The 142,143-nt window shown below is 48.7% G+C and overlaps 3 protein-coding genes and 2 non-coding genes across 13 annotated transcripts; 3 read left to right on the forward strand and 2 right to left on the reverse strand.

The window, feature by feature from the left end:
* The first annotated feature begins 12,850 nt into the window (after nt 1–12,850).
* Nucleotides 12,851–67,355, forward strand: TVP23A (trans-golgi network vesicle protein 23 homolog A). 5 transcript variants are annotated; one of them, XM_031433230.2, is made up of 11 exons: nt 12,851–12,988; nt 35,811–36,201; nt 36,444–36,523; nt 60,961–61,105; nt 61,663–61,752; nt 62,174–62,302; nt 63,299–63,427; nt 64,032–64,091; nt 64,456–64,873; nt 65,190–65,498; nt 65,652–67,355. In XM_031433230.2, exons 2-8 carry the CDS (start codon nt 36,193–36,195, stop codon nt 64,089–64,091), a joined length of 642 nt encoding a protein of 213 aa, XP_031289090.1. In that variant the 5' UTR covers nt 12,851–12,988; nt 35,811–36,192; the 3' UTR covers nt 64,456–64,873; nt 65,190–65,498; nt 65,652–67,355. The 5 variants fall into 5 exon arrangements, with proteins under 5 accessions (XP_031289090.1, XP_031289089.1, XP_064334260.1 ...); XM_031433229.2 differs by having other exon boundaries at nt 64,486–64,873; XM_064478190.1 differs by having other exon boundaries at nt 64,032–64,918.
* On the reverse strand, nt 64,938–85,331 carry NUBP1 (NUBP iron-sulfur cluster assembly factor 1, cytosolic). 5 transcript variants are annotated; one of them, XR_004130766.2, is made up of 12 exons: nt 85,280–85,331; nt 85,098–85,202; nt 83,542–83,675; nt 77,452–77,520; nt 75,089–75,121; nt 74,381–74,471; nt 73,554–73,708; nt 70,239–70,349; nt 69,753–69,855; nt 65,941–66,024; nt 65,087–65,209; nt 64,938–65,001 (listed from the first exon to the last, which is right to left on the reverse strand). XR_004130766.2 is itself a non-coding variant. In XM_031433227.2 (11 exons), exons 1-11 carry the CDS (start codon nt 85,296–85,298, stop codon nt 65,151–65,153), a joined length of 963 nt encoding a protein of 320 aa, XP_031289087.2. In that variant the 5' UTR covers nt 85,299–85,331; the 3' UTR covers nt 64,938–65,150. The 5 variants fall into 5 exon arrangements, 3 of the variants coding, with proteins under 3 accessions (XP_031289087.2, XP_031289086.2, XP_064334259.1); XR_004130765.2 differs by having other exon boundaries at nt 65,929–66,024; XM_031433227.2 differs by having other exon boundaries at nt 64,938–65,209.
* Nucleotides 85,332–98,696: 13,365 nt separating this feature from the next.
* Nucleotides 98,697–98,769, forward strand: TRNAP-AGG (transfer RNA proline (anticodon AGG)). The gene has a single exon. It is a non-coding gene; the product is annotated as a tRNA-Pro (tRNA).
* Nucleotides 98,770–105,810: 7,041 nt separating this feature from the next.
* Nucleotides 105,811–141,945, forward strand: TEKT5 (tektin 5). The gene is made up of 7 exons (XM_010980051.3): nt 105,811–106,464; nt 109,282–109,365; nt 109,943–110,013; nt 114,437–114,580; nt 118,021–118,243; nt 136,954–137,108; nt 141,556–141,945. Exons 1-7 carry the CDS (start codon nt 105,889–105,891, stop codon nt 141,770–141,772), a joined length of 1,470 nt encoding a protein of 489 aa, XP_010978353.1. The 5' UTR covers nt 105,811–105,888; the 3' UTR covers nt 141,773–141,945.
* TRNAA-UGC (transfer RNA alanine (anticodon UGC)) lies at nt 141,063–141,135 on the reverse strand. The gene has a single exon. It is a non-coding gene; the product is annotated as a tRNA-Ala (tRNA).
* Nucleotides 141,946–142,143: the final 198 nt, after the last annotated feature.

Genomic DNA, 142,143 nt, shown 5'->3' on the forward strand with positions numbered 1-142,143 from the left:
TGAGACTAGCAACAGGGGAAAGAGAGGGTGCTGCTGTAGGGGCTGCAGAGAAGAGGCAGTGCAGCCGGGCCACAGGCAAGGTGCTCGCGCCCTAGGCTGCCAGATCAAGGTCAGGGCTCGGGTAGTCCTTAAGGTCACCTATTTGCTGAACGAGAGGCAATTGCCTTCTCTCTACCTCCTGCTCCTTAGGTTAGAGATCAAAGATGATTCAGATACCAAAACCTGAGTGAGAGTAGTGGGGAGCTAGACACTCTCTGTATATGCTCTCACCATCACCAGAGGCCCCGCAAGGTAGACATTAATCGTCTCAGTTTACAGACAGATGAGGCCCAGAGACGTGAAGTCGCAGAACCCGAGCAGGAACCTGAGGAGAAATACCCTCTATAGGTTTGCAAAAGGAGAAGCGGTCCTGGCTGCTTCCTCTTGAGAAGCCGGGGAGGGCAGCTTCCTGGCTCCATGGGCTTTGTAAGCATGGCAGGACTGCGCCCCGCGGCTGCCCTGTGACTGCCCACAGCAGACCAGGGCAACGGGCTGCTGCACCGCAGCCTGAGTCACCTTGCCCACCGCTCGGGGATGTGGACAGCTGCCTTCGCTTCTTGGGTGTGTGTTCTGTCCGGCAGAAGTCCCACCGCGACGGAATGAATTACTCGAGACTCTGTGGAAAGTCAAGAGAGCGAGAGGGAGTCTGAGACCAACTCCCCGAGCCTCTCAAACCCCTCCCATATTGATTATGCACAATCAAAGAATGAATCACAAACAATTGTCACGGAATGCAGGAGCTTAAGGAAAAACAGTAACGGTAAGAGATCAGGTTAGAGATCAAATTTCACAATGAGTTCAAAGGCTTAATTTATCCTCAGGACAGTATTGGAGGGAGGGAAACAAGGTACATTCTTCAGATGTAAGAAGTTGATTACAAAACAGACCACCAGACCTCCAGTTTCTAGTCTTGGGGGCTATAGACTACTTAAACAGCAGAAAGCATCCCCAGTGTTTATAGCTGAGGGCATGGGTCATGAGTAAACCCTGAACTATGGACCTATGCTTACGATAAACAATCCATGCCCTGCGTTTATAGCAAGGGACACACAATGGCTTTGCCATTGTGGACGCAGCCCTAAGCTAAAACCTCAATTATGCAAGCAAGGCATTGTCTCTGCTTTTTATGGCAAAGAATGCAGATGCACAGGCACCTGCTAGCAAAGCACATTTGTTCTTCCTAAAGGTCACAAGCAGCTGGGGTCTGTTAGAATGTATTAACCCAATCATGGGCTCCCACACTTGGGTTTTCCCCTGACTCGTGACTGCAGAGGTAGTGGGGCGAGTAGGTGGGGACTGACAGAAAGTTTACAGGGTTGATCACATGACCCACTCAGGCTCATGGGAGCCAGAAGTTGGAGTCAGGAGACCCGGCCATGTAGGGTGCTGGAGTCAGCTTCACCATCTTCCCCTCCATCACCTCCATCATTCCCACCACTACTTCCATGATCACAATCACCACCACCCCGACCAGTTCCATCATCACCATGACTATTGCTACCACGTCTACCATTTCTACCGTCTCTACCTGTACTTTCACCATTTCTACTACCTCTGTCAGTATCACCCCCACCTTCACGGCCACCATCCCTCCCACCATCTCCCCCTCCAATATCAGCACCATCATCTGCTCCCTGCCACCTCCACGATCTCCACCACTATCTTCTCCTCCTCCATGTCTACTATCACCACCGTCATTTCCCTCTCCAACACCTCCATTATTCCTAACACTACTTCTATGATCACCATCACCTCCACCATCATCATCTTCCCACCATCTCTATCAATTTCTACCATCTTCACCACTACTTTTGCCACTTCTACTACCTCCATCATTATCACCACCACCTTCACGATCACCATCACCTCCACCAGCTCCACACCTCCATCATGATAAGCACTGTTCCCCGCACAGCATAATTACTACTCTGGCACCATGCATCATCTACTTCAACTCAGAAATTGCTTCACCAGCCTATCAGGTGGGTATTATTATCACCATTATATAATGAAGCTTGAGGAAGAGTCAAAACTAGGTCCAGGTCATTCCTCTTGATACCCTTAACAAGGAGGTTTTGGGACCACCTGTTAACATGGAATTTGACCCAATATGGAGATGCTGTTTCTTTCAGTGGGTCCGTTCTGGAGAGGCAGAGAAGAGCAAACAGTTCTCTACAAGAGGGTTAATACTTACGAAAGGAGTTTGGGAATCACAGGAACCTGAGGCTCAGAGACATCAAGTGTCCTGCTCAAGGTCATACAGCCAGTAACTGCCAGGATTTAATCAGAGGGTGTCTGCTGTCAAAGCCGACAGGATCACAGGCTTAACCTCTGCCTCAGTCACAGAGCTGGGGTGATGCAAGTTCTCTGCAAACTCTCAAGGCTGTGGCAGCCATGGAAGCGTGCCACTTGGCCCTCTTCAAGAGGGAACCTGCCGCAGGGTGTGCATTCAGCAGACAGCGTCCAGTCCTGGATGACTCAGGACTCTGCCTCAGCTGGTAAGTTCACGACAGGTGCGTCCCAGTGACTGAGCATGGCAGTGCCACAAGGTCCTGCCATTTCTGGGCAGTGTGGGGGTCTCCTCTGGGCAGTATAAGTGCCCAGGCTCCCTGTTGACCTGGCTGAGCCTTCTCAGAGCTGCACCAGTCTGAGGCTTTTCCTACACAATCCTCTTGTCCTCCCTGTCTCTTTTCAAAAGTGCCTGCCTTTTCCTGTTCTCTCTCCCCTTTATCTTTTGAAGGCACTATCCCCTATAAATAAATTATTTCCTTTTATTTAAATTTTTTTTTTTTTTACTGAGTATAGTTGACTTGCAATGCTGTGTTAGTTTCTGGTATATAGCATTGTGATTCAGTTATACACATATGATATATATATATATTATAATACACATATATATTTTCACATTCTTTTCCATTATACATTATTATAAGATATTGAATGTAGTTCCCTGTGCTAGGCTGTAGGTCTCTGTTGTTTATCTATTTTATATATAGTAGTGTGTATCTGTTGATCCCAAACCCCTAGTTTATCTCTTCCCACCACCCTCTTCCCCTTTGGTAACCATAAGTTTATTTTCTATGTCTGTGAGTCTGTTTCTGTTTTGTAAATAAGTTCATTTGTGTTATTTTTTTCAGATTCCACGTATGATATTTGTCTTTGTTTACTTCACTTAGTGTAATAAACTCTAGGTCCATCGTGTTGTTGCAAGTGGCATCACTTCATTCTTCTTACGGCTGAGTACTATTCCACTGTATATATAGACCACATCGTCTTTATCCATTCATCTGTCAAAGGACATTTAGCTTGTTTCCATGTCTTGGCTATTGCAAATTGTGCTGCTATGGACATTGGGGTGTATGTATCTTTTCAACTTGGAGTCTTCTTTGGATATATGCCCAGGAATGGGATTGCTGGATCATACGGTAACTCTAGTTTTTTAAGGAATCTCCATACTGTTTTCCATAGTGGCTGCACCAATTTACATGCCCACCAAAGCGCAGGAGGGTTCCCTTTTCTCCACACCCTCTCTAGCATGTATTATTTGCAGACTTTTTGATGATGGCCACTCTGATTGGTGTGAGGTGATACCTCATTGTACTTTTGATTTGCGCTTCTCTAACCATTAGCGATGTGGAGTATCTTTTCTTGTGTCTGTTGGCCATCTGAATGTCTTCTTTGGAGAAATGTGTATTTAGGTCTTCTGCCCATTTTAAAATTGTGTTCAGTTATTCTTTATAGTGTTTCTCTCTCTTTTGGGGGGGGGGGGAGCGGGCAGGGCAGGTTAGAAAAGAACCGCTTTATTGCTTTGCCAGGCGAAGGAAGTCACAGCCTTAAAGACTGTGAGCCCATTATGGCACTGGGGCCTTGAGGTTTTATAGACAGGGTGATAACAATCAGGACATTTTACAGGGCGCTACATTCATCTTAACCTAATGACTCTTAAGGACAAACTCCGGAAGGTCTGTCCATTCTTCTGAGATTATCAGCCCGTTCTCTCCTTCCTGGAGTGTAGCCGCTGGGTTAAATTTATTCTCATTGAAGAGTGAATCAGCAGACAGTTTTCCAGGGAAGTCAGTTTGTTAGTTTGCTTTATACGCCTTCAAATCCCCACTGTGAGTTCATTGCTTCCATTTCTCTGGAAACAGGGAAACGGGTGTCTCCTCTAGCTGCTGAATTGGGGCATCATCTGGGGCACCTGAAAACCAGTGGGAGATTTTGGTACTCATTTCTGACGCATAGACCTCTGCGTCTCCTTTGTCCTGAATTTGAGACATCAAGTCATTTAAAAATAAGGTGACATTTCTAGATTCCTCAGGTATGGAAGTACAATAGGCAGCGTGAATCACAGCACAGGTTCCTCCTCGTGCAGCAAGTGCAATGTCTAAGCCCATGATACCGCCTTCCTCCTTGAAGACACCTTCGTATTCAGCAGAGACAGGCTCCACGGGCTGTCGTTTAAAGCCTTTTGCATTAAAGAGACTTCAGTGCTGTGATTGGCCAGTTAGCCCCACTATGGGAATGATGGTCTTTTAAAAATTTTTTAAGGAATGATGGTCTTGCTTAAAGAAGCTAATTTACAATTTAGAACAGAATAGGTGGCTCCAGCATCCACCAAGAAATCCACTAATTGAGACCCCACTATTCATTGTGCCCGCTGCTCCTGAGAACCTATAGTTACTGGGGTCTCTAAGAGGGCCAGGAACCCTGGGTTTTTATAGTCGCTAGCTCCCTTATAATTTTTTTTCCCAAGCTTCTCTTTAATCTTTAAATATATTCAGTTGTCTTCCAGTAAATGTTTGACAACTGACTCCCTCTCCAACAACGATAGAAAGGTAGATAGATGGATAGATACCCTAATTTATACTCACACCATGGCCAATTTTAAGCAACACCAATATTTTACTGAACATGGGGTTGGTCATGAGCTGGCATGAACTAGCTTAATAAGCACATCACTGATTTTAAACATGTTTGTATTTTTTTCTGGTATCTGAAGGCTGGTGGTCTATTTCTATTGTCTTTTGTTTCTGCTCATTTCTACTCAGGGTGCTGTACTTCCTTCTCTGTGTGTGTGATTTTTTTTTGACCGCGACCTGTTCATTTCTGTGGAATTTTATTATAGGTGATACTTGAGTTCTGGCGTAAAGTTAAGTTCCACGAGTGAGCAGTCAACTTTGCTTCTGCTAATCCCTGGGGACTCTACTTTCAACTTGTAACATCTTAAATTAATTCTTTCTTTCTTTTTTTTTTTTAGCATGAATTCAGGACACACACCAAGTGAGGACCGCTTTGTGATGACGAATTCTCAGTTGAGATTTTTTTCCCCTCCACTCACCCCTAAGATTGAGACAGGCGAGTTTCGTAGCTGTCTCCTCTGTCTGGCAGGGTTTTTTTCTTACTCATCCTTACAGAGAGGGTATAGTCCTTCGGGGTTCAGCTCTGTCACAGAATCTACTGTTAAATTCTCAACTTTCGGAGTTCCCTAGACTGAGTCCTGCCCTTATACCCTCTGCATCCTTTAAAGGCGAGGCTCAAATTCTACAGAGTTTGAAAGAAACCCTCAAGAAAAATCTGACTTCCATGGATGCTCACCACCCAATATCCCTGACCTCATGTCTTTGGAGATTCCATGGATTCCTTACCTTTGTGCTAGATCAGCAAAGTGTTTAAAAGATGCATTCAAGTATTTTATGCAGTATTTTAGTTGTTTCAGTGGCCAGAGTATTAGGGTGTCTAATCCTCCATAGGGCTAGAATTAGGAGTCTCTATATTACTTCTCTCTCTTTTTTTTTTTTTTTGAAGTACAGTCAGTTATAATGTGTCAATGTCTGGTGTACAGAACAATGTCCCAGTCATGCATATGCATACATTATATTACTTCTAATATATAAATGACTTCATGGTGTGTGAAATTTCCTAGAATTTTGTTCTTCATCCTTTCCATCTTTGAACAAAATCCATTGTTCATTAGACTATAAAAGTTTGGCACAATTTGTAGCGGTTGAGTAGACACCACTGTTGCTCTGCTCTTTATGAACTGTTTACACAAACTTGCATGAAAAGAAAGCACTTTTGACACAAAGCTAACAGTTAATAATGTGACATCTCATGTTTCTATCCACGCTCAAAACCAAACCCACTGACTCTGAACTCAAAACCTGCTCCTCTGTCTTCCCTCTTGGAGCCAGTGAATGACATTCCCTCCACCCAGGGAGCCATGTCAAAGACCTGAAGTCCATCTTCCTCCTGTACCACGTTCTCCCCCTACATGCAACCTGTTCCCGGTCATTTGATGATATGGCCCCTGTATTTCTGGAGTTTCTCACCCATCTTCATCCTCCATCTGTACTCAGCCTAAATTATAATCCTTAATTTAACCCTCCCCATCATCTCTCATCTAGCCTTCAATGGGATCCTCGTCTAATAGAACATTATTTGATGGTTAATCTTCCTGACAGTCCTATGAGGTGGGTACTGTTACTATTCCCATTATACAAATGAAGAAGCTGAGGCTTATAAAGGTTAAGTGATGGTCCCAGGGCTGGTCAGTGGTGGAGCCTGACTCCATGCAGTGGTCTAAGCTAAAGCCTACATCTTAGCCATCTCTACATTTGTTTTCCTACTGTCAGCCTCACCTCCTCTAATTCACAGTCGCAGCATCTAGGGGGAATCTTTCTAAACTGCAAACACTGATCACATCCTACCTCAGCTCAAAACCCTCCAGTGGTTCCCCACTGCCTTGGGATCGAGCATCAGCTCTTCAATCAGGCTGATGTGCGCAGTCTCCACTGCTTTATCTCCTACTACATAAATACCCCTTCCCCATCCCAAGCTGCTGCAGCCACCTCATGGCCCATTCCCAGTATCTGAAGGGAAGCCATGCTCTCCCATCTGTCTGTGACTTCAGCTCATACTGTTCTCTAACTACATACATTTTCTTGGTGAACTCCTACACATCCCTCAATACCCAGTCCAAATGTTACTTAATGGAGGACTTTCCTGACCTCCCCCAGGAAGAACTAGTCACTGCGTCCTTTGCCCTATAATACCTTGTCAGGAAATTCTCGATCTTTAAGGATCATTTGTACCAGAAAAAGTCAAATAAAAGCAAATCCAGTTAGAATGAAACTAAAATTTCATAGTAAATATCAAGAAGAAAAGAAGGATTTGATTGAGACTCTACCTCTAAAAATGAAACTAAATGGAACTACAATTTACATGCATTATTCTATCATTAACTGACAGATTACAGTTACAATTCTGTACTAATTCTTAGAGTAAACAGATGATGAAGCCAGAGTTGATATTTCTTTTTCTTTTTGGGGTAATTTCCTGACAAAATTTTGTTTGAGAGCATGATATGACAGACTTTTCTACAAGTTTCACACCATGATCATACAGAGAGTCATATTTGCAAAAATTATTATCAGATGCTAACAGTTTCCCAGAAAGTCTTCCTTCATAATGAAATTATTCTCTTTTAAGCACCTGTCCTGTCTTTTCATCATTTCCTCTTCTTTAGTTGTATCTTGGTCTAGGAATCACATTGGCTAGAAGCCATCTGTCGAAATTTTTGGGGGTGCTTTGAATAGCTCCCCAACGTCACTTACATCAACTTCAGGAAATTCTGTAACTTAGCAAGAATAGCAGTTTTATTTTGCAAATGGTGGCAAACACTCAGACGCTGCATTCAGCAGGGAGGGTCAGCAGGTCTGTACCCTGGTTGATTCTTCTGGGGCAATGTCAGTTTCCTGGGTCTGATAATGCATTGTACTTAGCTGAGATGTTGCCATTGGGGGAAGCTGGGTGAGGGACGCACCTCGCTGCTTGATCCGATTTTGGCAACAGCTTAGGAGTCTATAATTATTCCAGAATAAAAGTTTACAGATGTAAAAATAATTCACAGCCAAGAGGAGCCTAAGGAAATACAGAGACTAAATAACATGAGAACTAAACTTATCCATTAGACTTACAGAGGATCAGATACTTCATTAAAATTTTCTTGCGATGATCACTTTTGCTTTCCTAGGCAACCTCATCACCAGGTGGGGAGTAGGAGTTTTCACTGAATACTTGAGTTTTCACTAACTTCTTTCATGAAACTATAATTATTTACTTAATTACTTAACTATAATGATTTACTTAACTACTCATTGGACTGTGAACTCCTTAATGGCTGGAAATGGATTTTTATTTATCTTTGTTTCCAGTGCCCATTTATGAGGTCTGGCATGGATTAAACCTTTGATAAAAACGTAACGCGAATGAATAAATGAATGAAGACGTGAACAAAGGGACTAGACGATTGAGTTTCTGATCTGGCCCTGGCACAGCTAAACCCTGGGAAGGGCCGGGCCATGCCAGTTTCTTCTGAACACCTTGGTCTGATTTTTGGATGTAACCATAGTCACCCCAGGTGATGTGAAGCCTGCCCGTAGGATACACTCTGCTTACTCTTAGCAGATGCAATCAGGTGATTTTGCCCACATACCCTTCTTGGCCCCCCGCAATCAGTGAAGACAGCTTGGGGGATTTTTAGAAGTGGTATGTTTGGAAAAGCCCAGTTTGGGTGAAGCCGCCTTCCTTGCCCCCTGGAAGGTGCCCGGAGGCTAAGAATCAACTCCCCCCTCCCCCACCCCGCCCCGCACTTCTCAGCCCCAGGCTTCTTAAAGGGGATTAGGAAGTTCGACTTGTCTCCTGGGAACAAGTCCATCTGCAAAGTGGAGGATCAGTTCCTACACTGTCTTTGCCTCCTTTCTTTTCCTTAAACTGATGAAAAATAAATCCTGCTGGCTATGCTTGTCCCTCTCCCTAGAGGCAATCTGGGAAGGTTTTCTAGTTCATACGACACGTACTGTTATGCAGCTAGGTTTTCAAATGTTTCATTTAATGTATCTTGGACATCTTTCTCTATCCATGTATGCTCATCTCTTTCCTTCTTTTTGATATTTCTGTAATATTGTGCAGAATGGATATTATCATTATTTACCTAACAAATTCCTCTTAAGAATGGGGATGGATGTTTTCCCCCTTATTTATTTATTTATTTTTTTAAATTGAAGTATAGTCAGTTTACAATGTTGTGTCAATTTCTGGTGTATAGCGTAATGTTTCAGTCATACACATACATACATATATTCATTTGGTTACTACAAGATATTGAATATAGTTCCCTGTGCTATACAGCAGGACCTTGTTGTTTATCTATTTTACATATAGTAGTATCTGCAAATATCAAACTCCCAACTTATCCCTTTCCACCCCCTTCCCCTACTGGTAACCATAAATTTGTTTTCTATGTCTGTGAGTCTGTTTCTGTTTTGTAAATAAGTTCATTTGTGTCTCTTTTTTTTTTGATTCTATATATAAATGATATCATATGGTATTTTTCTTTCTCTTTCTGGCTTACTTCACTAGGAATGACGATCTCCAGGTCCATCCATGTTGCTGTAAATGGCATTATTTTATTCTTTTTTATGACTGAGTAGTATTCCATTGTATAAATATACCACAACTTCTTTATCCATCATCTGTCAATGGACATTTAGGTTGCTTCCATGTCTTGGCTATTGTAAATAGTGCTTCTATGAACATTGGGATGCATTTATCTTTTCAAATCTTCTTTTCAGTGTATTCTCCACCCATGAGAGTAGGTCATTCCTCTGCTTACCCATGGCTCTTATGGCTTCTGTCTCACTCAGATCAAAAGCCCAGCTCCTCATTGTGCCTGTAAGACCCTGCCTGACATTCTGACCCCCTGCTACCTCTCTGACCTCACCACTCCCAACCTCCCCTGCCCACTCTGTTCCAGCCCTGTTGACCTCCCTGTAATACCTCAACTATGGCAGGTGTGATCCACCTCAGGGCCTTTGCACTTGCTGCTCTCTTTGCTTTGAATGTTCTCCTCTGAGTTATCCACATGGCTCTCTCCTTCCCTACCCTCCTACTCTGCTTTATTTTTCTCCACAGCATGTGTCTACCACCTGAATGTGAGCTACCCAGGGAAAGGGATGTTTCCTGTCTTGTCCACTGTTGAATCCCTGGGGCCTGGCACCTGCTAAGTGCTCAGTAAATGTTGAATTGTTGAATGCATGCATAAGTGAAATGTACATTGTGTTTAGGAGCACCCCCAAGAAGTTGGGGACTAGGAAGCTGCAAGCGAGGAATATGCTTCTGGGCTTACAAGAGTTCAACACTGATTTTTTCATATAATCCTCATAACAGCCCTGTGAGATAGGCAACTATTCAACCTATTTTTGGATAAGAAAACTGAAGTTTAGAGCTAAGTGCTTGGCAGAGTACCCAGCCAGCAGACAGCAAGCCTTCAATGAATATCAATGCAGTTGTGGTTGTTTTCATTATTTCTTCCCACATACCATTTTAACCCCACCTCAACTCACCTTGGCCCTCTCGCCAGGACCCTCCAAACAGAGACAATCTGCTTCCCCACCAAAGCAGAGAGCTTGCTAATTCCCCCCTCCCTGCCTTTGCCGCTGTCAATCCACCTACCTGGAATTCCCTAACCCTTTTCTCTACTTGTCAATAGCCCTAATCCACTTCATGACCTGACTTCACATCTGCTTCCTCCAGGACGGCTTCTCAGATTAACCCGCTTACTGCTTACTACTTCCATATTCTCCTTACCTCTGCTCCTTGACCCCAGTGCAATCACTGACAACATTGTAGCTTTGTTTGAAGCTTGACCTCTCATAAGCATTTTCACAGATCAATGAGCACACATTGGGGAGCCTGGTAGACCTCTCCCAAGCTGTGTGACCTTGGGCAAGTTAATTGACTTCTCTGAGCTTCATCCATGAGATAGAAATAGAAATAAGTCCCTCCCTCTTGGAGTTGCCGTGAGGCTAAAATGAGACATGGTAAACGAAACAGCTGAGCCTAGCACATAGTAAGGGTCCAGGACAGATCAGTATTGGTTATTATGATCTCAAAATGGCCCTGAAAGGTAGATACTTTGGTCTCTATTATACAGAAGAGGAATGCAGGGAGCACAAGGATAGAGCAAGTTGTGTAGCTCACAGTAATGAGCTGAAACGCAAGTTTCTGCCTTTCTGCTCTACTTCACATCTTTTTAGGGATTCCGTCTCTGATACTTCACTTGACACTCACTGACATGTGTCTCATTCTCAAAGTTTGAATTTCACCCAACGGTGACGGCATTGTCTCGTGCTTCCTGGGCCTCCATGACTTTCAAAAGCACACTCATCTAGGTTTTCACGCTTAAGTCACCCAGCCACCCTGCAAGGAGGGTAAGGCACATCCTCATTTTGAGGACAGGAAGACTGAGGCTCAGGGAGGCAAAGTCACTTGCTCATGACCTCACAGCAAAAAAGCGGACCAGACATCATTAGAACTAGTCTAGCATTTGCCCCTTGCAAACTCGCATACCTTCTCTTTCCCCCTCTGTCCCCTACCACCAAAAGGTTCTGCATTCAGCAGGTGCTCTATTGGTGTTTATTTGAAGCTGCCACCTTCAGAGTGGGTCACAATAAACGTATGTGATGATCAACTACAGAGACATGGAGAAAGGTGGGTGGGGATGTGCTGCTGCCTTAGATTCACTCAACCCTGGAAATTCTTTGTCCCTAAGCCAGGCTTGTTCATGTTCCTCCATGTCCCCACTGGGGACGGGGGGTGGTAATTCTAAATATCCAACATATCTGGGGAGAAAGTATTTCAAAAGCAAGTTTTGTATTGTTTTGTTTTTTTCACAGAACTTCCTCCTAAGATGGAAAAGCCATAGTTCTTCTTTCCAAATGAATGCATGAATCTGCTTCTCCAAATTTGAACTGTGCAGGAGACAAAGATCACCCTCATTCCAGCAAAGTCCGGCTTCTCCTCACCTAGGAAGAAACCTCATTTAATGCCCACTGTTCTTCAATCAACAAACATGTTACAGCAGAGCCTGTAAATAGGCAGGAGGCAAAAATAATTGGCGTGTAAAATGAATTTTTTTAATGTGAAAGGGAATATTCGCATGGAGAATGTTATGTACTGAATTGAACACCCTCCCCAAATTCATATATTGAAGTCCTAACCCCAGTACCTCAGAATGTGACTAGATTTGGAGATAGGGTCTTTAAAGAGGTAATCAGGTTAAGATGAGGTGATTGGGGTGAGCCTGAAACCAATGTGACTGGTGTCCTCGTAAGAAGAGGAGATTAGACATGTACACAGACATGTACAGAGTGCAGACACAGAGAGAAGACAGCCTTCAACAAGGCAAGGAGAGAGTGCCCTCAGAAGAAACCAACCCTGCTGACACCTGGATCTCGGACTTCTAACCCTGGAATTGTGAGAAAATCAATTCTTGTTGTTCAAGCCACCCATTTATGGTACTTTATTATGGCAGCCCTAGCAAACCAATACAGAGGCAATGTCCTTTTCAGCTGGACACAGACCCCACCATTCCCTATTGCCAGACACTGCTTTACTCATTTACATTGCCTCTTTTTTCTTGATAGTGTTTGAATTATATATACTAAAAGGCTACTTGTAGGAAGTTAAAAAAAAAAAAGATAGCTCCTTTTTTTCCCAATTTTTTTTTTATCGTGGTAAGATACAGATAAACTTTATCATCTTAATCATTTTTAATCATACTGTTCAGTGGTATTAAATACAGTCTCACAATGTTGTGCTGCCTTCATCACCATCCATCTCAGAGCTCTTTTCACCCTGTAAAACTGAAACTCTATACCCATTAAGCAATAACTCCCTACTCTCCCCTTTACCCCAACTCCTGCAACCGCTGTCATACTTCCTGTCTCTATGAAATTGACTATTCTAAGTACTTTGTGTAAGTGGAATCATACAGTATGTGTCTTTTTGTGACTGGCTTATTCCACTTAGCATCATGTCCTCAAGATTCACCCATGTTGTCATACAGGTCAGAATTCCCTTCCTCTTTAAGGCTGAATGATCTTCCACTGTAAGTATATACCACATTTTGATTATTTACTCATCCATCAATGGACGCAGGTTGCGTCCATGTTTCCGCAATTGTGAATACACTGCTATGACCATGGATGTACAAATCTCTCTCTGAGACCCTGCTTTCAGTTCTTTTGGGTATGTAACCAGAAGTGTAATTGCTGGATCATATGGTAGTTCTATTTTTAACTTTTTTGAGGAACTGCTATACTGTTTTCCACAGTGGCTGTACCATTTTACATTGCCACCAACAATTCACAAGGGTTCCAATTTCCCTGTATCCTCGGCAACAGTTTTTGTTTTTTTTAAATAGGTACCATCGTAATGGGTGAAAGGCGATCTTCTTGTACCCTTGATCTTCATTTCCTTAATGGTTACTAATGTTGAGCTCCTTTTCATGTGTTAATTGGCCGTTGGTACATGTATTTTTGGAGAAATAGCTGTTCATTGCCCATCTTGGATTGGGTTGTTTGTTTGTTTTTTGTTGTTGTTGAGTTTTAAGAATTTTCTGTATAATCTGGATATCAATCTTTTATCAGATCTATACTTTACAAATATTTTCTCCCATTCTGTGGGTTGCTTTTTACTCTGTTGTTAGTGTCTTTTTTTTTAACATTTTTTTTTATTGATTTATAATTGTTGTTAGTGTCTTTTGATGCACAGTTTTAATTTCTTTCCTGAAATTCAGTTTGTCTATTTTTTGTGTTGTTTTTTTTTTTTTTGTAGTTGCCTGTGCCTTTGGTATCATATCCAAGAAATCAGTGCCAAATCCAATGTTGTGAAGCGTTTGCCCTATGTCTTCTTTGAAGAGTTTTGTAGTTTTAGGTCTTACATTTAGGTCTCTGATGCATTGTAAGTTAATTCTTACCTATGGTGTTAGGTAAGGGTCCAAGTTCACTCTCTGGCATGTGGATATTCAGTTTTTCTAGCACCATTTGTTGAAAAGGCTGTCTTTCCCCCATTGAATGGTCTTGGAACCCTTGTCAAAAATCATTTGACCATAAAACGGTTTATTTCTAGGTGCTTTGGTCTATTCTGCTGATCTATATATTTGTCTTTATGCCAGTACCACACTTTTGATGACTGTACCTTTGTAGGAAGTTTTGAAATCAGGAAATGTAGGTCCTCCAGCTTTGTTCTTTTTCAAGATTGTTTTGACAATTTTGGGTCCTTGATATTCCCAATGAATTTTGGGATGGATTTTTCTATTTCCTCAGAGAAAGGCCATTGGGATTTTTGATAGGGATAGCATTGACTCTGTAGATTGCTTTGGGTAATATTGACATCTTAACAATATTAAGTCTCTCAGTCCATGAACATGGGATGCATTTTTTATTTATCGATGTCTTCTCTGATTTCCTTCAGCAATGCTTTGAAGTTTTGATTGTAGAGGTCTTTCAGCTCCTTGCTTAAATTAATTCCTAAGCATTTTATTCCTTTGGATGGCATTGTGTTCTTAATTTCCTTTTTGGGTCATTCATTGTTAGCATACGGGAATGCAGTTGATTTTTGTGTGTTGGTTTTATATCCTGCTACTTATCTGAATTCACTTATTAATTCTAACATATTTTTTAGTGCAAAATCTTCAGGGTTTTCCTCATATCAGATCATATCATCTGTGAACAGAGCTAATTTTATTTCTTCCTTTCTAATCTGGATACATATTTCTTTTCTTGCCTGATTGATCTGGTTGGCAAGTCCATTTCCATTTTGTGGAGGTAAAATCACCTTCTATTAGCTTTTATGCTCCAAAAATGCATTGACTTCTCTTGTCCTCTTTTATCTCCTCTTCCATTTCTTCCCCTATCCTTTAAAAAAAAAAAAATCTATTCCAGTATACGCTGTACTGATAAAGCCTGTTCACAGAGACCTTCCCAGAAGGAGAATGGGTAAAGAGACCCACCAGTCTTATGTACCTGCTCAGGTGTTCTGCCCCAACCTCTCTATTGTCCAACATAGAAAACAGAATGATGGGAAGAAATAGAGAGAGGAGAGTGTAGTGGGTTGAATTGTGTCCTCCAACAACGTATGTCCAAATTCTAACCCCTGGTACCTGTGAATGTGACCTTGTTTGGAAATGGGATTTTTGTTGATGTAATGAAGGATCTGCAGGTGAGCTCAGCCCAGAGGTGGGGTAAGCCCTAAATCTAATGATTACTGCCCTATCAGAGGAAGATGAGGAAGATCTGAAACACAGAGACAAAGGCGAAGGCCAAATACAGGTGGAGACAGAGACTGGAGTTATGCTGCCACAAGCCAAGTGACACCAAGGATTTCTGGCAGACAGACATCAAAAATGAGAAGATGCAAGGAAAGCTTCTCTCCTAGAGCCTTCAGAGGGAGTGAGGCCCTGCTGACACCTTGATTTTGGACTTCCGACCTTCAAAACTATGAGACAATAATTTTTTATTACCCACCCATTTTGTGGGAATTTGTTCCAACAGCTCTGGGTGCTAAACATAGAGCTAGATTCAAATTCGTGCGACCTGGAGCAGTTCGTTCTCCTAGACACCTTCACTCCCACCTCCCCGAAGTGGAAACAGAGATGAGGACACCTCTTTCACAGGGTTGGTGGGCATTAGGGTGCCACAGAATTCCCTGGAGGGCTTGTTGCCACCCAGATTCCTGGTCCCTAATCCCAGACATTCTGGATCAGTAAGTCCGAGTGGGGCCTGAGCATCTGCATTTTTAACAAGTTTCTCCGTGATGCTGATGCTGCTGGTCTTGGGAATGCAAATGGGGAATCACTGCTGTAGAGCCGGCCAATTAAAAAAAAGTAAACCCCAGAGAAACCAAGAAGAGCTAAGAGAGAAGGGAGGGAGGGAACGAGCTGGAAAGCCACCAGATGGTGTGTTGGGAGGGCGTTTAGTAGAGAATTTAGAAGGGTAGTTTTCAATCAGGGATGGCTTTGCCCTCAGGGGATATTGGCCATTTCTGTAGACATTTTGGTTAGTACAACTGGGGGAAGTGGTGATACTGGCATCTAGTGAATAAAGGCCAGGGATGCTGCCAAGCATCCTACAGGGTACAGGACAAACCCCCACAACAAAGATTGTCTGGCCTTGAACTTCAGCAGTGCCGAGGTTGAACATTGACTTAGACCAGTGGTTCACAATTCTGGTGGCACATTAGAATCCCACTGGGGAGTTTTTGTAAAACATCTGATACCCAGGCTGCATCACACTCTCAGGGGTGGGACCTGGGCTTCCATGGGTAGCCAAGGTGAGACCCACTGATGGAGAGTGTTGAGAGTAATATTTAGCCACACACAGATTGCGCAGGGATTCTGTTAAATGCAGATTTGAATTCAGTGGGTCTGGGGTGGGGCCTAAGATTCTGCATTTCCAACAAGCTCCCAGATGATGCTGAAGAGGGCATTGCAGACCATCCCTAAGATCTGGGGCCTGAAGGGGGTCACTGGGATCTTTTGCTAGAGAGCTGTTTCTAAATCCTTTCTATGCCCTTTGCAATGTAAATCTACTACCCAAACCATTTCCTTCAGGAACTGGGTGTCTTCTCTTTGAAATGCAAACATTCAGGCAAGAACACTCTCTCTCCTAGTCCCTGTGGGAGGATAAGTACCTAACTTTTTGGGCACCTCAGTGCACACTGCATCACTGCCTCCTACCATAAAGGTGGCAGAAGTTTGTTTCTCCTCCAGACAGGTGTCAGTTAACAGATCCAGGTGACCTAATCTCATGGACAAACCCCCTTCCCACCATGCAGTGCCTTTCCCTTAGGAGACCCAGCCTTTAAAAGTCTCCAGCCTTCTCTGTATCTCGGGGAAGTTGAGTCCTATTCACGCTGGGGACTCTTCACTATTGAAATAGCATCACTAAATAAACCCATCCTGGTCAGTTTAATGAGTGTCCGGCTTTGTTGACCTTTGATGGAGGAGCCAGGGGAATAACTATCTCAAGCTGTCTCCCCAATCCTCCAGTTTCCTGTCAGGGTCCCCCGGTGGCCAATGAAAGCTGGAGAGCTCTGAAGGCTGCCTGCTGATGTGGTCCTTGTGGGTCAGCGCCCCGCGCAGAGAGCAAGTGGAGAGGATGTTGAAGGCAGGAGGGTCCATCTGGAGGGCAACAGAAGGGCACACTCTGCTTCCTCTGGGGTCCTCTCATTGCAGTCTAACAACAGTCGTTTCACCCCTGACATCAGGCTCTCGGGGGGACTACTGATGTCAGACAAATGAAGCCACTCCCCCCATGCCCTCAGGCCACACGTGTTACAGCTCTGAAGTTACTGTCTGGCCTGTGCCCCAGTCCCAGACAAGAGAACTAGCAGCCCAGACCAAGCCCAGCTTTCAGTTTCAGGCTGAGTGTAGGAGCTCGAGGCCAAACTGAGATCAAGAAAATGTCTTAAGGAAACATCTCCTGGTTCTGCAAGTTCAGGAAAGCCCCTAAAACTCCCAGCGGGGCGGTCAGCAGTGGAGGCACGGGGGCTGCAGAAGGAAGGCCCGTGGGCCCCACTCATAGCCTCCTTCCCTCCAGATTTGGGAGTGTGGTTTACCTCCTGGCGTGTTCCCAGCCTGAGGTCACCCAGCCTCCTCGGAACTTCCTGCCTTCTTCTGGCGTTAGAAAACAGAAAAAGGGTTTCCTGAGAGGTGGGGCAAACTGCTACCTTCTTGAAGCTTGCCTGGCTCTCCCCACTCTGACCTGGGGGTGGGGGAAGGATTCCTCAGTGCCTGGACTGCTACAGGTCCCCACCCTGGAAGGGGGCATGTTAGGAACAATGGGCCACCAACCCTCCCCAGGATGGAGAACATTTTAAAACCAGAAAGGAACAGGAAACTATGCTATTAGATGGCAAAACAGTGGTTCCCTTGAAGGAGGGGACCATGAGGGGACTGGAGGGTTCGAAGCAGCCGGCTCCTTGATCTGGGTGCCGGTAACATGGGACTGCTCTGTTCGTGAAAACACACTAAGTTGTACCCTTATGATTTTGCACTTTTTCTGTATGTACGTTATGTTCTTCCATCAAGAAAAAAAAATTTTTTTTAATTCGTAACAGTCTGGCAGTTCCTCAAAAGATATATAGAAAAACCACATGACCCAGCACTCCCACTCCTACATATACACCCAAAAGAATTGAAAATAAATCTGTCCACACGAAAATTTGTACAAGAGTGTTCATAGCAGCATTATTCGTAATAGCCTGAAAGTGGAAACAACCCAAATATCCATCCAGGGATAAATGGATAAATCAAATGTGATCTCGCCACACAATGGAATATTATTCAGACCTAAAAAGGAGTAAAGCACTGACGTGTGGATGAACCTTGAAGGCATCATGCTAAGTGAAAGAACACAAAGTGGTCCACACAAAGGACCACATATTGTACGATTCCATTTACATGAAATGTCCCAATAGACAAATCCATAGAGACAGGAAGTAGGTTAGTGGATGTCTAGGGTCAGGGAGGATGAAGGTTTTGGGGAGTAGTGAATTAGGGGTACAAGGTATCTTGGACCAGAGTGGAAAAGTCCTAAAGCGGCCCATGGTGATGGTTGGACATCTCAGTTCATATACTAAGGCCACTGAATTGTACACTTTAACTGGATGAATTTTATGAGATGGGAATAACATCTCAATAGGGCTGGCATAATAATTCAGTAGGGCATCAGCATTAGAAGGGTTACCAGACCATCAGAATGAATGAACACTGGCTGGGCACACCTGCAGGGCTACACTGGTGCCTACCAGGTGACCCCAGACACTGGGCAAATATGGGTTGGTCTGTTGGCTTCTCAGGCCCAGGAAGACTTGGGGTCACAAACTGGGGCCGGGTAACCTGAACACAGGAAACAGAAGCAAAATGGGGCCCAACCTGTAGGCCCCCCAGAAAGGGATTCTGAGGTGAGGATATGGGTGGAAGTAGTTTACTTGGGAAGGGATCCTGGGAAGGAAAGGAAGCTGAAACAGGCAATGAGTAACCGAGGCTCAGTCCCACCTCAGGGTGAGGGAGCTGGGATGTTTATCCTCCATCATAGGGCTGCTCCTGGGGCAGAAGGAAGTGGGGAAAGGCCTGGTTGTTCCCAGCTGACACCATTATCAATTTCTTACATACCTTTATTCATGCAACCTCTGTTTCTTGAGTACCTACTATGAGCCAGGCCCTAGTAAGGGACACTGAGGAGGAAACAAACCCAGCCTGACCAAAAAAAAACCTCTCACAATGAGTCTGCAGTACCCACAAGCCACATGGGAAAATCCTTCTGTTAGAATCGTGCCTCCCTGGTGGAACGGGGGACTACCTATCTGTCATCAGCACCCACGGTGCCTGAGCCCTGGGCCCCGCCCCACACCCACGCTGCAGCCCTGCCCCTCTTTTCTGATGTCCATGTGGCTGGAACAGGCAAGCATGAGCCTATCCTCTAGACAGTGGGGATTCCTTCCTCTAAAAGTGGCCAGGGTAGTATGTGGCTGCCTGGCTGGAACATCATTCACGAGGCTGGAGGAACACTTAGACCAGCTCGTTCTGGTTGGCTGGGATGGTCGTGGCTTTAGCATGCAAGTCCTGCATCCCTGGACCCCCAACCCCTCCAGGCTAGGCAAACTGGGCTGGTGGGTCACCCTAAGAACTCTGACTCTAGTTTGGACCCCATCCCTCCCACCTAAACCAGTGCTTCCCAAGCCTGGCTGCCCATTGGCATCACCTGGAGGAACTTTCAAAAAACGCTGCTGCCTGGGACCCAACTTAGACCAATTTATACAGCCTCAGGGGTGGGCTTGGGCATGAGTCTTGCGGGAAAAAAAAATCTCCAGGGGATTCTAACTTGCCGCAGGTTGAGAGCTCTGGGCCTGGAGAGAATGAGGCCAGTTTAGCTGGGGATGGATATCTGTCTTCTAGATCAGGTGGGAGCTGAGGAGGAGTGGACAAGGACCACTGGACTGGGGTTCAGTGGCTCATTCATTCCTCAGTTCTGTCTAGACAGCCTGTCCTGTGTTAGGTGCTGTCCTGGGGGCTGGAGATAACGGGGTTTGGGGAAGAGGACAGTTAGGACCTGCTTTCGTTCTGGTGGGGGTATGGTCACCTGCATAATTTCCAGTGAAGGTGTTCCATTGAGTGATGTGTTGAGTGAATTGGGGTCTGTGGGGTGCAGCGCTCCTGAGGCCCTGCATTCGTCTCCTGTGGCTCCCGTAGCAAATTCCCACTGACTGGGTGGTTTAAAACAACAGGAATTGATTCTCTCACAGTTCTGGAGGCCGGAACTCTGAGATCAAGATGTTGGCAGAGCTGGTCCCACGCCTCTCTCCTAACTTCCGGGGGCCACGTCGATCCTTGGTGATCCTCAGCTTGTACATGCATCATTCCAGTCTCTGCCTCCATCTCCACGTGGTGTTCTCCTCTGCGTCTGTGTCTTCACATGGCCTTCTTCTCTCTCTGTGTGTCCTCTCCTCTTCTTATAAGGACACCAGTCACTGGATTTAGGGCCCATCCTGGGTAATCCAGGATGGCTTTTTTTTAAATTGAAGTATAGTTGATTTACAATGTTGTGTTAGTTTCAGGTGTACAGTATAGTGATTCAGTTATATATATATATATATTATATATATATATTCTTTTTCATATTATTTTCCGTTATAGGTTATTACAAGCTATTGAATATAGCTCCCTGTGCTCTATAGTAGGATCATGTTGTTTATCTATTTTATATATAGTAATGTGTATCTGCTAATCCCAAACTCCTGATTTATCCCTCCCCTTCTTTCCCCTTTGATAACCATAAGTTTGTTTTCTAAGTCTATGAGTCTGTTTCTGTTTTGTAAGTTCCTTTGTCTCATTATTTTTAGATTCTACATATAAGTGACATCATAAGATATTTGTCTTTCTTTGACTTACTTTACTTGGAATGATGATCTCTAGGTCCATCCATGTTGCTGCAAATGGCATTATTTTATTCTTCTTATGGCGGAGTAGTATTCCATTGTATAAATATACCACAACTTATGTATCTAGTCATCTGTCAATGGACATTATGTTGTTTCCATGTCTTGGCTATTGTAAATTATGCTGCTATGAACATTGGGGTGCATGTATCTTTTCGAGTTAGAATTTTCTCCAGATATATACCCAGGAGTGGGATTGCTGGATCGTATGGTAAGTGTGTTTTTAGTTTTTTGAGGAATCGCCATACTGTTTTCCAAAATATCTGCACCAAACTACATTCCCACCAACAGTGTAGGAGGGTTCCCTTTTCTCCACACCTTCTTCAGCATTTACATTTGTGGACTTTATATATATATATATATATATATATATTTTTAATTGAAGTATAGTCAGTTTACAATGTTATTGGTTTACAGTATAATGCTTTAGTCACATAGGAACATACGTATATTTGTTTTCATATTCTTTTTCACCATAGGTTACTACAAGATATTTAATATAGTTCCCTGTGCTACACAGTATTTAATTTGCGGACTTTTGAGTGATGGCCATCCTGACTGGTGTGAGGTGATACCTCACTGTAGTTCTGATTTGCATTTCTCTGATTATTAGCAATACTGAGCATTTTTTTCATGTGCCTATTGGCCATCTGTATGTCTTCATTGGAGAAATGCTTGTTTAGGTCTTCTGCTCATGTTTGGATTGGGTTTTTGTTGTTGTTGTTATTAAGTTGTATGAGCTGTTTATATATTCTGGAAATTAAGCCTTTGTCAGTCACATCATTTGCAAATATTTTCTCCCGTTCCGTAGGTTACCTTTTTGTTTTGTTTCTGGTTTCCTTTGCTGTGCAAAAGCTTATAAGTTTAATTAAGTCCCATTTGTTTATTTTTGCTTTTATTTCTATTGCCTGCGTAGACTGCCCTAGGAGAACATTGCTAAGATTTATGTCAGAAAATGTTTTGCCTATGTTTTCTTCTAGGAAGTTTATCGTGTCTTGTCTTATATTTAAGTCTTTAAGCCATTTTGAGTTTACTTTTGTGTATGGTGTGAGGGAGTGTTCTAACTTCACTGATTTACATGCTGCTGTCCAGTTTTCCCAACACCACTTGCCGAAGGACTGTCTTTTCTCTGTTGTATAGTCTTGGCTCTTTTGTTGAAGATTAATTGACCATAAGAGTGTGGGTTTATTTCTGGGCTCTCCATTCTGTTCTACTGATCCATAAGTCTTGTTTTTGTGCCAATACCACGCTGTTTTGATTACTGTAGCTCTGTAGTATTGTCTGGAGTCTGGGAGAGTTATTCCTCCAGCTTTGTTCTTTTTCATAAGTATTGCTTTGACAATTCTGGGTCTGTTGTGAGTCCATATAAATTTTAGGATTATTTGTTCTAGTTCTGTGAAAGATATCCTGGGTAATTTGACAGGGATCGCATTAAATCTGTAGGTTACTTTGGGAAGTATGGCCATTTTAACAATATTGATTCTTCCAATCCAAGAGCATGGGCTAGCTTTCCATTTCTTTAAATCATCTTTAATTTCCTTAATCAGTGTTTTATAGTTCTCCATGTGTACACCTTTTACCTCCTTGATCAGGTTTCTTCCTCAGTATTTTATTTTATTTTTTTGATACAATTTAAAAAAGAATTGTTTCTTTACTTCCCTTTTCTGATATTTCATTGTTAGTGTAAAGGAATGAGCTGATTTCTGTATGTTAACCTTGTACCTTGTTACCTTGCTGAATTCTTTTATCAGCTCTGGTAGTTTTTGTGTGGAGCCTTTAGGGTTTTCTATATATAGTATCATGTCATCTGCATATAGAGACAATTTTACCTCTTCTCTTCCAATTTGGACCCCTTTTATTTCTTTTTCTTGTCTGATTGCTATGGCTAGGACTTTGAATACTATGTTGAATAAAAGTGGTGAGAGTGGGCATCTTTGACTTGTTTCAGATTTTAGCAGGAAGGCTTTCAACTTTTCACCATGGAGCATTAGGTTGGCTGTGAGTTTGTCAAAAACAGCTTTTATTATGTTGAGATATGTTCCCTCTGTACTCACTGTGGTAAGAGGTTTTTTTTTAAAATTATAAATGGGTGTTGAATTTTATCAAATGCTTTTTCTGCATCTTTTGAGATGATCCGTGATGTTTGTCCTTTCTTTGGTTGATGGGGTGTATCACGTTGATTGATTTGCATATGTTGAACCATCCTTGTGTCCCGGGATGAATCCAGCTTGATCATGGTGTATGATCCTTTTTATGTGTTGTTGGATTCTGTTTGCTAACATTTTGTTGATAATATTTATGTCTATGTTCATCAATGATACTGGCCTGTAATTTCCTTTTTTGGAATATACCATAACTTCTTTATCCAGTCATCTGCCAATGGACATTTAGGTTGCTTACCCGTCTTGGCTGTTGTAAATAGTGCTGTTGTGAACATTGGGGTGCATCAGGATGATCTTATTTCCAGACCCTTAATTACATCCACAGAGACCCTTTTTCCAAATAAGGTCATGTTCTTGGGTTCCAGGGGTTAGGACGTGGACATGTCTTTTCTGGGGCTACAAGTCAGTCTCCTACAGACACAGTGGGCAGGGAAGGCCTCTGAGCACGTGTCTTGGTGTGAATCATTCTAGAAGCTGACTCCAAAGCAAGGAAGTAGGGGGATTGCAGGAGACAGAGAAGGGAGGTATTGAGCAGTGGACACTGGGGACTCCATCCTGCTGGGACCTTTGGGAGGCTGCATAGAACAGCCTTAGGGTGGCCCAGCCACCTGCAGGGCGACTGGGGCATTTAGACACCAATTCCTGAAACTCATTGGTGTGGGGGGCTCCTGGAGGCTTTACCAACCCACTGCTGGGCTTAGCAGCTTCTGGAGGACAGAGGAAGCCCCCAGCAGAGATTGGAAGGTGTTTGCAAATGTGGGAACCACGAGTGCCAAGAGGTCCTGGTGAGACACCAACCACGGCTGTTCTAGGAAGTGACACTTGAGCAGCCACCTGAAGGATGTGAAAGTGCCGGGCTGTGATGAGCACGCTGGGGCATGTGGAGGACACACCAGCCACCGGAGACAGCCAGGCCAAAGTCCCCGAGGCAGAAGCAAACTCGCTGGCTCCAAGAACAGCCAGGATAGAGGTGTGGCTGAAGTTGCTGGAGGAGGGGCGGCGGCAGAGGCCAGGTGGGGAAATCTCCAGGGAGAGTCATGCAGAGTCTGGAGCTGAGGTCCAATTGTGTGGACAATGGGAAGCCTTTGGAGAGTTTTGAGAAGGAGTCTAACAGGATCCAGTTACTGTTTGACAACAGTCTCACCTCGGGTGGGTTGCAGGAAGGGTGCCAAGAACAAAATGGAGAACCTGAGTTATGCAGGGTCTCACATAGCTGTGTGGCCTCAGGCCAGTGCCTTCCTGTCTCTGGGCTTCAGCTTTCCATCTGAAAAATGAAGCCAGCAAGTCAAGCCTTGTCTGCTTCAGAAGAGCATCTGCTGACTCCATCAGAGGTCCCATGAGCAGAAGTCCCTCCCAGGAGTCCCAGGCCTTCTGGTTGTGCCAGTAGCAGAAGGAGTGGTCTTGACGCAGCCCCTCAGGCAGAAGTGGCCAAGTTCAGGGTGGAGCCTTTCTCTACGCTCAGGGTGGAGCCTCTCTGCTGCGTGGTTGGGTTTTTCCAAAAGGGAACTGAGCTCAAATTGTGAATTAAGAATGCTGTGTCCTGGAGTCAGGAAGACCCAGTGTGTCTGGGAAATGAAGACTGAGTCTCTGAGGTATCTTGGCAACGTCCAGCCAGCCCTGGGGAGGCTGGTCGTCTCGTTCAGGGCTCTGGAAGGCAGGCGCTGCGGCAGATTATTCTCTGTAACCGACAACACGATGCTCGCTTAGCGTTCACGTCCGAATGCGGAGAAAGTTGGACTGGATTCTGAGAAAGCTGTGTGGCTGCAGATGCGTGGGTTTCCCTAAGCGGAGTCCAGGTGTGGTCATGTTAATGCCCTGAATCCCCATATGCCTGACGCCTCGTGGCTGCTAGCAGGTCCAGCCTTGTCCGTGGTTCTCCTCCCTAAATATATCTAAGAACCCCAAGGGTGACTACAGGTATCCAGTCACACTGGATCAAATTCAGCACTCTGGGACCCTCATTTCCCTGCCCCAGCACATCAGCTTTGGTTCATCCTTGCACATCCGCCGGCCTCAGCCACCCTCAGCGGCTAGTGGGTTTAGAGTCAGGAGTGCAGAGGGTGGGGTCAGGGCCATTTCGCTACTGCCACCGCCCGTGGAACAGGAGAGGGCACAGCTGTCCCTGGTGGTGTTGCTAGCCAAGCTGGGACTTCTAGCTCAAACCTTGACGTTCTCGCAGGTCAAGGCTGCCATCGGCAGCCAGGTCTCCGGCTCCCTCCTGGGGAAGACGTCTGCGCACGTCTCCTGGGCAGCATTGTTGCCTCCTTCTTCAGGTGATGCTCCTAGCCAGTGCTCCACGGCCAGTCTGCCTGCACCCCCAGGAACACTGAACACAAGCACTTAAGTGCCCAGGTGGCTGGGGTGGGGACCGATTTGGGCACCTTTGCTCCTGGAGCATCACTCCTCCCTGATCCCCAGCTTCAGTGCTGAGTCAAAATCACCAGTCTAGGACCCCAATTTCCTCACAGTTCTCCTCATTTCTGGCGCAGATGCTGCATTTCATGAGCTGTGTTTGAATGTCCCTGAGTGCCCAGGAGGAGTAGTTTCAGAGGTGGGGCCCTTGTTTCTCCCCGGGCTCCTCAGCTTCTCTGTAGGTGAGGCCGGCAGGTATGAGGGCTCTGCAGGTCTCCATCTGCTGACAGTCCTTGAGTGCCAGCCCCGTCAGGGTCCACATAGACTGGGAGTGTGTCCACTCCTGCCCCGGCAGCTCCAGTCCAGCTCATGTGGCCTGTGTGTAGATAAAAGAAGGCACTGAGAGGCCAAGTCACACCAAGCAGGTGGGTGGCAGATGCGGGCTGAAGGTGCGGCTTTTAGTGCGCCCAGTGGATGGTGGGCAGCAGGTGCCCACATCCCTCAGATCCCTCCCCCACCTTCGTGCCCACCAGCTCCCTGTGAGCTTTCACTCCCAACAGCATCACCTGCTCCTCTTTGCTGGCACACAGCCCTCACACTGCCAGATCCTGGTTTGCCTGTGTGTGCCCGGAACCAGAAGCGCCTGGGGATTCCTATTCCTGCTGGGAGCAGCTCTTAAACAGTGGCTGATGCATGAGGGAGTATAAATGCTTCACTCCCTCCCCGGGGTGGAGACTCTAAGTCACCCTCTGTGATGCGCTGAATTGTGTCCCCCCAGCTCCCCAAATTTGTCTGTTAAAGTCCTAACCCCCAGGATCACAAAATGTGACCTTATTTGGAAATAAAGTTGCAGCTGATGTAATTATTTAAGATGAGGTTATCTTCATCTGGCGTAGGGGGTGCCTTCAGTCCAACATGACTGGTGTCCTTATAAAAAGGAAATTTGGACACAGACATGCCCTTGTGAAGGTTGGAGTTATACTGTCACAAGCCTAGGAGCTGCCAGAAGCTGGGAGAGAGGCTAGAACAGGTCCTTCTCTAGCGCCTTCAGAGGGAGCAGGGACTTGTTGACATCTTGATCTTGGGCTGCTGGCCTCCAGAACTGTGAGACCAAACATTTCTGTTGTTTAAGCTGCTCAATTTGTGGTCCTTTGTTATCTCAGCCCCAGGAAGATAATACATCTTCTGTGGGACTTTGCCTAAAATCTCATGTCTGCATGGCCGTCCTCCCTCCCAGCGCGCCTCCCCTCCCAGGGACACTGCCTAATACCTCATGGTCACATAGGTCCTTGTCACCGGGCAGGGTCGGCTTCTGGGGAGTCCTACCTAAGACTGGGTTTTGAGGAGCGATGGCAAAGTTTCCAGGGGCAGACAGAGGACAGAAATGAGCAAACTGGCTGCTGGGGGCAGTGTCCCAGTCACAGCTCAGCCCCTGCCACAAGGGATGCAGACTCAACAGCACCCGAGCTTCCAGTTTCTCAAGAGAAACCAGAAATGTGGTTTCCAAAAAATTAAAGTGACATTTGATTTTTAAATGTTGGTGGTTAATTCCACGAACTCCATTTGTTTGCTCTTTTAAACTACTCGGGTCTGACCCAAACATGTCTGGGGACCAGATTTGGCCCCTGGGGCCAATGCTTTGCAACTCAGGGTCAAGGGCTTGGTCAGGACTGCACACCCCACCTTTACATGATGAGAAGAGCTCTGGGCAGGAGGCAGGAGACCTGAGATCTACTTGAGGCTCTACCATGTGTTAGCTGTGCACCTGCTTTAAAAACCCTCTCTGAGCCTCAGTCTCCCTACCTATAAAATGGGTACTGTCTTGTACACGTTGCTCACCTCCCAGGGTGGTTGTGACTGACCTTCATGACCTTGCTGCATAATGTATTTAGCAAACAAGGCGGCAAGCAATGTTCTGAGCACGTAGTAAAAGATTAACTCTTTCATTCATCCCACCTGCCTTCGGAAGTAGGTACCACAATTATCTGCATTTCACACCCAAGAGAACTGAGGCTGAGAAGTTTAGTAACTTGCCCACGATCTCCCAGCTGATGAGTACTGGAACTGAGCCTCAGCACCAGGCAAGCTGATGGCAGGTCTGTGTTCTTAGTCAGCGCACTTGACTGCCTCTCAGGACGCATTAAAATGCTTTACAAACTGCCTAATTTTTTTCTGTAAGTAGGAAGGAGGGGCTGGATGGATGGATGGGGCCCCTTGGCCTTTTTACAGAGCTCTCTGTCAGGCGGCAGCTGCTCCAGGGAGGAACTGAGCGTGGGTTGACAGAGTGGCAAACTTTCTAATCCCGTCTGGACCGGGGCCAGCGTTGGACCCAAACAAACTGCAGGGCATTTCCTCAGCAGAGCATTTCCCGTAAGTGGCGGCTCCCTGACTGCTGGCCCTCAGATCTCCCAGGGCCTCCTTCTCCACGAAGTCTGACCCTCCAAATGGGGGCTTGGGCCAACCAGGTCTCCACTGCCTGTCCCATTCCAATCTGTGTCTGTGATGTGTGTGTTTCTGAGAAAAACCTGATCCAGGTCGAATATATTGGGGCAGGTAGCGGGGGAATCCGGGCTTCTGTCTGCCCTGACCTGAAACATCCTCTTCTGCACGATGGGCAGAGGTCCGCTGCCTGGCACAGCCCCCAGACTTGTTCATCTCTTCACTCCCTTACTCACCAAACGCATCGGACGTCCATCGGGTGCTAGTTGGATAGAAGGGGCACCTGCTCTTACAGAGATAATATCCTAGTAGGGGGATGGAGAGAAAAAGGCTGTCTAACTAATAAGAAAACAAGATCATAGAGATCATGGAAAGTGCTAGAAAGAGAACAAAACATGTCTGGATCCCAGATCCCTGGGCGGTTGGGGAAAATAAGCTGGGAGTCAGGGAAAGCCTCTTGGAGAGAGACCTCACATTTTCAGTCCTAAGAAAATCTGGAGGAGTAGGGCACTCTTGGCAGGGGAGACAGCAGGTGCAAAGGCCCTGAGGCAGGAAGGGGGATGGGGTTTGTGGAAATCTTAGAGTCAGGCCACGGTTACCAGAGCATGATGAAGTGGGAAAGGGCAGTAGGTCCCCACTCAGCAGGGCCACTGGGTGCATGGCAGTGGAGGCCACCTTCTCTATCAGGGGATGACCCAACCAGACCTACAGCTGCTGAGGGAGAGACCAGCATTATGATTTTCCAGGCACTGGACCCCTGGGAGGGACCTGCCAAGCTCCAACTGCTCCAAGAGGAGGCCAGAGCTCAAGATGGGTAACAACCCCCCCCACCCCCAGCTTCCCGAGGAGGCCCTACTGTGCAGCTGACATTTCTGCCCTTGACCCAGCCCTTGAGTGATAAGAGGTTTTCTCAGTCCTGTTTGCCGACTCCTCCACAGCCTGGCGAGATGTCAGAGTGCTTGGGAGGCCAGGCAGGACACATCAAAGCTTGGCTATCTCTTTGTCCCGTAGTCTGGAACTACCCCTCTTGGGGGAGTGCCTGGCTGGCCTAGCAAAGCCCACCCCCACAGAGTAAGGGCAGACCGGAGCAAGGGGCATGCTTCCCGCACAGACAGGCAGCGTCAGGCGCTTCAGAGAAGGAGACCTCAGTGGAGGGGGGGGGGGACGACAGAAAGGAGGGGTCACCCGGCCGGGACGCACAGTGGCAGCTGCGGGAAGGACGGGCAGCGTGCAGTTCCTCCATGCCCGCACTCCACACGGGTGCGTCTGTTAATCCTCACAGCGCCCTACCAGGGAGGGGCTCGGGCCATTAGGGCCCTGCCACTGGGGAAACAGTCACACCGCAGATAAGTACGTCGCAGACCATGCCAGGCTCTAAGCCACACGAACGTTCTGCTCCTTATCCTGCGGGACAAGGGCAGCGGGCACAAAGGGTTAAGTAGTGAGTGGCGGGGAGGGTGTGTGTGATCAGACCTGGGGCTGGAAAAGGCCCTGAGCCGCCCGCGTCCCCTCATCAGGCACAGGGAAAGCAGCAGCCAGCCCCGGGCCTGTGATTTTCAGGCCAACAGCCACTTCTCACCCTCAGGCTGGCCTTCCCCCTCGTCCCTAAGAGTTGCCCGTTGGGCACCTGGCAATGGTCCCATGTCCCCTCCAGGTTGCGCTGTCAGGTCTAGCAAGTAAAAATAAGAAAGCCTGGTGAAACTGAACTTGAGGTAAGCAGCTTTTTAGTATAAGTATGTCCCATCCACTACTTGGGACAGACTTGAACTAAAAAATGATCAGTTGTTTAGCTCAAATTCAAATTTACCTGGTGTCCTGTATTGCAGCTGACAACCCTATGGCTTCAGGCCAGGCTGCATCCAGGCCCCTGAGGCCCGGGGCTCCCGCACACATGCCCCTGTGCCTCTCACCTTCCTGCTTCCCCACAGAAGCTGCACCCGCTTCACAGGGCTCCTCCCGTCTGACCCAGGGAGAACGGCCCTGTCCTTCTCCACACCGGCAGCCATGGCAGGTGCCCAGGAAGGCAGAGCAGAGGGCCCAGGGAGGAAGTTGGGTCCCTCCTGTGGGCTGCCCTCGGGGTCCCCATCCACCTTGCCAGGGGCAGGCAGTGCACCAGGTGAGCCCTGGACTTCTTCCCAGAGGGACCTCAGCTGTGCCTGGGCCTCTGTTTCCCCACCTGTGAGATGGGTGAGATTCACTGCCCTGCACACTCCTGGGTCCTTCATTTACGTGCTTATCCACCTCCTCTCTGTCTGAGTCTAGACAGAGGTTTCTACCCTCACTGAGCTGAGATTCTAGTTAAGAGAGAACAAGAATGACTAAACAGGGCCAGCAGAAGAAAAGAGTTAGGCGGGACCTGAAAGGTCTGTTGAGAACTCAAACAGAGCAAAGGTGTGGAGACAGTGGTTGGGTGGGACGTTGTGGGGGAGGTCAGGAAGGGTGGCTCGGAGCCTTACGTCTTCAGCCCTGTGAAAAATCGGTGTGAGTGCTGGGGAGCACTGAAGCAGAAGAAACAGCACATGCAAAGGCTCTGAGGAAGGAAGGACCTGGATGTGTTGTGATGATGGCTGCAGTCTGGCCGGCATACAGTAGCAGAGTGAGTCTCCGAGCCAGCTGGTTCTGCCCTGCAAAGCCTTATGGGCCAGGGTGGGAGTTGGGGTCCACCTGATGGGAGGCGGAAGGTGGGGGCCTCTGCTGAGGACAGAGACCCAGTCACCTGCTCCCACCTCTGCACAGGGCAGGATACAGCTGTGGCTGCAGAGGTGGGAGGGGTGAGAGGGCCCTGTGTTATCTGAGTGGAAAGATTAAGAGGGCCGTGGGAAAGTTCTGTTTGTTGGGGACGCTCTGGTCTCTCTGACAACATTCCTGTAACCATTTGCAGATAAGGCCCAGCCCTGGCTACTTACTTGGCACCCTGGCTCTGTCCCGGCCCCTCCCTTGACGTGATATTTCTTTGGTAAGTCAGCTGCCCCTGCGGGTGGGCTGGAGTGGGGTGGCCCACTTGGCCGCCTGCGAATGTGAGGTCTCCCGCCCCAGGGAGACAACAGAACACAGACCACGGGAAGATGCAAAAGGCAGAGGGCCTGGGTCCCCCACAAACACATCGCTGGAGGAGAGCCGGGGAGAGGAAGCTTCCGGTTTGGAGAGATTGAGCTGTGTGTTAATCACGGGTAGAGGGTCGACCTCATTGGGATGCGACTCAAACTAACTGTTCTGAAATAAAAATATTTATGAGACCACTGGGAAATGAATGCTGATGGGGTTTGGGATAAGATCACTGATGCTAAGGATTACTAGTCGCTTTTTTTAAGGCGTGATGATGACACCGCAGCTTTTAAAAATTGAGATATAATTTAAATACCATAAAATTCACCCTTTTAAAGTGTAATGTGTAGTGATTTTCAGGATATTCCCAAAGTTGGGCAGTCTTCACCACTATCGAATTCCAGAACATTTTCATCACCCCCAAAAGCAACATCGTACTAATTACCAGTCACTCCCTAGGCTCCCAGCAACTACAAATCTACTTCCCGTCTCTATGGATTTGCCTGTTCTGGGCTTCTCATATGAATGGAATCAGACAGCGTGCGGCTTTTTGCATCTGGCTTCTTTCACTGAGCATGATGTTTGCAAGGTTCACCCGCGTTGTAGTGTGTATGGGCATTTCAGTCCTTTTTATTGCCGAGGATTTTTCGTCGTAAGGATATGGTGCATTTTGCTCATTCCTTCATCAGCTGACAGACATCTGGGCTGTTTCTAACTTTAGGCTGTTGTGAATGACGCTGCTATGAACATTTCTGTGCAAGGTTTTTTAGTGAAAAGATTTTCAGTTCTCTTGGGGATATACCTGGGAGTAGAATTCCTGTGGCTTTTTTTCAAGAGTCCATTTTTAGAGCTACATATCAAAATATTAGAGTGAAATGATAAAATGCTGGGGTTTGCTTCAAAATCATACGGAAGAAGGAAGCAGGGAATGTATTGATGCAAAAAGACAGGCTGTGTGAGCTGAATTTGGAAGCAGGGCAAGTGCATCAGGGTTTATTACGCTGTTTTTATCTGTTTAAATTTGGGCATAAACGTTCTTCTTGAAATTGAGGCTCAGTTCAGAAGGGCTTCCCTGTCCCCTTTTTGAATTCCCACCCAGTCACTCTCTAGTATAGAAATATAACATGATATGGTATCACTTATGTGGGGAATCTAAAGAAAGACACAAATGAACTTATTTACAAAACAGAGGCAGTCTCACAAACATAGAAAACAAACTAGGGGGGAAGAGGGTGGGAAGGTATAAGCTGGGAGACCGAGATGTGCAGATACTAACTACTATATATAAAATAGATAAACAACAAGGTCCTACCGTATAGCACAGGGAACTATATTTAATATCTTGTAGTAACTTATAATAGAAAAGAATATGAAAACAAATATATGTATACGTATGTCTGACTGAAACATTGCACTGCACACCAGAAATTGACACAACATTGTAAACTGACTATACTTCAATTAAAAAAAAATTAACAAAAAAGAAACGTAATGTGAACCACATGCGTCACATTAAATTTTCTAGTAGCCACACCTAAAAAAGTAAAAAGAAACAGGGCAAGTTGATTTGTACTTTAACCCCATATATCCAAAACATGATCATTTTAATATGTGAGCAATTTAAAAATTATGAGAAGACATTTTACATCCTTTTCTCCTACTAGGACTTCAAACCCCGAATACTGACAGAATATCTCCATCTGGTCTCGCTCTATTTCAAGGTCTCCATAGTGACTCCTGGCTCCCAGATTGGATAGGGCAGCTCCGTTTGGAGTATTTACTGCAGTTTTCAAATGCTCTTGTGACTTCTTTTTTGACTTGGTTGTTTTAGTCCGTCTACAACTAGAGCATTGGCCCACAGAGGGCAAACACTTTCTGTGTCTCACTAAATACCGTGTCCCTGTGTCTAGACCAGTGAATCCAGCCCAGAGCAGATGAGGGGCGAGCAAGCAGAGAACTGAGGAGTGTGCAGGGCAGTGAATCTCACCCATCTCACAGGTGGGGAAACAGAGGCCCAGGCACAGCTGAGGTCCCTCTGGGAAGAAGTCCAGGGCTCACCTGGTGCACTGCCTGCCCCTGGCAAGGTGGATGGGGACCCCGAGGGCAGCCCACAGGAGGGACCCAACTTCCTCCCTGGGCCCTCTGCTCTGCCTTCCTGGGCACCTGCCATGGCTGCCGGTGTGGAGAAGGACAGGGCCCTTCTCCCTGGGTCAGACGGGAGGAGCCCCGTGAAGCGGGTGCAGCTTCTGTGGGGAAGCAGGAAGGTGAGAGGCACAGGGGCATGTGTGCGGGAGCCCCGGGCCTCAGGGGCCTGGATGCAGCCTGGCCTGAAGCCATAGGGTTGTCAGCTGCAATACAGGACACCAGATAAATTTGAATTTGAGCTAAACAACTGATCATTTTTTAGTTCAAGTCTGTCCCAAGTAGTGGATGGGACATACTTATACTAAAAAGCTGCTTACCTCAAGTTCAGTTTCACCAGGCTTTCTTGTTTTTACTTGCTAGATCTGGCAGCGCAATTTGGTGCTGGCACAATCTAGCCAGCCCAACCCCTCCTGCCTCCCCTGGCCAGCTGTATTAGTCCACATCAAGCCTCTGCCTTCTGGTCTAGGGCTCCCAGGATCGTGTCTTGGGGAGAGGGCCATACATGGTCCTCTGTCCTGGCTGCCATGCGTTCTGGGTGCATGCAGAGTGGCGCCCACAGTTGGTGCTTGGGAAGCTGCTAACGGGGCTGGATATGCAGCTCCTGTCTCCCCATTAAGGCAGGTGTCCTCGAGCAGAAGGAAGAACTCTGGCGTGAGGCTCAGGTCCTGTGTGCAGCCAGCCCCCAGGGATTCCTTGGACCCCAGACCCCTCTGATGACTGCAGCCAGTTTCACCAGGGCCACTGTTTCTTGAGCCCCTACTCTGAGGAGAACATTTCACATGTTTTCTCTAGTCCTTATATCAACCCTGCCAGGTGAGGGGACGTGCAGTCCCATTTTATAGGTGTGAAGACTGAGGCCGGAGAAGTGAAGTCCCCTGCCCAAGGCTACCCAGCCTGAGCGTGGTGGAGCAATGTTCCCAGCCAGGGCCGCCTGACTCCTGAGGTTGACATCTGAGGGCCATCCAGAGGCCAGTGGCTGCCTTAAGCCTGGAGCCCCTTCCCTTGAGTTGTTCTGGCTTCAGGGCTGGAAGCCGCCCTACAGGGATCAGAGATGGGGCTGCTTCTCAAAGGTCTGTTCCTCAAGGCCCTCCTAGGCCACAACCAGCTGAGGATGCAGTGACCATATTCAGTGGCACCAATGTAAGGCGGGAAGGTCAGGGTTTCCCAAAAGTCTCTGGACCCAGGAACTTCCCAGGACTAGCCCTGGAGTTTCAAGAGGCCTGGAGTGGGGTCTTGGAGTCTGCATTTAACCAGCAGCCCCAGGAGAAACCACTATAGCTGGTTTCAAAGCCAATGATGAATTCTTTGCAGACTCCTCAGGTTCTCAGACTGCTCTCCAGACCCTGCAGAGAGCCATCCTGGTATGTGCAGACGGAGGGTGCTTTCTCCTGGGAAGGGAATGCCAGAGGCCCCAGATGTGGCCCCAACCCCTGTACCCTCAGCTTGTGCCCCCTGAGGACAGCTCAGGAGGGAAGAGTGGCGTGTGACCTCCACACAGTGGGAGCTGGGGTTATGCTCCAGGTATCCCCAGCTCAGTGGCTGAGAATGACAGTTTGTCCCCAAATGGGGCTTCCAAGGGGGGTTTCCTACCTCCTCACCCCCATGGGGACTCTCTGAGCCCCAACTTACCAGATACCAACAGCTGGTGATTCTCAGAGGAAAAGTCCCTAAATGTTCTGTAACGGCTTCTCACCTCCACCTGCCCTCTGCTGTGGCCCCTTTCCACCCCTCCCCATATTATCTGTCCCAGGCAGATGGGGCCCAGCAGGAGAGGCGAGCTTAGGGCACCCCAGCCTCTCAGTGTGACATGCTTTTGTGCCTGGAGCCAGCTTTGGGCTGGAAGAGCCAACAGGCTTTTCTAGGAAGCCATGCTTTGGTGGTTTATATCCTTACAATTCAAAGAGTGGTCCAGAGGCCTGCAGAATCAGCATCACCTGAGTGCTTGCTAGAGATGCAGTGTTTCAGGCCCTGGCCAGATCCCCTGACTGCTGAAGATGGCATCCTGTCCCCAAGAGAAAGTATATTCTCCCTCCACACACACCTGGCAGACCGTTTGTGGGATCAGATTAGGGAATGGGGTGGGGGTGGAGGAGGCCCGTCTAGGGCCCAGAGCTTAGGTACGTCCGTCCTCTGCTCCCTACCCCTTTCTCCACCTGGGCACACCCCAGGCAGCCACTCCTGTGAGGGCCCGCAGTGGACCAATTGTGTCAGGATCTTGTGGACCCCTGGCCCTTTTCTGGGTCACCAGCGATGGGGCATAGATCCCTATTGCCCATGGCAGAAGGGCAAAGGCCAGGACTAGGGGCCTTGGCATCTAGACTCTCGGCCCTCTGCCCCTGGGTGGGTGGCCAGGAGGAGGAGAGTGCAGAAAGAAGAAGGGAAAAACTTTCAGGTGGCAAGCCTTTTTTCCTGGGAGATACCTGGAAAGGCCTTTACATCCAGAAACAGTACTATTCCCGCTAAGAATAGTTGTTTTGTGCTCAATATGTGTCTGGTACCCAGATGCGTGCAGATGTCAAGCCGTGGCTGCAGCAGATTCATGGGTTTAAAACACAATCCGCGGTCCCACTCCAGGTCTTCTGAATCTCCAGCGTGGGGCCTGGGAGACTGCGTTTAATGTGGGCCCTGGGGAATTCTTGAGCTCAGAGCTTCTGAGGAAACACTGACCTTTTCTGAGCCCTGAATGAGGCTGCCCAGCACTGACATTCATTCATTCGTTCATTCGTTTATTTGATGTTTACGGAACATCCACCGCATTCACTGACCCACCCGCTCTATTCCCCTCAGGATCACTGGTCACGGTTCCCGAGTCCGCCTCTGAGCCCTAATCGTCCCCTCCCTGCTGCCGTTCTGTCTTCGCCCTCCATCCCTCCAATTGGCGTCAGCTCTTTCTCGCCTAGGCTTGGTCCCCAGGGAGCTCGGTGGACGGGAGACCCTCCCAAGCCCCGCCCTCGCCGGGGCAGCCGAGCCCACCTCCCCAGCCCGCGACTGCGCTCTGGGCCCCGCGCGCCCCGCCCCCACCGGCGTCCTGCGCTGAAGCTGCTTGGAGGGGCTCAGGCTTCGACCGCATCGCTCCGGTTGCCGCTGCCCGCCGCCGGGCATCCCAGCCCTTCGGCGGAGGGGCGGAGCCGGAGGCTGGGGTGTGGGCTCCAGGTGGGCTCTGGGAAGGATGAAGCAGGTAGGACCGCGGGGATGCTGGGGATGGAAGGGTGGTGGCAAGGACGAGAGAGGCCTGCGGGAGCGCTGGGAGAAGCGGGGAGGGGGAGAGGTGTGCGAGCCTGGGCTTGGGCCTCGCAGGACCCCAAATGGGCCGGAGGGTGGAGAAGGCCGAAGGGGAGGCGTCCCGTTAGCAGAGAGGGTTAGGGCGGAAGGGCCTGTGCACCGCAGAGGGATCTTTCACCTGCCTTTTGTGTACCCCAGGCCCTGGTGGACGATACTGAGGATGTGTCCCTGGACTTTGGCAACGAAGAGGAGCTGGCCTTTCGGAAAGCCAAGATCAGGTATTTTGGGACTGCGCGATAGGCAAGCATCTCCCAAAGCTGCAACTTAATTTATTCACATTCATTCACCCACTCATTCAGTCATTCCTTCAGAATGTATTGAGTATGTGGCCTGTGCCAGGCATGGGGCTAGGGACACACCCTGGACAGATCAGACAAGGACCTGCCCTCCTGGAGCCTTGTAGTCTCCAAGGAGAGGGGACAACGTTGAACAGGCAAACGAAGATGTTAACAAGACAATTAGCGTGAGGAGAGTTGAGGATAAAATCAACAAGGTGATGAAAGAGAAAGTAATTGGCAGAGGCTGGCTGCCTTAGTGCAACCAGGGAGGGCCTCTCAGAGGAGGTGAATTTCAGCTGAGCCCTGAATGATTACAAGCAGTCAGCCTTGGGAGACTGGAGGAAGCATTCCAAGCAGAGGGAATAGTAGGTCCAAGGGCTGGAGGCTGTGATGGAAGGTCAGAGAAAAGCCTTTGCGTTTGGAGGGTCGCAGGGGAGGGGAGAGGGTTTGGCAGGAGGCTGGAGAGGTGGACAAGGGCTTGAATTTTTATTCTTATCCCTGTTTCAGCTGCAGCCAGACAGACATAGTATTGGCTTAAAACAACAGAAACTTATTCTCTCACAGCTCTGGAGGACAGAAGTCCAAAATCAGTTTTATTGGGCTGAAACCAAGGTGTGCATTGGACCACACTCCCTTTGGAGGTTCTAGGGGAAAATCTGTTCCTTGCCTTGTCCAGCTTCTGCTGGCCAAAGGGCTCTTCATCCTTGAGGCCAGCTGTAGCATCTTCCAATATCTCTGTTCCATTTTCACATTGCATTTTCCTCTGTGTCAAATCTTCCTCTGCATTCATCTTATAGGATTATTTGTGATTGCATTTATGGCCCACCCGTATTATCTTCCCATCTGAAGATCCTTCGCTTAATCGTACCCGCAAAGTCCCTTTTGCCGTATCTGGTAACATTCACAGGTTCTTGGGATGACTGTTGATTGAGAAGCCATTATTCAGCTTACCATAATGACCAATGACTGGCTTTAGGGAAAAACACCGTAAGAGAACAGGTATCCCGGGAAAGAATTTTCTAGAACATCTAAACTCATTATATATTCAGTTGTTACTGAGCACCTCCTGTATGCCCAGCTCTGGGCTGGTGGCTGGGGATACACAGTATACAGGACACGCCCCATTTCCATGGAGTTACTTGGTCTGGGCAGGGATGGTCAGCCTCGACACTGCTGACAATTTGGGCCAGATACCTCTTTGCTGTGGGCTGTTCTGTGCCCTGTAGGATGCGTGGCAGCATCCCTGGCCTCTCCGCACCAGATGCCAGTGGCGCCCCACTAGTAATGCCTGCAGACACTGCCAGATGTTCCCTGGGAGGCAGACTTGCCCGCGGTTGAAAGCTAGTGGTGTAGTGATGCCCATGGCTGTTATTATTCAGTGCTTTAAAGGCAGTGATCGGCAAAAGCTGGGGCGCTTATCCTGGCTGGCGGAGGAAGTGGCTTCCAAGCTGATACCTGAAGGCTGGGTAGGAGTTAGCTAAGGGAAGCGGGGAGGGGTGTCACGTGTAAAGGCTTAAAGGTGAGATCATGAGTTTAGGGAGCTGAGACTGGTTTACTGGGAAGTAGTCTGAGCAGAGGCTGGGCCACACCCAGCAGGGCTTATAAGTGACGTTCTGGTGCTGTGCTGTCCTCCAGGACGTGTGGGAATGTACTACATCTGTGCTATCCAGTGTGGTAGCCACCAGCCACATGTGGCTGTTGAACCCTTGATATGTGGCTAGTGTGACTAAGGGACAGAGATTTGGATATTTTTAATTTTAATTGCCCAGGTGGCTACCATATTGGACAGTGCAGTCCTAGAGCTGGGTTTTCATGGGGCAGTGACATGGTCAGAATTGCAGGATGGAGGGTGGACTGTAGAGGCAGAAGGGAGCAGAAGTTGGCAGCTTGGACCAGGGCATTGGCAGGGGTGATGGAAGGAACTGGAGGGGCCCATAGGCACAGAGGAGGCAGACTGAGCCGACCTTGGTGATGATCAAGGTGTGGTTTGCGGGTGGGGATAGTCAAGGGTGCTGCCCAGGCTTCTGGCCTCGTAACCCAGCACTTATGGGGGGAAGATGTTGAGCCCAGGGTTGCCTTTGTTGGGTTGTGGTGGAATGTTTTAATGGCCAGGTTTGGTGGGCGGCTGCGAAAAGAGGCTGGGAGCTCCAGGGAGGTCATCTGGGAGGCAGCAGCCCATGGACCTGTGTGTGTCTGAGAGCTGCCGATCCCAGAATCCTCTGGAGCAGATTTCTGGTCCAGCCCTGGACCTACTTAACCAGGGCACAGGGGATGGGCCGGGGAATTTCATATAGCATCCCTAGTTGATTCCGATGCTCAAGACTGTAGAGAAGGCTCTAAATCCTGAGCATAAATGAAGTCACCCAGTTAGCAGGATGGAAAGGGGGTTTGTAACTGGGACCCGTGGATGGACTTCACAGGGTCCAGGAACCCTCTGGAAACTATTATCTAGGTTTCATATGTGTGCTGCTTTAGGAAAAGGACTCAAACTTTAATTACATTATCAAATGGGTCCATGATCCAAACAAGTTGAGAATCACTACTGTAGGGTGAGAATTGATATTTGTAAATTCCACGTTGAAACAGATTCCAGGTTGACTTTGAAGGGAGGTGAAATTATGGAAGGGGCCCTATTAACAGGAGTCTGGGATATCGGGGCCATTTCTTCCTTTGCCACTTGCTGGCTTTGTGATTTTGAGCCATGTTCTCCTTGCCTTTATTGAGCCTCCATTGACCTATCTGTAAAATGGGGCAGCTGTACCAACCTGACCTCACCACGTGGTTGCTCTACAGTTTGTTCAGTACATATTTATGCAACATCTGTGTACAAGTGCTGGCTAAGCCCTGGGGTTAGAGACCTGGTCCCCGCCCTTCCTGTCCCTGGTTCCAGGTCAGTGAGGTGCAGCGTGGTGGGGAGGGCACCTTGCAGGATCAGTGGAGGATGATACAGCACACCGGGGCAGGTAGAGGAACTGTTAGTTATGTGCCGCTGTGTGTGTGTTTTCCCCTTTTCTATTTTACTTTTTTTAATTGTGCAAAGAAACCCACAACATAAAATTTAACATTTTAACCATTTTTAAGTGGACAGTTCAGTAGCACTAAATATATTCGTGTTTTTGTAAAACAGATCTCCAGAACTTTTTCATCTTGAAAATCTGAAACTGTGTCCCCATGAAACACCAATTCTCCACCTCCCCTTTACCCCAGCTCCTGGCAATCATCCTTCTTCTTTAAGGGTCTCTCTGAATTTGGCAACTTTAGCTCCCTCATGTAAATGGAATCATAGAGCATTTGTCTTTTTGGGACTGACTTATTTCACTTAACCTCAAAGTTCATCCATGTTGTAGCATGAGGCAGAATTTCCTTCCTTTTAAAGGCTGAATAATATTCCATTGTATGTATTTAGCTCATTTTGTTCATCCATTCATCTGTCAAGGGACACTTGGGTTACTTCCACGTTTTAGCTCTTGTGAATAGCACTATGAACATGGATGTGCAAATATCTTTGAGACCCTGCTTTCAATTCTTCTTGATATATTCCCAGAAGTGGAATTGCTGGGTCATATGGTAATTCTATATTTAATTTTTTGAGGAACTTCCATACTATTTTCCCTAACAGTTGTACCATTTTATAATCCTGTCAGCAATGCACGGGTTTCCAGTTTTTCTACGTCCTCACCAACACTTGTCATTTTCTGGGTTTTTTTCATAGTAGCCATCTTGATGGATGTGTGGTGGTATCTCATTGTGGTTTTGAATGACATTTCCCAAGTGATTAGTGATGTTCAGCATATCTTCATGTGCATGTTGGCCATTTGTATATCATCTTTGGAGAAATGTCTATCCAAAATCCTTTGTATATTTTAAAATTGTTATTAGATTGTTTGTTGTTCAGTTGTAGGCGTTCTTTATATATTCTGGATATTAACCCCTTATGAGGTGTATGATTTGCAAATATTTTCTGCAGTTCCATATGTTGCCTTTACACTCTATTGATTGTGTCCTTTGATGCACAGATTTTTTTTAAATTTGATGTAGTTCCATTTACCTATTTTTCCTTTTGTTGTCTTTGCTTTTGGTGTCATGTTGTGCATGTATATGTTTTTATTGAACTATTATTCATGTATCATAAATTCACCCTTTTAAAATATACAGTTCAGTGTGGTTTTCAGTATTTTCACAAGGTTGCACAACCATCATCTCTATCTAGTTCCAGAATTTTTCATCACCCCAAATGGAAGCCATGTATCCAGTAAGTAGTCACTTCCCATTTCTCCTCTCCCCCAGCCCCTGGAAACCACTAATCTACTTTCTGTCTCTATGAATTTGCCTACTCTGGACATTTCATATACAGGGGATCATACAATATGTGGCCTTTTGTCTGCTTCTTTCGCTGAGCATCATGTTTTCAAGGTTCATCCTTGTTTTGGCAGATCCTTCAATACTTTTTATGGCTGAATAATATTTCAGTGGGTGGATAGAGTACATTTTCTTTATCCTTCATAAGTTGACAGACATTTGAGCTGCATCTGCTTTTTGCTTCTTGTAACTAATGCTCTTATGAACGTTCATGTATGAGTTGATGTGTGAACATATGTCTTCCATTCTCTTGGGCATAAACCTAGGAGCAGAATTGCTGGGTCATATGGTAACTCTGTGCTTTAGCAATGCTGTATTGCAGAGCAACTTGTAGTGAGTACTCTGGGCTTCCAGCTGTCTTGGGGAGCAGGGGGAGCCTGGATTCAAGGTCAGGCAGATCCCAGGTTTGAATCTTGGTTCCATTATTCCCCAGCCAACTAACTGTGGTTGTGGGTTCAACCTGGCAGACAAGCCTCCCAAGACACAAAGAGGCTTTCATATAGAACTGTGTACTTGGCTCTCTGGAAGGATGCAAGGCAGTGAGGCTGCATCTTCATCTCAGAGAGGGAGCCAGCCTCTACCCTCACACACAGCTTCTTTTCCTCTGTTACTATGTGGGCTGTGTTGAGCTCTCAGGAACAAGAGTCCAAGTGCTGTGTGAGTCACCTGGAGGTGGAGAAGCTTCGGCTGTATTTCCTGCTAATGTCTTCTATGACCCTGTACACTGAAGTCCAAGGTCTGCCTTCCAGCTCACAGTTTCTCCAACTCGGGGAATTGAGGGGGCAGGTTCCACGCACGAACAGGCAGATACGACACCTCCGTGGGATACCCAGGTCATCCCCAGGCAAGCCTGATGTTAACCTTTCACTCACAGTGACCTTGAACAAGTCAGGGCACCTCCAGAGCCCCCATTTTCTCATCTGTAAAATGGGGACGATATTAGCTCCATCATAAGTTTGTGTAAAGGGAGGACTAAATTGGGTGAATGTATACAGTGAATCCAGTGGGACCCCTGACACCTTATCCTTCATAAATGGTACCCTTTAAAAATCTGACCATAAGGATAACTTCTGTGTCCTGACTCTGGGCAGGGCCCAAGTGGAGTCATGTCCACAGCTGCAACAGGACATTGCCCTGGGGTTGTCCCTGGAGCTGGAGACTGTCCATGCTGTGGGAAGTTCTGTTTATGCTTTCGAGGCACTGTCTTCACAAAATGCATATGGACCCAAAGGTTGTGTTTTCCAGTGGATTCCCTCCCAGTGCTGGGGATCGGCTCTTGCTCCAGGCAGATTTATTGGATCTGACTTTGGTCTTAGTTTTCAGGGCTGGTTTGTTGGTGGGGCTTGGTCGTTGTTCCCTGGTTGGTCCTCATTCAGCCCAGTGGGCGTCAGATTGAGGGGAGCTGGCTGTCCTCTGGTCTCAGGGGCCACGGGGAGTCCATGTTAGTGGGGCCGGGTCCTGAGGCAGAAATCATGGGGAATCAGAACTAACCCTGCAAATCCCCAACTCGCCTGTCAGGTAGAATAGCGTTTTGTCTTTCAAGAAGTCTTCTATCTTCCATCTATTCATCTTCCCATGTTGGGTACAAAAGCTGTTCCTCAAAACAAGCTGCAGATGAAGGTATTGGCTGCTCTTTAGGGGAAGTTATATTGAATGAAAAATAATGGCAAACTCTTACCTAGCACTTACTATATGTGGGCACCGTCCTAAGGGCTTTACTCGTAAAATTCATTTAACCTGTATTACAAATCTATGAAGTAGGTACTGTGATTTTTATCAATTTCAAGATTAAAGAAATTGAGGGAAAGAGTCGAGGGATTGGCCCGATGTCACACAGCTGTTAAGTTGCAGGGTGGGGATCTTAGCCTTTAGATCTGGCTCTGGAGTCGCATCTTACATGACGCTGTGCTTAGAGGAGCAGGCGCTCACGCAGGGAGAGACCCTCCAGACAAGCTCTGCCCTGTGCACAGCATCCTCGGGTCTTTAGCAAGTGCTTCCTGCTTCCTCTGGGGCGTACTTTACATTCCCCTCGTGTAGATCAGCCTGCAGAGGTGCTCCCACTCTTCAGAGCAGACTTCCTCAGCCTCAGCACTGTTGATATAATTCTTTGTTGGGGCTGTCTCGTGCATTGTAGGATTTCAGCGGCATCCCTGGACACCACACACGAGGTGCCAGTGACACTGCCCCCCCCCACAGTTGTGACAACCCAGAATGACTCGAGACATTGCCACATGTCCCTTGGGGCGAAAACTGTCCCCGATTGAGAACCCCGATTTAGATGATTCTCTCGCTCTCTGGGGTTTCGAATTGGAGAAATCACATTTGCATTTGCGGGAACTCGGAGCGTTCCTGAAGCCTCTTTGTTTGACACTGACCCAAGTGAAGCTGGTGGGGTGTGGGTAAGAAAGGAGCGGGCAGGTGATGGTACAGATGCGCCTGCGTGGTCATCCTTTGTTTCCAGAAATCAACACAGGTGCGTCTCTAATGGCTGCGAACGCACGCACGCACGCACACATCATGCTACACAACACATAGATGAGAAAAATAATTTTGGCTTTGTCATTCTAGGAAGTCTGTTTGCCTCACTAAGTGAGGACCCCCTTGCCCAGACCCCTGTCCCTGGTGACTTTGGACAAGGAGTCACACCAACCCTCTCCCCACTCTAAAATCTATTCAAAAAAATATAGAAATAACAACACACAAGCAGGTCCCACCAAGAGCTGATTGTTCAATTTTAAGGAAGGCTCATGATTACCAAGGAAAATAACCCGCAGAATCAAGGAACTAGACAAATTTCAGTTCTCTTTGATCAGGGCACGGAATTACATGTTTTGAAATTAACCCCTTCCATCTCCAGCCGCTTCACTTCCCCTTATTTATATTTCTTGTTAACACGAAATTGATTGCCTAAGCAGTGCCAACACCAGGATCACCAAAGAGAGATTTCTTCTGAACCAGGACCCACACAACTGGGGAAGGCATTTGGGACCAGAAAGGGACGTTGGTCGGACTCCTTGATGTTCGATGTTGGACGCCAGCTTGACCTCGTGGGCCTGGAGTGTTTCACTCACTCATTCATTTATTCCAGAGTTGACACTATTGACATTTGGGGCTGGGCATTCTTTGTTCCAGGGGCTGCCCTGTGCGCTGTGGGATGTTTAGCAGCATCTCTGGCCTCCTACCCACTAGATGCCAGTAGCAGCCCCCCTCCCCAACTTGTGACAACCAAAAATGTTTCCAGGTATTGCTGGGGGCAGGGGAACCTCAAATCACTTCTCATCTGAGAGCCACGGATTTATTCACTCACTCGGTTGTTCATTAAATCAACAAAAAGTTTCAAGGCCCTTTGTGTGCCAAACACTGTTCTAAGGGCCACAGAGAACACCAGACAGGCCTGGTCCCTGCCCTCATGGAGCTGACATTTTAATTGGCGAGAGACAGTGAGCCTATAAACAAATATCTAAACAAAATAACATCAGAGAGTCCCAAGTGCCATGAAAAAGGGATCCAGGGCCAGGGGGCCCCTTTAGGTCCTGGAGGGCTCAGGAGGCCTGAGGAGGTGCATTTGGACTGAGGCCCAAATGTCAAGGAGGAGCCAGGCATGGGAAGATCCACAAGAAGAGAGTTCTGGCAGAGGGAGCAGGAAGTACAAAGGCCCTAGGGATTGTTAGAGCCATGCCGGTGTGTAGAAAGTGGGTCAGTGGGAGGAGGAGACAGTTGGAGCTTCATTAGGGGAAGGATGTGGAGGCCTTGAAAATTCCGATGGGAAATTGGAACTTTGTCTGCCTTGATGGGCAATCTTTGGCGAGATTTGAGCAGGGGAGAGCTATGATCTATTGACCCTTGAGAAAGGTGCCCGAGATGGCTGCGTGGCCCATAGGGCAAGAACAGAAGCAGAGAGATCTGTAAGGAGGCTGGTGGAGGGTCAGCGTGAAAGATGCTGGCGGCCTGAACTGGCTGGACTCCAGGGACACACGTGGCAACTTGGCTCAAATTGATCTCTGTCCAAATTCTGCCAGCTGCTGGGACTTCTGAGATTGGAGAGGGATGGCTGAAGGCAGTGGGTCCCAGGTGCAGGTCTCGGGCCTTGCAATCCCAGGATGCAACTTCATCAGCATCCCCAGGGAACTCAACAGACAAAGGGCCAAAACTTCAGGTTCTCCATCCCTGAACATGTTGACTCAGTAAGTGTTGAAATGGATGTGAAAGGCTCCTGCATTCTGATTCTGCTCTGCTCTGAGTGACTTGCTGTATTTTTCTAGATGGTCCATTTCTGGATAAGCAAGGAGTGCTCACGCTGGGGTGTGTGTGTGTGTGTGTGTGTGTGTGTGTGTGTGTGTGTGTGTGTGTGTGTGTGTGTGTGTGTGTGTGTGTGTGTGTTTTCATCTTCATTAGAGTGAGGTAGGTGTTGATACAAGCCTGAGCCATATATTCTAGTAAGTCATGCTGATGACATTTCCTTAATAAAGACCAACTCAATAAATCTGAGTTGGAATCCAAGGGGAAAAGCCCAGGGCTGGCCCTAGTCCAGCACTGAGGAAATTCTCTTCACTCGGGCTCAGCCTTGGGTGTTGCACGGCCAATTACTCACTCCTCACTCATTACGGGAGTAGGGAGGCTTCCAGAATGAGTCAGAAATAGCCACAAATCATGTTAATGGATCCTGGTTTTTGTTTTTTTTTTTTTTTCTGCATTGCAATACAAATGTCTCTCTCCCCGGATTGTAAAACACTTTACAAATTGCAAAGAGACAGTCAAACTACTCCAACCCTCAGACATACTCCCTTAGGCCAGGGAGGTATTTTAAATGAATGTGAATTTAAATTCAAAAAATGGAATGGGTCCCATAAGAAATCTGAGTTGCTCAGAGTACACAGAAGTCACAGAGCACACAGTGAGCCACAGAAGCAGCTGGCAGGTTGGTGATTGCCGGGGGCTGTGGGGAGAGAAAAACGGGGAGAAACTGCCTGACTGGTATGGGGATTACTTTGGAATGATGGAAATGTGTGAAGTGCTAAATGTCACTGAATTGTTCACTTTAATTTTTAAAAAAATTCTTTTGTTGTTGTTGGTGGTGGCTTTTTTCGGGGGAGGGGGGAGGTAATTTGGCTTACTTATTTTAATGGAGGTACTGGGGATTGAACCCAGGACCTCGGGTATGCCAAGTGTTCTACCACTGAGCTATAACCTCTCCCATGAATTGTTCACTTGAAAACGGTTAATTTCATGTGATATGAATTTCATCTAAATAAAAATTTTTGTTGTATTATTTTTATTCTTTATATGTTAGACTTTTTTTTTTTTAAACAGTTTTAGGTTCACAGCAAAATTAAGGGGAAGGTACAGAGATTCTCATCTGCCCCCTGCCCCCTCCCACACATAGCCTCCCCAAGTCTCAACATCCCCTCTGCCAGAGGAAACATTTGCTACAGTTGGTGAACCTACATGGACACGTCAATATCACCCAAAGTCCGTAGTTTACATTGGGGTTCACTCTGGGTGTTGTACATTCTGTGGGTTTGGATGAATGTAACAACCCGTACCCACCATTACAGTGTCAGACGGAGTAATCTCACTGCCCAGAAGAACCTGTTCACTTCTTCCGCCCTAACCCCTGACCTCCTTACTGCCTCCCTAGTTTTGCCTTTTCTGGAATGTTGTGTAGTTGGAATCATACAGTATGCAGCCTTTTCAGACTGGCTTTTTTCACTTAATATGCAATTAAAAAAATTTTTTTTTTAATCTGGATTGCTGACTTCTTGTGAGTGGCTGTTAGATTTGAAAGAGTGGACCTGCCTCTTCTGGGTGAGCCCCAGCTCTCACCCAGACTGACTTATTTACCAGCCCAGCTCAGCCCTAGAAGCACCTGAATTTGCAGCCCCCCACCCCTCACCCCCCATCACCACCCCTCAAGGACAGTGGGGAGGAAACATTACTCCAACAATAGCGTTTCTACTATACTTTCTAGAGGTGCAAGAGGCTTTGAGTTGAAATTCCTCTCTAACGCTGTGTTTTTCTCCCCAGACCTCTTGAAGTCACCACCAGGTGATCGAAGGGCCTGTTTGCAGTGGCCCTGCATCGGGGGTTCAGGCTGGTGTGGCCATCTGAGCCCATTTACCTAGCGCCCCAATGCCCTGGCTCATCCCCTGGCCTTTTACATGCTTTGTTCTCTGCTGCTTAAATTTGTCCTTTAGATCTTAAACATTTTTTTAAATTCATTTATTTTTACCTGAGATATAATTCATTCACCCCTTTAAAGGCTACAACTCAGTGGCCTTTAGTATATTCCAAAGGTTGTACAGCCATCATCACTATCTAATTCCAAAACATTTTCATTGCCCCCCAAAGAAACCCTGTGTCCTTTTTTTTTTAAATTGACATATACTCAGTTACAGTGTGTCAATTTCTAGTGTACAGTACAATGCCCCAGTCATGCACATACATACATATGTTCCTTTCCATATTCTTTTTCATTAAATGTTATTACAAGATATTGAATATAGTTTCCTGTGCTATAGAGAGGAAACTTTAAAAATCTATTTTTATATATAGTGGCTAACATTTGCAAATCTCAAACTCCCAAATTTATTCCTTCCCACGCCCTTTCCCTGGTAGTCATAAGATTGTTTACTAAATCTGTGAGTCTGTTTCTGTTTTGTAGATGAGTTCATTAGTGTCTTCTTACTTTTTAAAAATTCCACATATGAGTGATATCATATGGTATTTTTCTCTTTCTGGCTTACTTCTCTTAGAATGATGATCTCTAGGTCCATCCATGTTGCTGCAAATGGCATTATTTTATTCTTTTTTATGTCTGAGTAGTATTTCATTGTGTAAATATACCACAACTTCTTTATCTAGTCATCTGTCGATGGACTTGAAGGTTGCTTCCATGTCTTGGCTGTTGTATCTAGTGCTGTTATGAACATTGGGTTGCATGTACCTTTTCGAATTAAAGTTCCTTCCAGAGATAGGCCCAGGATTGGGATCGCTGGATCATATTATAAGTCTATTTTTAGTTTTTTGGGGAATCTCCATACTGTTTTCCATAGTGGCTGCACCAAACTGCATTCCCACCAGCAGTGTAGGAGGGTTCCCTTTTCTCCCCAGCCTCCCCAGCATTTATCATTTGTGGACTTTTGAATGATGGCCATTCTGACTGGTGATACCTCATTGTAGTTTTGATTTGCATTTCTCTGATAATTAGTGATATTGAGCCTTTTTTCATGTGCCTCTTGGCCATTTGTAGGTCTTCATTGGAGAATTGCTTGTTTAGGTCTTCTGCCCATTTTTGGACTGGGTTGTTTATTTTTTGTTATGAAGTTTCATGAGCTGTCCCATGTCCTTTAGATCTTCATCCTCACTACTACTAAGAAACATCCCCGACTCTGAGCTAGGTGCCCTCCTCTCAGTCCCTGCAGCCCTCGTGTCTACCCCAGCCTGGGGGCCAGCTGATGTGTCCACCTCTTGGATTTGTTAAAATGTCAGTAAATAGCCAAGAGCGTCGTGGACACCCTGCCCTGGGGGGGGGGGGCTCTCACAGCTAAAGGATTAGCACCTGGAACAGCAGGACAGCTGGGGGGACCCCGCATCACTGTTCTGCCTGGACAGTGGGTGTGCCATGTGAGTGGTTATATATTTTGATTGTGACTCTGCTTATCCCATTAATGACACTTTTCAGACTGAGTTCAAATTGCCTGTTTGCTTCTTTGCTTCCCTGCCCACCCCCCGGCCCCTGAGACTGGTGACGTCCATGAGGGTAGGGCTCGGTCCATTTGGTCCACTGTATTTCACTTGGATCTGACATGGTGCTTGAGAAACAGTAGGTGCTCAATAAATGTGGCGCCTTTGCTTTAAGCCCAATTTCTCAAACTCCCTTATTTCTTAAACAATTTTGAGGATCAATGTAAAGCATCTACATGTTGATTATGAACTTAATTTTATGTCGTTGGACAATTTAAATCACAGTTTCCATCTTAGCATTAAGCATCATTTTGAGTGCCAAATTAACCTGCAAACAATAAACGCCCATGCACAGCAATCACAAAACTTACTGCTTTCAGTGTGACTGATGGAGAATTTTAGTGGTCGATGAAACCCCAGAAGAAAGAATTGTAAAACACAGCAACAAAGTGTGTTTTAAATTGGAAACTAATCAGTCGGGATCACCTATTGCATTCAGTTGCATCGAACTATTCTCAGGTCTTTTTTGTCCTTCATGACATGGGCAGTTTGAAGAGTACAGGCCAGCTACTTTGAGGAATGCATCTGAACTTGGGTCTGTTTGATGTTACTCATGACGAGTAACAGGTCATGATTTTTGGCAGAAATACTGCAGAAACGCTGTGTTCTAAAAGAACATTTTTTTTGGGGGGGGGAGGGTGTAGCTCAAGTGGTAGAGCGCATGCCCAGCATGCATGAGAGGTCCTGGGTTCAATCCCCAGTACCTCCTCTAAAAAGAAAGAAAAAGAAACTTAATTACCTTTCTCCTGCCCCACCAAAAGAAACCCAAATTTAAAAAAATCACTCTTCTTAAAAGGGCATTTTTCCCCAAGCTCTGTCACTACCAAAGATGGCCCAGATGTGGCACTTTTTTTGCCCTCCACCACCTCATACCTGCACCCCGGCCCCCAGGCTTTGGGCCTTGATTTTCTTTGCCTTTCAAGAACCCAGGCCTCCTTAGAGAGGAGCCAACCCCAAGTCTTGAGGCAGAAACAAGTCAGACCACATCTGGAACATCCTTTTGTTGCCAGAAAACATAGATTTTTTTTTTTTTTTAAGTGTCACAGGCTGTTCTAAAAAAGAAAGAAACCAATTTAATGAGGCTCCCACAGGCCAGGCTACAAAAGTGATTCAGTATTTGCTAAATGAATTAATAAGGATTTTACTCAGTTCTCCCATTAAATAACCCATATGGCTCTTTGCTTCTAAGATGCTATCATTTTAAGGTGCACTGGCCCAGTGATAGTTCCTAGGGGTCGGGAATATGTACCATCTTGATATTTGCAAACATTAGTGGATGCATCCTGATTACAGACACATTAAAATGGTCAAAATTTTTTAAAAATGCAAGAAAAGACAGGATTCTCTCCATTTTGCATATGAGGAGACTGAAGCTCCCAAGAGCCAGGTAACAGATCCAAGCTCACATAAGAGCGATATTCGATGCCTTCAAATCCTGCCCACTTTCTAGCAGAATCTAGTAGCTAGAGCACATAAATGGGTGAATTCTACTTTCTATTTCCAGTACAAAACCAACCAAACAAACAAAAAGCATCCCACTCAGAGCTAGGGTGAAGACAAACAAAAATACCTTCCTCAACCTCTCTGTGGCGCCACCTGCTCTAAGCGTCTTCCTGCTGGTTGACTTCTGCTCTCGCCTTCTGGAAAATCAGTCTTGGCCTCTCTGCTTCTTTCTCCCCCTCAGTTGATAACACTGAGTCTCCTGTTTAGAAGAGGTGAGTGTAACTGCAGTTGCCCTCCTGGTCTCCCCTGACCCCTAGCTGTCTTCAGCTAAGACTGGGACCCTTCATTTCACCACCTGGATTCTGAGAGGAAACTGGCTCTCCCTGCCCTTTGAAACCACCTGGCAAAACGCAGTATGGGTTATACAGAGTTAGAGCTCTTCAAAATGCGAGCCTGTATTAATTAGCTATTGCTGCATAACAAACAAGCCCAAACTTAGCAGCTTCAGACAACAAATATTTATGATCTCATACTGTACCTGGAGGTCAGGGATCTGGGGGCAGCTTAGCTGGGTGTTCTGGCTGAGGGTCTCATGAGGTTGCCTTCATGTCATAGGAGGGCTCAACTGGGGTGGTAGGAGCTGGAGCTGATTCCAAGAGAACTCCCTCACGTGGCTGTTGGCTGGAAGATTCAGTTCCTTGCCACGTGGGCCTCTCCATAGGGCTGCTCCCATCATGGCAGCTGGCTTCCTCCAGGGAAAGCAAGCAGTGGGAGAGCAAGAGAGAGTGACCAAGATGAGAAGCCACAATGTGTTATAACCAAACTTAGAATCACTTCTGATGTATTCTGTCAGTCATGCAGACCGGCCCTGGTGGTTCGTTGTTGGAGAGGACTGTACAAGGGTGTGACTACCAGGAGGTTGGGATCCTTGGGGCCCATCTCAGAGGCTGGCTACTTACATATTCCAGCCTGAAGAACGAAGAAATGCATGTGTGTCTTAGAGTGCCCACTGTGCTCCAGGCCCTGACATCAGGTGGATGTGATTATCCCCATTTTACAGGTGAGGAAACTGGACCAGAAAGGTTGAGTCACTTGTCTATGGTCACACAGTAAATGCCAGAACTGGAATTTGAAAGGCAGTAGTCTGCTTCCTTAAAAAAAATTATTGAAGAGAGTTCCAAAACGTATACCAAATAGAATAACAGAATGAACCCCATGTACCCATTACACAGCTTTGGAAATTATCAACTCATGACCAGTCTTTTTTCATTTATACTCTGCCTCTCACCCTCCGCCTGATTATTTTGAAACAAACCTCAGACATCACATCACTTCAAATGTAAATATTTTGATATGTTATCTCTAAAAGACAAGAATTTGTTTTTAAAAGCAAAACCACAGTAGCATTTTCTCACTTTAAAATGATTAACAATTCCCAAATCTCATGAAATATCAAGCTAATGTCCAGATTTCCTTGATTGTCTCATAGTTTTATTCATTATTTGTTGGAACCGCAATTGAATGACTTCCACATGTTGCAATTGGTGGCTGGATTTCTTAGGTCCTTCTTAGTCTGTACTTTTCCCAGTCCTCTCCCTTCTCTCATTTTCTTCGCTCTTTGTAATGGATTTGTTCTGTAGAGCTCTCAGTCTGGAAACTGCCGACTGCAACCCTGATGCATCTTTTAATATTTGCCTTTGTTCCCTATGTTTCTTGTAAATTGGAACTGGAGGCTTGATGAGTATGATTTGTTTGGGCTTTTTTTTCTTTTTTTTTGGCACAGCCAGCTTCAAAGCTGGGTAAGGGGGTGAGTTCTTCCATTAGGGGCTCCAAATGCCTGCTTGTCCTCAGCTGCTGCTCCAGAATCCCTTGGTGGCTGGGGCAGGATGGCATTCTAATGCTGTCATTCCCCATTTGTGAAGCAGTGTATCCAGAAAGAGAAACTCCCCTCTCCAAATATTTAGTCACGGCAACATATACTTAATGGAGAAAAGGCATAATGAACGCTTGTTGCTTGCCTTTCATTTTTCCATTTTCAAGCGACGGGTTCATTGCCCAGGACCCCCTGTAAGTGATCACTGAGGGTTTTGCTTAAGTATCACATGACTCATGGATTAAGACATTCTTCCTGCTACTCAAGCAGCCCCACCTTTGGCCAGTGGGAGCCTCTACCCACTGTCCTCCGAGTCTTTTGACCTGGCTCTTGCGGTCTGACAGCTTCCTTGCTACCTGGGATGTTCCCATGTCCCGGCCGCATGTATGCATTTCTCCATCTGTGGCCAGAACTGCTGTTTCTCCAAAGAGACCTGAGATCATCTCCTGCGCCAGCTTTCCGGCTCTGTGGTTATGGCTAGAAAGTGCATCAGGCAGGGCTGATAGCTTCCTAATGGATGTATTTAGGGAGAGAAGGGTTACTGTTGTCACATGTCCCTTTCCGTTGATCTGCAGTTCACGGGGGCAGCCGACAGGTGGGGCAGCTATGAAACTGGGCTGAGATTGAGTGGGGCCCTTGGTGCTGGTGCTGATTCTGCCACTCAGAGCAGCTGCTGGCCCACAGGGGCCTCCGTGCTAATCAGAAAACACAACCCTTCCTGGGGTGGGTGGTCGATTCCCTTCAGGGTCTGCAGCTGGAGAGCCGAGCGTGCGCCCCATTCCAGCAGCGCCTCACCTAGGGAATTGCTTCTTTGCTCTGACCCCCGGGCAGTTCACTTCACCTCCCTGACCTTCCGACCCGTGTCTGCAGGATGGCTCTCTGTCCCTTTCCAACCTCGCTTATTTTCTTTGGGCTCATGTGTCCCAAGGCGGGTGTTATGGGTTGACTGTGTCCTCCCTAAAAGAGGTGTGTGGAAGTCCTAACCTCCAGTACCTCAAAATGAGACCTTATGCAGAAGTAGGGTCTTTGCAGATGTAATTAGTGAAGATGAGGTCATCCTGGAGTCAGGTAGGTCCCTGGTCCAATATGACTGGTGTGGCCACGTGAAGACAAACACGTAAAGACCATGCAGGCAGAGACTGAGGTCGTGCAGCTACCAGCCGAGGAACGCCAAGGGTGCCAGCTGTCTTCACAAGGTAGGAGGGAGGTCAGGATAGACTCCAGCTTAGAGACCTCTGGAAGGACTAACCCTGAAGACCCTGTGAGCTTGGTGTTTTAAGTGGCCCAGTTTGTAGCGCTTTTTTCCAGCAGCCCTGGGCAGCACATCCAGCAGTGCCCGCTTTCCTCTGTTCCCGCTGCTCCGAGGGTAGTCCTTGGACTGGCAGCATCAGCATCACCTGGTGCTCATTCAAATGCAGACTCTCAGCCCCACGCCAGGCCTCCCGAGTCAGAATCTGCATTTAACAAGAGACCCAGGTGATTCGTACGTGGAGCAGCACTGCGTTGCACAATAGGAGGGCAGTGGAGTGACTGCAGATGCACCATTACTTCTGATAATAGCCGTACCGAGCTCTCACTGCCCACCAGGCAGTGCCCTAAGCCCTCCGTGTGCATTGTTAGTCTCCCGTAATCTTCCCAGCAGCTTCACGAGGTCAGTGTTTCCTGGCGCGTGGGCTGTTCGGTGCCAGGGAACACGATTCATACCAACTGTGATTGAACGCCCCCCCGCCCCAGGGTGTTGTGCAACTCAGGAGCCCTGACTCTTATCACCCCATTTTACAGGTGAGGAACCTGGGACGCACAGAGAGGTTAAGTCACCTGCTTAAGGCCACACAGGTCCTCAGTGGTGGAGCTGGGATTTGAATCCAGGCAACTGATAATTTGTGTCTGAACTCTTACCTGGAAACCTCTACTCACTGCCCCCATCACCACTCCACTGCCTTCTCTCTAAAGGAGAGCCTCTGAAGGCACGGTTCCCCACTACTATTTCTTCTCTCTCATTTATTTACTTATTTTATTATTTTTTATTGAAGTACAGTCAGCTACAATGTGTCAGTTTCTGCTGTATATCTTCTTTTTTAAACGGTAAAATATGCATAATGTAAAATTGACCATTTTACCCATTTTAAAGTGAGCAATTGAATGGCATTTGCTACATTCACATTGCTGGGTAACCATCATCACTATCTAATTCCAGAATATTTTTATCACCCCAATAAGAAACCCTACAGCTATTAAGCAGCCACTCCCTGTCCTCTGTCCCCCCAGCCCCTGGCAACCGCAAATCTGCTGTCTGTCTCCATGGATTTGCCTATTCTGGACATTTCACAAGAAAGGAATCCTAGAATGTGGCCTTTTCTGTCTGGCTTCTTTCACTTAGTGTGTTTTCAAGGTTGTAGCACGCATCAGTACTCAATTCAGCTTTTTAAAACCTGTGGTTAAACGTACATTAACTAAACCTTTACCATTTTAGCCATTTTCAAATGTATGGTTCAGTGACAGTGAGTACATTCGCACGTTTTGTAACCATCCCCACCATCCATATCTGGAACCTCTCTATCACCCCAGGCTGAAAGCCTGTGCATATTAAGCAGTAACTCCCCATTTCCTCCTCCCGCAGTCCCCCAGTCTGCTTCTGTCTCTGAATTTGTCTAGTCTGGGTAGCTTACTTACAGAAGTGCAATCATACAGTATCTGTGCTTTTGTGTCCGACTTCCTTCACTTAGCCTAATGTTTTCAAGGCCCATCCACGCTGTAGCTGGTATCTGTGCTTCACTCCTTTTTATGGCAGAGCAATATCCCATTGTATGGATGGACCACGATTGTCCGTCTGCTCGTCCACTGATGGACATCTGAATGCTGTTTCCACTTTTCAGTGATTGTGAATGTTACTGCTGTGAATGTGCATGTGAAAGTTTTTGTTTGAAGACCAGTTTTAGCTCTTTTGCTTTCCCATTTCTTAAGGAATCTGGTCCTTGGGTCCAGCAGCAGGAGGAGGGAGTGGGTGGCGGCAGCTGTGTGGGGGTCGGGACTGGGGGAGATCCTCCTGGGTGCCCCAGAGACAGAGGTAGGGACCCTCGCACAGGGCCCAGCCGGGGCTGAGTGGCCAGGGGCCCGCTGACCTGTCCCTGGAGGTTGGCTGGCATTTTGTTGCCTTGCATACGCAGCAGGTAAAGTTGGGGTGTCTCTTTAAAAAGAAATAAAGAACAGAAACGAGGGAAAACCGTGGAGACCAGAGGGAAGTCTGTTCTTTTATTCACGTCCACACTCAGACCTGTGTTGTGCTGACCTCTGAATCAAAGCTGTGAGGGCTGAGCAATCAGCAATCTACTCAGACGTCCCAGCAGCCCCAAACCTGCCCATTGTGGGCCCAGATGGAGGAGGAGGCGGGGGAGCAGGTGCTGTCATTTGAAGCAGGAAGCTGGAGTCGGAAGGATGATGGTGCTAACAGTGCATCTGGTCATTCTAGAGAAGAAAGCTCAGCTCAGCCCCGACGGTTCACACCCTGAATCAGCCAGTCTCTTGGGGTTTCTGAAGGGCTCATAGGGGCCTCTGCTTTGTTGGGTGTGAGTTCCTTCCTCCTTTGTTCCTCGAACTGAGTTAACCTTGAAAAGGAAATAGAGGGAGGGCTCTTGGTTGGCAACGAGCACACGATTCACCTGGGGTCTCGTTAAAGTAGAGATCCAGGTTCAGGAGGTCTGGGTCGGGGGCCACCGATCCCGCATTTCTGAGAAGCGCCAGGCATGTGGAGAAGTGGCCGAGGGGCGGGCAGAGGTGGATTTAGCTGCCTCCCCCTCACACTTTGGGCTCGCCTTCCTCCCACATCTTCAGGAGCAGAAGAGCCACCTGACTCGAAGTGGATGTTGGGGCTGAAGAAATAAATAGCAGCACCCTACTTGCTTTTAACAGTGGGGGGAAACACGTAATGGAAGATCCAAAATGATCGTCACTGGCCAAGGCTGCTTCTCACTTTCTTCCGTTCTCAAAAATCCTGACCGTGAATGAGTCAGATGATAAGTACAGTGATATTAACCACAGCCACCTGAGGCCCCCTCTGGTCTGGCATCGTTGGTATTTTTTCCTCCCAGAAGCCTGGGGCATCTGAAGTAAATATTACTCTCCCATTTTAAAGATGAGCAAACTGAGGCTCTGAGAGGTTTACTACGTGGTCCAGGGCCATGTACCCAGCAAGGATGGAGCATGAATGTGGATCAGGGCTCTCTGGCTTTCACTGCACCCACAGTCCAGGAGGGGGCTGGGATGAGCATTTGTACTCCATAGAGAGGGGTGCTCCCCCCTTTTTTTTGGGCAGAGGGACTGGTAAGCCTAGATGAAAGGACCTGCATTCTGGAATTTTCCTCATGCACCCAGCTGTAATGACGAATTACTCAATTGGGGATTTTTAAGTCTGATTTTTTTTTTTATCACACGTGGCCCCCAGAATATTAATTGATGAGCTTGGTTTATTCTGAAAGGCATGTTGCCTCAATGCAAAGTTGAGGCTGCCTCTGCTGATTTCTTTATTTTTCTAACTTTTTCATTCAAATTTACATAAAAGCACAGAGAATAATGACCCTGGTATTCCCACTGCCTGGGTTCACTCATGCTCAACACATGACCATTTCGTCTTCACCCCACCTCCACTCCCCGCCCCCGGATTATTTTGAAGCAAATTCTAGACATCCTCTCAGATGCTATTTTAGTAGCAAAGTAAACCAAGGAGAAAAGATACTGTCTTTCCTCTACCAAGGTGAAAAGCAGCTTTCCAGAGGGTCTGTAGGATGACTAGAGAATTTAAAATAGGATGTTGGATGAGGAACTCAGTTTTCAAAGTAATATAAACAAACAAAAGGCAACTTTTAAAGATACTGTTAGATCACTGCTGAATTTAGGATTAAATCAGCCTTTTCCCCCCCAAATCAAATGTGCTCCAGAAGTTCGTGGGGAAGGGGATGTGTGTGCCTTGGGACGCTGTCCTCCCTACCCTGATCTGACTCTGCTGTCTAGACAGAGCACCACCCCCAACCTGTGTCCATTTTTTAGAGCAGTTTTAGGTTTACAGAAAAATTGGGCAAAAGTACAGAGTTCCCATGATCCCCCTCCCCCCCAAAGTTCCCCCTATATTAACGCCTTGGATTAGTATCATACATTTATGAACTAACACGTTATTTTTTTTTTCCATCAGGTTTCACTCTTGGTGTTGTACGTTCTACAGGCTTTGACAAATGTATGATGTCATATGTCCACCGTGACAGTGTCATACAGACTAGTGTCACTGCCCTAGAAATCCCCTGGACTCCAGCTATTCACCCTCCCTCTCCTCTAACCTTTCAACCACTGATCTTTTTACTGTCTCCATAGTTGAGTCTTTTCCAGAATGTCGTATTGTTTGACTCCTACAGTAGATATTCAGACTGGCTTCTCTCTCTGCGCAATATGCGTTTAAGTTTCCTCCATGTCCTTTCCTGGCTTGGTAGCTCACTGCTTGCTAGTGCTGAATACTACTCCACTGTGTGGGTGTGTGGTGGTTTATCCACTGACCTATTTAAGGACATCTTAGTTGCTTCCAATTTGGGGCAATTATGAATATAGGTGCTATAAACATGTGTGTGTGTGTGTGTGTGTGCGCGCAGACGTAAGTTTTCAGCTCACGTGAGCAAGTACTGAGTGCAACGGCTGGGCTGTATCTCATGTAGAATTTTTAGGGTGACTTGCCAAGATTTTTCTTTGGTCAATGGCTTCAATCAGAATGTTTAAATTGAGGTGTAGTGCACATAAAGTTAGGTGCACGGATCCTAAATGTACAGTTTGATGAATTTTTAATATGTGTGCACACAAGGGATCAAGATACAGAGCATCTCCAGCAGCCAGCAGGCCCCCTGTGTGCCTTCCCAGTCGCTGCCCCCTCTACCATCCCAGAGAGAACACTGCTCTGACTTCCAGCACAACCCATTCTGGCAGTCAGGCAGCTCCCAGCCTGCAGCTTTGGAAAGGAAATTTTTTTTGAAGGGGAGAGGCCATTAGTGGCAGTTTGCTTCATTTTGGTTTGTTTTGAACAGAGCCTAAATTCATCACCAAATTCTTCCTGCCGGTCAGGAGCAGGGATTGGCACAAATTCTGGGTGAATATTTTCGGCTGTGCTGGCCAGTGCATGAGTGAATTCCAATAAGACTTTATTTAGAGAAACAGGAAGTGGGCCAGATTTGGCCCTTGGGCCAGAGTTTGTGATTCCAGGATAGAGCAGTGCTTGTCCTTGGTGAAGTTCACGTCCAGGCCCCACTCTAGATCTGAACCTGCGTGCTCTGGGACTGGGGAAACCCTGTGCTCCTTTCAAGGCCTCCTCAGGTAACTGTGAAGCACAGGCCAGGTTGAGAACCTACTGGGTTTCCCTTCAAGGGGGAGACAACATGTGTCCTCGGCCCAGAAACTGTGAAAATAGATTTACACTTTAACAAGAGCCCAGCAAGCCCCTCCCTACCTTAACACTGAATTAGGTAATCTCATCTCCCCTTTCACTGTCTGTCATTCTCCCCTCCTCCTCTTGAGGTAACAGGCTTCTGCCTTTCCGGGTTGGGGGAGCGTGATGGATACTGACCGGCAAACACTCCCCACGAAGGCTGAGGGTAAGGAAGCTTCCTCGGTGAAAGCAGAGGGGCTGGGGGAATAGGGCAGATCAGGAGTCTTGGGGGATCCCTGCTCAGATGAAAAAGTCAGCCCCTGGGGAGTGAGAGAGAGTAAGCTGTGGTCAGAGGGGGAATTTTACCATTTGGCTCCTTGGAGGTGGAACAGTTTCGAGTGACTGTGAAGCTGAGATAACAGTTGTTCAGTTACTGAGTGTGGTCTGTGTTTCAGGCACTTTCTACGCGCCACCTTCACTTGATCTTTTTTCACTGAGTACCCTAGGCAGTGGCCATGGTTGCCATTCCCATTTTACAGAAGTGGAGACTGAGGTGATGAGCGGTTATATAGCTTAGGGATGGCCATGGAGATGGAGCTACTCAGAGGCTGAAGCCAGGATCTGGACCCTGGCAGTCAGGCACCTCTGTACCATTTGCCTCTCAAGGGGGCGACCAGGTAGGTGCCAGTGAGGGTGAGTTGGAAGCCAGTGGCATTGAGATATGGAGGGGACTTTGGTGCATCTGTGCTCTGTGGCTATGGAAGTGGCAGGAGAGAAGGCTGGGGGCACAGGGGACCCCATGGTAGGGAAGGGTAGGCAGGCTCAAGCCACAGCCTTCAAAACCCCCAAAACTAGAAAGCCGATCTGAGACCACATTCGTGTTCGCCGGGGGCACGGGCCAGGCAAACTCCAGAGGTAGACTGAGTCAGGCTTTGGAGGGTTGCCCAGAGAGCAGCCTGCATAAAACAGGATGAAAGCAGGATCTGAAAGTACAACGAGCATCCTTTTCTGCTTGCTTTTGGCTTGGTTTGAACAACAGCAGCAACAACTGTAATACCTTCCACTCAAGGAAACAGTCAGGTACCCAGGACCCAACTAAACAGAACTTTCCAACAACTGGAATTTTTTCTGCATTTTCTGTCAGGAAACCACAGTCTAAAAAAGAAAAACAGTGGGTGGGCAGGGGATTTATTCGAACGCATACCTTCCAGGTATCACCCTGGGTCAGTGTACTCTTGGGTCCGTCCTACACCTCTTCAGTCTATGCTGTCCTACAGCGAGGACAGGTGTTCCCAGTGGGCCTGCGCGGGCTGGTCTACACGGCCCGATACAAGGGACGTTTGCCGAGAACTGGGATGCCAGGCGCTCCCGGGGATACAAAATTATCTCAAACGTGGTCTCTGCTGTTGAGGGATGTTCAGCCACTAGAAGAGGACTCGTTTATTTTCAGGGTGAAGAGGGAAAGATTGTGTTAAGATAGTTGAAAGCTCCTCGGTAAGGTTTAAGGCGGAAAGGGTGTTAAGAGACTCCCAAGAGTCTTATCTCCTGTAACATTCCAGGTTTGCGACTTCTGTGTGATCATGTAGTTCTTAAATGCCAGGTACGGCTGCCAGGAGAACTCAGCATCCGCGAGGCGCAGGTGAGAACGTTCTGCAGAATTGCTGGTATCTGGGCACAGCCCCACCTTCCTGCCCCTGTATCTCAGTTAACATTCTCTTGGGAGTCAGGAGCCCCTAGTTCTACAGGAGCCTCCAGTGTACTTACTCTGACCGTGGTCCTTCTCTGGAGGATCAAGTGGGCTCGTCCCCTGCAGGCCCGCCCGCAGCCTCAGCTCCCCCAGACGTGGCACGCTGGCAGGCCAGTGTGAAACACAGCCTGCAATGTTCTACTAACATAGTCGCCATCATTTAAAAATCCGGTTTCCCTTTGCAAACCTGGATTTCTGGCTTCCTGTGAAGATCCTGGGACCTGGCAGTCCTGGGTGAGGTTTGCAGAGCAAAGTCACCTGCCCTCCCTCCCCTTCCTCCCCAGCACCGGGTGGCATTTCATTGTCCCCCATCACGGGGCTTCCATGGCTGCCTTGTTCCATCACTGAAGTGCAGCTCCTCACCAGCAGTGTGGATTTGACCCGGCCCATTGTTCACACTTCCCTCCGTCCAGGAGCACGCGCCCCCCAGTGACGTGAGGCTTCTGCACCCGTGGGCTGCACGTGGATGTTCAGTGACTGGCGGAATAACCCAACCTTTCCCTTTGGGGAACTGGTCGCTGTCCCTGCCAGGTGGGAAGGCAGCGATCACCATCGGGTTTCACTCCAAAGTTTTGAAGAGGACAAGTTAATATTTGGAATCAAATTAGGGGAAAGTACTGGATTCTTCGAGAGGGAGGGAAAAAAATGCTGGTGTGGTAATGACTTGTTTTGAGCTTCTAATGTAGGGACGTTTCCTTGGAGCTGCAGCCTGAGTGAGTTTGGGCTTAAATGCACAGGGTGGGGCCAAACCGAAGAGTGGGTTCAGCCACAGCCTTTCAGGCCCTGGAGTGAGGGGCTTCTGGGCTCTTTCCTAGGCACCCGTTGGCCACTTTCTTCCACCTGTTTTTCCGGGTGAGCGCCATCGTCACCTACGTGTGCTGTGACTGGTTCAGCAGAAGCTTTGTGGGCTGTTTTGTCACCGTGCTTCTCCTCCTGTCCTTCGACTTCTGGTCAGTGAAGGTAAGGCCCCCTCGCCTGTGACACCCTCGCTCCTGAAACGCGCGGGCTGCCTTTCTGGAAGGTCGCGCTCTGGATGCAGGTGGCTGATTTGGGCCAAGAGGAACTTTGGTTTAAACTGCTGATATGTATCTAAGAATGCGGAGCCCATTTCACTTAAAATCAGAGGAAAAATACACTGTTTAGGTCAATAAATGGCTTTTGGTGTCCACTGTCATGGTTGCAATCATGTATCATATAAGGGTGACAACCCCATATGGCTTTGAATTTTTTGGTAAAATTTACATATATATAAGTAATATATTTAAAACTTGTATATAGTATGAATACATATATATATATATATATATATATATATATCTCTGGGGACTCTGTCCCTTTTTTAGGGTAAGCTTAGTTAAAAATTAGAAGCCTGGAAAACTGGTCTTGGGAAACCAGCCCCCTTCTCCTGCTCCCTGTACAAGTTCAGCATGAACTGGTGACTTATTTTATTCATCGATGAAAAGATGAGGCCTCTTTCTGGATCCGTGGCCTAGAGGTGTCCTGTCCATTGTCCTTAGAATGTAACCGGACGACTCATGGTGGGCCTTCGCTGGTGGAACCAGATAGATGAAGATGGGAAAAGCCACTGGATTTTTGAAGCCAGAAAGGTATTCTCCAACACATGTCAAGCCAGAACTGGGAAAACGGCCGTGAAAAGTTTCTGTGGGTTCCTTTTGAGCTGTGTGCGACCTGACCCCCGCTGTACGCAGAACCCACCGCTGCTGGCGCTCCACAGCCGCACGTGGCAGAAACGTGTAACCTGAATGAAAATGACAGCACGTGCCTTTGCAACCATTTTCACCTTTTTATACAGTTCATCCTTTTATTTTTCCTTTCGTTTTTTTCCCCGTAACAGAGGCACTGGGGATTGAAGGCCTCACCTGCTTTAATTTCTTTTTTTTTTTTTTTAATGGAAGTACTGGGGACTGAACCCAGGACCTTGGGCATGCTAAGCACGAGCTCTACCAGAGCTATACCTCCACCCCTCGTTTTCGTTAGTTTTAAAACCAAATCACTTTCCTGCTACAGGTCTCTCCAAATAACACGGCTGCCACGGAAGCGGAAGCAAGGGTCTTCTGGCTCGGCCTCATTATCTGCCCGATGATCTGGATCGTGTTCTTCTTTAGCTCCTTATTTTCCTTGAAGCTCAAGTGGCTGGTAAGGCAGCGCTCGCTCTGACGGCTGCACAGAACCAGCGGTTGCAGGAGTGGGTTTTTTGTTATTACTGATCAAGACGGCCTTAGAGACAGAATTCACACACCAGGCAGTGCACCCATTTGGTGGGTACCATTCAGTGGCTTCTAGTCTCTTCACAGGGTTGTGCAACCGTGACCACAATGTTAGGGTATTTCATCACCCCAACAGGAAACCCTGAACCCACCCGATAGCCATCACCACCACCTCGCCCCTGTTCCCCCAGCCCCTGCCACATACTGATTTCTCTGGTTTTATAGATTTGGCTATTCCAGACATTTTCTACAAACAAATCATACAATATGTGATCTTTTGTGACTGCTTTCACTTAACAATGTTTTCAGGGTTCACCCATGTTGTAGCCTATCAGGGCTCTCTCTCTTTTTAATGGCTGAATAACCTTCCATCATCTGGATGGGCCACATTTTGCTTATCCATCATCCACCGATGGACATTTGGTTGTTTCTACCTTTTGGCTCATATGAATAGTTGCTGGGAGTTTTTAGGAAAAGTGGATGACATCCTGCCTTGAATAGGGAACTCTTCCTCGGTAGCAATAAGCTAGCCTCAGAGTCCTGGAGTTGTGTTTTGGAGTTATCATATTTCACTGCCATGATCTGGTTCAGTCAATGAGAAAACAAAATATCCAGATAGTGTGAGCAATAGCGTAACTAAGAGTGGGTTCTGGAGCTTGGATCCTGGCTTAGCCTCACGCCAGCTCCAGGACCTCGGGCAGCTGTAGCTTCTCTGGGCTGCCGTGTCCTCCCTGTAAGATGGGACCATAATGGCACCAACGTCTTGGGTTCCTGGTGATTAAGTATTTAATATGAGTATTTCAGTGTGTTCCCTAAGGGTTGGCTGTTACTACTAGGCGTGGGTCAGAGCCACTCCTACTTGGTTTGGGAGGAACATTTCGATATATGCTCTTAGAAGAATTACCTTTCCTCTGTCTGAGTGCAGGCCCTCGTGATAGCTGGGATCTCTCTCCAAGCCGCGAACCTGTACGGCTACGTCCTGTGTAAGCTGGGAGGCGAGAGTGACATCAGCAAGGTCACAGCCAGTTTCCTGTCCCAGACGGTGTTCCAGACGGTAAGCTACTGAAGTCTAACTCCTGGACCCCTGGTCCCCAGATACTTAAAGTCAAGGAGGCCTGTTGGCAACTGCAGTTTAATGTTTTTCATATTAGCCAGGCTGCTGTTGGCTTTTTTTTTTAATTGTGGTAAAACATACACAGCATGAAATTTACCATTTTAACCATTTTTAAGCATATGGTTCAGTAGATCCATGTTGTCACGTCACCAGAACTCTTGCATCTTCCCAGACGGAAACTCTGGACCCACTGAACTCCCATTCTCCACCCTGGCGCCCAAGCTCCTGGCAGCCACCGTCTACTTTCTGTCCCCATGAATCTGACTACTCTAGGGACCTCCCATAAGTGGAATCACACAGTAAACCATAAACAATGTTTTCACCGACTATATTTCTAGGCATAAGAAACAGATCTTTTAAATTTGACCCAGTTCATCCTGGAATGGTTTGAACTGACTTAAATGTGAGCGGTGCGGCTTTATGCCAAGACCTGGAGAAGCAGCCCTGCAGGCCGTCAGTTCATTGTGGGTTTGCTCTGGCCTCGAATCGGCAGGACGAGGCCACTCACAGGTGAGAGAGTCAGGACTGACTCGTTCCCTTGCAGGCCAGCCCAGGCGACCTTCAGAAGCCTGGCCTCGAGGGCCTGGAGATTCACAAGCATTAGGTAAGAGGTGGGATGGAGGTGGCAGTCTGACGGTGCAGGGCTCGGGGGCTTTGGAAGTGCAGCTCCCCCTAGGCTCAACTGTGCCTGTGGTGTGGGTGGGCTCCCCCCAGGGCCCCGCATGGCTGGGCGAGTAGCCCGGGGAACCAGCCTGTGCACCGGGCCTTCCCGGGCTGTGCAGCCTGGAGGTTCTTCAGAGGGATCCCAACTTCCTTGCCTTGAACACGTGCAGGTTCTACCCTGTGCAGACTTGGGGGAGGTGTGGGGGGCCGCTAAGAGGCTGGGAGGGAAAGAACAAGGGGATTTGCCTGCCCTTCCAATTCCGTGCCCAGGACAAGGTGGGAAACAGGATTTATTCTTCCCTCAGCTGGTCTCGGTTCCTGTCTCCCAAACACAGAGTGAGCGTCTCATGGCAACGAGAATCGTCCCAGAGTCTGCGTCTCCCTCCTTTCCATTTAAAGAACCCTGTAAACTGTCTCGTCCAACACTGGGAATGACTGGATACAGTGGACACACATTCAGATAGAGGGTGTCAACGCAGACCCCCAGGTCTGCTCACAGGGGATATTTCCGAGCACAGCCCCAGCGCGTCGTGTGTGCTGAGCTCAGAACAAGCCCCAGCGTGAGGCTCCAGCACCGCCTTTACTTCTCCTCCATCTGAGAACACGGTTTGCACTACCCTGACTGTATGTATCTGCAGCGAAGCCACGCATTCATCCTTTCGGTTCTTTTTAAGGCTGATTTTCCGAGGCAGTGAAGGCTTCAGTGAGAGGTTCTGTAATCAGGTGAGCTTCTGACATGACCCACAGGCCGCTGGTTTTCCACGTGAGGTAGGTTTCGGGGCAGAGGTTTGATGAGGTGTTTTTATTTTTAAAATGGCACATCTGTAAAGAACGCCCTTTACATACATGTTCTAAAGAAAAGTGAACAAACGTTAGATGATTAAAGTGACTTCACACCAGGCTCAGGTCTGGTCCCTTCCTGCCTGTGACCCCCACCTCGTGCCCGAGCTAGTCGGGTGGGACAGACGTGCTGCTTGTGTCCTCCACGTCCTCCTGTGTTTCAGACACTGACGCGGTCCTCTCCCTTCGGCTGACGCAGGCTACAAAAGTCCTGGATTCCTGGAAGACAGGACGCAGGCACAGAAGCACGGACGGCTCATCAGCCTCTCAGGAGGCCCTGCCCTGGGCTGGCGAGGCAGCATCTGGGTGGGGCAGGGCCCCCAGAGGGCTTAATCCCCCAAGAAGCCCTGTTTCAGCTGATGCCCTGAACCTTCGAAAGTGAGCGGGGTACTGCCGGCTGCCCACCGTGGTCATCATCACACGTGGGAGGCCTCAGGCCAGCACGTCCTGCAGATAGGGACTCCCAGAGATGGTGTCATTTCCCCTCCGCACCGTCTCACTGGGCCAGGTGAGCTCAGCCGTCAACCAGGAGCCTAACGTTTTACCGACCAGCACCTCTGCCTTAAATTCGAGGCCTCTACCAGCCACCTGCTGGCCGAGTCAGGCCTGCGCACGGGTTTGGTTTGGCTCACTGTGCTTGTCCCTTAATTTTCTTTTACAGCTCTACTGAGGTCTCCTTCCCATACCGCAGTCTTCACTTGCACCGTGCTTTCTGAACTGTGCTACAGTTCACGACGCTGACGTACTGGAAGATTTCTCACAGGCTCCTGGCTTCCAGGGCTGAGGGGGTCGTCCCAGACCCCACTGCCCCCACCGTCCCCAGCCGAGGCTGCATGGCAGTGCCCATTTACGATCCTGAGTGGGATCGCCTCATACCCAACCCACTGCTCACTCATGTCACTCCCTGGCCCTGTGGCCATCTGGATTCACGGACTGACCTGAACACTTACTCTGAATTATACTTCTGTAGGCTAAAGCGGCTGGTGAATCCGGTGCTTCAACGAAAAAAGACTGTCCTTTGTCGCAACTTTTACCTTAAAGAAATGAAAGAAAGTTAAATCCATGAAGGAAGCACCATGGAGACATGAACTTGGGGCTCTTGCTGTGCCTGGGGCGCTATGACCTTTGTGAGCCCACCTCACTTGGCGTCTCCAGGACCTGGCCGGCCTCCCTCCACCCAGCAAGGACCCTGGCTCGCATCTCCTTGCGGCTCTGGCCACTGCTCTCCAGTGGTGTCCCTGTGAGTCACCTGGAATATGCAGCACATGCAAGCTCCAGGCCCCCTGAAGGATGGACTGGGCAGCTCCCGGGTGGGCCCAGGAGCCTGCAGGTGAAAGATCAACCCATTCCTTGGGTAAAAAGATAATGACTGCACACGGTAACAGAGCATGGGATGTAAAGGTCACACGTGAAAAGTGAGTTCAGAAGAGGCTACCAGTGTTTCAGGTGTCTTTCTAGAAACAGTATATGCATGTAAGTGTGGCACATATACACATTACACACTCACGCACTTAAAGCAACGAATGGGTGTGTACGGTGCACACGTTCAGCCCATTGCCGCCTCCGTGTGTAACTATCTGGAAGGTCGTTCCACAGTGGCATCAATCTTGGCTAGTCTGTCTCAAGCCTGTCCACTCCAGTGCCTCTGGACTTGCAGGTTGTCTCTAGGACTGCATGTCATCACAGCGCCCAGGGGAGCGTGAGACAGGGGCCTCGGGCAGGCGGTGTGCTCCCCTCCTCCTTCTGATCCTGTTCCCTGGATGCTGAGCTTGGCCGGAGAAGCAGGGTCAGTGGTTCCACAACCCATGGCTACTCCCCAGGCTCCAGGTGGACCCTGGCCAGGCCAACTGTGAGCTGTGGTTTTCTCAGCTCCCCAGCATGTCGCCCGGTGGGACAGGGACACCTGAGAGGGGGATGGCAGAGGAGGGGGTCCCCATGGCCCAGGTGAGGTGGGAAGCCCCATGAAAAAGACAGCAGCACCCCCCAGGCAGGGCCACTACCCTCCTGCCAGCACATTTGGTTCCCTGGCCCAGCATTATTTCGCTTTTTAAATTCCAAAACGGCTTACTTCTAGGAAAGAGGAACTTACCCCTAAGAGTCTATTGGTTCCCTGAGCTAACTTCTGATTGGTCCATTTGTAGTGCTTCATTTGCATGGAGCTCACTCCTGATTGGTCCGTTTCTACAAAGCTTCTTCCTAATTAGTCACCTTTGTTATACCTTATTTGCATATGATGTTACAAAGTGTGGCAAAGTCTAAACTGGTAGCCTATAAAAGCCTGTGTAAACCTACAAACGGGGTCCAGAGCTTGGAGTGTTAACTCCTCTGGGCCCGCTGGCGTAATAAACCCGAGTTCTCCAACTGAGTGCTGCTTGGTTTCTCACCCGGATCCAGGTTGCTGTCACAACTGAGTTGTAACACCAAGCTGTAACACTTTTCTGCAACACAGGCACTGTGGGAACGTGGTGGAAGCAGCTGGGGAAATTCTGTTCAGTCGCGGGACTCGGTCTGGGAAGTCACAGGTCCCACAGCAGGCTCGTGGGGCCACTGGCCTCTGCTCTTCCGCCAGTGTCCACAGGCTTCTTGTCCGCCCTTTCCCAGAGGGCTCACCCCTCCCCTCCCCTCTCAAATGTGCCCTTATGTGCTCTGGTTGATTCGCCATCTTCACAAAACCTCCCCTTTCCTCACTCTCCTAGGTAGCGCCCTTTGGGCCCTGCCCCAAGACCCTGCACGTACCCCATTCCATCCGTGCAGCTCCCTGGTAGTTGGCTCCACTATCACCCCATCTTACAGGTGAGGCCCTCCAGGCTCAGAGCTGTGCACAGACCTGTCTGAGGCCCCAGCTGGCAGTGGAGCAGCGAGGGTCTGAAGCTTCCATGTGACCCTCAGGTGCCTAGGGGGCAGGACGGGCTGAAGATCACAGCACCAGAGGCATCTCCTTCTGCCACGAGTTCCCACAAGGGGCTGAGCACATGCCTTCATGCCTCCCGCCCACCGTCTGCTCCCAGTAACGTGGCTATCACCTCACTGGACAGAAGTGGCTCCGGAAAGTCATGGTGACCTTACTCAGCCCTTGTCCGCCTTTCCACATCACATGACAGTGTTAACCACCCTTCCCTTTTATGCTCACTGGCCTGGCTCTCTGCGGTTTCCACCAGAGATGAGGTTTGGGGACACGTACGTTGTCACAGAGGACTGCGCCCACGAGACGGCACATAATCTTCTGAGCTCAGAACTGAGCCTGGGAGCAGCTGCCTCCGCTTTGCCGTTACCTCTGTAAAGCGCTCTGAGGCCTACGGTGGTGGCACAAGCTGAAGCTAACGGCGATGACTATTCCCAGGCGGGCTCCATGGGGCCCGCTTGCCTCTGAGTGGGAGGTACCTGCTCTTACAACCTTGAGGGAAACTCAGTGCCACTCTAGTCAGCGTGAAGACAATGCCAACACTAGGGAGGGCTGGAAAAGTAGCTCTAGTTTTGTGGGGGAAGCCACGCAGCAGAAGTGCCTTTGGACGTGGGAACAAGCAAAGTGGGATCTCACGTGACTCTCTGGGCTATTCCCACCCTCTTCCGCAAGGCAGGCCCCCTCCTCACTACACCGGCTGCCCCAATCGCATGTGGAGGGGCATGGCCCCTCCACTCCCGCCGGCTCTGCTCTCCCAAGCCTGCTGTCAAACCCAGGCCTCCCGGCCTGACCCCCAGCACCCAAGAGGGAGCTGGCCCTTCCCTCGACAGTGCCTTCTGGGCTCACCACCTCTGGAGGGTGTCCCTAGGTCCCAGTGGCTCATGGGGTGCAGCACACACGTGTGTGACACCACTTTCTCCCCGTCAAATCCGGTCACTTTCCCGCTTCGTGTGTCCCTTCCTCTCCGAGCCAATGCCCAGGCCCCGGTCCAGTCCTCCCTTCCTCCCCCTGCCAGGGCAGCCGGCCCACAGGCCTCAGCCCCTAAGCACACATGGTGCCCACGCTCCAGAGTCTCATTTCCTCTCAACTGATGTCAGAGCCCGGACCTCTCTCTCTCTCTCTCATCTTCCCTCCAGCCCGGGCACCTCTGCTAAACAGAACTGCCCCACTTGGTGGGTGGGGTTGCGGCCCAGGCACATCTGACTGCAGCCAAGTCCAGCTCTGTTCCCAAGGGGAAACTAAGACTGGAGGTGGGCTGTAATTGAAAGGGTGTGGGTGGCCCTCCCCACCATCCACTCAGCAAGCTGATGCCCTGGAGAGTGTGGGGTGGAGATGGGGTCGGCCACCCCTCCTCCAGGCCCCACCAGCAGTTTGAGGGACCCAGGGGACTCTGGTACTTAGAGAGGAGGGTGGCCCCTGAAGGCAGGCCAGTGACTTCATCTCATGCTACCTGAGAGAAGCAGGGCACAGAGAGGGCTGTGTTGGGCTTCCCAGTGGACAGGACACAGGGCCACCTCCCTCAGGGGTTTCAAGGCTAATTCTGTCCATGATTTTCACGTCAGAACCTAAGCCCTGTGTGAAGAGGACTCAACTGCACACCCTTTGCATCCTCCCCCAGCTCAGCCCCTTCCTGGCCCCTCTCTTTGCTGAGTTCTTTGCCTTCCCTGCACCCCAGCATCTCCCTGACCAGTCTCTCCTCCACTCTTCCAGACCCTGCCCTTCTCTCCAAGGTCTTCATGCTTCCCTGGCTACACACCTGCCTGTTCGGCTCTTCTCGGCTAGAGGGCGGGCTCTGGCTCCAGTGCCCCGCTGTTCTGAGTGGCACTGTGCAGCTGAGATGGGGCGTGGGGACTCACCCACCTATGCGCGGGTCCAGGGGCACTCTGCCGAGGAGCGGGACCTGTAGATCCTGGCACATGACCTCCGCGCCCCCTGTCGTTGGTGGGAAGATCTGAGACTCTTTCTGGGAGACAAAGTAAAAGGGGAGGAATCATGATTTCGTTTCAGAATCATATGAATGGATCACATTTTAAAGAAACTTAAAAAAAAATGGTATTTTCGGGGGAGAGTGTACAGCTCAGTGGTAGAGCGTGTGCTTAGCATGCAAAGGTCCTGGGTTCAATCCCCAGTACCTCCAGTAAAATAAACCTAATTACCACTTCCCCACCAAGGGCAATACATTTTTAAAAAATGGTGGTTTCAATATGAAAAGAATTTTCATTAAATCAGCAGCAGCGGGCTCTAAGTATGGCTCCGCTTCCCGAGGTGGTGGGGAAGCAGAGGTGCACGCGCAGCACCCCCTCGGCCCCGGAGGCGGGGCCCCAGCTGAGCCGCCCGCGCTCGCACCTGGCACCTGGGGCAGACGAAGCTGCTCATGTTCTCCACCACCCCGAGGACCGGCAGCTTCACTTTGCGGCAGAAGCTGATCTCTTTGCGGACGTCCTGGAGCGACACCTCCTGCCAAGGTTCAAGAAGATGGGTTGTTTCAGAGTCAGAGCAGAAGAAAGAGAAGGTCTGTGTGGTGGAGGGATGGCTGCTGTGCCCTCACGTCACCACCCTGATGCTTCAGGGCCTGGGCCCCTTGCTCTGTACTCGTTTCACGCCGTCCACGTGTGAGCCCCGTTCCTGGTGCTGTTCACATCCCGCAGAACCCGCAAAGGACAGACCTGAACAACCCAGTATGATGCGTAGTTACTACGGGAAAGTGGCCTTTAATGCGTTTCTGTGTTCCACCTTCCCATCAACGTACTGTGCTGAGCCAAGCGGCCACCTCATCCTAGGTCGGGGCGGCCTGTGGGCTGTGTGTTTTCGTGGGTAAAGTTCCCCTGCAGCACAGCCTGGCCGACTCCTTCACACGTGCTGGCTGCGTCGCCCCACGGTGGGGTCAGCTGTGGGGCTGTGACAGAGACCAGTGTACGACCCACACAGCCTAAAATATTTACTCTCTGGCCATCCCCGAAAAGGTCTGCTCACCTCTGACCTTGATTATCACGAATACAAACAACTTGAGTGACAAAAAAGATATGAGGAGTGTTACTGTATCTAGAGACTGCTTCAAATTCACTTCTGGACTCTGGATGTGGATCTTACGGTGTAAGGACTGGGGACAACTAGCGCTCAGCACCCTCACCAGTAACCCCATACCCCCGCTTAACGCTCCTGCAGACGTGTCCAGGTGTCTTGCTGCCGTCAAGTATGGCAGCTCCTTAAGATCTGTGGCTTTAAGTCAAGGGCCCCCACAGGCTCCTGGCTTTGTGTCCTCTCTCCTCCTGAGGCACACATTTGGCCCTGGACCTCTCTGAGGCTGGGGTACAGACAAAAAGGCAACTGGCTAGAAAGTAAACTGCCTGTGACTCAGCGTCTCGCCTCAGTGCACCTCTGGGTCTCTCCTGGTGTCCTCCAGATAAAAGCCCTGCTGCTTGCCAAAACGACCCCAAAAGCAAGCCGGCTGCTGGATGTGCGAGGATCCAAGAAAGTGTCCCCAGCCTGGAGTCACCTTTTCCAGAGAAACTACATACAGAGGTACACAAATGCAGTGCGTCCACCTGCCTCCCTGGAGAAGGGCCAGCATCTGCTGGCCACTCCCCTCTCCCTGAACCCAAGGGGACTCTGTGTTTCTTTTCACAACAAACCTGACATTGGAGAGGCCGTCTTTGTGCCAGGAAGACTGTTAGAGTGGTTTAGGTTTACAGAAGGCAGAGTTTCCCACATGCCCCCACCCTGCATGGAAAGCCTTGGCCACTGGCAGCACCCGCATCAGAGTGGATGGTCCAACTCTACTGTCCCCCTGTAGGTCATTTCTTGGGGACCTGCTCCTGAGAGGACCGCTGGTTTCAGGGTGGGCCCCAGCCACTCTAAAAATTCAGCAGAAAACATTCCTAACAACAAATCCATCTTCCCTCTACCCTGTCCCCGGGGCCAGTGCCCCCTCCCCTGCCACCTAAGCAGTGTGCTGCTCCTCTCTGTGCCCCCAGGGTCCCTCCCCACAGAGCACCACAGGGACCTGACAGGCATGAACCCCCTCCCCTCCCTCCCTGACCCGGGCACCTTCGCGTGGCCCACTGAGCTTGCCACCCCACTGACACAGCGTCACATGTGTGCACCCACGTTCCTCAGTGAAGCACATAGGCCACGGGGGGATGGGGTGGGTGGTGGGGGTCCGGTCTGTTTTACTGCCCTGGTGCCGGCCCAGGGCCCGCATGGAGTATGTGCTCAGCCCTCACCTGAATCAGACTTGACTGCTCACGGTATGATATTGACGGATTCAGAGGCTGACAAAAATAAAGCCCTGTTAATTGTGCTTTCTTAGGCGCAAAGGGGATTATAATGAAGAGAAGTAAAGTATAACTGAAGAGAATAATCTGTTGGTTTTTTGAGACCTGCTAAGCTCAATGGCAATAATAATAAAGCAACTGGTGGGGCCACTATGGAGAACAGTAGGGAGGTGCCTTCAAAGACTGTAATAGAGTTACCATGTGATCCAGCTATCCCACTCCTGAGCATGTATCTGGAGAAAACTATTTGAAAAGAGACATGCACCCAATGCTCATAGCAGCACTATTTACAATAGCCAAGGCATGGAAGCAACCTAAATGTCCACTGACAGATGGCTGGATAAAGCAGCTGTGATATGTATATACAATGGAATATTACTCAGCCATAAAAAAGAATGAAATAATGCCATTTGTTGCAACATGGATGGACCCGGAGTTTATCATACTAAGTTAGGTCAGTCAGACAGAGAAAGACAAATATTGTATGATATCACTTATATGTGGACTCTAAAAAAATGATTCAAATGAACTTATTTACAAAACAGAACTAGACTCACAGACACAGAAAACAAACTTATGGTTACCAAAAGGGAAAGAGTGGGGAGGGATGAATTAGGAGTTTGGGATTAGCAGATACTAACTACTATATATAAAACAGATAAACAACAAGGTCCTACTGTGTAATGCAGGAAACTATATGCAATATCTTATAATAACCTATAATGGAAAACAATCTGAAAAAAGTTTATGTATAGCTATATCACTTTGCTGTGCACCTGAAACTAACACAGCATTGTAAATCAACTATACTTCAATAAAAAAATTAAATAATAATAAAGCATAACACAGGCCTGACTGCACTTGTTCAAGTTGGATTCACCCAGACAGTATGTCATCTCCTCAGCATGGGCTCAGCACAGCCCCTGTGACTGTCTCGAAGGAGCTGGACGTTGCCAAGGAAGGGGCCAGGCCCATGGCAGCTCATCGGGAAACCCCCATCTGGGCCCACGCTGGTTCTGTGGAAAGCTGGCGGGGGGTGCCTCAACTGTTCAGGAGAGTAAGCAGAGGAGCAGTGTGGACGCGGGGCCTGGTGACGAGCGCGCGGGGCACCGGCTGAGTTATAACAGCTCCAGCCGGCTTGCTGGCTTTGTGAAGGGGAATTAAAAAGGCGATTTTGAACCACTATTTCTTAATCTGTGGATGAAAAAAACCAAACAACTGTGGACTGCCTCCCTGTCAACTGAAAACGCCTGGCGCGAACATAAACATGAGGTTTGTGCAGATCCAACTCGGGTCTGCTGTGGAGCCCACATCCTGAAGAGCCGTGGAGACCAGGCCCCGGGGCCGTCGGGGAGAGAGAGGCAGCGCCGCCGGGGCCCTCGCTCACCTGCGGGGTGGTGATGATCACCGCCCCGTCAATGTGCGCCGCGGCCAGGTACTGGACGGCCGACAGGTGTTCGTCCGACGTCCCGGGCGGGGTGTCCACGATGAGGTAGTCGACCTCACCCCAGTCCACGTCGCGGAGGAACTGCTTGATCATGCCTGCAAAGAGAAATCGCAGTCACGCCTCCTCTCTCCTCTGCCCCCACGACGCTCTCTCCAGAAGCGCCGCTTGTGACCTTTCCGCACAGCTGGTCTGTGCTCTAGGGCAGCTGGGTCTGGCAGGGTCTGGAGACGGGTTTGGCTGTCAGGACTGGGGTGCGGGTTCTACTCGCCTCCAGTGCGTAGAGGCTGGGGACCTGCTAACACCCCATGATGTGGCACAGCCCACCCCTCCCTCACAAGGGATCGTCTGGCTCAAAATGCCAGCAGCACCGGGGCTGAGGAGGCCCGGAGTGGCACTTTCACATCAATACCTGCGGCCTCAGTGCCCTCAGTCTGGCACTGACTTCACCCCACACACTTCTCTCCCTGACCAGTCAGAACACAAAACCACAGTGGGAATAATTCCAGGGTTATGCAGGCTTTCAGGAGAGATAATATCACGATATGATATTGTACCATGACAGATATGAAAAGTTACAAAATTCTATTTATTAAATAAAACTGGTATTTCTGTTCGCTCCCTTCACCCAGGGAAGAAAGATACAATCCAATGCTGAGAATAACACTCAGCGAAGCCCAGCAGGATGAGCCCAAGGCTGCCCTGACAGGACAGGGCGCCGTTCTGCCCTTGGGAGGACGGGATAAGAGACAGAAAGCAGAGTGGCGAACCATTTTTCTTTGGTCCCCTCCAGATGACAGCGTCGTCGGGACTGCTGAGCAAGAAACCCACCGACATCACCCCCAAGTTGTCTTCCAGGAACTGGAAAAGATGACGTGAGAAACATTTTACTTAAAACCACAGTGCCAGGTGATTCCCTATGTCTTTTGTCTGAACTCTGGCTGAAAAAATTTGGAGGACAAAATTACTATGTGATCTATGAGTATATTCACTCTTTTGAGTCTTCAAATCCTTTTTTTTCCCCAAAAGAAATCATTGGAAAAAAAAAAGGTTACCATACTGGGGGGGATTGAAAGAGGCACCCCATGGCCCTATGCAGCAATGACAGTGAACGTGTCTGAAATAAATGAACGTCGCTGCCTTTTTTTCTTTAACCTGGGGTGGTCCCCTCTTCTGGTTTTGTACATAAAGTTTTATTGGAAAACAGTCGTGGGCATTCCTTTGCGTATCACTGCTTTTGAGCTATGATGGTGGCGACAGTATAGCCCACAAACTATTTACAATCTGAGTCTCTACAGAAAAAGTTTGCCAACTCCTGGTCATAACTCTGTTCCCTGGGCCTAGAAAAGTGTCTTAATAAATATTTGTTGCCTGATAAACAGGTTGAGAGAAATGTTGCCAGCCCACCCAGTACCTGTTATGTGCACACGACCCATAACACGCTACCTTGAAAAGAAGGCAAAGAGGTGGGCACTCACCACTGGAGACCAGCCTGAGCCGCTCTGGTGAACCTGCGAAAACATGAGCGGGTCCTGACTGGTGAGAAATCGTGCACCCCGGTCACACGTCACACATGACAAAGCTCATGCAGTGAGAGGACAGTTGTACAGAATACGACTGGTCAACCTAAACACTACCACTGAACTCTTCACAGGGAGTGGAGAGCTGGGGGCCGGGGGATGGGTTATGGATAATATAATTCATATGCTTTTCCCCCTCCCGATTACTTTGAAACTCTGCTTAGATATCAGGTCAGGGAACCAAAGTTACTGGAGTCCAAAGATAATTTGGGGTATTTGAAAAGTGTGACCGAAATCGGTTGGGGGTTGCTGAGAAAATGCAGGTGACTGTGGAGCAGTGAGTTGGTCCTGGTAAAAGTCCAGGCGTGGAGGGATTACCTTTAGTGAAACGGGGGACACAGAACCTGCGCATCAGTGGCTGAGCTTCAGCGCTGACCAGCCGCCCGCAGGGGACAAGAACTGGGGGAAGGGTGTCAGCAGGAAGCTCAGGGCTCCTTCAAGACCCAGGCTCCTTCCTCGCAGCTGGTGTTCATTAACTGCCAGGGTTCAACTCTGCACCCTCTTTATTATGAAACTGGAACTTATGCAATCAATCTTAGAAATTAGGCTTCAAGCAACACAGAAGCCAAAACAGAAAGCCCATTTTCCTTGATGAAATCTTTTTAAGAGTCTAGTGAGATTTAACTTACACGCCACACAATTCACTCATTTAAAGTGCACAATTAAATGGCTTCACAACAGAATTGTACATCCATCACCACAACCAATTTTAGAACACTTTTGTGACTCTTTAGACACCCTGCACCCTTAAGTGTCACCCCCTTATCCTCACAGTCCCCCCACCATCCTCGGTGACCATGGATCTGCTGTGTCTACGGACATGCCTGTTCCTGACACGTCACAAATGCAATCACGTAATATGTGGTTCTTTGTCACTGACTTTGAAATCATACTTTAAAACAAAAACCATTCATTCCTATTAATACTCATTCTCTAATCACTGGTCTTAAAAGAGGGGTAAACATGGTGACCCTATGGCACAGGAGGAGGAAACAGTCGACTTTCTGCTTAACCTCACTGTTATTTAAATGCTCTGATTTTTATGGTCTACTTAAGTGCTGGCACAGGAAGGCGTACGTGCAGATGACGGCAGGGCACGGACATGCGGCTGGGGGAGGACTACCGAGACCATTACTTATGGGTGTGCAGTCAGGGTTGCCGTCTTGCCTCCACCCTGGATGGTGCTGCGCCCCTTCCCAGCCCCTCAGAAGCAAATCCCAAGTCCTGAGCGGAGGCCTCCAGGACTGACCCTGCCTGCCTCTGGCTTCCCTCGGCTGCCTGAGCCCCGCGGGCCTCTCCTGCTTCAGGCATGCACTCCCTCTGCCCAGGGTGCTCTTCTCTGGGTTCCCCGCGTGGGGTGCCCTGGAGCACCCCCTCCCAAAGAGCAGCTTGCCCTGCCTGTCTCCTGACCCGGCTCAGTGTCCTGTTATCTCTCATCTGCCCCTCCCACGAGGGCAAGGTCTGTATCTGCCTTGTTCCCTCTGAACCCCAGCACCCAGAACAGTGCCCAGCGCTTCAGCTGAGTATGAACTGACAAGGAGGGAGGTACAGCTCAGTGGTAAAGCGCATGCTTAACATACATGAGGTCCTGGGTTCAGTCCCTAGTACCACCACTGAAATAAATAAACCTAATTACCTCCCCTGCTTCAAAAAGTGAATAAAATTTAAAAATTAAAAAAAAAAAGGAATGAACTGATGTCGACACCCCTGGAAGAGCCTAGCCCTCCAGCCCGGCTTCAGGGCACCCCTCCACCCATCCCCACCCCAGTGGAACCCCTTCTTGGCAGGCTTCGTGCCGCCTACAGCGGAGACCAGCACCTGCGAGACCGCGGTGGCCCTGCCCCCACTGCGTCACTAGTCCGCCTCGTAGTCTCACTTCCCCACTGGTGACCACAGGGGTAGAAATATTCCCTTGCTTCCAGGGTACAGACCCCAGCCAGCCCTGGTCGAGCTTCCCCAGTCAGGGCCGAGTTTCTGTGTCTGACTTCTGCATTTTACATGTTGTTTCCCTTCCCTTCTAAGAAGGCACTGAAACTAACACTTCTCAGATGGTCTGGATGGACTTAAATATAATCCCGCCACCTCCAAAATTCACGGCTGTTGTTCAAAGTGGACGGATGGACTAGGGAACGTTTACCTGCTGTCATCACGCCCAGGTGAAAATGCATGGGCTCTGCGGACCCCGTGGCTTTGGGTTAGGAGCTCGGGGCCAGCGTGCCGGAAGAACGCTCTTCCCTGCGTTTTATAACGTAGCTACTTACCTGCTCGCCTTCCAATCCCATTATCTTGGGAATTGACGGCCCGCATATGTCAATGTCTAGAAGAGCAACCTGGGGAAAAAGAAGAGACCAGGCTGTGATGTCACTGGATGTACAGCCCTCCAGGTGTGCACGATTGGGAGGGGACGGGGTTCGGGGAAAAGGAGGGAGGGGAGGAGACAAAGAGAACCCGGGTCAAACTTGGACCAAGTGGAATCTCGTGAGGGAGAGTTACAATGTTCACCTTCCAGGCCACAGACAGACACTTTCAGACTCCTAATGAGACCCTGGCAGAGGACACCACCACCAGCGATCCTCCCTGCCCCGCTGCCCCGTCCCGCCGCCCCGGGTCTGGTCTAGCTCCAGGGTGATCTTATAGACCTGAGTGTCAGGTCACTTGAAGATTCAGGTCCAGCTACTGTTTACTTGGTCCTTATCATGTGCTGCGTGGGGTCATTAGAGTTCATTATCTCTGCTTTACAGGAGGAAACTGAGGTTCAGAGAGGCCCAGAGACTTGTTCAATGAGCAAGGAGCAGATCTGGGACACGGAGTCCGGAGATCTGTTCTAACACCAGGGCTCTTCCCACTAGCCCCTGGGGCCTGGCAAGGAGAGCAAGGGTAGACCCCCAGCTGAGCTCTGACCAAGCCCTGTTTTCCCGTGATGCTGAAGGTTAATCATGGCTTAGCCTCAGCTTCTAAAAAAGAAACTGAAAATGAGGAACTCTACAAAAGTTCTTTGCTAGTGACAACTGCAGCCCACCATGGGTGCAGGAGATGACTCCCTCCACCCCTGCACCCTGCTCTCCCCGTCTGAGAAGTGAAAAGGTCTGAGACAGCCTTCAGAAACCCTCTGAAGAGCAGGGCTGGTATTCATCTTGAAAGCTCTCACGTCTTAGATCCAAAGTGCAGCCCCTCTGGGTAACTTTTTAACTTGCCCCAAATCCATTTCTTGCTTTCCTCTTCAATCCTCTCAACAAACCCCGACCTCCTACGATCCTCACATGACCTCACACTGCGGTCAGGAAAGCAGTCATACAGTACATTGCTGTTTGCCTCACTTGCCCCCTGCTGGATGTCGAGAAGAGTGCAACAGGACGACGCTCATCCTGCAGACTTGACTTCCCTGCCCTTCTTGATGCTTCAGGCTGATGTTCGTTAATGATCCAGGCATTTTACAGCAGAGACTCACGACTTGGGAAATTATACCATCACGACGACCCTAACAGAGACTTTTATCAACACTCTTTTATCAACACTTTCTAGCCGCTCAGTCTAGGAAGTCTCACTGTCTCTGGAGAACAATTTAGTTTCCTTTTGAGGAATTACATTCCCCACAACCAAAGGAGTGTCTTGAGTGAAATGATGCAAGAAAGAGATGGCGTGCACTCACTCCGGCGGTGCACCAAAGAGGCTGCGGCACACCCCTGCCATCCAGATCTCCCAGCGGCCGTGTCCTGTCCCCTCCATGCTTCCTCCTGATACTGGCCGCTACCCCCATATCCTTCCAATTAATCTCCTTTCTGCTCCAGTGAAGCCAGAGAATCCTAGCTGGGAGAAAGACGCCTGCATCAATCCTCACCAGGGTCTCTGTGGAAGGTGCTAGAAGCCTGATGGGAAGAGAAGGCTTGGCTACACCTCTTCCAGCCAGAAAGTGGTGGAGTAGGCGCTGCAGGGCTGCCGGGATCCGCACGTTCCCCTACCCAGCGCCCCACACTTCCCCTTGAGAAGAGGTCACGGGAAGTGGGCTCTGTCCTAACTCGGCACTCCGAGGCCACGTCGCCTCATACCAGTTGCTTCTCCTCCCAACTGTCTGAGAGTCTGGTCTGTGAAACAAGGGTTTCAGGAGGTCACGAGGCCCCTTCCAGCCCTCCAGTCTACAAGCCCCCGAGACGGGCCTCAGACAACAGAGCCCTGCAGCCCCCAGCGTGCACCTTTTTTCATGACACAGTTTGCCTTCCAGATCACACGGCAAGTTGGTACCTGCGGGAGCTGCTGACTTTTGCAGTCGAAAGAAGCTGTGTGATCCTTGGATGTCTCAGGCTCAGGTCTGCAGGGTTCAGGCTCCTCCTCCTCCCTTCAACCCAACATGCATACTCCCGGGCCCACCTACGATTACTCAGGGGCTCCCCACTGACTCAGGGCCCTCTGCAGACTGTCAGACACTTGCCTGTCTCAGAGTGTGATCGTGGAACAGCCCTGCTTGGAGTTATTAACGAGCTGTCACCAGGCGGCAGGGAGAAAAGGACAGGGTGGTCTCCATCATCCTGCTGAATTCTGGGCAGGGAGGGAAGTGCGCCACCTGACTTTAACCAGCAAGACACTCAGCGTTTACTCTGTGCCCACACCAGGCACTGTTTGAAGATACCGATGTTTTCTGTCATGAGCAGGTCTGCAGGTGCAAGATACAGTTTCCTGAGTGCTGACCCTTTAAAAGCCCCACTACAAGAAGCAATCTGGCTTATCTAGCCATGTTTCCACACAGGTGATATGCTTCCCCTCAGCTCACTGCAGAGTCTTGACATGTGTGCAGCGGGACCTCAGAACAGAACCACACAGAAGTGTGACTAAACAGCTATCTACTCACAAGTGGTCCCTTGCAGCTGGCCTGGTTAAAGCACATCTCCAGACGGCTGTTTAAGAAGATGCCTGATAGCTCTGAAAAGCAAAGATTACTCTGGATAACATGGACGATCTCAGAAAACAGATCCCACTGGCTAATACAAGTTTGACCCTCAAATGGTAAGAGATTGTCGACCAACAGAAAAATGAATCCGCAAGTGTATTGTGAATCTGCCTGGCACTGTACTCTGGGCAGGCTACAAACTCGTGATCACTAAATTAGAAATAATCATCCTCCCTCCACATTCCAGTTAGTGGAATAAAGTAACAGTAACAATGGTACTCAGGGGCATTTACTGGGTATGCACCACACATCAGGTGTGGAGTTAAGCATTTTATATTTATGTGCATCATCTCAGTCTTGTGTCCCATTTTACAGATGAGAAAACTGAGGCCCAAGGTCACAGCGCTGGTCTAGGCGGAGCTGGGACGTGATTGTGGGCAGACTGCACCCACATTCTGCCCTACATGCTCAACTGGAGTTCTGACCCCTCCCTCTTCTCCAAGAGATGGATGCCCTGCTTCTTCATCTCCCCAGCTTTGCCCTCATTTGTTCCCTGACATCTGCTCCAGCTGCTGCCCTGGTGGTGCCCTCGTGGCTTCTGAAGGAGACAAGAGCAACACCTCGTGCTGGTTCACCATCGCCTCTTCAGGACACTCGATCATGCACTCGGCTGCTGGTGCAGCCACACTCCTATAGCAATGCTCCAGTCGTGCCTCTTTCCTGCCCCGTCGTCCTCCCAGGGCAGTCGAGCCTCCAGGTCTGGCTCAGCCTCATGTCGCTCCTTCCCTGGGGCAGAGGCACCTCACTGCCGGCCCATCCACGCCTGCCCAGGCAGTCCCAGCTCTGCACCTCTGCCTCCGCCTCCTCGTCGCCACAACCCACCGCCCCCAGCGTAGTCCACAGGCCGCCTTCTCCCAGGAGCCTGCCCAGCTGCCCCCTGCCAGGGACTTCTCCCTTTTACCAAGTCCCTAGAGCACATCTTGGGTAGTGGACACCGGATTCCAGAGACGAGCACAGCAGTCACAGAGGCCAACGAGAGCAGCTCCACACGTTACGCAACGATCAGAAGAGAAGTGAGTTACAAGAGGAATTCAGAGCCTGAGCGACTGAGAGAAACACCAAGCTTTACAGATCACCTAGTCCAGCCTCTTCCATGTCCCAAGAAGGCCTCGGCCTCCACAAAGTCTCAGTCCAAAAAGTTTCTACCCAGCCAGTCCTAGTGCTCCTGGCAGGCAAATTACCACCAGGGGCCAAATCCAGCCTGCCACCTGTTTCTGTACAGCCCCCAGCAAAGAAGGGTTAGTACATTCTTAGAGAGTTGGGGGAAAAAATTAAAGGAATATTTTTATTTCACATGTTAAAATTACATGGAATTCAAATTATATGAAATTCAAAGTTTTATTAGAACACAGCCACACTCATCTGTGGACAGGCTGTCTATGGCTGCTTTCATGTTCAAGGGCAGAACTGAATAGCTGCTTCAGAAACTGTACATACAGACTGCAAAGCCTCAAACACTTACCACCTGGCTCTTTACAGAAAAAGTCTGCTGCCCCTGAAGCCAACTCTACTTTCTTAACCCAATGATTTAAAAAAATGTACCCTTGGAGGTCCTAGGTGAGGTCTCTCAGGGGCCACTGTGTATCTGTGTATCTATGTGTGCACACCTGTGAATCTGTGTGTGTATCTGTATGTATCAACGTGTCTCTGTGCGCACGTGTGTGTATCAGTGTGCATATCTGGAGGGCATGTCAGAATGGTGGGCTCGATCCCCTCCACCTGCCCACTGTAGCTAGCTTTACTGGTTTTTTGTACAGGAAATAAAGTCTTTACATTATTAAGACCTTACAGTGCTATTTCATACTGGAGTACAATGGTTTACCTCACACAAGTAGAGAATATTGACATTTCTCCAGTTTTGAGTTTAAAAAATATAACCAGCAACATGTGGCAGTTCTGAAATTTTCATATTAAACATACCCCTACAGTTCCTTCCAGTACTATCTTAAAAAAAAAAAAAAAAACGCCAAACAAAAGTGAAGGGCCATTTGTCAAGAGTATAACAGAAATGTAAACTGAAAAGTCAGCCCTTTCACACAAAAATAACTTTCAACATTCAAAACGCATAAAGAAAAAACTAATTTTCAAAAATAAATCAATGTGCAAAAGAAGGCACATAGCAAGACCACCATGGAAAGAACTGGAATGGTCAGGAACAGCTTTCCACATGAACACAACAGAAGCATTTCTACCTTACACAGAACTCCACTGCAGGCCCCGAACAGCGCTCTGAGGGAAAACCAGCACTGAGCTGGAGATTCGCATCACGCACGGCGGGCTCTCTCGCCCAGCCCGCACACACACAAGTCGTGAGGTCTCTCGTTTCAGGGTTCGACGCACTGGGAAGTGGGTTTTGAGAGACACCCATGCCTCTCTAGCAATTTCTGGTATGCATGTGTATTTTGGGGGGGGGGTAGGGAGTAATTAGGTTTATTTATTAATTTTTTTAGAGGAGGTACCGGGGATTGAACCTAGGATCTCATGCATGCTAAGCATGTGCTCAACCACTTGAGCTATATCTTCCACCCTGCATGCATATATATATATATATATTTTTTTTTTTCTTTTTTTAAATTAGAATTTTGACCAAAACCTCATTTTGGCAAAAACAAAAAAGTTGAATGTTCTGTGTTAAACAAAAATAAAAAACTGTAGTCCTCTTGATTTTGTTAGGTATAAAATGGTATCAAAGTGAACACTGGGGTCATTTTCTAAGATCAATGCCAAACTGTCATAAGTCCCAATGAATAACCTGTATTTTTTAAAGTCACAGGTATTGCAAATTTCCATTTTACTGTTTTGGTAAAAGTATTTTTCTTGTTCCTCACCCTACCACCTCTTTTACTAAAGCTGAAATCCCGAGAGCAGCCGTGGGGAATCTGAGTTTTCGTGCTCCTCTGGGGAGTGGGTGTAAATGAATGGCTGAGGACCGGGGTCGGCAAGCGCTTTCTTCACGGCCCGGATGGCAAGTATGTTAGGCCTTGTGGGCAAAATCAAGGATAACAGGTAGATACTAACATAACAACTTAAAAGCAACCATTTATAAATGTAAAAACCATTCTCAGCTCACAGGCCATAAAAAGACAGGAGATGGGCTGGATTTGGCCAAGGGCTACAGTTTGCAGACCCCTGGCCTAGAAAAAGGCAGAAGGGGGTTAATAAAGAGCAAGAAGTGTGAACTTAACGTAATGAATAACCAAGAAGCCAAAAGAGATGTACACCTGCTATTCCTGTGCGTGGCTAGAGAACCCAACGAGACGCTGCATGTCACTGCTCGACTGCTTCGCACTTCCGCATTCTCTCTGCAGGGACCAAGATTCCGGAGAGGCTAGTTCAACTGACTCTGATGAATTCGAGCCATCATGAGCCCTCAGACAGGAGCCTCTCCCAGTTTTCCCCAAGGTCCCACCTGTGTGTTTTCATCCTCTGCTAGGCCATGGGCCAGGTGGGCACTGAATGTGCTTTTCCCAACGCCACCTTTCCCAGACAGCACCAAGATCTTGTGTTTCACACTCTTCATCTTCTCTTTGATTTCCTCTATGGCTGCAAAGAAAGCAATTCAGACGACAAAGCCCCTGTCAGTCTCGACTGTCACTCTGGGAAGCTAAGTCCTCCCGCTACTTTAAGGAGCACTGAGTGAAAGAGCACTTTGTCAACGGCAGTCAGTGCTGCAAAAAACAACGCTGCCGGCACATCTGACACGCCCTTACTTGCTGGTTTACTTGTCTCCCCAGCTAGAAAATAAACTCCATGAGAGGGTTCACACGATATTCCCAGCTCCAGGACAGAGCTGTGAATACAGCGATTCCCAGCCTGGGGGCAAACCCCACCAGGGCACACCTGGCAATGTCTTGGGACATTTTTGGTTGTCACAGGAAGGACACTATTAGCATGTAGTGGGTAGAGGCCAGGGATGCTGCTAAGTGTCCTATGGTGCTCAGGGCAGAAAAACAGGGCAGACACCCTGCAACACAGAATTAACCAGCCCAGAATGCCAATTGTGCCGAGACTGAGAAACTGACAAACTGCAGGCACTTACTATCAGGTAACTATAACTATCAGTTATTATACATTTACTATGCTTTCAATATTTCATCCTATTTCATATCCTTTAAACAACACTGTAGCTATTTTCCCCCCATTTTTGATGAGGAAATGGAGGTTCAGAGAGGTTAAGACTTTTGCTCAGGGTCACACTGTGTGCAGTGGACCGAAGAACCAAATCCAAGTTTCTCTCTGAATTCCTTCAAAAGTCTTCTCCCAACCTGCTTCTGCTTTTAAAGATCCTTTTCGCAGGCTCCCAACCTCCAATTTCTCCTTCATAGTATTTACTACTGTGATGATTTGTTTATTGTGGGTCTCTCCTATTCAACTAATCTCCCGTAGGGCAGTGACCTCATCTGTCTCATTCACAGAACAGAGCACTGTGCCTGGAAGTGATTAATACATACTTGTGTTGAATTAATTGGAGAATTGTTTCCCAAAGGAAGAAAATTTTGTCCAAAGAAAGCAGCTGGCGGAGCCAGGATTTAAGCCCAAGCTCCCTGACTTAAAAATTTATACCCTATTCCCTCTGGTGAGGGCCTCCTCCCAATCACTCCTAGTTACTGTCAAACTTCTGGCCCCACCCACCCCTCATCCCCTCCGACTTTCTCCCATGCCTCGCCCCTCCTAAGACCCCTTTTGACTCCGAGCCAGTCACAGGCTCCGCCCAAATCCTGCCAGGTTTCTCCGCTCCTCTCCTTCTAAATGCCCTGCCCCTCAGGGTCCCGCGCCTGTCACTCATCCCTCAAGCCCCGCCCCTTACACCCCCCTTCCACGTCCTGTATCCTTTGGCCCCTGCCCCTGTCATTCATCGCTTAGGCTCCTACCCCATCACCATCATCACACGAACACACCCCACACCTCCCTCCTCTTCCGGGCCAGCGCTTTCCCCTTCCGGCTCAAGCCTTGCCCGTTACTCACCCGGGTCCGGAGCGGCACTAGCTCCAGATGCGCAAAGCCGCTGGTTGGGGCACCCCTGACATGAGGCCCCTCGGCCCGCCTGGGCGCTGCCGGTTCCGGGACAGTCTGCGCAGAGACAAAGTCACAGTTAAGAGTCGCTCCTGTCCCTTCAGACCCACCACCCACGCCCCGCTCGCGCTCACCATGAGGGACCTCCTCCATTCCGCTGCTTTGGGCGGCTGCGCGGTCACCGGAAGCCCCCGTTGCGTATTTCCGCCCTGTAGCACCCAATCTAACCCTCCAGCCACGCGAAATAAGTCTCAGAAAGAGAGGGCTGTGCGCACGCGCGAACTATGTGGCGGGAGCTTGGGATTGTTTTCTGTTCCTTTTAAAACTGAGCTGCAGATATCTAGCATAAATATTTCAGCATGTATCTACTAAGTGTTATCCTACATGACTTAAATGCCATTTTCATATCCAAGATATTTAACGTTGATTCAAAATTGTTTGCTAATATACAGTTAATATGCAAATTTACTCAGTTGTTCCAAATAAAACCCACCCCAATCCTGGATCCAGTCGCACCTGGCCTTTTGTTCCGTCTCTGTTCTTTAGTCTCTTTTTAGTCCAGAAGAGCCCTCCCCCTCAATTAGATTCAGGTTAGTTTTTGGCAGGACACACCAGTTGCATCACAGCAGGAAGCACGTAATGCCAATTGGTCCCATTATTGGAGATGTGAGGGCTTGATCACTTGATAAAGGTGGTGTCTGCCCTGTTCCTCCAGTGAATGGGACCACTTTCTCTTTGTAATTAAGACGGACTCCCTGGGGTGATCCATTGAGATCACGTGCATATCCTGTTCTCAACCAGCCTTTCACTCAGTAGTTTTAGCATCATTTTTACCTGGATCAGTTACATAGGTGTTTTCAAAACTGTGCTTTTTTTCTTCAGTCTTGCCATTATTTATTATCTCAATTAATTAACTGGCACCCCTCAGTAAATAAGAAGTCCCCGCCCCCCCCCCCCCCCGCTTTTTTATAGAATCACTGTGGGCTCATGGATTTTTTAAAAAATAGGTGTACTGGGGATTGAACCCAGGATCTCGTGCATGCTAAGCATCTGCTTATACCACTGAGCTATACCCTCCACCCAGTTCTGTATTTTATAATTATCATTGTTCTTACTGGTTAATTTCCCTCCAAACTTGGCCAGGAAGCCTTGTCAAGCCAGCTCCTGTGTCTTGGACACTAATCTGACTTCTTTTGAGTACTTTCTTGCTTTCTGACACAGTAAGATGTTCCAGGCTCCAGTTCTACCTTCTTTGCTACAGCCATTTCTCCAAGGACCCCTGGTTGTTTTTCCTGGAGAATGGTGTTGAGAATTCAAGATGTGGATGCTAAGTGTGCTCATTGCTACTAGATTATCATTGCTTACAGGTTTGGGGCAAATTTTAATGAGTGAACAAATTTTCCCCAGCCTCAGTCACTAAGGATATAGAAATTCATTTATTAGACAGTAATGTGTCAGTTGCCTACTACTGCCACCAACTGTAGCTAGCATTTGTTGAATGCTTACTATTTGCCAGCTATTTGCTGGTGCTTTTATGTAAATTACCTAATTTATGTTCTTCCAACAAACCTATCCTCTAGGTCCTACTACCTCTATTTTGGGATGAGAAAACTGACGTTCACAATGGTTAAATTACTTTCCTAAGGTCACATAGCTAATAGTGGGGGAGTCAGACTGATGAACTTAGGCGTCTGGCCCCAGAGCCTTCATTCGCATCCACACAGGTGGTGTTAGTGGTACCCAACTGACCTGGTTCTTAGCCTCCTGGAGCCCAGCCTGGTTGGGACAACAGATAATGAATTATGTAATTACAGGGTGATAAATGCTAGGACAGAAGAGGACCTGGGTGATGGAGGTCAGGGAAGAATTCCTGAAAGCTGAGTAGGAGACACCCAGATTGGGGCAGGGTTGGAGTGGGGGCCAAGTAGCACTTCAAACTGAGCAAACAGCATGAGCAAAGCCTGGAGGTCAGAGGAGTTCCCTTACGAGGTAGGGACTGTCATGATCTCCGTTGTGCAGGTGAAAAGACAGGGTCACAGAGAATGACTTGCCCGAGGTCTTGGGGCCCTGAGGCTGCAGAGCTGGGATTCCAGCACCGTCTGGTATTGGGCCTGGGCTCTTAACTACTATGCATGACATTGGGAGGCAGGATGTAAATCATTCTCTCACTGAAGCAAGTGAGGCTCAGAGAAGTTAAGTGGCTTGCCAAGGGTCTCACAGCCAGCAGGCTCCACCGAACTCTTCTGACCACAAGCTCTTTTTCCCGCAGCCACACTGCAGAGGCCTGAAGCTGGCCCACTTCAGGTCGTCCCTTACTGATGTCCCCTAAGACACTTCCTGCGTGTTCCTCCCATTTGTTTTCAGCGGTGATGTCCCTTAAGAGCTCTTTTGTCCCTAACTGCACACGGCCCTCCCACTCAGTGGCAGGGAGAAATGTCTGCTGTTCTTGAACCTTCCCCTCCCTACACACGCCTCCTCATGAGGCTGTAAACATGATCATGTTTCACACCAAAAAGTCAAACAAACTCAGATCAACCTTCTCTTAACTTTGCTCCAGGTCTCTCTCCTACTCTCCCAGCCAAATCTGTCTCACCTGGGGTGGGATTTTTCCATCTGTTGTATTTGGGAGAAGAAGGGTGGGAGCAGGTGGCAAAGCAGATTCGCGGTCACATCCCAGACCTCCTGAGTCAGAGAGCAGATGGTCGGGCCAGGGACTCTGCATCTTCACGTTCTCACCAGATAGTAATTACATACGATAAGATTTGAGGACTTCTTCTTAAGATGAGCACTCCTCAAGACTCTATTCTTGGCCCACTTTTAGTCGGACTTTCCACATCCTCTCTGTGAGCAGTTTTATGTCCACGGCATCCTGTTATCCAATATGAAATGTTTTCCCATCTCCAGCCCCCATTTCTCCGTAAGTTCAGACATGTGTCTCCCAATTGGTGCCTATTAGGTTTCACTGCGTGGAGGTCCCACAAACAGAACTCACACGCACAACTTTTCTCCTCGAAGCACTTCCTGCCTCTGGAGCTCTCATCTCAGAGAGTGGCGCCACCACAGCTGAAGAACTCATCAGTCTGGGCATCAGCCTTGCTAAGTTCCCTCCATCTCTCCTGTATCACTTATCAATTGCTGCATAACACATCACCCTAATACATAGTGGTTACGATGACAGTGGTTTATTATTTCTCATGACTCCTCTGGTTTTATCTGGACTCACTCCTGTGGCTTCATTTAGACAGGAGTCGACTAGGAGATCCGAGGTTCTCATTCTCATGGCTGCCTGGATTCCCCATGCCCTCCTGCCCCCACATGGCCGCTCATTATCCAGTGGTCTTTACATGGCAGCTGGACCAGGCTGGGAACTGGCACAGGTTCACTCTCTCACATTCTGTAGGTCAGAGCCAGTCACAAGGGGTGGGGAAATAGATGCCCTGTCTTGATGAGTGGAGTGGCAGGCAGGTACACAGATGGGGGTGAACACTGCTGGGTACCTTGGAGACAACGTGATGTCTCCCTTTACATCCAATCAGGCATTGAGTGCTGGGGCTGCACCTCCGGGGGTTATAGCCCCAGTCTTCACGCCTCTCTCTTCATCTGTACCCTTTGCTGTCCGGCTTTGTGGTGCATTCTGTTCTACACCTTGACTCCTGGCTCAGGCTCGTGACTTATTTTGCTAATGAGACATTAGCAAGCATGACCGAAGAAAAACCTTGTAAAAGCGCTTGCCTGTTTTCACTCTTGACCTCCGCCATGGCTAGGAGACCCTCTCCAGGCTAGCCTGCTGAAGGTAAGGCACGGAGCTGAGCCGAGCCACACCCCAGTGCTACCGGCCACGGCCATCCCCACCCAGTGACCCTGAGACACATGGGAGCATCCAGCTAAGAGCTGCAGACCCACCGATGACACAGATGCATGAGTGAGTCCACCAGAACCACCCAGCCAACCCACAGACCCACAAGCTAAAAACAGAACCAAAAAAGCCACATACTGTTTGAAGCCACTGAGTTTGGGGCAGCCACCGACAATTGACACGTCACACCTTCCATCATCCTTGGCTCAGGCCCTCATCTTCCTGGGCCTGCAAGTTTCTGTGTCAGTCAGGCTAGGCTAGGCTGCCAAAAAGAACATTCCCCAGAGTGCAGAGGCTCAAGGCAGCAAGGTTTATTTTTGGCTCTTGCTACACATAGCACTTCATTGACAGAGGTCCCTGCTTACTGTAATCCTCGGGGATACAGACAACAGAGGCTCCACCATCTTACTTGGCCACCATCTGAACACCAGGCTTCAGAGCGTGAACTGTGCCCTGCTGTTTAAATGCTTCCACCCAGATGTGACACCTGTTTGCTCACTTTCCACTGGTGAGATTTAGTCCCGTGGTCACACCTAGAAAGGCACAGGCAGTGCTGTCATGTATGCCTGGAAGGGAAGGGGACAGCGGTGGCCAGTGGCCCATCTCCCATAGCTCCTCCTGTGGTTTCTCTGCAAGTCTGCTGTCCTTTTCCCACACAAATCAGACCGTGTCACTCTGTTGCTCTTAAACCTTCAATGGCTCCCTATGGCCCACAGCCTAACACCCAATCTTCATATGGTTTTCAGTGGCCTCTATGCCCCATCTTACCCCTCCTGCCTCATTTTCTGCCGTGGGCCAGTGTGAACGCTGAGCCCTAACCACTGAACAGCTGGCATTTCTCCAGGGACCCCAACCCACTACTCTGTCGCTCACACAAGCCAGGAATGTCCTCCTCCCGCCCCTCCCAGGCCCTCGCCTGCCCAGCCATTACCCAGTCCTCCAGGAGACAATTCCGAGCATTGTCTTCTCACAGATGCCGTTCCTGGCCTGTGGAATCAACAGGTCCTTTCCCAAGTACAGCGCATTTGGCAAGTCTGAGCCCAGTTTCCGAAGTGTGAATGCTACAAGCTTTCAAAAATCAGCACTTGAAAATTTACATTTCCTTTACATGTATTCAGTTGCGTGAGTTTGAAACAACAGATTTTAAATTTAATTTTTTAAATTTCAGTCCCTCTGATTGAAGATGGCCATGATGACTAAAACAACAAAATTCAAGTTTTAAAATGTGTTGTTTTCAATGTAGATCTAAGTAGCTAAAATTTTAAATGATTTTAAAAAAGAAGTTTGATTGACACAACATTGTAAACTGACTATACTTCAATAAAAAAAATATATATATATACAAAAAAAAATTTATAAAACCAGAGACAGTAAAAAGATTAGCGGTTGCCAGGGGTTGGGGAGGGGTAAGGAGAGGTCATGTACAGAGGACTTCAGAGCAGTGAAACGATCCTGTATAATACTGTAACGGTGGCCCCATGACATGCATTTGCCCAATCTCACAGAAGGTACAACATTAAGAGGGAACCCTGATGTTAATTATGGACTTTATCCACAAATGACAAACGCTGGAGATGGTGTAGAGAAAAGGGAACCCTCCGACACTGTTGGTGGGAATGCAATTTGGTGCAGCCACTAGGGAAAACAGTGTGGAGATTCCTTAAAACACTAAAAATAAGGGTTACCCTATGATCCAGCAATCCCACTCCTGGGCATATATCTAGAGGGAACTCTAATTCAAAAAGATACATGCACCCCTCCCCCTTACTCCCCACCAATGTTCACAGCAGCACTATTTACAACAGCCAAGGCGTGGAAGCAAGCGAACTATCCATCGACAGATGACTGAATATACACAATGGAATACTACTCAGCCATAAAAAAGAATGAAATAATGCCAGTGGCTGCAACATGGAGGGACCTAGAGACGATCATACTAAATGAAGTAAGTCAGACAGAGAAAGACAAATACAATATGATGCCACTTATATGTGGAATCTAAAAAAAAGAAGACACAAATGAATTTACAAACCAGAAATAGAAAACAAACTACAGTTACCAAAGAGGAAAGGGAAGAGGGATAAATTAGGAGTATGGGATTAGCAGATACAAACTATATATAAGATAGATAAACAGCAAGTCCTACTGTATAGCACAGGAACTATATTCAAAATCTTGTAATACCTTATAATGAAAAAGAACATAGAAAAGAGTACACATATACATGTATAACTGAATTACACTGTACACCAGAAACTAACATAACGTTGTAAATCAACTGTACTTCAATTAAAAAAAAAGAGTTTAGTTAATAATAATGTATCAGTATTGGGCACCAATTATAACAAATGTACCACACCAATGCAAGATTTAACTAACGGGGCAACAGGGTTGGGGAAATATATGGGAAATCTGAACTTCCTGAAAGGTTTTGTTTTTTTTTTCTGTACACCTAAAACTGCTCTAAAAACAAACTTTGTTTATACTTCTGAAGTTATTAGAGCTTAAATCTGCATGAAGACTGTTGAGACGCCATGTACATACTTCCTACAGTGGGGCTTCTCAACCTGGCTACACATTCTAATCACCTGGGATATTTTATGCCTGGCCCCCCTCCCCCACACCAGTTAAATTAGAATCTTATGCCTGTGGCCTGGGCATGTAAGGAGGTTCTGAACCTAGTTTCCTGTGTGGGTGGGAAGTGATGCGGGGGGTTCCCCAAAGCAACAAAAAATGCCCCGGGTACCAGCTGGGTGTCCTACAATTCAATAATTTTGACACTATTGGAGACAGCATCAGATTCCATGGGTTAAAGGCACAGTCTTACATGACTGCAACCTGCCCCCAGGTGCCAGTCGCAAAAGCCCAGGTGGTTATATGTGTTTCTGACTCACTGACTATATACATCAAAGCTACCCATGACCTCCTCCCACTTTGGATGTGATTAATTTGCTAGAGAGGCTCGCAGAAATCAGAGGAACATTTTACTTACCAGATCCTGGTTTATCATGAAAGGTTATAAGTCAGGAACAGCCAGACGAAAGAGGTGCAGAGAACAAGGCATGAAGAAAGGGAGCGGAGAGTCCAAGCCCTGTTTAGGCGCATCATTCTCCCCCAAACCTCCGAGTTCTCAGCACCCTGGAAGCTCTCTGAACTCTGTCTTTTTGGGGTTTTTTATGGAGAATTCACTACGTAGTCACGATTGATTAACTCATCGGCGAGTGGTTAAACCTCCAGGTCATCTCCCCTCCTCAAATGCTGGAGAGGCGGGACTGAAAGTTCCAACCCTCCAATCACTGGGTTGGTTCCCCTGACCGTCCTTACATGAGGTTTAAAAGTCACCTAATTTACATAACAAGAAACACCCTTATCGCTCTCACCACTTGTTAAATTCCAAGGATCTCCAAATCCTGACTAACGAGCTGAGTGACACTAGGCAATTCCCTTCACGTGGCCAGCCTCGGTTTGCTCACTTGTAAACTGGGGATAATAAGAGCATTTGCACCATGATGTTGCTGTGGGGATAAAATAATTTATGCAAAGCACCAAGCGCAGAGCATCCAGAGAGCAAAGACCCAATACACACTTGTGTTTAAGTAAACTTAGGGTTGCAGGTGAGTTGCAGAGGTGAGATCTACACCCCTGTTTACAGATGGGAGAACTGAGGTCTAGACAGGGAAAGTTGCCCCTAATCACATAGCAGGCTAGTGGACGAAATGAGTCTAGCACCTGGGTCAAACTGGTTAAAAATTGAGATGTTGATTCAGCAGGACTGGAGCGTTTTAAACACACTGCCGGTGGTGAAAGCACGACCCTGTGACATGCTCAGGAGGTGCCTGCAGTTTTGTGTTTTACCACTAGATGACAGTCTTTCCTTGTTTATGATCAAAATAGGACCTGGAAAACATTTTAAAGATAATTTCTTACCTTTCCCCTTGAATCCACCAAAAATATCTAACAAAGGACTACATACACTGCAGGCACTTAACATAATTGAGTCAAAAAATAAGGTTTGGATCCTTTATACATGGAGAAGTTGACTCGAGTGCTGGTTAAAAACATGGTTTTTTTGAATGCTTGGTGACTTGTGGTCACATTCCAGCTCTGCACTTAACCAGCTTTCAAATCTTGTGTTCATGCCTCAGTGTCCTCCTCCGTAAAATGGCAATAATAATGTTAACTACCTTAGAGGGTTATTGTTGGAAGGATTAAATATGTTAATATGAGTAAAATAAGTTTTTAAAAAATGCCTGGCACATTTGAGCCGTATATAGGTGTTAGCAATTATTAGCTTACTTCTTAAACAGCTTTTTTCGGGGATAACTGATAGAAAAAAACCTGCACATATTAAAAGCGTACAAAGTTTTGACTTATGTGTACACCTGTGAAACCATCACCACAATCAGGAGTAAACACACATACCCCTCCCCAAAATTTCCTCATGACCTTTTGCAGACCTGCCCCCTGCCCCCTCGCAGGCAATCACTGCTCTGTTTTGTCTCCATAGATTCCTGTGGATTTTCTAGAATTTTGTGTAAGTGGAATCACACAGTGTGTGCTCTTTTTCACCCGGCTTCTTTCCGCGTACTGATTTCCGGTTCACCCGTGTTGTTGCGTGTATGAAGTTCATTCCTTCTGCTTTGCTGGGTAGTGTTCCATTGTATGATTATACATAGCTTGTAAATCCATTCACCTGGGGATGGACATCTGGGTTGCTCCTGGCTTGGAGATGTTACAAATAAAGCTGCTATGAGTGTCGTTATGCGAGTCTTCGTAAGGACACACACACCTTCATTTCTCCAGAGTAAATACCTAGGTGTGCAATGGTAGGAAACCATCGTGTTCTCCAGAGTGGCTGTGTCTCCCCACCTGCAGTGTCTGAGGGTTTTTGTTGCCCCATATTCTCACCTGCAGCAGGTGTAACCAGTCTTTTGGGTTTTTGCCATTCTAATAGGTGCGTAGTGATATCTCATTGTGGTTTTAATTTGCATTTCCCTGGTGAGTAATTATGTTGAACATCTCTTCAGGAGGTCATTTATCATCAGCATATCTTTTTCGCCAAATTGTTGAAATTTTAAGCCCATTTAAAAATTTTTTGGTTGTTTAAGTATTGAATTTTGAGAATACTGTATATATTCTAAATGTAACCCCTAGTCTGCGACTTAAGGATGAAAATTAAGAATGTCGTTTGAAGAGCAGTTCTCAGTTTTGATGAGGTCCAGTTTATCAGGTTTTTTTCTTTTATGTATTGTACTTCGGAAAACATATCTAAGAAATCTGCCTAAGACGATGTCACAAAGATTTTCTCCTATGTTTCTTTCTAGGATTTTCATAGTTTCAGACTTTACATTTATATATATATATATATATATAGACATATATACACACACACCCCCCCAATTGTTCCAGCAGCGTTTGTTGAAAAGACTATTCTTTATCCACACAATTAACTTTGCACCTTTGCTGAGCATCAACTGACCATGAATACGTGGGTATACTCTGGATTCTTTATTCTGTTCCACTGATCGTTGTCTTTATGCCAACACCATACTGCAGCTTTAACAGAAGTCTTGAAGTCAGAAAGTCTGAGTCCGCCAACTCTGCTTTTCAAAGTTGCTTTTGGCTATTTTAGGTTCTTCTTTCCATTTGAATTTTAGCATCAGTTTATTAATTTCTATCCCCAAAAGCATGCTGGGATTTCAGTTGGGTTTAAATTCAACCTAACCTTCAATTTGGGAAGAACTGACATCTTGACAGTATTAAGTCTCCCATTTCACACACGTGCTATATCTGTTTAGGTCCTTTTCAGTTTCTCTTGGGAGTATTTTTTAGTTCTGTTTTTCAGTCTTTTTATTTTTTTCTCTCTGTTTCATTTTGGGGAGCCTCTATTGCTGTATTTTTCAACTTCACTAATCTTTTCTTTCACAATATTTAATCTGCCTTATTATAGACTGAATGGTTGTGTCCCCCCGACCCCCACAATGCCCCCCGATTCACATGTTGAAGCCCTAACTCCCCACGTGATAGTATGGGAAGTGGCCTTTGGGAGGTGATGAGGTCATTGGTGGGAGTGGGTGTGTGGGGGTTCCTGATGGGATTAGTGTCTCCATAAGAGGAGACACCAGAGAGCTTGCTCTCTCTCCACCCACAGAAAGGCCCTGTAAGGACACAGTGAATGAGAAGGAGGCCGTCTATAAGCTGGCGAGAGAGACCTCACCAGAACCTGACCCAGCTGGCACCCTGATCTGGGACTTCCAGCTCCCAGAACAGTAAGGACTAAATTTCCGGTGTTTATAGTATTTTGAATGGCAGCCAGGGTTGACTAAAACATGCCTTTAATCTCATCCTATGTGTTTTTCACCTCAGACACTGTGGTTTTCATCTCTAGAAGTTCAGTTCAGCTGTTTTGTTGTTTAATATCTTCCATGTCTCCGCTTAACCTGTCCCGTCTTTCCTCTAGCTTCTTGAACACACAGAATGCAGCTGTTGTAACTTTTAAAATGACCTTGTCTGCTAATTCTATTATCCGTGTCATTTCTGGTTTGGTTTCAATTGATGGATTCCGCCCCCACACCCATTATGGTTTACAGTGCCCTGCTTCTTGGTATGCCCAATCATGCTTCATGGGATGCCAGACATTGTGAATTTTACCTTATTTTCTGCTGAAAGTTTTTGTATTTCTACAAATATCCTAGATCTTTTTTCTGAGGCACAGCAGATGGACTGGAAACATTTTAGTCTTTTGGAGTCTTGCTTTGTTAGGTAGGACGAGAGTGGTATTAAGTCCGGGGCTAATTTTGCCCTAATACTGAGCCACACCCTCTGGGTGTTTGGCTTGATGCTGCACAAAGAATGAAATCTCCTGAGGTTGGTGTGACGGGAGGTGTTCCCAGCCCGGGGGAGGCGTGGGGATTCTTCCCTCTGACGCTTTTCGGTGGCTGTTTCCCAGCCCAGGGTTGTTTCCTGGCATGTGTGCCCTGATCCTGCTCAGCTGGAGACGGAGGGGGGCCTCTGCCAGTGTCCAGAGCTCCCTCTCTGGGCAGCTCTGTCCCACAGACTCTAGACACACTGACACCCACCTTCCCAGCTCCATCTCCTAAACACGAAACTCAGTCCAGGCAGTGAGCTGGGGCAGTCGTAGGACTCACTTTGTTTGTTTCCCATCTCTCGTGGAGGATTGTCCTTCAGGCCTGATATCCGGTGTCTTCAAATTATTGTATTATGGGGGGGGATGTATAGCTCAGTGGTAGAGAGTGTGCTTAGCATGCACAAGGTCCTGGGTTCAATCCCCAGTACCTCCATTAAAAAAAAAATTAGAATAAAAAAAAACTTTTTAACAAAGCAAAAACCAAAAATCATTGCTTTATGTATTTTGAGTGTTTTTTGAATTGTTTCAGTTGGGAGGGTACCGCCAACCCGTACTACGCAGTCTTGGCCAGAAGTAGATGTCCTATTACGTTATATAAATGAGTAAATTACATATATATTATTCTACATATCCTACATATATTGTTATATATAATATATAGATATACACGAAAATAAAATTACAGGTGACCCTTGAACACTATGGGCTTTGAACTGCGCGGGTCCACTTACAAGCAAATATTTTTCAACAGTAAATACTAAGGCATTGCAGCACCCATAGTGGGTTGACTCCGTAGATGGAGAGAAACACACACACAGGCAGGCTCTAAGTTATCCTCAGACTTTCAACCACGTGGAGGGGTCAGCTCCCCTCATGCAGGTGCTGTTCAAGGGCTAAATGCATATATATCAGTATGGAAGTCTTAATCCAAAAATGAAAGTCTGTGACACGCTTTGGGAAAGATCCCCAGCTGCTCTTCTTGCTTGGTGAAAGTAATGCAACCTTGCTTCTCCCGAAAGAAAGTTTTTAATTAAAAAAAAAAAAAAGTCTACCTCCACGTCCCCGTTCCACTCCCACCCCAGCTCAAAGGTGATGACCCTGGCGCTGGGTCCTACGCTTCCTTCCAGGAGTGTTTGTGCGTCTACACTTACCTGTATGCCTGCTTAAGTGGTATCATACCACAGAAACTGTTCTATACGTTGCCTTCTTCACTTGTATCTTAGAAATCTTTACATGTCACCAAATAAAGGCCTGACGTCTTTTCAGGATGAAGAGAACTCTATACAGTAGGTGTTCTGTATTGCGTTAGCGATCCTGTACTGAGGGACGTGTCGTTCCACTTTTTCCACTGCTATAATCCATGAGCACACACGTGCATGTGGCTGAGCACACAGGTATGTGTGTATCCGCAGGGAGATTTCCAGAAAGATTGTTGGGTCATTGGACACCAGCCAGGGCCAGGGCTCTAAGCCCCAAAAGGATATCTTCGGAAATGCCAAGTGGAAAAAAAAAAAAAAGCTTTATTGGTAAAATGTAACTTGTGTTCTTGAATAATACAAACTGATGTGGATGCTGAATGGAAAGTAGATTTCAGGGGTTGGTGTAGCTCAGTGGTAGAGCGTGTGCTTAGTGTACACAAGGTCCTGGGTTCAAACCCCAGTACCTCCATTAAACAAAGAAAGAAAGTAGCTTCTTTCTGGACTTTTTTCTGTCCTTCCTGTGTGTTTCCGTATTTTGCTGGTTTCCTAAGCACTGCTTGGGGCCACTTCCAGTCACTGATTTTGGCCGCTGGGAAGGCACAGGTGACAGATACCTACCCACCCACAGGGGGCAGCCAAGGGATGCTTGCTGAGTCGATGTGATGGCTGTGGAAAGTTCTATCCCTGGACAGCACTGCTCTGGCCATCACCTAAGGCAATCTCCCTGCCTGCCCTCTGCAGACAGATGGGTTTCACATTAAATTCACAGACGTGGAGCGGTCCCTTCACAGCCTGTGGGAGTCAGGCAGCCATCTCAAAACAGCAAAGTCCAGGCAGAGAAAAATGGTGCAGTGCCGAGTCTGCAGTCTCCAAAGGTTGGGTGGTGGAGCTGGTGGAGGATTGGGAACCCCAAGCCTGGGGTCAGTCTGGTCTTCCCTTCCCCATCTCCCCAGCCTCCCCTACTCCACCTCCCACAGAGATTTCAGAAAGAGAATGAGTTTTCCATCAGTGCACTTTACAAGAGATTGAAAAAAAGATCTTTTAGTGGTGGATGAGGGATCTTTAAGCAGTGGTGCGCCTCCTGTATTTGACACCAAAAGTAGACAATTTTTTAAAACACCTTCCTCCTCTACACAACAATATTGCCAATAACTATGATATTCTTGGTTCGTTTTTTAGTTTTGATACAAAACTGACAGACGCGAAGATTACATTTCAATGTCAAAGATACTGAGTTCAGTAAAACATTTCCTGTGTGAACTAAAACGTCTCCTTTCCAAACAAAAATATTACGCCTCGCAGGTCCCATACACGCTGCTTTACTCTTTTACATTCCAGACACAAATAAAAGCTTCCAGTGTCACACAGAATGACAGAGTGGAAGTAGCCTGTGTTCTGGTTCCTTCGTCTTCCCATCACAGCCCACCTGTGTGTGTTGAGTCTACTTCTGGGAGACAAAGCAGCCCCAGGGCTTGGAGACACGAACTGCACCCAAAGAGATTCCCGGCCTTGAGGAACTGACTGACCAAACCTGCGAATGGCGGGGCTGACTGTGTAGTTGAGAGTTCTGTGAATTAACTTCTGTGGATAATACAATATTTATTTTTAAAAATAAGTAATAAAAGGGGGGAGGGTATAGCTCAGTGGTAGAGTGTGTGCTTAGGATGCACGAAGTCCTGGGTTCAATCCCTGGTACCTCCGTCAAAAAAAACACAAACAAACTACTACCAAATGAATAAATAGACCTGATGACCTCCCCCTCCTCCCACAAAAACAAAAATAATAAATAAGTAATAAAATGCACTGATACGAAACTCGCAAGCATTTTATTAAAACTCAACAGTTACCAAAACAGAGTTACCAGGCCCCAGTGGTTCTGCTCTTAGGTATTGATTCAAGAAATTGAAAATTTATGCCCCAAAAAAAAAAAAAAAAACTTGTACAGAAATGTTCATAGCAGCAGCATTCGTAATAGCTAAAAAGTAGAAACAACCCAAATATTTATCAATAGATGAACAGATCAATAAAATGTGGTCTGGCCCTACGATGGGATAGCACTCAGCCATAAAAAGGGACGAAGCAGTGACACCTGAGACAACACGGTGAACCCCGGAGCCCTGCTGCCCCACCCTCTGGGAGGCAGCGCTCAGGGGTTCCCTCACAGCCATACTCAAAGGGCCTTACTTTGAGTATTTTCACTTTCTCAATTTTTAGAATTTGATTTCTTGAGTCTTTTGGCCTGAGTTGTTAGGTTTTACTGTTCCTTTTGCTGTTTTTTGGTTGAACCATAGCCAGCTGTTTTGAATTTACCTTTCTCATTTAATGGCATCTGAAATTCTGTCACTTCATCCAACCATCCACCCAACTACCCACTCATCCAACCACCTACCCACTCACCCAATCATCCATCCACCTGCCCACCCATCCACCCACTCACGCATCTCTCCATCCACCCATCCACCACCCACTCATCCATCCATCCGCCCACTTGTCCATCCATCCACTTACATACCTTCACACACACCCACTCATCCATCCAACCATCTGTCCATTTTTCATTCATTCAGCAAACCCAAATTGTGCACCTCCTCATGTTCCAGTTACTCTACTAAGTGCTGTGGATTCAGTGATGAGCAAAATCAAACAAGGTCCTTTCCCTCATAGAACTTATTTCAGAGCCTCGCTACTCCAGGTGTGGTCTGTGGACCAGCCTCACCTGGGAGCTTGTAAGAAATGCAGCATCTCCGGCCCTGCCCCAGGTCTACTCAATCAGAATCTGCATTTGAACACAACCCTCACACGGTTTGTGGACCCATTCCTGTGGGAGAGGCGCAGACTGAGAGGACTACATGGGAACTTAAGTCTGGGTGAGACACAGTATTGTTTTCAGAATAAAACAAATGCACCAAAAATTAACGAGACCTTGGGCCAAGCAATGGTTTGGGAGATGCTCCAGTTCTCACCCCCAACCCTGAGTCCTTTCACATTTGGACAATCCACAGCACAGTACTTTTGTCTGCCTTTCTTATCACCCAGAGTTCTTTTTAATGCTCACCTTGGTGGGCAGAATAATAGCTCCCCAAAGATGTCCATGTCCTAATGCCTGGAATCTGTGGATATGTGGCAAAGGGGACTTTGCAGATGCGATTAAGATCTCCAGATGGGGTGATCATCCTGGATTATCTGGGTGAATCTGAGGTGATCCTAAGGGTCCTGTGAGAAGGAGGCAGAAGGGTCAGGGGGAGAGAAGATGCTAGCTGCTGGCTTTGAAGATGGGGGAAGGGGCCACAAGCCAAAGGATGTAGACAGCCTCTGGAGGCTGGAAAGGGCAAGGAATCGGAAGCGCCCGAGGAGCCTTCACAAATAACCAGCCCTCCTCACACCTTGATTTGAGCTCCTGGTGGCTGATTTTGGAATTCTGACCTCTTGAATAGTAGGAGAATACATTTGTGTTGTTTAAAGTCTCTGACTTTGTGGTGATTTGTGACAACAGCCATAGGAAACCAATATACCACAGTCACCATGATTCCAATTTTTTTGGAGGTAAAATTGGTATATAGCATTATATTAGTTTTATTTATTTATTTTTAGTTTGTTTTTGGTGGGGGGTTAAGTAGGTTTATTTATTTAATAATTTTTTAAAATGAGGGTACTGGGGATTGAACCCAGGACCTCATGCATGCTAAGCACGTGCTCTACCACTTGAGCTACACCCTCCCCCTATATTAGTTTTAGGTGCACAACATAATAACTTGGTGTTTGTATACACTGCAGAGTGATCACCACAGTAAGTCTACTTAGCATCCAAAGAAGAAAGAATGCCTTTTCCTTTTTTTTTTTTTTTTTTTAGGGGAAGAGGTAACTAGGTTTATTTGTCTACTTAATTTTTAAGTGGAGGTACTGGGGATTGAACCCTGGCCTTTGTGCCTGCTAGACAGACACTCTTACCACTGAGCTATCTCTTCCCCCAGAATGCCTTTTGATTATCATCACAATTGAACTATTTCTCTAGTTGATTAGTGTGACTTTAGAAAACCTGAGTCCAGCTTTTCCACTTCCTGGTGAGGTGACCTTTGTGCCTCTTCTTTTGTGAAAAGGGGAGGTGGGGGTGGGGGACTAAATCAGGGGCTTCCCTCTGAGCTTTGTGGAGCCCTAGGGACTCATGGGGAAGGGTCCCCCCACCTCCCACTCCCTCCAGCCAGAGCGCCTCCGGGCTTTGTGCCCCGTGGCCTGCTTCTGTGGGACAGTTTATTTGAAGACAACCTTCTGTACTAGAGAATGTGTTCTGAGACCACTGCATTTAAAAATGTTGGGGGAGAAATAGAACCGGACTTCACTGAGATGTTCCCTGAGCTCCCTGTCAGCCCTGCAGGAAGCACACCTAGGGTTTTTCTCTTTCCTTTTCCTCAGCGGGAAACAGAGGGCATCGCTGGAGCCACTTCTGGGACTAGCTGTGTGCCCTTGGGCAAATGAATTCACCTCTCTGAGCCTCCGTTTGACCCCTTGGAAAGGAAGGGTATGAATAACGTCCACCTCCCAGTGTTGTCAAAAGGATTACATGAAATGATGGGGCAAAGCAGCCTATGACAATAGTAGTAGTAACACCAATAACAGTTGTTGAATACTCACTGTGTGCTAAATACCTTGCTGCACCTTCACTTGGTTCTTACAGCTTCCATGTGAAGGAGGCACAATCGCCAGCATCTTCCAGGCTGGGCAAGGGGGCAGAGCTGGCATTCCACTCGAGGGAAAGGCCTCCTCTGCCTTGACAGCACTGAACAGACTTCCCTACATGTGCGCTTCCTGGTCACATCGCAGTCACTCGCTGGCATGTTTGTATGCAGGCTGGAGAGGAGGGCCCAGGCTGTGCTCCGCAGGTCTGAGCACATGATTTGTTTATATAAGATCTCTCCCTAACTCTCTACCCCGACATAGATTCCTCTCTCTCTTTACAGAAAAAAAAAAAAAAAAAAAAAAAAAAAGCAAAAAACCCCCAAAAAAAGCACATGGGTCATGCATATATGATACACATATACACGTAGATAGAACACACAAAGTCAAATCTCAGGACTTGGAGATGAATTCTTCTCTCCGAGGAACCCCCCCTGCCTTAGGAAAATCAAGCCAGAGCCTCAGATGGCCGACAGGCAGGTGGGTTAGTTCCTCTAGTGACAGTTTCGCTTTGTGGATGGTAGGTATCAGTGGGGTTCCTCCCCAGATCATTCAAGCAAGCCACCTGGAGCCCAGGTGAGCGAGGCCCCAGACACTCCCAGCCTGCGGCAAGCTGTCCAGCCTCGAAGTCACCAAGGGACACTTTTGCCACCTGTCTGGGTTTTTCTAAGGCCCCACCCCCTTCCGCAGTAGCGCTGTAAGTGGTGCCAGGCGGGGGGCCCGTGATGTTCATGCCTGGGCTCCCTCACACAGCCAGGAGCCACCACTAATGTCCGTCTGTGTCTGAATCGGAAGCCATTCTAGGGCACTACTCCCCCCAGCGACCCAGAGATGGGAAAATCTTCAGGACAATATATTTTCAAGTGAAAAAAACAAATGCATGCTCTTCCATCCTATAACTTCTTCTAGAAGTTATGCTCAGACATGCCCAGAAATGTATGTGGAAGATGGTGATTGTGTTTATGCAGGACACAAAGGGAGAGAGGCCGGGCTCAAAGGACCGTGTTCTGCACGGTCCCTTTTACATGGCATTCTGTGGGGACAGAGGGCCGGTTGGTGGTTGCTGGGTTAGGGCCGGAGGGCAGAGCACCAAGGTCTTCCTGAGTGACGGGAACGATCTTGTCTTGGTGGTGGCAGTGGGTCTGTATGCCCTCATGAGCACCCACGAGACTGGGCACTGAGGGTGAACTGTACGTCCGGGAGCCTGGCTTAAAGAATGCAGGTGGAAGGACAGTTACTGCAGAGATGATTGTATTTAAAAAGACAGGAAACAGCTTCAATGCCCGGTCGTGGAGAATGATCGAATAAATCCACCTCCATATAAGGGAGCACTGTGCAGCTACTCAATGGAAGAGAGAGATGCTTATGTATCAAAATGAGATGATCTCCGAGAGTTACAGTTATGAGGGAAATGGTGTGTATGGTGTTTATCATTTATGTAAAATAGATATAACAAAAAAGCAACCCAATCCAAAAATGGGCAGAAGACCTAAGCAGACATTTCTCCAATAAAGACATCTAGATAGCCCACAGGCACATGAAACGATGCTCGATATCACAATTATTAGAGAAATGCAAACCAAAACTACAATGAGGTGTCACCTCACACTGGTCCGAATGGCCATCATTAAAAAGTCCACAAACGATAAATGCTGGAGAGGACATGGAGAAAACGAAACCCTCCTACATTGTTGGTGGGAATGCAGTTTCCATAGTGGTGCAGCCACTATGGAAAATAGTATGGAGATTCCTTAAAAAACTAAAAATAGAGTTACCCTATGATCCAGCAATCCCACTCCTGGGCATATAACCAGAGAAAACTCTAATTTGAAAAGATACATGCACCCCAATGTTCATAGCAGCACTATTCACAATAGCCAAGACATGGAAGCAACCTAAATGTCCACTGACAGATGAACGGATAAAGAAGATGTGGTGTATATATATGTATGTGTGTGTGTGTGTGTGTGTGTATACACACACACACATATATTTTTTCAGCCATGAAAAAGAATGAAGTAATGCCATTTGCAGTGATGTGAATGGACCTGGAGATTGTCATACTAAGTGAAGTGAAGAGAAAGACAAATATCATATGACATCACTTAAATGTGGAATCTAAAAAAATGATACAAATGAACTTACTCACAAAACAGAAACAGACTCACAGAAAACAAACTTATGGTTACCAAAGGGGAAGAGGGAAGGATAAATTAGGAGTTTGGGATGAGCAGATATAAACTATTGTATATAAAACAGATAAACACAACAAGATCCTACTGTATAGCTCAGGGAAAAATATTCAAGAACTTACAATAAACAATAATGAAAAAGAATATATATGTATAACTGAATCACTATGCTGTACACCAGAAACACAACATTGTAAATCAACTACACTTTAATAAAAAAGATATAGATTTACATATGCTTGTATATGCATAGACTATCTCTAGAAAAATACAAAAATCTGATAATACTAGTTGTATCTGGAAAGACCGGAAGTAGCTAGGAGTAATGAGAAAATCCAAATTTTACTTTATACCCTTAGGTACTTCTCACATTAATGTTTTTACCATGAACATTTAGTGCTTAAAAAATACCCTGAGTCCTTCTGGCCCATTTCTTGGCTGCCTCAATGTGCAAGAACTTCTTGTGTGGGACTTTGCCCCTTAAAGGATCCTGCAAGGTGAACATTGTAGGTACAGAGGAGCCCAGAGCCTACCCTGTAAAATGGGCTGTCAAGCTGCTTTTTTTTGTAGGTTTAAGTAAATGAGTCTATGTAAAACCCCAGGTATACAGAAGGTGCTTAATAACGTTATTTTTCTCTGCCTTAGTTCTCTCACACCCACTCCATTTTGCAGTCCTGGTTTTAGGCATTTGGGGAGAAAATTCACATTAACCATCACGCTCCGCTAACAAGGACCATTTGAGGGTTAGAGTATTTTCTTTCCCATTTCAAAAGGGAGGAAGGGCATCCCACATTAAGCACCTCTCCTGCTGTATATCTTGAGACTTTGTTGCCAGTCCCACCAGCCAAGGAGGGGAGCAAGTTTCCTGATGGGATAAAAATACTGGTAGAATAGAGGGTTGAATACTTTTACTGGTTTTTTTTTTTTTTTTTTTAAACGGAGGTACCGGGGATTGAACCCAGGACCTTGCTCCACCATTGAGCTATTTCTCTCCCCCTTGAATACTTTTTCTGGAATAATGACACCCTTACTCTAGGTGCCCATTCACCCGTTCAGTACTGTGCCGGGTACTGGGACTTGTCCGTGAGCCGATTCTACGTGGCGGAGCCCTGCCATGGAGCTCTCAGTCCCTTCCCCCTTCCTTATTAAGTTCAGCTTTATTGAAGTATAATTTATGCAAAGTAAAATTCACGTTTTTTTGTGGGCCATTCCATGGGTTTTGACAAATGCAGATAGTCATGTAATCAATCCCCCACCACCATCAAGATGTAGGCCAGTGCTGTCACCATTCCCAAAGTTTCTCCTGCTCCTTTGTGGTCAGTCTTCCCCCCACCCCCAGGAAACCAGTGATCTGTCTTCTGCCCACATGGATCTGCCTCTTCCAGAATGTCCTCTGAATGGGAGCGTACAGGATGCGTGAGTCTAGCTGCTGCCACTTAGCTTAATCCATTTAAGATTCACTCCCATTGTTTTGTGTGCCAAGAGCTCATTCCCTTTTACTGCACCATCCCCAGCTGTGGACGGACCACTTTGGTGCCATCTTGGGGACAAAAAGAGAAGGAAGACAACTGTGACCAAACTGGCCCCGAACTGACTGAGTTTACTGGAGCGGAGCACATTAAATCTTCTCCCAACGGAGGCAGAGTTAGGTCAGGAAAGGCAGATTCGATTATTATGGAAAAACAGATAAATGCCATTTCTTGCACCTCCAGCTCTGTGGACTGAAACACTCACATTCATTTTGTTCATTTTTGTGTGTGTTTTGATGGTGATAATAGGGCCCCAAATGAAGCAAGTGAGCAAGGGGCCCAGTATGGCCCCGCGGGCCCCCAGCCCTTATGACAACAGTGCTGAGTCATAGAGGTCCTGCCCGTCCCCAAGAGAAGCTTCTTCTCCTTCCTGTGATGCCTTGGCCCCCTTGGGCGGAGTTTTGCCCTAGCGGGGCTGATGGGGGAAGATGGAGTTTCTTGGAACCACTCAGACCGCCAGTTACTGTGGCCCCAAGAGAGCCTGTGGCATCCGTGCGCTGCCTCCGGCAGTGCCGGCCCCAGTGATCCAGGAGTGCTATCAGCCCTATTACCTGCCTGGGTACCGCTACCTCAACTCATGGAGACCCAGCCTCTTCTACAAGATCTCCAACGGCCAGACCTGCGGGGACGAGGGGGCCACGTGCCGCAGTGCCCTGCGGCCGCCCACCATCCTGCCTGCCGTCCGCTCCGCGCTCTTCTGTCGCTACAGCCCCCGCGACTGGGACCAGTCCAACCAGCTGCAGGTGCGCGGGGCAGAGGCCTCGCGGCTGTGGGCCGGCCGGCTGACCGGCGACTCCGTGCGGCTCATGCAGGACAAAGACCAGCTGACGCGCCAGATGCAGGAGGGGACCTGCCGCAACCTGGGCCAGAGGCTGTCGGACATCGGCTTCTGGAAGTCGGAGCTGAGCTATGAGCTGGAGAGGCTTCTGAACGAGAGCCACAGCATGGACGCAGTCAAGCGGCGGCTGGAGTGCGCGGCCGAGGAGCTGACCTGTCCCCTGCAGGTGAGTGTGGGGCGGGGCGGGGGCCTGGCGGCCGCTGCCACCCAACCACTGCAGGGTGGCCCACGCCCTCCCCTTGGGTGAAGAGGTGACAGGCACTTTGCAGTTCAGCTTGAACGCAGCATCATCTATAAGCAATTTTTAAGTAAATATATATACATAGATTATACATACAGAATCTTAGTCAATTCAAGATAATCCCAGTGCAATCAGTTCCTCTGTCTGAATGGAATTTCCTTGTCTCCTTGCAGTTACATCAAAATGACAGGGGTTTCATAAGACATTACAAGCTTGCGTGTGCATGTGTGTATATGATGGTCTTTAGAGGATGTCCTGCAAAGAGCTGCTTTGTTTTTCTTCATAGCCCTTAAGATCTGCTAACACACTCTGTAATTTTTGTGTTTACTTATTGTTTTTCTCCCCATGCTAGCATATAAGCACCGTGAGGGCAGGGATTTCTGCCTGTTTTGTTACCAAGGACTGCTAGTCAGCTGTGATGGACCAGTCCGTCTATGCTGGTCCTTAAGGACTGGTGTCCGTGCTGATTGCCTGTTGTCTAGACTGATGCTCTGAACATCCGCCCAGTCTTGCACAGGGTGTGGCACAGAGTGGATACTCACTTGCTGAATAAGTGATGGATATCTGAATGTGGACATCCTCCACCCTTCCTTGGTCTCCTAGTCTCCAGTCATATCCTGGAGCAGCTGGAATGGCTTTGGGCTGCATGCGAACAGGTATCTGACCCACAGCGGCTCAGTCTGATAGGGGTTTTGTTTTCTGTCCTAATGAGAATTCCAGAGGGAAAGAGATGAGGCTACTGCAGCCTCTGCCTGATTCCAGAAGGGACCCAGGTTCCTAGCTTTCTGCTCGGCCGTCTTTAGCGTGTGGCTTTTGTCTTAACTACTTTCAAGGATGTTTCATATCTCACATTGCAAACTCCCACCTGCTAAGGAGCAGTTGGATAGTCTCATCTGAGGCAGGAAGAGGGAGGTAGGGCAGGGGGGACTGTATCTGTCCCTTTTTACCAGGGACTGTCACTTTTCCGGAAGGCCCTTTATGTGATTCCATCTTTAGCCCATTCGCCCGAACTCCCGTGGGCTCCCTGGCTGCAGAGGAGTCTGGGTAAGTGAGCATCTTTCACTGGGTCCTGGAGTGGACATTGGGCGTGGAAGTGGCATTATCTGCCTTGCTCCATGGGAGGTAATCTTGGCCACACAAGACTGATGTTCTGCCGCACCCTGGAGCACGTCAGGGCTCAGAACTGCCTGCCTGGAAACTTCCTGTAGCTGTTTCTGCTTCATGTCTGGTGTGGGGACTTCTACAGTACAGGTCCTGCCTCCAGATCCTGCAGGAAACATGGGACAGGCTCTGATCACTATGGGGTGGGGTCCCTACTGTTCCCCTCCGTCCCCAGGTTTCTCCCCGGGAAGGCGAGTGGGCAGGGCTGCTTCTCAGAGACCCATGGCAGCTACCCTCGCTCTCTCCTCACTCCCCCAGCCTTTCTGGAAAGCCCAGCTCTGCCTCATCACGTGTGGCCTCCTCTGATAGCCACGTGTTGGCACAGGGACTGCCGACATCTCAGTTCTATCCACTTGTCTCCAACTCCAAGGTCACCACCTCAGTCCAGGTGCCTCTCATGGGACAATGGTGACTGCTTCCTTCCTGGCCTCCTCACTTCTGCCTCCTCCAACCCATTTTCCAGACAGCAGCCACAGGGATGATTTTAAATATTAAACTAGATCACTGCATTTCCTCGCTAAAACCCCATTAGTGGCTTCCAGTGCCCCCTAGTTCACATCTGAATTCCCTGTCATGGCTTCTGGCCTCACTTTCTCCACTCTGGTCCCAATGACTTCCTGTCTGCTGCTTCTCCTACCTCAGGGCCTTTGCACCTGCTGTTCCATCTTCCTGGCACATCATTCCCATTCATTTCTGCTGCATCTCATAATTCAGGTCTCAGTCTGTCACTTCTTTAGAGAAATCCTCCCTGACTACCCTGCTGGTTCCTCCCCACTCACCCACATCACCCTATTTTCATCACAGCCCTTTTCACAGTCAGAAATGATGGGGTTTCTTCCTGTGTTCGCGTGTGTGTGTCCTCTCTCCTCTGATGGAAGAATGGGGACTGTGTAGTTCACAGCATTATCCCAGGGACCTTGATCAAGTGTGACACAGAGAAGGAAGGGGTCAGTAAATTCTAAGTGAATCAATGGACCCTGCCTCCTTTTTGAATTTCCAGATGCATCTGCATCCTGACACCAGATGTTCTGCTCCCCTGCCTCCTTCTCAGTCTGGCTGCTCTTTGTGACATCACAGGCTAATGGCCTGTCACCATTCTTTCTCAGCTGAGCTCCACTGAGCATCTATTCTACTCTGTTTGTGTCCCCCTGATGGTTGTAAGGTCCATGGCCATGTGGCAGGGCTGCCTGGGTCTCACTTGTTCCTGACCACTTTCCAAAGCTCTCCCCCTATTTAGAGATCTCCAAAAAAGGATTTTCACATATATTCATATGTAATACTTACAGACAGTATTCTAAGTGCTTGACACGTGTCAAGCTGACTTAACCGGCACGGCAAACTGGAGATGTGCACCAGTTTTGCTTCCATCTGCCATCTCAGCATCCCACAGCCCTGACTGAGGGAGAAGGGGAGGCAGAAGCCCCACCCCCACCCCAAATGCACAGTGATGAGGCCACATGAAGCATCCAGGTTTCCCAGGAATGAAACAGACCATGGCAAAGGCAGACGTGAGTCACCCCTCTGCTCGGGGTCTACATACAGCCGCAGGGAAAACACAGGATTTCCCACTGCTCCCTGTAGATGGCCCTGGAGTGTCTGTACCAGCGAGAGAAAAGGATCGGGATTGATTTGGTCCATGACAACGTGGAGAAAAATCTTATCCGGGTAAGGTGCCTCTTGGGTCTGGCCAGCCCCCTGAGGGAGGAGGGAAGGTCAGCAGGTGAGAGAGGCTTCAGAGCTGCCTGCCAGGAGCAAAGTTAGGGCTCAGAAAGCGTGGGTGGGGGCCTGGGTTGCAATTCAGAAACAGTGAGAAATGAGGTCATTGGACCCTCAGTCTTTTCATCTCCAAAATGGGCATCATCATCATAATACCCCCAATAAATAACAATAGTAAAAGCTAGCGTTGTTGAGCACCTACTGTAAGTCACATACGGTACCACTTCATATGCACTGTTTAATTTAGTGATAAAATAAGGCGTAAGTGAGGACTTGACACATAGTAGATACTGTGTTTTCTTTTGATCTGGAGGGATAGGAAAAGAAAAGAAAGTAGGGCAAAGAAGGTGGAGCTTCCACCATTGACTCTTTGTTGCCTGGCCCAAGGATCACTGAATTGAAGCAGGAAATGGAATTTCACCTTGTGGGATGGAGAGTGGGGAGAGAGATGGGGATGGGGGCGCTGGCCTGGGAGACAGGATGCTGTGAGTTTCTAAGGGGCTGTCTCTGACATTTTTCATTGCAGGAAGTAGATTTGCTAAAATGTTGCCAAGAACAGATGAGAAAACTAGCTCAAAGGATTGATCTCCAGATGCGGTAAGAGCTGCTTTCTCTCCTCTGTCTTCGAGTTTGTTTTGGGGTCTCCCAGGTTGCTGGGGGCAAGACAGATGGGTCCTACATCTCCACGTGGTTCTTTTGATTAGTGCTGGTAAGTGTTTAACAACCAGCTCGCCAGGAAAAGAAAAGAATCTTGATTTGCTGTATTTGCCAATTTCAGTGGTGTAAATGCTCCCGTCGTGGCTGATCTCAGTCTGCCAACATGGTGTTACTGAGATGTGCATGACTGACTTTCCTGAGTCAAAACACTATTGGTTGTTCCTGTTTGCAGTGAGGGTTTTGGCAAAAGAAACTGACCTCACTGAGGCTCCTCTGAGCCGGTGTCTTCCCCAAGCCAGTTTTGAACCTTGGAACATGGCAGAGAGTGGGTGGCCTTGGGGACCAAGATGAGGGGCCTGGGCATCTCCAGAGGGGAGCCAGTGGACACCTTGAGCCACCATTCCTTTGGGTCTTCAAAGGAATCAGCTTTTTGTTCTTGGAAGATTGTGTAACTGGTATCATGACAAGCCAGGAGGCTCCCCCCGTAATTAAAAGGAAGTTCAAGTTTTACAGGGCTTGGGACCCATTGCTAAGCCCTTGGCACCCAGCTTCCCTGGAGGCAGCAGCCTTCCTTCCTGGCTTTTGAGCTGGGTACTGGCCTTTAACTCTCTCTCTCTCTTTTTTAATGTGGAATGCTTCATGAATTTGCGTGCCTTTTACTCTTGTAGGGCAAACTGCTCTGCTGGTTTCTTCTTTTTGTTTACTCAGATGTAGATCACAGGTGATGAGCTGGCAACCTTGCCAGAGCTGCCCCTTCCTGCTGTGTGGGGCGTGTGGGCAGCCCGCAAGGGATGCTAAGGGGTCAGGAAGCTTGCAAAGAGGCTCTGGGGGCTTGGTGCCCTGATTGGTTGTACCCCGGAAACAGCAGTCACCCCCATCCAACACACGCACAGCAGCCCCTCAACTCCACTGAGGCAGTAACAAGGGGTAGCAGGGATAGGAGAGAATCACCCAGATAAAACAGCATCCAGGGCAGTGCTGAAAAGCTCCCAGCAGATCTAAGGGCGTGGCCGGGGGCGGATGAGCTGGGACGGTCCAGGGAGACACGAGAGGCGCAGGCCTGTCGAAATGAGGTGCAGATACAGCAGTGGCTGAGGCGGCAGTTGAATGGGTGAAAGCAGGGTCGAGTTCCACCATTTGTATGCCTCTGTCCTGGTTTCTGACAATTCAACCTATCATTTGGACTATGCTTGCCTAATATTGGTCTATAAATTAATTCACTTAAAAAAACCCTTAAATACTTGTATTTAAGCAGGGAAGTTTTAACAAAGGGTGTTCTTTGGGCAGGCGAATGCCTTGATTGTACTTTCCTTGCCCTTATTTTTATGATCACCTGCTATTGGCAAAAAAAATGGTTTTCCATCTGTGTTTGGCATGGGGCTATGACAGCTCAGTGTTGGCGTGATGAGAGAGCTGAAGTTTGGGACAGTTTGAGCCAAAGAAGGAGCAAAAGCCCAGACTTGAAATCGGGGAGCTGGACTCTGGAAGAGAAATCTTGAACCTGAGGTGGGTGGAGGGCTGCCTGTGTGACCCCAGGTGACGAAGCAAGAAGGGGGAGGGTTGGGAGAACTAGAAGAGACCAAGACGGTCTCATTGACAGGGAGACAGAACAGAGTGAGCACAGATGTCAGAGGGAGGGAGGGACAGAAAGGGAAAGACACGAAGCCATAATCCGAGAGAGGTGAGGGGCAGAGAGAGACACAGATATGGCAGACAATGAGAGAAATCAAGAGGGGAGAGAGACAGAGAGATGGAGAAGGACAGACACAGAGAAAGAGGAAGAGCAGGAGAGGCTGGGATGAAACCAGCTGAGGCAGAGAAGGTGGGGAGGGTTTGAGAGCAGGTGGAGGGGGGACCCCTCTTTGCCAGGACTGTAGGCCCAGGCACCCTGGAGAGAGGCTGTTTGACCTTGGGCAGTGGTCCGTTTGTCAGAGGATGCCTGTCATCTTGCAGGGAGGCGGCTGGTGCTGCTGGGGCAGCCTGATAGACTGGGCGCTGGCCAGAGCCTCAGCAGAGGGGAGGAAGTCAGTGCCCTTGCCCTGCGGGGAGGCTCTGCCACTGACCCGCCCGGGCGGCCGCCCTGGCCCCGGCAGGTGCTGGGCTGTTGATGCTCGGTTTTCTGGCTGAGGCCTGAGTCCCGAATCTGGGTGAGGCTGTGTCCTCACCTCACCAGGCGCCCCAGCCAAGCAGATAGGGCTTTCCTGACTGAGCAGGAGTCAAGTTCGGGCTCTTCCTGGTGGGCTGACAGTGGGGCGAACCTTGCCACTGACCAGGGTCTCCAGCTGGGGGAGACAGGGGCTGCTGCCTTCTTTCTCGGGGGCCTCATGAGCAGGATCCTGGACCAGCTGACCCAGGATTCTGGGGCTCCAGGTTGCCCTCTGATGCTCTGGCAGGTTTCTCTCCACAGTCTGGTCTTGCTTCATACTTCAATTCATTAGGCAAGATGGAGCCTCGTTTATCCATTGCTCTGCCAGTTCTGAAGTCCCCAAGGGCCCCAGGATGGCTCCTCCTGCCCAACATGACCCCCTGGGCATCCTGATGGGTGGGGACCCAGTATTAGGATTTAATTTCATTGCTCCTGGCCTGTTTGAAACCCCTCACCAGCTGCCACTATCCATAGCAGAAAAAGAATGTAGCAAAAAAAAAAAAAAAAAAAAAAGGACATGGGGAGAGGAAGAGACATACACCGAGGCCCCAAGACAGAGAGAAACCAAGCAAGATGAGGCAGGAAGAGACAAAGATGAGAGAGACAGAGAGACAGAGAGAGAGGGGAAGGGAGAGAAGGAGAAAATGAGAAGCTGCAGGAGAGGAAAGAGAGAGACCAGCCTGGGAGGATGTGCACCAATCACTTCGGTTGTGTCTGGACATCAACCTGCTCAAAGTTATTCCTTTTGTCTTCTCATTCAATTCCTCTGAGCATGCCAATGCGGAAGTCCCAGCTGATGCTTGTGTGTCTTTAACCCTAATTTCCTTTTTTTCAACCAAAAGAGGAACAGAGAAAGGTTCAGGCTTAGAACCTCCTGGAGACAAGAGATTCTCGCTAGGATTCTGTTAGCGTTTACTTAGTATTTACATGTCAGGTGACCGTCTATTAATGGAAAAAAGGGTTACTGGTTTTCTTTTAAAGAGTGTGATGTAGATTTTCCTTTTAAAATACATTTATTTACGTGTTTTACTTATTTATGACTGAAAAAAGAAAAGTAGAAAGTAAATAACAGTACAGGTCCTCTGGGAACATGGCAAGAATCACGAAAGTGGTTCTCCAATGTCTGGAGTTTGGCCAACAGTGGCCTTTAAGTCTAAGCGTCTCAGCCAAGATACCAGCCCTGCAGGCTCAAGTCCTGGCCCCACTCAGTTGTCCTCCCCTCTCTCAGCTCAGTCCCTGACTCCATCCAGTCCCTGGCCCCGCCCAGTCCCTGAATCTGCCCAATCCCTGCTTCTGCCAGTCTTAATGAGCTACTTGTGGGTCCCTAAGCAACTGGATGTCTCTTGCTTCTCTGCTTTTGCACATGTCCCATCCTCGGCTTGGAATTCTCACCCAAGGGGTTTCAAACCCCTCACCCACCCCACACCCAACTTTGTCCATAATATCTACTCCTAGTGTTATGAAAACTGAGCTCAGACACCTCCTCAGGAAGCCTTCCCTGACCACCCCTCACCCTGAGTTAACGGCTTCTTCCTCTGGGTTACTTTATATTCTTTTCAAACCTGTGCTGTCCCGGGTATCATTCTTTAGTCTGTTTATTTTTACTGTGTTTATTTACACAAATCTGTGAGCAACTTGAAGGTAGTGGCTGGGCCCTATTCATATTTTTTTTCCCTTCGTGCTGGGCATGGGGCCAGGCGCAGCAATTTGTGAACTGGTTTAAATTGACTCCAGGCTTTACCCCAAGTATGAATTCATATCTTCTCTATCAGAAAACTGCAGCTGGAGGGTCAGATCTGGCCCACCACCTGTGTTTGGAAATAAAGTTTTCTTGGAACTCAACCACAACCACTCATTTACACATTACCATTTGCACTGCTTTCCTACGTAGCTGAGTAGTTGCAGCAGAGTCCGTGTGACCCACAAAGCCTAAAATATTTAGCATTCGACCCTTTACAGTAAATGTTTGCCTAGCCCTGTTCTAAGTGACAACAGTGCTTGGCTTGGGGGGCGGGTGGGGAGTGCGGGTGGCCCTGGGTATGTGGTAGGGCATTGAGGTGGAAAGAAGGCTGGAAGCCACTGGGGGTGGACAGAGCACCCTCCTGGGGGGCCAGAGACTTGGCTTCCAGCAGTGGCTCTGCCCTGACCGCCCGTGTGACCTTGGGTGAGGGACTCTGGGTAAGTGCACAACCCAGGGGCACGTCCTTGCCCCCACAGGGATAACCGGGATGCTCAGCACGCCCTGGAGAGGGACCTCGAGGACAAAAACTCAGCCGAGTTCATCGACGAGAAGTGCCTTAACCTGAGGAACACGTCAGACTGCATCAGCTTCTTCCACGGCGTGGAGAAAATTGATGGCACGTAAGTACCCGGCTCTCGGTCCCCACCTGGCCATGCCTGATGGGAATGGGGTTTCTGGGTCTGCTCCCGCCAAGGAACCACAAAGGGGCGTCAACCTGCTCAAAGTTATTCCTTCTGTCTTCTCGTTCAATTCTGGTTGAATGGAGATCCTCGGTTGCAAGCCACAGAATCCGATTCTGGCTAACTGAGGACAGGATAGAAATGAATTTCCTAAAAGGCTGTCAGGGAGCCACAGGTTCCAGGGGAAGGCTGGAGGAGGAGGTTGCGGTGACCGGAACGAGCCAGGGTGAGGGAGCTAATCGGCTTTGTAGTTGGAGCACCACTGTCTTTCCCCTCTTGCCCCACTTTGCCCAAGACCCATATTCCAGCAAGAGAGCATGAGTGATTGGTTTGCGACGGTCCCACGGCCACTACTGCTGGGCGCACCAGGCAAGTTCCACAACAAAACAGCTGTGACCAGGAGGAGGAGGAATCCAGGTTCAGTGGGGAGAACCAGGCTGGTGGTGGGTTCTGGAGCCAGGCTGCCTGCCTTCAAATCCAGTCTCCATATGCACACTGGGACAAAGGACTTCATCTCTCTGGGCCCTGTGTCCTCACTTCTACTGCTGGAATAAAAATAGCAGCCACCTCCCAGAGCTGCGGAGAGCATGGAAAGGTGGGCGTGGAGCACTGAGCACAGAGCACAGAGCCTCGTGTAGGGAATGACAATGGCTAACATTTATTGAGTGCTTGCTGTGTGACCTCACTTTCTCGTCATGGTGGCTATGAAGGTGGAGACTTCTGTCTGCCTGGCACTGTCGTGGGCCCCGGGGACCCAGTCCCCTCAGCCCCAGCTGCCCATCTGGACAGGAGGAAGAGAATTCCCTTCCCAAAAAGGTGCCTCCCTGAAAGTGGGGCAGCCCGGCTGGCTGGCGGAGTCTCCGAGTTCCATGCCCAGGAGGGGCTGGCTATTTAAAGCCCCCCGTCCAGTGATTCAGGTGGAGAACTGAAGCTGCCATTTGTGGCGACTAATCGCTCCCCAGATGTGCTAGCTCAGGGCTTTGTACCTGGGGTTTTCCTAAAGCGGGGCCACGTCTGGGCAGGGAAGAGGACGTCTGGGGACTCTGCTTTGCCTGATCTCTGTTCACAGTTCTCATTGCCGTGGATTAACCGCTGATGAGGATAACGATGCTATCCGTGCCTTGTACCTGATGTTTGATGTAGCCTGGGCACTATGCTGGGACCTTATACAGCATCTCATGAATAATAAACATTTATCAAATGCTTACTATTGTCAGGTGCCGTGATGGGGGTTCCACATTTAGTCAGTCAACAACCCCAGAGGGGGTTTTATCCCCATTTTTATCCCCATTTTACAGTGAGGAGATTAAGACTCAGAGAGGTGCAGTGACTGGCCCAAGCTCACACAGCAAGTGGCAGAGTCTCCATCTGAGCCCACGTTGGACACTGGGCCTGTGTTTTGCCATGATGTCTTCCTGCCTCCCCAGCAAAGCCTGCTGTGTCCTCTGTTTTCAGAGGACAGGGGCTCCAGGAAGCACGTCCCCCCTACTGAGGCATGTCACCTGCCAGGAGACCGGCTGCCTTAGCGTATTCCCCGCAGGGAGAGCGTGATAAGGAGAGTTATTTTCCCCCGGGAGCTCAGCTGTCTGCTCCAGGGGAGGGCCTGGCTGCTGCTGCCCGTGACATTGACATTGTTCCATTGAGCAGTGGGAGGTACCCTCAGAGTAAATCTACAGGTCGCTCCCTGCTGCCTTTGGTGCCTCCTCCTTCCTTGATCCATGGTGAGTAGCTGTGTGACCTTGGAAAAGACACTTGACCTCTCTGAGCCTCAGGTCTTTGTTGGATGAAAGCTCTGGATCAGATTCAGTGCCCTCTCACATCTCCAGAACCCCAAGACTCTCCAGAAGCTTAATTTTAACTCCTGCAAAAGCCAGACAAAACAACCACATTTTGTATGTTTTTAAACATATTTCTATTCACCCTGCAATCTGAGGGTGCTTTAACATGTCCTAAAAGAGTCTTCTATTTCAGATAATTGAATCTCTTTTTTTCCTACTGCCTGAGAATAAAAATCTGCTTTATTTTAAGAACTAGAGAATTCTCAGCTAGAAAAGACCTTGAAAAGTTAGCTCATCTGGTCTCCCTGGGGACTGAAGCCAGCTCAGAGAAAGGCTTTCCAGAGGAGGAAGCTCCTGTATAAAAGTTGGTTGCTTGTTGCAGGGATTTACATACTCGGCTGGGAACAACTTTCTGTTGCCTAAACCAAATCCTTTATGTGCCACCGCCTCCAAGAAGCCCTCCTAGTCTGCCCTTTCCCCAGTCTGCCCTTTCCCCAGTCTGCCCTTTCTAATGTAGCCTGAACTGCGTTTGTCCTCCCAGATCCATTCCCCAGCTGCCCAGCTATGAGTCCTCTAGGGGAGTCTGCCCTCTACATACTGCCTTTCCCGGCTCTTTGCCATCTGGTTCTCAGATGGGTTCAGCCAATAGGAGGGTCACCAGCAGGAGACGGAGGAGAAAGATGTTGGGGATTCATTCTCCACGGCTCCTCCTCTCTTACCAGTTCCCTCTCTTGCCTTTCACAGCTAGGGTGGTGACAGCTTCCTGCATTTGCAAATCCATGAGCATCTCAACACCCTCCGAGTATAAATTCCACTGATTTCCTTTTGCGATCCTGACTGACGCATAATGACCCACTCCATTTGTCTCTCTTCCATCACCCTGCTTCTAAATTCCTTCACAGAACATAACACCTCGTGTAAACATCTTCTTTATTTATCGTCTACCTCCATCCCCCAGAAATTTATCACCATGAGGATGGGGATGTTGCCGGCTCTATCCCAAGTGTCTAGAATAAGGCTTGGCATGTGGTAGGTGTTCAAAGAACATTCACAGAATGAATGTCAGTGCAGGTAGCCTGGCCCCAGGCTCATCTCTGAATCGAAGGAGCCCTGCATCCAGCATCATGCCCAATGTCCTCTTCTTGGTCTGTCTCTGTGTTTTTGGTGCTGGTGGTGGAGGGAGGGTTAGAGAAAACGGCTCTTCCAGTGAATCTCTCCTTGCCTGCAGCTCACCACGTGCCCATTCGGGGAAATCAGCTGTCCTTGCTAGCCTGCAGTTGCTTCGTCTGTAAAGTGAGGGGTTTGGATCAACTCAATGGCCCTCAACGGGGGGCAGTTGTGCCCCCTCCCCCATTTGGCACTGTCTAGAGACATTTTTGGTTGTCACAACTGGAGAAGCATTGCTACTGGCTTCTAGTGGGCAGAGGACAGGGGTGCTGCCAAACGTCCTACGGTGCACAGGACGCCCCCTGTAACAGAGAATTCTCCAACCCAAATGTCAGAAGTGCCCAGGCTGGGGAACCTTGGATTCAGAGCTCTCCAAGTCCTGCCACAAACCCTGGGCTCCTCGCCTGGGTTAAATCGCATCTGTGCCTCTTGCAGGATCTCCGTGCCCGAGACCTGGGCCAAGTTCAGTAATGACAACATCAGGCACTCGCAGAACATGCGGGCCAACTGCATCCGGCTGCGGGAGGAGGCCCAGAACCTCTTCGAGGTGTTGTCAGACCAGATGTGGAAGCAGTTTACTAACACCAACCTGGCCTTCAACGCTCGCATCGCCGAGGTGACGGACGTAAAGAACAAGCTGCAGACGCAGTTGGCTAAGGTAAGCGAGATGTGTGTGAGGACCGTGGTCCATGCCGCCAAACCCCCGTCTTGCTCCCAGGGGCCTCAGCACCTCCCGGCCAAGCTGCCACTCACCGTGTTACTGCCAAGATGGTCCCACCACCCCACGGTCTACGAGCCTGTCCACCCCAAAAGGAGGCAGAGGCTATGAGCGTCCTAGAGACGCTTTGAGCATCTTGGGGGTACATCTTCCTTGCTCACTGGATGATGGAGCTTGGAGCTTGGCCTGCCTGTCACAGCAGCACCCAAAGAGGCTGCTCATGGCCCCCAGGGCCCCTCACTCCATCTGAGGGCCAAGTGGCTGAGAGTGACCAGCAAGGGTGCGTGTTGATATCGGAGCCCCAGGAAATGGGTCTGAGCAGCCCTTCTCCACCCACAGCAGCATCTTTGAAGTGTAACCCCTTGACCTTCAAAGGCTTCAACAGCATCAGGACCCCCCTGGGGAGGGGTGGGTGCTTTTTATATTTGAGGAGCCGGAAGGACAGCCTAATCCTGCCAGTCTCTCCTGCTGCTCCCACGCCAACGTGCCCTTTTCCCTACTCCCATGCTTGAATGCGTCACGCTGTTTCCCACCTCCGGGGGAGTCCTCTCTGCGTGGAATTTATCCTCTCTGCTCAATTTAGAGCACCCACTGGCTGCCAGATGCTGTGCTAGGGACTGGCATGAAAAGAGGAGCCACACAAACAGTACCTGGTCCCTGTCTTCAGGGGATTTATGTTCTGGTTGGGGAGCAGTGGCAGCTGTGAAATTTAGGTGCAGGAAAGACTTGGGGATGACAATCTGGTTGGCAGGGGGTGGGGAGGCAGGGGACTAGCCTTGAACCTGAACTTGCAAAACAGTACCCCTTTTTATTGTGTTTGTGTTTAGGGAGGTTTAGTGGGCTGCATGCAGGGTTTGATGGAAATTACAGGGGCAGACTGAGCCCACCCACCCACCCAGGCCACCCTTTGGCCTGGGGTGTGGAGGAAGCAGATAAAACAGAAGTCTCTCTAAAATTAACTGCAAGGTTGTAATAAGTGTTAAGAGAGAAGAAGCAAGGAGATTCACCGGAGATTCTCCTGGAGATCTTACACCAGGCGGATGAGACAGGCAGGTGACATTTACATCAAGAGCAGATGGACAGGGAGTCGGGTCGCCAAAGGACGGGGGCGGGTGGGGAGCCAGTGTTCCCGAGAGGATGTGAGTGGGGTGAGGCTGGAGGAAGGGGCCGGCTCGGCGGGTCACACGGGTCCTCCCTTCCTCCCCTCCTTCCTTCCTTTCTTGAAAAATTGTTCTATTATTGTGATAAACTATACATAACAAAACATTTGCCATTGTCTTAGTCCATTTGAGCTACTGTCACAAAAACATTATAGATTGGGTGGCTTATCAACAACATTTATTTCTCACAATTCCAAGGACTGGGAAGTCCGGGATCGAGGTCCTGGGAGATTAGCGGTCTGGTGAGAACCTGCTGCTTTGTTCACAGATGTTGTCTTCTCCCCGCGTCCTCACGTGGCAGAAGGGGTGAGGGAGCTCCCAGGGGTCTCTCCCATAAGGACACTAATCCCACTCACGGGCCTTCTGCTGACCTAATCCCCTCCCACAGAGCCCACATCCTGATACTGCCACAGAGGGGGTTGGGTGCCAATGCCTGAATCTGGGGAGACACAGACATTCAGGCCATAGCAACCACTACTGAGTGCACCGCGCCGTAGGGTTCCGCATCTTTACGGGGTGCAGCAAGCGAGCATCACCGTTACGCGTCTCCAGGACTTCCCATCGTCCCATTTGCAAAGAACCCTGTGTTTAAACTCTGTGCCCATGAAATAATGACTCCCCATTCCTCTCTCCCCTGGCAACCCACCACTTCTGATTTCTGTCTCGATGAACTGACTGCTCATACAAGTGGAATCGTGTGGTATTTGTTCTTTTGCGTCTGGCTTATTCACTCCGCACGGTCTTTTTCAGGTTTCATCGCTGTTTTAGGTCATGTCAGAATGTCCTCCCTTTGTTTAAGGCTGAGCAATACTCCGTGGATGTGTATGCCCTGAATCCATTCGTCCCTCCAGAGGCACTTTGATTGCTTTCACCTTTTGACTGTCGCCGAAGTGTTTTCTTTTCATGAGGCATTTCGTGTGGTGGATGAAGTATAGTTCATCGTCATGTTTCACAGCCTGGAGCCCGGGGCTTGGGGGTGACCTGGGAAGTCTCCTGTGGCGGGTCTTGGCGGCTGGTTTCTCCCTGGGAAACGGGGAGTAGGAATTCCTCCTTGATGACGCTGTTGTGAGGATTCGTGAGCTGAGCTCTGAGGAGCTCTTAAAGCCGTGCTTGGCACATGGTAAACACTCGATAAAAGGTAACTGTAAGGATTAACATTATTACTGATGGAGAGAAAAAGGATCTTTTAAGTGGGAGTGGGGAGCAAAACCTTTTCCCTTTCCACATGTCTCCAGGGAAGTTTTGAATGCTTACTAACAGCCTCATCACTGCTGATCAGAGTGTTCTGCCACCACGTGGATTATTAATAGGTGCTATTGAATCACCAGCTGCTTTGCAAATAAGCCATAACCCATTTGAAATGTACCAAACCCCAAAATGACCCGACCGACATTTGATGTGTCTTCTGGTTGGTGACTACCTCACATGGTGTTTTTCTCAGATAGTAAACGAAGGAGTTGATGTAATGAAGATCAACATATAGCAACCATTTCGCCTTTTGACAGCTCGCTTCAGCGGGAGGATTTGAAATGCTCCCTTTAAATGTCTACTGTTAATTGTTGAGCTTGGCCTGATTCCCCTTGGCAAGAGATGGTTCTGGAAAATTCTAGGCCCCTATCCTTACCCATGCTGCAAAGCAATTCTTGCCCACGTGCCATAGGAATCCACTCTGAAAGACCAGGTCTACACTGTTCCCCACGCAGACTTTGAATGCCCCTGTGGTTTAGGGCTCCATAGACAGCCTTAGCTGTTCACCCTGATCCTGGGGTTCTGTCCACAAGCCCACACCCCAAACTTTGTAACTTGTCCTGGGTCCTTGTACTTTGGGACCCTGGAGAATCATTCTGTCAGATTGCTTAAAGAGGGGCTGGTGGCTTCTTTGGGCTGAAGCAGTTGATGGCCACAGAGTTGATGGCCTTTGAAAACTGATTGCTCCTGAGAACCAGCGCCCGGGGGAGGGGCGTGTCTTCTGGATAATCATAAGTCCCTGCCTGCAGCCAGTTACCCAGTCGGAGGTGACTTTTAGAGGGAGACTCGAGGAGGGGGAAGGGATGCGAGGATCCTGGGGGAGAAGACATGGGGGCAGGGACACTGCTGTAGGGCAGCACTTGTTCTAAAGTTGTGGGAAACGACAGTAGGTGTGTTAGTTACATGCATGCAGCGTTAATAGCATCGCATCACACGGGGAGGAAGTTATTCCTTCAATCCTTTTTCAAGCCTTGTGATGCCCTCAAGAGGAAAGTCTCCATCAGATGCTGGAATGCCTTCCTCACCTCTTTAACACCAGCTGATCTCCGTTTTCAACCGAAAAGGCTGAGAGCTTTGGGCAGGCAGCTGTATCCCGCCAGAGTTTAAATCACGTGGTTTTACCTTCCTCTTGTTCATGCGTTTTTTTGGTTATTTCCATTATGGCAAATGATGCTGATTTCCCACTGGTAATAGTGATATAATGCTTTGTTTTTAAACAAATGTATTTCAGGTGTTTTTTTTTTTTTTTTTAAGCCAATGGTTTTGAAAAGATTGTTAATCGTGTTACGAGGGGTGTGAGGGGATGTGGACAGAGTGGAAAGGATGGTAGGTGAAATCCTGACTCTTGGAAAACAGCAATGTCAACCCGTGTGTCTCCAACGTTACGGCGTATGCAGTAATCCCCCGTGTTACCTGGGGACTGCATCGACGTGCAGGTTCTGACTGAGCGGGTCTGAGGCTGGGCCTGGGAACCTGCATTTTGAACAGCTTGAGCGGGTTGCCAATGTTGCTGTGGGAAGCAGGCAGAGTGTAGGTTGTGGAGCGAGTTGGCTTTGACCAAGTGGCCGTCTCCTTCCCTCCTCCTCCTCGTCTTCCACCCTTTCTGTCTTCCTCCTTTCCAAATACGGGGGGAACCAAATCCTTCCACAGGGCAAGGCTCAGTCCTCCCATTTGAATCAGATTTTCTCTAATTGCATCTTGCTTCCAAGCTTCCGAGCCAAGCTTCGAGGGATCAGGCCCACTCACCCCACCACAAGGATCATGTCCGATTTACACAGATGCAAACACCCCTCCGCGGTTTCTGTCACCCCTCAGCAATGCCTGCCCTTGAGTCAAAATCTCGTTTTCCCATCTTGGTTATGAATGTGGTCAGAGCAAATGACATTAGGAGCTGGGGGAGCAGGAAAAGCCAGAAGCACAGCCTCGACCAGATTGTAGGAGAGACGGAGAGATTTCTCTGCATTCTCTCAACTGCTCTCACCTTTGTGCAAGGCTTTCTTGCAGCCAGAGGGAGCGAACAGGAGGGGCCAGACCTTTCACCGTCCCGCCTACTCCACCTGGCACCTCCTCCCCCATTTCAGTGGATGGCTCTCACTTCCAGATTCTTCCAGAAGTTTCTAGGGACTCAATCCCAAATCCTGGAGTCCACGTGGACGTTTCTTTCTCTCCCACCCCACACCCACCCCATCAGCAAATACGATTGGTTCTACTTTCAGAATCTCATCACTTCCCACTCTCTGCTCTGCTTCCACCCTGACCCGGGCCTCCGTCCGTCATCTCTTGCCTGGATTCTCGCTACTATTCTCCTGACTGCTCTGTTTTTGTTGTTTGCCAACTGATGAGCTGGTGGCCTGTTAAGAGGGCATTCGATCCTTGAGTTGGCCGACTAGATTCACAGAGAGGAAAAATAATTGCTTTAGATTCTTCAGAAAACTGTGAAGAGTTTAGCTGGAGAAGGCAGGTGACAGGCTCTCCCTGCCAGTGTCCCTGGGTCGCGACTTTCACCTTGGCCAGGCGGTGCTCCTGTGGGGATTTCTCTGCACCTCTCACCTTTGCAACTGCAGCGCCTCTCGAAATGCGTGGTGCCTGGTGAGGTCTAATTAAATGTGAATGGAGTGGCTTTTAAGTCAGAGGATAAACACTTGTAGTCCGTGGGGTTGAACTTGGCCCACATGTTATTTGGCATTCTCCTTTTAAAAGCTTTATTTTTACTTGACACGTAATTAGCTTGACAGGTATTTCTAAGTGTAGACCTGGAGCAGCTGTGCCGTGTATATGGCATGAAGCCACCACCTCAGTCAAGGAAGTGAGCACATGAAGGGGGTTCCTTGTGTCCCTTGTCCTCTCTCCCTCCTGTCCCTGCCTTTCCGTTCCCAACACAACCACTGATCTACTGTCACTACAGATTTGTTTGCATTTTCTAGAATAATTATATAAAGGGGCCATGTCTTTTGCCTTCTTTTTTTCTCATTGGGCTTTGTTCATTCAGCGTGGTTGTGATTGTTAGTTTCTTCCTTCTTATTCCTGAGTCTTTTTTTTTTTTTTTTTTAATTTGGGGTGGAGGGGGAGGTAGGTAATTATTAGGTTTATTTTTAAATTTTATTTTATTTTTAATGGAGGTAGTGGGAATTGAACCCAGGACCTTGTGCATGCTAAGCAAACACTCTACCACTGAGCTATCCCCTCCCCCTTGTTCTGGAGCCTTGTATGTCCTGTATGGATACAGTCTTGTACATAGACAGCCCTAGTGTGGAAAGTGTCCATACAGCCCAATTCTTGCTGATGGATATTAGGATTGTTTCTAGTTTGGGGCTGTTACCAATAAAACTGCTCTGAAGATTTGTGCACATCCATTTCTATGCACTTTCAGAGTTTTTAAAAAATATTTTGGTTAAAAAATGGAGATTTTAGGTAAAAGTTCAGGTTTCTAGAATCTCTTGAAAACTTGGTGGCTCTCACAGCTCTGAGCCCACATTTCTGCAAGGGAGCAGCAGGCAGGAGTTGAGTGGGCACTGCCTCCCTTTGGCCAGGGCCCGGGCTCTCCAGCTGGCCTCGGTACCCACCCCCCATGGGCCACTTGGCTTACTTGCACCCCCTGCCTGTTTCCAGCAGGCTCGTGCCTTGGCCCGTTTTGTTCTGTGCGTCGGAGGAAACGCAGGAAAGCAGTCTGGCCTGGAAAGAGCTGAAGAGAACAGAGGGGCCTCTGAGTTTCCACATTGAAAGCTTTTGCTTTTATTGTGACATTTCTTTGGGGTTTTGACTTCCAAGTGGTCCTTAACACCAGCAGAACCACCCTCCCCTGGAAGGCAGCGCCAGAGCAGGAAGGCGTGGTGTCCCGGGGTGAGGGCCCACAGTTGCCATCTGGGGGCCCCAGTGCCTGCCGTCAGCCCGTCTGTTTGTCCAGAGAGGACTGGAACCCTTTGTGGAGTGGGAAATGCTTTTGTGCTTTGCAAGCAGCCAGATCTCTTCCAGCACCAGTGCCCGCAGCCAAGCTCCTGACGGCTGGTTTCTAAAACTGGCCCAGCCCAGGGGACGTGGAGCCAGCCCGCCTGCGCCCCAGCGGACAGTCTGGTGAGGACGGGGCGGGACAGGGCCTTAAACACCGTTGCATCTAGTGAGGGAGTTCTCGTTCCAAGTTCCCTCCATCAAGCAAGACTTGATGTGATGCTCGCCTGTCTTTGCTGTCTCTCTTTGGTTTGAGATCCCCTTGCCAGCCGGGCCCCAAGCCTCAGGCTGGCTTTGAACCTTTGAGAGACACAGAACTTAGAATTAATGTCTCCCCCTTTTTTTTTTTTTTAGCATCTTCTCTATTATGATGGTAACCTCTCTTAGTGGCAAGGCATTCTCGTTTTCCACATGTGGCAATAATATAAAGATGCCATGTCAAATATATTTGTCCAACGCTGATAAAAGAATTGATTTGAAGAAACAGATTAAATAATTGTACAGACATACATGGGTTTGTGGGTATGTAGGTATGGCAGAGTAATTCTCAGGAAAAAAATATCTCAGGGCTGCACACAGTAGGTCTCTTTGCCTGATGCTCACTGAGCGCCAAGAGGAATCAAAGGCTCTCCCGTGTCACCTGGGCTCAGGTCTCATCACTGTACCTGGGCAGTGTGTGCCTGGGGACACCCAGCATGAGGGGTCCACGAGAGCTCAGATGTGGGCCATCCTAGGGCTTTGCTGAATGGTGGGGTGATGGGAGGGTGCTGTGTCACCAGTTATCTGTCCACGATGACACGGTGCCAAGTGGGAAAGGAACTGCTGGAATCAGGAAAACAGAGCCAAGGTTCAGAGCTGGGAAGGTAGCCAACAAATGCAGGAAGTTGGAGGGACCAGACAGGAGAGGGGGCAGAAAATGAGCACAGGTCAGCATGGCACGGGCAGGAACTGGGGACAGTGCAGATGAAGCTGTTCTGAGCTCATTTTGTGAACCAAGGAAGCTATTACTGCACCCTGCAACGGGGTAGCCAATCATATGCTTTGACCAGAAGCTCCGCGTGAGACAATCACTGGGATTGGTTACTGCTGACACCAGAAGAATATAAGACGCAGCCTGGCCGAGGCAGAGGGCTGCCTTGGCACCTCCTGGGTATGGGTGTGTCCCAGCAGTCTCCTAGTTTCTCCCAAGTTGTGACTTGTCTACCTTTGGGTCCTCAGCTCCTTGCCTGCTTGGGACCCGCTGCCCAGCCTCACACTCCCAGCTTTTACGTCTGCTTGCCCTGTCCTGGTCCAGATTCCCCTTCCATCTCAACACTCTTCATCTCCCACACTGAGCCCCAAAGTGCAGTGCGGATGGCTGGGTTCAATTCTGGCTCTAGCACCACCTGAATATGTGGCCAGGGTCAGGTTGCCCCAACTCTCTGTGCTTCGGTTTCCCCTCTGTCATGTGGGAGCAATAGTGTTTGGCAAATATTCGTTGTGAGAACATGACCATCCACACTGATCACCTCGCAAGTGCTCAGTGACTGTTAGCTATAAAAATGGTACAAAGCCATGGTCTGATTGGTGACCTGCTGATGGAGAAGGACAAGCAAAGTGACTGAAAGAACATGGCCTCTGAAATCAAAAGACCAGGGTTGAACTTGGTATGGCTAAAGGATCTTGGGCAAGTAACTAACTCCTCTGGACCTCAGTTTCCTAATCTCTGAGGAGTAATCCTACCAGCAGCGAGGATCAAGTGAAAAGTTGCAGCTGAGCAGTTCTCAACCTTCACACGTTGGAATCACCCCGATCGCTAGGGATTCTGATTTAATTGACTGGGGTTAGGCCGGAGTATCCAGCCTTTCAAACTCCCCAGCCAAGACTGAGAACCAGAGTTTCAGAGCTCAGGCTAATGGTTCTCAAGCTGTGGTCCCTGGACCAGCAGAATCAGCAGCACCAGGGAACCTGTTAGATGTGCACATGCTCGGGCCCCCTCCAGGACTTTCTGAATCAGAAACTCTGGGCCCAGCCATCCGAATTTTAACCAGTCCTCCAGGTGTGTCTCCCAGGTGTAGACACGCAACAAATGGTTGCCAGTCCCCTCCCCACAATGCCTGAGGTCGGTATTTACCAAGCACATCCTGTGTGCTAGACTCTGAGTTAGATCCTCAGGGCGAGGATGTTCTCATGGTGGAGACATTTTAAAACAATAAGTAAATAGACAATTAATTAAAAATTGTGATAAACATTAAGAAGGAGCCCCTCAAGAGCCTGAGAGAGTGGATTCCCAGGAATTTTCCCAGAATCAGACACGTGTCCTCTGTAGCAGGGAGCCCCCACCCCTCAAGGATTTTCCAGATCCCTCCAGAACTTTCAGGACAGCCGACCCCAGACGGCCTCTGAGCAGCCGATATTTGTATTGGCCTGGCATTGTCTGAAGGCAGCTAGCTGGCCGCCTCTGGACAGAAACAACTGTGAGCAGGGTTGACTCAACATCTCTTCTCCAGAGTAGTAATTCTCACCCAGTGGCATTTGCCAGTGTCTGGAGACATTTGGGTTGTTGCAGATTGTGGGCAGAGGGCGGAGGGGTGTGCTACTAACAGATAGTAGGTAGAACCCAGTGAGGCCGCTGAAGACTGCAATGCACCGGACAGCGTCCCACAACAAAGACGTTGTAGCCCCAAACGTCAAGAGTGCTGAGTTTGACTCCCTGCTTTGGGGCATTCATGCCCTGTGTTTCTGGCCAGGTCCCCCTGGAGCCCTCCCCAACTTGCTTTTCTTGCTCCTGGGCTTGGCTGTATTTGAAACCCTTCTACCATTTGACCAGAAAAGAATTCCAAGCTGCCTTCTCCTTTCCTGAGCTGAAGAAGCTGCACTGAGCCAGGCATCTCCTTGGAAACCCCTTGGCTTCATACAGTTTGGAAAACAATACATTTGCAAAGTTGCACATATTATCCAGGAGCCCAAAGCCGGCTAGCACTGCTAAATCCGTTTTTTCCCCTCTCTACATTCAAAATAATTTCCTGGCCCCAGAGGCTTTCTCTACTGTCACAAGACAAGATGCAGGCAGATAGTTTTACATGACAAACAGCCCTGCCAAACACATCCCCCTTTTCAAAGCCTTTGGGTGGATTTCTGTTCTAGCCAGGAATATCAGCGTGCTTTTCCGCTGAGCTGAGGCTGGTTTCGTCTGAGGCAAATCTGGCACCTGCCTTTCACACCCCATTCAGGGCCAGAGACCATCTTCAGCACGGAACCCACCCTTTCCCCATGCTGGGGCCTGGGGCTTGCCCTCAGCTGGTCCCCTACAAGGGCTGAGGGTGGACGGTCATGGTCTAGCTTGCTGTCCTGTTGCAAGTGGAAGGAGAAGCGAAAACAATTCACCATCACCACAAAAGACTCATTAGCCTTACTCCGTGCAGCCAGAGCGCCAAGTGCTTTCCTTACTTTAACTCATCGTTCCCTCCCACAAACCCATGAAGAAGGGGTTACTATTAGCCCCATTGTATGGATGAGGAAACTGAGGACACGTGTTTTTCCTCAAGCTTCCCACCCACACCCACCCCAACTAGTAAATGGCAGAGTCGGGATTTGAATCTAAGTATCCTGCTGAGTTCATTCTTTAAGTTAATGTGAACATCTCCCCCACTCCCACCACCTCAACCTAACAACAACAACAACAACAACAACAACAACAACAACAACAACAGTAATATCTAGATCAATAGCCCTCCAATGGGGCAATTTTCTATCCCAGGGGACATCTGACAATGTCTGGAGACACTTTTGGTTGTTACATCTTGGCAAGGAGTGCTACTGGCATCTAGTGGATAAAGACTAGGGATGCGGCAAAATACCCTACAGTGCACATCACTACCCCCATGGCAGAGACCAACTCAGCTCCAAATGCCAATAGTGCCAAGGCTGAAAAGCCTTGGTCTTCTGGCATTAAGGTTTGACTTAAGAAAGAAAAAAGAAAAATAAAGGATAAAAGGTAGTAGATAGATGGATGGATACATGGATGGATGGATGGATGAAAAGATGGATGGATACATGGATGGATGGATGAATGAAAGGATGGATGGATGAAAGGATGGATGGATGGGCAGATGGATGGATGGATGAACGAAAGGATGGATGGATGGATGAAAGGATGGATGGATGGGCAGATGGATGGATGGATGGATGGATGAAAGGATGGATAGATGAAAGGATGGATGAAAGGATGGATGGATGGATGAAAGGATGGATGGATGGATGGGTAGAGTGCTTGTTATGTACCAGCCACTGTGCTAAACATAGAGTAGCTACATCAGTACTCACAGTCACCCTCTGAGGTAGACACTATTATTATCTCCATGAAATAGATAAGCAAACTGAGGCTTGGAGAGGTTGGCAATTTGCCAAGGCCGCATGCTCCGCAGTGTGGTGGGGGCATTTGCACACCAGCTGGCGTTCCCCAGCCTCTCCTTAATAGGAAGCACCTCCTGATTTTAGGGGCTGCCGTCTCCTCAGCACACTCTAGCCATTCCCAGTGCTCCCCATTTTGCCTTTTGTAAACTTCCGTGACCTTCCTTCCTGCGTCTGTCTATCCTGCCTTGGTGTGGGCCCTCATTTCTCTCAGGTCCCCACTGGCCATCTGCTCCCTGCCTTTGACCCTTTGTCCACTCTCCAAATGGCAGCCAGAGAGACTTGCTGCAACTGCAAACCCGAGCCCGTCCTCCTCCTGCCTTAAAACGTCTCGCGCCAATGATCACCTGAGCGTTTTGTTAAAATGCAGATTCTGTAGGTAGATCTAGGGTGGGGCCTGAGATGCTGTATTTCTAACAAGTGCTCAGAATCCAGTGATGCTGGTCCACAGGCCACACCTTGAGTAGCAAGGCACTAGAGAAATTATTCTCTTCTCTAAAGGCGGGAAACCTCGGAGGAGCAGCAGTTTTGTGTGAGGTGGGCAGCTTACAGGCATCAGGACTTCTGTGATAGCATAGTAGGGGCCTCAAACTACGCCCCCGGGCCACATCTACCCCTGCCACTTGTTTTTGTAAATGAAGTTTTATTGAACACGGATCCCCTCCCATAGTTTAGTATTATCCATGGCTACTTTTGCACTGCAATGGCTGAGTGGTTGTGACAGAGACCATAAAGCTGAAACTATCTACCACCCAGACCTTTATAGAAAAATGTGTCCACTGTCTACAGCATCTTCAAGGTGCTCTGGAAGGATGTGTATTGGGACTCCCGGCTATTTGGAGGGGGATGACTGAAGACTTAAAAACAAAATCACACACACACACACACATACCCAGAGGCATACCTGCAGCTACCAGCTCTCAGGCTGGAGCTCGGAGGAGGTGGCTCGGGGCACGTGGAGCGGGGGGTGGATGATGGACTGGACCATGTACATGGTCCAAGGGCACTTGCAGTGCCCCAGCCAGCAAGCAAGCACAGGTCTCAAGTCCTCATTTGCTGGACAAGGAAATCGGGCCCCCACACAGCCCAGGTTTCTCAGTAGGGGTGTCAGTTCCGCAGCTGGTTTGTGTTAGGGCTTGGATGGGAACCGGGTCTCCCGACTGCCCACTCAAGGCTCGTCCCTCCAAGATACCCTGCGTGGAGGCCCCTGTGGCTGGGAATCTGCCTGGAGGAGCGGTTGGGTAACAAAAAGATCTTTGGTTCCCCAGGCGGAGGGATGTGGCCCCTTTGAGCTGACTCCCTCTCTGAGCCACATTCCAGAAGCCGAGAGGACAGTCCTCCTCCATTGCAGGGCGACCCCTTCCTTGACCCCTTATGCTCAAATAAGTGGGTTGGTGGCGGTTGAGCCTGAGCCCTGGACTGGAGGCCTGAGGGAATTTAAGTTGCCTGCCAAGGCAAATTCTGTCAAATGAATCTGAGTTTCCTACTGTCCTACATTAAAGAAAAAAAAAAAAAAAAAAAGACCAGTGGTCCCAAAGGACAATTCCCCTAGTAGACTGAACATTGCAGGATGGGGGTTTGGGAGGAGGGTGGGGAGGCTGGATAGCCCCACGGCATGTCAGGCACCGGATTAAACTTGTTGTTCACGTTATCTTATTTAAGCCTCACGGCAACCTGGTAGGTGAGTTATCACGTTGGCTTTACAGACGAGAACCAGTTCCCTGCACAGTATCTGGCTTCATAGATGGGGCTCAGTAGATGTTGAGTACATGATTGCATGAGGCACAGAGAGGTTAAGTGACCCATTCAAGGTCACACAGCAGGGGAGAGCAGGAGCAGGAATTTGAGCCTAGATCTGTGTGACCGCAGAGGGGCTCCGTGAGCTGAAGTGACCTGCCCTTCCTGCCCCCTATGCCCGGCAGTGGGAAGCTTTCAGTTGGCGGGCCTGCAGCACACAGAGCATAGAGCCAGGGCCCAGGGAGCGGAGTGAGGGGACACTTTCACTTCCACCCCCTCCTTCCGAACTGACTTCCAGCTTCCAGCCAAGGCTGCTGACACTCCGCTCATGGGGTGACTCCCCACCCACTGACCCCGCCCCCAACCTCCAGCCACTCAAGTGAGCTGAGCCAGGCTGTGCCCTGCCCTGGGGAGGGGCCTCTTTTTCCTTGCTTTGGCTTTGTGGGAGCAGGAAATTTAACATCTCTGGGGACTGAAGGGGAGGGTGCTTCTGTGGCTCAGGGTGGCCCTTCCCCAGCTTAGATACTGGGGAGGGAGAGAGGGAAAGAGAGACCTCTCTCTAGCTGCCCAAGGAAAGATGGGGACGGGCACGATGAGTTTCTTGTGGCACTTTCCAGGGTGTGTTTGGGACATACACAAACACACACATGCACACACTTGCTTTGGGAAGAGTGGGACACGGCTCCCCGGTGCCCTTCACATGATTGCAAAGGAGTGTGAATGTCACTAGCTTTGCGTGCTCACAGCAAAGGGGTTTATACACCTGCTAAGGTTTCCAGGCGCTCCTCCTCCCAGGCCGGGCACCAATCGCCTCACCTCCACTCTGTGGGGTGGGAATGGTTGTGATCCCTGTTTTACTGGAAAGACTCAGAGAGCCTAAGACACTTACCTAAGGTCACCCAGCTTGGATGTGCTGGGCTGGGATTTGGAGACACTCAGGCAGTCCAGTGCCAAAATCTATATTCTCTTCTTAACCAGGGTCTTGTATTGATTCATCCAGGGAGCAAGTGTTCATTGAGCACTTACTGACTGGTTGATATATGCAAAGCCCTTAGCAAAATGCCTGGCACACAGTAAGCACTATTTTAAGTGTTTGATAGTCTTATGGTTGTTGCTATTATGATACAGTAATATATACATACACATAGTAATATTGAAGGCATTGATTGGTTTAGGAGATTCAGCAGTAAGCAAAACAAAAACCCCTCCTCGCACAGAGCTTACTCTCTGGTGGGGGAAGATGAACAACACTAATGAGTGAAACACAGTGTTCAGAAGGTGTAAGGACTATAGAGAAAATAAAGCAGGGTTTGGGTGATTGGGAGTGCTGGCCAGTTTAAGGGGGTTGCAATTTTAAGGGAAATGATCCGGGAAGGTCTTCTGGGCATTTTAGCCACCACTGCAAGGAAGCAAGGGAGTGAGTCATGTGGCTACCTGGGGAAAGAGCATCCCAAGCAGAGGGGATAGTCTGTGCAAAGGTCCTGCGGTGGGAGCATGCTGGGTTTGATATGGATGTATGAGATACATCAGCTCTGGCGGTAGGTGGTGGGTAAGTGGATGGGTGACTGCAGAGGGAGGTGGAGGCGTCTGAGACAGTCAGTCATTTTGTGTGTGTGTATGTGCGTGCGCGGGCGTACTTGCATATGACAGGCGCCTTGAGTCTGAGGGCTCCTGAGCTGGGGAGCGTGTACAAACTTGCCCAGGCCTTCCCACCTTGGAAGGCTGCCTGTGCCCTGAGCTTCCCCTTTGCTGGGGCAGGGGCTGGACTGCCTGAGCCATGGTGGGATGAGGGCACAGCTCTGGGCCTGGGGGTTGGAGCACCACGGTTTCAAGTTGCTGACATCAGATTTCCCCCAGAAACCTGAAAACCCTGTGAGGAGGCAACTACCCCTTCCCCGGGCCCCTTCCTGGAAACTCAAGCCCGCAGCAAACAGATCACCCGCGTGCACATCTCCAAAAATATCTTCTACCTGCTCCGCCAGGATTAGGGATGAAATTTCTCTCTTGACTCCACTTGGGGCTTCCTGCCAACCCAGACAGCCTTGATTTACAAACCAACTCCCTAACCGCAGTCCTCTGAGACTTTTTAACATTTACACATCTCTGTATCACTCGTACCAATGGTTTGTAACTCTGGCTACACCTTTGAACACTCAGGGAGCTCCTAAAACGTCCTGCACCCAGGGTGTTCCCAAGACCAATGAAATCAGACCCTCTGGGGGAGGGGGCAGGCATCTGCAGTTTTAAGAACTCTCCAGGTGATTCTGACATGCAACCAAATTTAAGAATTAATATCCTTTACTATTAGATAGTATTTTTGTTTAATTGAATCTCTCCCTTAAAAAAACTAAAAACATTATTTTAAAAAGAAACTTTAGATCTGGTAGGGTTATGGGGACTTTTTTTTCTTTTTGAACCTGCTGAAGAGGTGAGTTTATCACACTCCACAGTTCCTGGCACATTTCTTTGTTTATCCTTTTTTATCCCCAAACTTTGTGGTCACTCCCTTTCTCCCATAGATGACTTTCCCATAGTATGAATGAATTTGAATGAATGACTATGACCTTGTTAATTTAATGCATATGGGCCTCTTGATTTAAATGTGTTCTTACAAAAGGTAGACGGCCGTTTATGTGCACAGAGTTTTAGCTTGCTCAAAGGGGACTGTAAAGTAGCTCGTTCTCTTGCCTGGTTTTCTCACCTTGCATCATTTTAAAGACCCACCCTTGTTCCTAGGTGAGGTTAATCCTTCATCTCTTGGCTGCTGAAATTTTCCACCTGCTCAGTTATATTCTCTTACGTGTCTGTCTCCATGGTCACGGGCACCCAGGTGCTGCCAGCTCACTGAACCGCCTTAGTGTGTATGCTCCCTGGTGGTCCTGGGTTCCTACAGTACAGACCCGCAGTGGGCGTGCTGGGATATGCGGGTCAGCCTCTTAGACTTCAGGCTCTTCTCCTAGGGGATGTCCTAGAATTTGGGGTCTAGGGACCAGACTGACCTGGAGCTCAGAGTTCAGTGTTGGCACCAAGCAAATCCTTACCTTCCTTTGAGCACGAAGGTCAAAGCTGCTCTGCCTCTGGCCCCTGCCTCTGGTCAGCCCACGTGGTCTCTGCCTCCCAACGCCTGGGGGTCACATTCCTCAAACTTCTGGAGGTTGAGTCACTACTCCCGGGGCTTCTGGAGGTGCACAGGCTGGCAAGAGTGGGGTGGGTGTCAGGGGCTGCCCCCAGGACAGTGTGTGTGTATGTGTATCTTTTTTCTACCTTCTAGTGAAGAGGATCCTGGCTATGAGTGACAGAGGATGGACAGGAGGTTGCAGGGACCAGTTTGGGCAGAGTATGCACCCACCTGGGCAGACTTGCCTTGGGTGTGAGTCATCACTGGGTTCTAGAGCAGCCAGTTCTGGAAAACCCCTAGTGTTCTGGAAAATCCACAGGCAGGCCTGCTCAAGAAATGCCAGGAGCGGGACAGGGCATGGTGGCATGGAGAAAAAGCAACAGTCTGTTCCAGCCGCTCCCCCAGCACCACCAGAAGCCAGCCCTGAGGAGGAGATGGGGGTGGGGGCAAGGGACTTCACAGTGGCCCCCAGTCCTTAGCATCCTCAACCCGCTGTCACCGCCCGCTGAGCTCCCCAGCTTCCCCTCCCTTCTCTCTCCTGCTGGATCTAGCTGCCTGGGAGACGCCGCATGACACGTTGTTTCCCAGATGCAGCCACTCCTGAGCTGCTTTCCTGATTTTGCCATATTCCTGCGCCACCTGGGCTGTTATTTACTTTGCGTTGCTGTTTCAATCAAGCTGTTGAAAATGTATTTATATTACTTCTACAGATGGAAAACCAGCAGCACTTGCCATACGTGGAGGGCGGCTAGAAAGATCCATGAAATGAAAGCAGGGCAAGCTTGTTAAAAGGTAGCCGGAGCCTGTTGCCTGCAGAGCTCTTAATTCCCCAGCTGCGCTTTGTCAATCAAGAGAGAGGAATGAGTGCTAGAGAGGCGGTGCTCAGGACAGGCCCCCACCGCACTCCTGGAAGGGATCAACAGGCTTGAAAAGTAATTAGTGAGTTCCAGTTCTCCGGAAGCTCCCGTTCATTGTGTTGCTGTGTCCCTGTCCCTCCGCTGTGCTCCCACGAGAGTTCCTGGAAAACTGAAATGAGTATGTATCGGATGCCATTTAGGTGGCATCATCTGTCACCAAGGTCCTGCACACTAAAGGCATCCAGTACCTGGTTTTGTTTTTTTTTAAATTGAAATATAGTTGATTTACAATGTTGTGTCAGTTTCTGGTGTACAGCACAGTGATTCAGTTATACATGTATATATTCTTTTAAATACTTTTTATAAGTTATTATAAGATATTGAATATAGTTCCCTGTGCTAGACAGTAGGACCTCAATGCCTGTTTTTAACGGTGAGGAAAGAACTTGAACTTCTGTGATGCTAAAGATGGTCACAAGCATAGTAAGGGCTTGTAGGTACTCGGTAAATGTTGCGTAAAGGAGCAAAGGAAAGGGCAAATAATCCACTAGACTGTAACTTGGCGAAGGTGGGGTTTCCTGCCTGTTCTGTTCACCGTTGTGTCCACCGCCTAGAACAGTGCTCAGCACCCAACAGATGCCGAGTGAACATTTAAGTCAATGAGTGAATCAATGAACCCATAAATTAAAGAGAGAGTGAATGAAGAAATGATTGAGCTCGTGAATGAGTGTCAGCCCCTTCCCTATAGACAAGAAATAGGATTTTGGTAAAGTTTCAGACCCCTGGTGAGGCTGGCCAGGCCCTGAGCTGGGGGCCAGAGGGGCGGGTGGAGACAGCAAACAGAAGAAGCCAAGGTGAAGTACAACCTCAGGTTCTCCCAGCAACAGCCTTCTTGGCGCGAGCAGAGCATCCTGGGCTGGGTACCACCAGCAGCCCCACCCTCAGTAATTCCCCCCAACCCCCAGTGGGGACATCTAGATGCTAGATCGAGGGGCTGTTTCCACACAGAGCAATGTGGCACTAAGAAGCATTTTTCACGTTTAGAAGGCTTAATTTCCTTCTCTATCACGCTGGGGTGCTGCTTTCTGAGTTTCGCATATCTACATACCCAAAGGGCAGGTTTCTAAGGAAAATCCTTGGGGCTTCTAAGAGAGGTATTCCCCCCACTCACTGATGTGTTTGTGTTCCGACGTGCTGGGCTCACTGGGGACCAGGTGAGGGGGCCAGCCTTCCGCCTCTGTGGGCTTTGAAAGAGGCAGTGCAGCTCCCCTGGCTCCCCATCTCAACCCCAGTAGGAAAAAGGCGTCCTTTTGTTCTCTCGAAGTCGTGAAATGTTCTCTTTCTAGGTTTTTTCCTTGAGCTAACAAGGAAGCTAGGACTTTCTTTGGGAAAAAGTGTCCTTTAAGCAATTTCTAGGCGCCCATAAAATATGGACCCCAAATAGTCATCCCAGTACCTGTTTTGATTTGTGAATATTTCATAGCTGATGGAAAAGAGTGAAAAAAACATGACTGTAAAGTCCTTGAAGGCAAGACTGGTTCTTCTACTTTCATTGAATGTTCCTTGAGCTCCTACCGTGAGTTGCCAGATTTAACAAACAAAACTCCAGGATGTCCAGTTAAACTTGAATTTTAGATTGACAACAAATGAATTTTTCATCTAAATGTGTCTCATGCAGTGGTTGAGACATATAGTAAAAAAGGCTTTGCTGTCGGTCTGAAATTCACATTTAACTGGCATCCTGTATTTTATCCAATAGCCATCACTCTGCACCAAGCTCTGTTCCTGGAGATGAGGATACAGCACGCACAAAGCAAAGCCCCTGACCTCTTGGAGCTTATATGCGAGTGAGAGAGACAGACAAGCAAAGAAAGAGCCAAAGGAGGGATTCTGGGGGGGCATTGTGGCAGGGCACCGCTTTTAGGCTTGTCAGGAGCAGAGCATACATCACTACGCCGTTGGGTCCTGCCAAGTCTGGGAGGGACTTTAGCACAGCCCACCACAAAGAGCCTTCCTGCAGGGGAGGGACACCACGAAGAGAAGAACTGCTCACAGATCGAGGGCTGCCAGCGACGGTGGGGAGGACAATGGATGTTTCAGCCACAGTGAAGTGACGTCTGTTTAGTACACTCAGTTCTGGGTTGGATAAGTGCAAGATCAGGTTCCTTCTGATACCGCACATGTTCCCCGCAGACGCTGCAGGAGATCTTCCAGACAGAGAACACCATCATGCTGCTGGAAAGGTCCATCATGGCCAAGGAGTGCCCGCTGAAGGTGGCACAGACGAGGCTGGAATGCCGGACCCGGCGCCCCAACGTGGAGCTGTGCAGGGACATCCCACAGTTCAAGTGAGTGGTGGAGGCTGGAGGGGAGGGTCTCAGGGGCTCCCAGGAAACCTGGGTCTGGAAAATGGTCCCACTGCCAATCAGGGCATCCGGGCCCAAGACTCCACAGGGCACTGGGGTTCTGGGGTTGCCCTCGATAGCCCCCCATGATGGAGGCCACCCCTCTGCATGGCAGTCTTCTCACCTGCCTGTGTGAGGGTGGTTCTGTAGCTCTGTTCTCCTCCGGGAACTTTCCAGCTTTCCCCTAAAGGTCAACAAGAGGAGCCGCCCAGACCAGAGACGTGGCCTCTGCCCTCGCTGGCTTCACCCCCTCTTTCTCCTGACTCCCATGAAAGAGGTGCCTAGCCCACACCTCCCTCCCCCTCCGTCACCCTTTTTGTGAAGTTCTTCTCTGCAAGCCTTGGAATAGACTCACCTTGTCCATCCTGGTTAGCTCAGGAGGGGCTGCGCCTGCTGCCAAAGGGCCTCCTCACAGGAGAGGGGTAAAAAGCTCACACAGGCCCAGGAACAGGGTTTGTGTGTGCCTGCGGTAGGGGTTTGGAGTGGGACAATGGCCACGCAAGGAAGGAAATGGTCATCAGACCTAGGGTACTATTTTCTCATGACAGTGCTGTGTGACTTGGGGCTGGCCACTCGGCTGCTCTGTTCCCTTCATGCGAGGGGCATTGTATTCATTCTCCATTGCTGCGTAACAAATTCCCCCACAGCTTGTCTTCCTTCTGAGCTGAGATGTGGAGAAGAGAGCTGGAGGAGTGAAGAGGAGGAGGAAGAACGTTCTGAGAGAAAATGCGGGGCGGTTCCACTTGCTGATGTTTGCACAGCCTCAGTTACCGCCCGAGATAATCACTTAGGAAACAGAAAAGCTGGGTGTGGCTAGGGTGGGGGTGTGGTGGATGCAAAGCAACCCCAGGCTTTGAGCTTGAAGGCCTGGCCACCTGCTCCTCAGCCTGCGGCTGGCCTGGAAGGTCTTCACCCTGGAAGTGGGTGCAGGGTGGCCAGGGTCCTGCCCCGCCTGGGCTGAAGGGGGGCCAGTCCTGGGTGAGGATTAGGGAAGCTCTCCCGACCCCTCCTCCACCCATACCCCTGTGTCTTAGATGCTCAGGCTGGGCTGGAGCGACCCCTGGGCAGAGGCTCTGATAGCCCACTGGTCCACCCTGGGGAGAGCTTAGGGGACTGACCAGATGTTGTCCTGGAGGACCTGCTAGCCTGGGACACGCTCCTGGCGTCCTTGTCCACCAGCTGTGCCACGAAGGGGTGTAGACAGAGAGCACAAACGGGGCGTATTTGGCTCTGGAGCCCCAGGCAGTACAGTGTGTGTGTGTGTGTGTGTGTGTGTGTGTGTGTACTATGTGTATGTATGTGTGTATCTGCACAACTATATGTACGTTGTGTATGTGTGTTGGGAACTGAGCAGGCAGTAGGACTCAAGCTGTCTGCCTTCTCCAGCAGCTGAATTTCCTCTTCCACAAATTACCTTCCTTGCCCCCTGCCCCCTCCTTTGCCACCTCTGGGCTGGAAATGGGTCAGTGGTCAGGGGCCACGTGTGGCTGGGGGCTACCGTACTGGACAGCACGGAACAGAGTATTTCCATCACTGCAGAAAGTCCTGTTGGATGGTGCTGGTCTAGAGAGCCCCAAGGAGAGACCCGTTTCCAAGTTGCTCCTGTCACCTCTCTCTGGCTCATGCTTGTCACAGGGGATGCTCACCCTGATACCAACCCAAGTCCTTCCAGCAGTGTGTCCTCCAGTCCTGAGCCCAGTTTCACTGTCCCTCCCCCATGAGGCGGGACCCCCAGTGCAGCCCCACAACCAGTCCACCATCACAGCTCGCCAGGTCTATCCATGTCCTACGGCTGTGACAGATTACTGCAAACTGGGTGGCTTACAACAACAGAAATGTGTCCTTTCAAACTTTTGGAGGCCAGACTTCTGAAATCAAGGTGTCAGCAGGATTGGTTCTCTCTGGGGACTCTGAGAGAGCATCCTTTCCCGGCCTCTCTCCTGGCTTCTGGTGGTGGCCAGCAGTCCTTGGCTTGTGGCCACATCACTGCATCTGCTTCTGTCTTCACCTGGCCTGCTTCTTTGTGCATCTCTCTGTGTCTTAAATCTCTCTCTCCTTTCTCTTATAAGGAGATCAGTTGTTGGATTTAGGGCCGATCCTAAATCTGGAATGATTTCATCTCAAGATCCTTAACTCAATTACATCAACAAAAAACCTGTTTCCAAAGAGCATCACATTCACAGGTACTGGGGTTTGGACTTGGACGTATCTTTGAGGGGGCGCTCTTCAACCTACTCCATCTGGATAGCAACAGAACCCTGGTCTCTCTCCGGCCTCCACTCTTGTCCCTGTCCAATCCAATCCTACCCCAGCAGCCTGGAGGTTATCCCCAAACTGGAATCAGCACCTCATCCCCTATGTCAACACCCCCCAACGCCTTCCCATCGCACTGAGGACAAAATCCCACCCAGTCGATTTCACACGTGCGCGTCTCTGCAGAACGGCACTGTCCAGTTCAATAGCCACCAGCTGCACGTGGCTCTTCCATTTATGCTTAAATGATTTAAAATGAAAAACAATGAAAAATTCAGCTCCTCAGTTGATCTCACCGCCTTGCAAGTTCTCGTGAGTTCCACGTGGCTGGTGGCAACCAGATCGGGCGGTGCGGGTGTAGACCATTACCAGCATCGCATGGAGCTCTCTTGAATAGCTGCTGTAGACCACTTCCGTCTGGGTCTTCACATGCCAGCTCATTCTCATCTATTTTTCTCAGCTCAAAAGTTCCCTCCTCAGACAGGCCTTTCCTGGTGCCTTGGGAAGGTCTCACAGAAGCAGAACTTCAGAAGAAGGGGTGCAGGGAGGCAGAAAAGGGGAGCCTAGCTTCATCCTGACCCCTGGAGTGTGAGTTACACCTCGGAGCTTGTTCCACCCCGAGACAGGGGATGGCCTTTCACACCCCCGTGTCAGGGAGCCATTGGCGTCCCTGGCGACGTGTGGACCAATGTTCACAGCAGCTGGGGCACCTGAGCCGAGGACCAAGACCAGATACCACCCCTGCCCATCTTACCTGCATGAGGCTGGCCCAGTCATCTGCTTTTTTTTTAAAAAAAAAAGTGATAAAATACACACAGCATGAAATAACATGCCATTAGTGACACTTACTACGTTTACAATGCTGTGCAACCACCGCCACAAACTAGCTCCAAAACATTTCCACTCTTCTTTGACCCCAGAGGAAGTCCTGTCCTCATCAGCAGTCACTCTCTACCCCCCCGGCTCCAGCCTTGGCAGCACTAATCTACGGATTTTTCTGTCTTTATTGATTTGCCTATTCTGGACATTTCATATAAATGGAATCGGACAATATATAACCTTCTGTGTCTGGTATCTCTCACTCAGCATAATGCCTCCAGGTCCATCCATGTTGTAGCCTGCGTCAAGGCTTCCTTCCTTTTTATTACATCTGAATAACATCCCAGTGTGGGGCTGGACCACATTGTTTATCCATTCATCCATCAGTGGGCTTTTGGGTTGTTTCCACCTTTTGATTCTTTTTTCTTTTAATCTGAAGTATAGCTGATTTACAATGTTGTGTTAATTTCTGGCATACAGCACAGTGATTCAGTTCTACACACATATATTCCTTTTCCTATTCTTTTTCATTATAGGCTATTACAAGGTACTGAATACAATTCCCTGTGCTCTACAGTAGGACCTTGTTGTTTACCTGGTTTTGTGAAGATTTTCCCTGTAGTTCCACTTGTACAAGCTCTGCCAGAGTTCAGTAGGTATTGTGAGAATTGTTCCACATGTAGATGTATTTCTCTTTTCCCCCCCAAATTTTTCATTTTTTAAAATTAGACAATAGTCAGTTACAAGGTATCAATTTCTGGTGTACCATAAAAACACAATAATGCCATTTGCAGTAACATGGATGGATCTCTGTCTCTTTTTTAATGGAGGTACTGGGGATTGAACCCAGGACCTTGTGCATGCAAAGCATACACTCTATCACTGAGCTATATCCTCCCCCCATAGATATATTTTTGATGTATTTGTGGGAGAGGGTTAACGCTGGGTCCTTCTATTCTACCATCTTGAAGCCCCCTGACTCTTGTTATTAGTGATGTACAATTATTTGTGCAAGTATTTGAGTGTCTGTTTTCAGTTCTCGTGGTGTGTACCTGGGAGTGGAATTGCCGGGTCCTGTGGTGAGTCTGCATTTAGCTGAGGAACCACCGGATTATTTTCCTGAACATCTCATCTGTTTCTCCCTTTGTGCTCATCACCCTCGGTAGCTCTGCTGGGTGTTCGCCTGTGTCTTCCCTGCCAGCTGAGCCTTGCCTTCCTAGCTCACCGCCTCTCCCAGCGCCTGGCACAGTTCCTGGCACACAGGCAGTGCCTCTGTGTTGCCGGATGAACCGTGCCTTCAGCTCTGCTCTCTCCGCAGGCTTGTGAACGAGGTCTTCACCATTGACGACACCCTGCAGACCCTCAAGCTGAGGCTGCGGGAGACGCGGGACACACTGCACCTGCTGGTCATGACCAAGTGCCGACTGGAGCACGAGCTGGCCATCAAGGCCAACACGCTCTGCATCGACAAGGAGAAGTGCATGAGCATGAGAAAGACCTTCCCCAGCACCCCGTGCATGGGGATCTGCCCCTGAGCTGCCACCAGCCCCTGGCGCCCTGCTCCAAGCAGGTTCCTTATGCAGCATAGAATTTGAAAAGGTGGGAAAACAAAATAAAAGAAAGTGTCATTTTCTCCCTTTCCTCCTATCATGAAAAAAAAAAAGTGTATATATATATATAAAGAGCCAAAATAAACGTGCCCAAACCATGGTTCGAGTTCCTTGCTGCAGAACCCACCTCGTGGCTGATCCCAGGAGGAGACAGAGTGGGACTCCCTTAGGGACGGAGCAGGGCAAGGTTGTCAGCATCCCCAAGAATGAAAGAGGCCACATTTTTTAAACCTGTTTGTCCACTTAGAAGCACAGCATAGACTGTGGTGTCCAAAGATTAGACATCAGAGACCAGC

The sequence above is a fragment of the Camelus dromedarius genome, chromosome 24 (assembly GCF_036321535.1).
Source record: "Camelus dromedarius isolate mCamDro1 chromosome 24, mCamDro1.pat, whole genome shotgun sequence".
Taxonomy (NCBI): Eukaryota; Metazoa; Chordata; class Mammalia; order Artiodactyla; family Camelidae; genus Camelus; species Camelus dromedarius.

Excerpts from the sequence above, each read along its gene's own strand:
- TVP23A (XM_064478190.1), top strand. Across the intron at positions 61,106-61,662 it reads TCGACTTCTGGTCAGTGAAG|AATGTAACCGGACGACTCAT; the intron begins GTAAGGCCCCCT and ends CATTGTCCTTAG. Across the intron at positions 62,303-63,298 it reads CCTTGAAGCTCAAGTGGCTG|GCCCTCGTGATAGCTGGGAT; the intron begins GTAAGGCAGCGC and ends GTCTGAGTGCAG.
- NUBP1 (XM_031433226.2), bottom strand. Across the intron at positions 66,025-69,752 it reads GCCCCTGGACCCGCGCATAG|GTAAAAGTTGCGACAAAGGA; the intron begins GTGGGTGAGTCC and ends CATTTCTTTAAG. Across the intron at positions 65,210-65,928 it reads AATTCAGAGTAAGTGTTCAG|GAATCCAGGACTTTTGTAGC; the intron begins GTCAGTCCGTGA and ends CCTGTCTTCCAG.
- TEKT5 (XM_010980051.3), top strand. The coding sequence starts at position 105,889 with ATGGAGTTTCTTGGAACCACTCAGACCGCCAGTTACTGTGGCCCCAAG. Across the intron at positions 109,366-109,942 it reads TGGAGAAAAATCTTATCCGG|GAAGTAGATTTGCTAAAATG; the intron begins GTAAGGTGCCTC and ends TTTTCATTGCAG. Across the intron at positions 118,244-136,953 it reads TGCAGACGCAGTTGGCTAAG|ACGCTGCAGGAGATCTTCCA; the intron begins GTAAGCGAGATG and ends TGTTCCCCGCAG.